At 44.5% G+C, this 138,489-nt stretch overlaps 4 protein-coding genes and 1 non-coding gene across 31 annotated transcripts in view; 4 read left to right on the forward strand and 1 right to left on the reverse strand.

Annotated features, from left to right (window-relative positions):
* Window positions 1-5,550: 5,550 nt before the first annotated feature.
* On the forward strand, window positions 5,551-94,122 carry CELF1 (CUGBP Elav-like family member 1). 20 transcript variants are annotated; one of them, XM_012524920.4, is made up of 16 exons: window positions 6,073-6,230; window positions 54,767-54,808; window positions 55,981-56,132; window positions 70,176-70,363; window positions 71,856-71,938; window positions 72,427-72,475; window positions 73,595-73,729; window positions 74,251-74,330; window positions 74,937-75,098; window positions 77,835-77,910; window positions 79,393-79,521; window positions 79,877-79,990; window positions 80,726-80,911; window positions 86,942-87,085; window positions 87,514-87,680; window positions 87,769-94,122. In XM_012524920.4, the coding sequence occupies exons 3-15, from the start codon at window positions 56,029-56,031 to the stop codon at window positions 87,639-87,641; spliced, it is 1,578 nt and encodes a 525-aa protein (XP_012380374.2). In that variant the 5' UTR covers window positions 6,073-6,230; window positions 54,767-54,808; window positions 55,981-56,028; the 3' UTR covers window positions 87,642-87,680; window positions 87,769-94,122. The 20 variants fall into 20 exon arrangements, with proteins under 20 accessions (XP_071074122.1, XP_071074121.1, XP_071074118.1 ...); XM_012524921.4 differs by having other exon boundaries at window positions 91,173-94,122; XM_071218014.1 differs by having other exon boundaries at window positions 77,847-77,910; window positions 91,173-94,122.
* A 5,615-nt stretch (window positions 94,123-99,737) lies between these two features.
* LOC111764015 (U6 spliceosomal RNA) lies at window positions 99,738-99,843 on the forward strand. Its single transcript, XR_002796730.1, has one exon. It is a non-coding gene; the product is annotated as a U6 spliceosomal RNA (small nuclear RNA).
* Window positions 99,844-103,011: 3,168 nt separating this feature from the next.
* RAPSN (receptor associated protein of the synapse) lies at window positions 103,012-115,891 on the forward strand. The gene is made up of 8 exons (XM_004457966.3): window positions 103,012-106,216; window positions 106,747-107,085; window positions 112,452-112,610; window positions 113,189-113,287; window positions 113,364-113,486; window positions 113,972-114,025; window positions 115,001-115,200; window positions 115,624-115,891. The coding sequence occupies exons 1-8, from the start codon at window positions 106,025-106,027 to the stop codon at window positions 115,694-115,696; spliced, it is 1,239 nt and encodes a 412-aa protein (XP_004458023.2). The 5' UTR covers window positions 103,012-106,024; the 3' UTR covers window positions 115,697-115,891.
* Window positions 115,892-122,499: 6,608 nt separating this feature from the next.
* Window positions 122,500-128,362, forward strand: PSMC3 (proteasome 26S subunit, ATPase 3). 2 transcript variants are annotated; one of them, XM_004457965.5, is made up of 12 exons: window positions 122,500-122,754; window positions 122,999-123,082; window positions 123,711-123,836; window positions 124,290-124,394; window positions 124,506-124,568; window positions 124,826-124,963; window positions 125,390-125,533; window positions 125,628-125,776; window positions 126,644-126,740; window positions 126,974-127,119; window positions 127,935-128,016; window positions 128,174-128,362. In XM_004457965.5, the coding sequence occupies exons 1-12, from the start codon at window positions 122,728-122,730 to the stop codon at window positions 128,282-128,284; spliced, it is 1,272 nt and encodes a 423-aa protein (XP_004458022.1). In that variant the 5' UTR covers window positions 122,500-122,727; the 3' UTR covers window positions 128,285-128,362. The 2 variants fall into 2 exon arrangements, with proteins under 2 accessions (XP_004458022.1, XP_012380373.1); XM_012524919.4 differs by having other exon boundaries at window positions 122,714-122,770.
* A 1,967-nt stretch (window positions 128,363-130,329) lies between these two features.
* SLC39A13 (solute carrier family 39 member 13) overlaps window positions 130,330-138,489 on the reverse strand; it is an 8,222-nt gene continuing 62 nt past the window's right edge. The window contains exons 1-10 of one of the 7 annotated variants that reach the window (XM_004457961.5): window positions 137,316-137,388; window positions 135,658-135,966; window positions 133,947-134,060; window positions 133,515-133,639; window positions 133,042-133,146; window positions 132,826-132,915; window positions 132,266-132,316; window positions 131,915-132,047; window positions 131,657-131,756; window positions 130,330-131,566 (exon numbers count right to left, since the gene is read on the reverse strand). In XM_004457961.5, the coding sequence (XP_004458018.1) occupies window positions 131,491-131,566; window positions 131,657-131,756; window positions 131,915-132,047; window positions 132,266-132,316; window positions 132,826-132,915; window positions 133,042-133,146; window positions 133,515-133,639; window positions 133,947-134,060; window positions 135,658-135,958 (1,095 nt within the window). In that variant the 5' untranslated portion in view covers window positions 135,959-135,966; window positions 137,316-137,388 and the 3' untranslated portion in view covers window positions 130,330-131,490. Of the gene's footprint in view, window positions 131,567-131,656; window positions 131,757-131,914; window positions 132,048-132,265; window positions 132,317-132,825; window positions 132,916-133,041; window positions 133,147-133,514; window positions 133,640-133,946; window positions 134,061-135,657; window positions 135,967-137,315; window positions 137,389-138,454 lie in introns of those variants that run through there. The other 6 variants (XM_071218029.1, XM_058306218.2, XM_058306216.2 and 3 more) reach the window with 6 other exon arrangements.

A 138,489-nucleotide genomic window follows, 5' to 3' on the forward strand; every position in this document is an offset into this window, starting at 1 on the left:
TAGCCATTGTTTCCAATTTTGGCTATTATTAATAAGGTGCTATGCCATTCTTTTGGTGAAAATAAGTACTCATTTCTTGGTTTAGAGTGGACTTGCTGATATTCTACTATAAAACAATTGTTACTTGTAATAGAAGAAATTGTATCATTGTAGTTGCTGAGGGCAGGGAGAGGGAAGAAGACATGTGATGAGGGGGCATTTTTGGGACTTGGAGTTGTCCTAAATGATATTGCAGGGTAAATGCTGGACATTATATATCCTGCCATAACCCACTGAATGTACCGGGGGAGAGTGTAAACTACAGGGTAAACTATTATCCACATGGTGCAGCAGTGCTCCAAACTGTGTTTGCCAAGTGTGATGAGTGTGCCACAATGATGGGGGAGGTTGTTGGTGTGGGAGGAGTGGGGTGGGGAGATGGGGGGTATACGGGAAGTTCTTATGTTTTTTATAATGTAATCTTTTTTGTGATGTATGTATCTTCAAAAAAATACAATTTACAAAAATGATGGGAGTGGGGGGTGGGGAGTGGGTTGTATGGGAACCTCTAATGTTTTTTTAATGTAATGTTCTATGTAATCTATTAACTTTAATAAAGAAAATAAAGGAAATTAGACACAGAAACAACAAAAGTACTAATTTCTGTTGTGAGTAGAATTGCTGTACCACAGGGTGTAAATTTGTTTAGTTATTTAGCTTTAGTAGATATTGTCAGTCTTCCAAAGTGGTTGCATCAATTTCCATTCACAGTAACAATGTATGAGAATTAAAAAAAAAAAAAAAGTCATCATAGCAAATCTCAGTAGAGAAAGTATGGTCTTTTCAAATGGTGCTGGATCAACTGGATATCCACATGGAAAAAAAAAGAAACTTGACACATCTCACACCATACACAAAACTAGAGGTGGATCATAGATCAAATGGGAAAGATTAAAACAATAAAGGAGAAAAATTTTATGACTTAGGTAAATAAAGATTTCTTAAATGGAACACAAAAAGCATTAACCATAAAATAATAACCGATAAATGGCTCTCATATTGGTTTGAATAGTCTCCCCCAAATTCACATCCACACAGAAACTCAGAATGTGAATTTATTTGGAGGTAGACTCTTTGCAGATATAACTGGTTAAGTTAAAATGAGCCCCTCATAAGAAGAGAAGACAGACCCACAGAGGCAGACACAGTGGACAGCACCATCTGAAGACCAACTGAGAGAGATTAGAGGGAGGCAACTCCAAGCTGAGGGACACCAAGGATGGTTAGCAGCCACCAGGAGCTAGAAGAGAAAGCTGCAAGAGAGTCTCCCCCAGTCTCCTATAGGAGCCTACCCTGCTTACAGGGGATTTCAGGCTTCCTGTTGTTTTGTCACTCAGTTTGTGATCATTTGTTACAGCAACCCTAGGATGCCAGTGCAGGACCTTATTAAAATTTAAAACTTGCGTTCATCAAAAGATACTATTAAAAGGTTGAAAGGCAAGTCACAGACAGGGAGAAGGTATTTGTAATACATATATCTGACAAGGCACTTGTATTTAAGATCTATGAAGAGCTACAATAAGAAAAGGAAGAAAATCAATATTTAAATGGGGAAAAGGCTTGGACAAGCAATTTACAAAAGAGAATAACTGAATGGTCAGCAAACATATGTATAGGTGCTCAATATCATTAGCAATCAGGGATATAAAAGTTAAAGTCACAATAAAATATATAAGTATACCCCTATAATAATATATAAAATTAAGTGGACTAACTATATCAAGTGGTGGTGGGTGAAGATGTGAGTGCTGTTAGCATCTTAATATATTTTCTTTTGATTTTTTTCTCTTCTCTCAACACATACTTGCTTTTTACCAAAGATGGGATCATATTGTACCTATTGTTTTTTTTTTTTTTAAAGATTTATTTATTTATTTAATTTCCCCCCCTCCCCTGGTTGTCTGTTCTTGGTGTCTATTTGCTGCGTCTTGTTTCTTTGTCCGCTTCTGTTGTCGTCAGCGGCTCGGGAAGTGTGGGCGGTGCCATTCCTGGGCAGGCTGCTCTTTTCTTTTCACGCAGGGCGGCTCTCCTTACGGGGCGCACTCCTTGCACGTGGGGCTCCCCCACGCAGGGGACACCCTTGCGTGGCATGGCACTCCTTGCGCGCATCAGCACTGCGCATGGCCAGCTCCACACGGGTCAAGGAGGCCCGGGGTTTGAACCGCGGACCTCCCATGTGGTAGACGGATGCCCTAACCACTGGGCCAAAGTCCGTTTCCCCATATTGTACCTATTGTTACCTCCATTTTTCACTGATTATGTATCCTGAATATTTTCTCACAATTAAATATTTTTCCTCATTATTTGAAATTATGTACAATATTCTAGGCTATGATAATATCATAACTTATCAATCTCCTTTTCTATCCTATTTTGTGTTGTTTAAACAATGCTATGATCCATGCACATTAGGATAAATTCTAGAAAAGTATTCAAAATTTGAAATTCCTCCAGAAAGATGGTCTGAATTTTACTTGCACCATCACTTGGAGAGGGCTTGTTTTCCTGCACCCTTAGTAATACTGACTTTGTTTTTAAGGTTTTATTTTTTATATTATTGATTTCTCTCCACTCCCTCATTGTTTGCACTTACTGTGTCTGTCTTGTTTCTTTTGGAGACACCAGGAACCAAACCTGGGACTCTGATGTGGGAGGGAGGCACCTAATCAGTTGAGCCACCTCCGTTCCCTGCTTTGTTGTGTTTTTCATTGTGTTTTTCTTCTTGTGTCTCTTGTTGTGTCATCTTGTTGCGTCAGCTTGCCATGCCTGCCCATCACGCCAACTCACTGTCTTCTTTAGGAGGCACTGGAAACCGAACCTCGGACGTCCCGTGTGGTAGGTGACAGCTCAACCTCTTGAGTCATATCTGCTTCCCAATATTGACTATTTTTTAAAAATTTTAAATTGAAATTTAAAAAAAATATTGACTATTTTTAGAAACAAATCTTACTCAATTTGAAAGGCAAAAAATGAAACAGAGAACTTTACATATTCTTTTTGATTTCACATCAGGCTTTTTTGTATTTGGGCTGTTTAGTGTTTCATCTATGCTGGTGAAAGCCTTTGAAGTTATAAGAGCCTGTTTTTATTCTTCATGTAATTGTTCTTCTTCTGCCAACTTTGAGCTACTAGGCTGTGGCTTCCTTAGTAACTATTAATAGATGCAAGAGTGATACTAGCAAATCCCCTGCAAGGAGAGGCATTTCTTCTTGGGAAACAGGAGCCCAAAAGGCAAGGGGTAAATAAAATCGGGAAAAGTTTCTGATTATCCTTTGGAGAGAGTTGCTATGTGATACATTGTGGGAACAAGAGCTCAGGCCCAACAGAAACTTCGGGAAATAACTGCCTTATTACTTACACAGCACAATGGGATCAAAGGAGGCAGGGAAGAGATCCCATCTTGGCTGGTCTCTTGGGAGGCTAACTGCTCGGGGCAGGAGAGATGGATGGCAGCTTGGAGAGGAGAAACTCTGTGCTGTTGAGTATTAAGTATTTACACAACCCAGAGAGAGGGGCTCTGCCACCGGGATCCCTTCCCCCCACAAGAAGCAGCTGGGGCTGCTGGGCCCCAGTTTCAGGGGTTAAGACATGGTCAGGTCTTTTCATTAGACCTGGGGCTGCCAAATGGAAACATACTAAAACATCTGTACACAAAAGAAAGGAAACCAGGAGTAGGTGAGGGCTGAGAGATGGCTGCTAGGTATGCCCCTGACTTCCTCAGTAGCCCTTCAAAACTTTATTGAGCCAGACATTGTGTTAAGTCCTGGAGACAGAAGGATAACAAGACAGCTGTGGCCTGTGCTCTCATCCAGCTCATGGCCGTGTCTCAGGAAGCTCTTGAAAGCTAAATAATCTTTTTTCTATATCCGGTACCTTGATATGCCTATTCATTCATTCAGTAGCATTTGTTGAGTTTCTAATCCTACTATGGGTTAGGCATTATTCTAAACTTTGAGGTTATAGCCGTGAAATAAAAGGGACAAAATCTCTACCCCCATGGAGTTCACCTTCTAGTTGTGGGGACACTACAAATAAAATAAATTATGTACGTAAAAAATACACTATGTTAGATGGTAATAAGTACTTTGGATAAAAATAAGGCAAGAAAGGGAATTGTAAGCTTGGCGGTAGATGTGTAATTTTAAACAGGGTGATCTAGAAAGGCCTGACTGAGGTGACATTACAGTCAAGAGGTGATGGAGACCAGGGAGCGAAACATGTTCATGCCTGGATGACACCATAGCACAGAGATCAGATAAAGTCTCTGTAGTCTATGTCAGCTGGGAGACAAATATAAAATTAATTGTGATAATATATATGGCATTCTGTCAGCTATAATGGTCTATAAATGTAGGAGGTTTTCAGTAAATTACATAGAAAATATTACAAGAATAAGTTCATATATCAGCATTATAAACACACATAAAATCATAAACTACATAGTTCAGTTAGGGAATATGATAATGTATAACCTGGGGGCTAATTGTCCCGTGTATATGGTACCTAAAAACTGTGGTTAGGTTTTTTTTCCTCTTAAAGTGAAATAAGGTGCTTTCAGTACATGAAAAAATCCTTGAGGCTTCTGCTTGGAAGCCCACTTGTTGCTTTTTGTGGTAAGGTAGGGTATAATCAGTATTCGTTGGTATGAAGATTATTTGCTTTGGGAAGCCAGATGATGTTCAGAGAAATCATTTGCAAACCCATGAATTATTTGCATGTTGATGGGGCCAAAAGATCCCATAACTAAGTTTTCTTTCTCTATTTGTGTTTCACTGCTTTGCAAGCTCTAGAACCTGCAGGGTGAACAAGGTTGGCTTTTAAAAAACATCAAATTGTTATACTGTTGGGAAGTGGATTTGGCTCAACTGATAGAGCGCCTGTCTACCATATAGGAGGTCCAGGGTTCAAACCCAGGGCCTCCTGACCCGTGTGGTGAGCTGGCCCACTCTCTGCAGTGCTGACGCGCTCAAGGAGTGCCATGCCATGCAGGGATGCCCCCCGTGTAGGGAAGCCCCATGCTCAGAGTGCACCCTGCAAGGAGAGCCGCCCTGCGAGAAAAAAGCGCAGCCTGCCCAGGAGTGGCACTGAACAGAACACCGGGAGAGCAGATGCAGCAAGATGACACAACAGAAAGAGACACAGATTCCCGGTGCCACCGACAAGAATACAAGTGGACACAGAAGAACACACAGCGAATGGACACAGAGAACAGACCGGGGGAGGGGGAAAGGAGAGAAATAAATGAAAAATAAATCTTAAAAAAAAATTGTTATACCGTTTGCATTCTGCCTAGATCCTGGGATTCCTGAGTCACTCTGAAGGAAGTCTTTAGAGACCTAACCTGCGTTGTTTGAAAAAAATTACCTGGAAAAAGCAGTTTAGGGCGGGGAGTCGTCTTTTAATAAAACCCTTATAAGCTCCTGGCCTTGCAGGAATTTTTGCCAGGTCGTGCGTACACACTGTTTCATCATCTCGCCGGAAGGCACTCCCCTAACTCTGCAATCTTGCAGCACACTTACATTCCGCATCTCCGAAGAGATGGGGAAAGGCCTGGTTCTTGTTGATTGTTTACTGGGGCAGAGAAGAGTATTCTCTGTGCCCAAAGCTGGCCAACCATCACTCATTCATTCATTCATCAAAAATTTAATTACGCGCATATTCCATGCCAGGCGGGGGTCCTTGCCCAGCAAAGCCTGAATATCTAAAGGTCCTGTGGGTGCAAAGCCCAGAGCCCAGAACTCCAGATTCGCAGGCTGGAGTCTTCCCACTTCCCTCCAGTCAACCTTGGAGACAAAGAGATGTACTCCCGCAGCTCCCTCCGCTGAAGAGCTCGGCCAGCGGCCCGGGGCGGGGGCGGGCGTCAGCGCTGCTGGCTTCCCCACTCCCCCGCCGGAGGGGACGCTGCAGCGCCAGCGCTCGGCCCGCCCCTGCGCCGCGCTCGGCTCCGTTGGGCGCTGCGGGCGGCGCTGCGGTGGTACGTTCCCCTCGTCGCTCTCCCCTCCTCCTTGGTTCTCCCCGCCGGTGGTAGGTGCCGGAAGTGCCGCCATTTTGGGGTGTTCTGCTCTGGCGGCAGCGGCAGCGGCGGCGGGACGCGGAGGCTCCCTCGGGACTCGGCCTCAGTAGCGAGGCGGCGGCGGCGGCGGGGGCGCAGGCAGCAGTTGAGGCAGCGGCGGGCTCAGGTGCAGCCGCTGGTGAGTGCGGCGGTCGCGGATAACGGGCCGCGGCGGGGAGGGAGTGAGGGAGGGAAAGGGAGGCGCCGCGGGGCGGGTCCGGTTCGGTCGGCGCCAGTTTACAGGGTCCTCAGGGCGCGGCCGCTTCTCGTTCTGCGCGTCCCAGGGTCGGGTTTGCGATCTCCTCCCGCGTGTCGGGATCCTCGGCTCCCCAGGTCTCGCGCGCTTACTAGGCGCGTGCTCCGCGTCCCAGGAGACCCGCCCTCCTCGTGGCTTTGCCCCTTGTCCCGCTCCCTTTGCCTTCACCCTCCGGGTCCAGAGGGCTTCGATTCCTGCCGAGGGACACCTTCGCTTCCACCGCGGCCGCCGTGCCGGCCCCAGGCTGCCGGCACCGGACACCCCTTCCCCGCCCCTGTCGCCCCACGTGTTCTTGGTGCCCACCCATGGGGCAACCGCACAACCCCACGTCCTCAGAGGGCAACGCTCCTCGGGATCCTCGAGAGCCCTGCGTTCTTCGACTCAGATCCGCTAAGGCCCTTGCTCGCCCTCCCCCCCACGTCAGGTGTTCACCCAGTCTTGGCCTAGTAGCAGAGCGGAATCTCGCACCCGGGAGCGCGAGAACATATTATAGAGCTTTCTCCGCTAGATCTGGGTTTAGATTTAAAGCCGGTGGTGTGTTGGGCCTAGTCCTTGGGGTATACTGTTTATATTCGCTTAAGATCATTGCCCAGGATCCAGGGAGCCTCTCTGTGGTTAAGGCTCAACCCTGTAGTTGAGGGGACGGTGTTGAGATTTTGTCGGAGCCTGTTTCAGCAAAATGGAATCTCTTTCTCGCCAGCAGACTTAATTCTGTACGTTTATTACCATCGAGTAAAAAGGCAGAGTATCAGTTTAAAAGAACATAGAATGCTTTATAATGTCTGCAGTGTAAGAAGTTACAAACTCCCAACGAATCCTTTACAGGAATTTCATCTTTTAAAGGTCTGTTCACTATTTTTGTTCTGGATTGGAATTAATTGCATTTTTCTCACCTTTTTGACAAAAAATTGGGTAGGCTCGTTTCCACAAGTGTACCGTCTTTCAGAGTGCTAAACAAGTTTCAGCTTCTTAAATCTTTGGTGAGGATGAAGTCTTCATATAGAATGATCCAGGGTGCTTTCTGTTTTAGCATTAATAAGTCCACTTGGAAAATCACCTTGTACTATAATAACATGAATAAACTTGCTCCAGTGATATTTTTTCCCAAGCCAATTTTGATATTTTTCTAATTTTACTTATCGATTATTATATGCTTTTTGATCCTGAGATTGAAGCATTGTTAGTAGAGCAAAGCTGAAGCGTTCAGCTGTTACTTTAACTGGGAAGTTTATGGTTCCTTCAGTGGTTCCTCTGATTGTCCCACCACCTGTTTCCATTGAGAATGACTCCTGACCCAAAGCATAGGCCTCAACTTCTCTCTGTCCATTCATTCTTGCTCTGTAGGGTTTTTCTTCTCCCAGGATAGTATCTAACTTAAAATCCATTAGGAGGAGGAACTTTTAGAGATTGAATATCTTTTCCAACCCATTCACTTTAAAGACAGAGAAACTATAGGCCATGGAAGTTAGTTGCCCAAGGTTGTATAGCAAGTGCTCTTAAAAATCTCACAGGAAGCTGATGTGTCTCAAGAAGTTGAGTGCCCACCTCCCACATGGAAGGTCCTGGTTCACTTTAATTCTGGATGCCTCCTGAAAACAAAAACAAAACAAGCAAAACAAAATGAAAAAAAAAAACCAACTCAGAGAGCTGATGTGGCTCAGTGGTTGAGCACCAGCTTCCCACATACCAGGTCCTGGGTTCAATCCCTGGTATCTTAAAAAAAAAGTCTCACCACGGACATTATTTTTATATCATGAGCTATAGTACAAATTGCTTTTTGAGATAAAAGGGAATGAAAGTGAAAAGGGCCCTGGGCCTGAGGTTAAAAGCTTGGATTGCAGTCTTTTTCTGTCAGTTACTAGGTATACACCCCTAGCCAAGTCTTTGAACTTTTCTGAGTCTTAGTTTTATTCTCATCTGCAAAATGGAGGAGTGTCTTTTTCACATGGCGGTAATTCACCTTCAGTTCAGTAACATGTGAAAGTGCCTGCAATGTAATAGGCAGACAGTGAAATCTTCAGCCAGAATGGCTTATTTATTTTTCTAAAGATTTCTACTACAGAAGTTACAGACTCATTATTTTTAAAAAGCCCAAAAGGAAGAAACTTGACCATAGGACTTCTACTCAGAGATGATCATTAATATTTGGTCTTTATCTTGCCCATCCTTTTTATAAGCCATAGAAATGTTTATTGATTTACTGAAATAGGCATCTCATAACTACAGTTTTATATGTTATATTTAGGAGGTACCAGAAATTGAATCCAGGACCTCATACATGGGAAGTAGGTGCTCAACCACTTGAGCTACATCCTCTCCCTTGTATGATACATTTTTAAGATTTAGTAGTAGGTAATGGGCTTTTTCTTTTCTTTTGCATGGATTTGTTTTTAATAATCACATTTTAAGTGGTGCTGTGTATTTAATTAATAGCTTTAGCATGTGTGAGATAGGTCAATGGCTATCCCAAGTATAGGAGCAAAGGACAGGAGTCTTTCTTTTAAATATGTGCTGGGCTGGAGGAGGAGGACAGACCTGCTATTGTATTTCTGTTGTGTGGGACACTGTGTGTATGTGTGTGAATACATATATGATTAAAAAAAAAAGAAGATTTGTTTCTGCTGCCCCTTTCTGTAACTGCCACTGGAGCTTCTTTAACTGCATTTTCCTGTCTGGCTGGACCTAAAAGGGAAGTGGAAGGTTATAAGGTACCTGGGGGTGCTTTGAAAACAAAAGAAATGTCAGCTGGAGACCAGGGTAAAGTTGGAGGAGGTAAGAGCATAGGCTCTTTTATGCCCATCTTAGGCATTACCAACAAATTTCTCTCTTCTCTTTGAATCAGTGAATGGTAGGATTTGGTAAGCTCTATATTCTCCACTAGCCTCTGATTCTTGGAAGTCAGGGATACCTCTTTTATTTTGATACCTAGCCATCTCTTGGGGCTCTATAAAGCTTGTTGAATTCATACTCTTTGTATGGATTGCCAATCACAGAGGGATGTCCACTGACATATTTAAACCTGTTGGAAATTCAAACATGTTAGTGTGCATATAGTATTTAACACTAACTCAAATCATAGTTAATAGCATCATTTCTGATTTCTAATCATATTTCAAATCTTTGAAAGTATAGCATTTTCAGAATATGCATTTACTGAAAAAGTATCGAAATATTTGGCAAGTTTCTGACTTTATGTTATGGCTATAATAATATATGAATGGTTTTTGTTGGAGGTTTTTGTTAGAAGTTGATCTGTTTTGTGTACAGATAAGTTTATAAATTTGGTATTTTATGGCCTAGTTAGAATAGAATAAATAGTTAATAGAGCAGTTTGAAGATACTTATAGGCCTCCCTGTAGTAATTCCTAGTAGGAATGAAGCTATTCATTGAGTATTCTCATGCTTAAGATAAAGCTTCTGCTTATCTTTTTGGAGATTCACAACTGATTTGGGTCTGCTTGGTTGTCTGCTTTTTCTTTGGTTATTGGGCTGAGCCTCCTCCATTTTCTTTCTCTCCAGTAATAAAGGGAGTTGAATATTAATTTTTTAATATTAATCTTATGGCATGGAATGAACTGGAAGTTTTATTCAGTCAACTCTAACGTCCCAAAGAAGTAGGTAGAACCCAAGAAGTACTTTTGAAAATTACAGCCCTCCATAATACATAAAACATAGGGCTTTATTTTAGTGTCAGGGAAGACATATATATCTTTATTCAAATAACATAAATCATTCTATTGTTCAGAACTATTCTTTGATTCTTGATTATCTTTGATAGTAGTTAGAAAGTATTTTTGAAGTTCAGGTATTTCAGAAATACAATTTGAATCAGGAATTAACTTTTCTTTTGATAGCTTTTAAGCAGAACTTCTAATAAATCTCAAAGTTGCTTGCTATAAATATAATATTGAATTTACGTGCATGCCCTCTCCTTGATGTCCGGGGGCCCATGGAATGATCAAAAAGCGAATTCGAGAAAAGAGAACAACAAGAAAGCTTGGGTGAAAACCTGGAGAATTAGTCTTCCCATAATTGAGAATTGATTCTTTGATTTTAGAATGAAAACCTGTGATTTGAAACAATGTTGTAAATTGAATGGGATTTATTAGCACAGCCACTGAGATGTAAGGTGTGACAGCCCTGGACAATGGGCTTACTGATTGGTAACACTACTATGTGACCTTAAAATTTCTGGCTCCTTAGGGAGTGGAAGTGACTCAAGCTGTTAAGCATCTGCTTGCCACAGAGGAGTCCTGGTCAGTTCCCAGTGTCTCCTAAAACAAAAATGAAAACAAATAAGCAAAAACAAAGGGACAAAAGCCAACTCAGGGGAGCCAGTGTGGCTCATTGGTTGAGCACTGGCTCAACCAGGTTCATTCCCTGCCCCTGGTACCTAAAAGGAAAACTAAACAAAACAAAACTCTGGGCCTGTTTTCCATCTTTAAAATGGAGATCCAAGGTTGAAATGGTAATGTTGTGAGAATTAATTCAGGAAGATTAGGCCAGGTACTGAATGGTGCCTGGCACAGAGTTGATAATGGTATTTCCTTTCTCCATCTGTAAAAATGTGGATACTACTTATCTAATGGGAGTAGCAGTGCTATTCAGCCAAGTAAGATAACAGGTAAAACATCTAGCAGTTCCTTACAGAGACAATAGCTAACTTACTGTTCTTTTCATTTCCCCTTTTGGGTATATTTTGCTTTGCATTTTCCTGTGTCAATTGTGGCTTAAGGGATAAGGTTGTTTCAGAAAGTACAATTCATGCACCTGAAATGTTCTGCTAAGAAGAGCATCCTTCCCATAGAACCTTTCATCTCGTTCTCTGTGGAATGCCTGGGTAATGTGATCTAAATTCATCTTCACTGTCTCCACATCACGTGAGTGTCTGTGGTTGATAGGAGCTTCTACATTCATAGAGAACTGAAAAATACAGATGAATATATTTCTGGATTTGTAAGCACACCTTGATCTTTTCCTAATTTAATTAGGTAACACACTTTAGGATTGGGGGAGGGTGAACTCTAATATTTAGAGTTGTAATTTAGGTGAAAGATGTAATAAGTTCTAGCTATTAGTTTTTGTTTTTTTTTTAAGATTTATTTTTTATTTATTTCTCTTCCCTCCCGCCCTCCCGGTTGTCTGCTTTCTGTGTCCATTCGCTCTGTGTTTTTCTGTGTCTGCTTGTATTCTTGTCAGTGGCACGGGGGAATCTGTGTCTCTTTTTGTTGTGTCATCTTGCTGTGTCAGCTCTTTCTTTGCCCTGGGTGGCTGTCCTTACGGGGCGCACTCCTTGCGTGTGCTGTTGCCCTGTGTGGGGAACATCCCTGTGTGGCACAGCACTCCTTGCACGCATCAGCACTGCTCATGGCCCAGGTGATCACAAGGATCAGGAGGCCCTGGGTTTGAACCCTGAACCTCCCACCTGGTAGGTGGGCGCTCTGTCCTCTATCCATTGAGCCAGATGTGTTTCCCTTGTAAACTGTATTCTATCAAAAATCTTTTTGAGCTTTGTAATTTGCTAAAGACAGTTTTTTGATGAGATCTTTGTAATTGCAACTTTGTCCTTGTCATGAAATTGCCTCACAGAATCTCCTTGAAGTAGGAGTTTCCTTATGGAATTATTCAGCGGAACTGTTCTTCAGAGTTATTTTTTAGCTTCTGCTATATAGGTCTTATTAGAGACTCTGAGCATATATTTGCTTATTTTAAACTTCATTTGGTTCCAAGCCTGTTAACTTTTCAAGGATTTTTATGTCAGTCATAAACTCCATATTGACTTTCCGTATCCTTTCTACTAAGGAACTCTTTAGTTTTTCTAAAAACTATAGTTTACACACCAGGAAAGTAAATATCAAAATATATCTTTGGACAGTGGGTTTATGGGTAGTGTTCCTCCCCCCCCCCCCCCCCCCCCCGCCACTATTGTTTTTAAATATTTTACAGAGCAACGGCTCTCATAAATATGAAAAGTTATTTTAAAATTAGACGTTCTTTTTTCTCAAGAGATGAGAAAGCCTAGTTAGAAAAGGGTGTGTGTATAAGATAATTCAGTATCTTAAATGATTTAAAGTAATGTAACTCTTGGGGTTTTGTGAAGTTTTGATGTGACGCTGAATTAGCCAACCCTTTTTCTCACCTTAGAAGCAATAGACTCATTTTCAGAATATTTTCTGGGTTGTAACACTTAGATTTTTCTTTTCTTCCACTTAGAAAATATAGCAGCAAATAGGAAGAGGGATGGTAAGTTTTGGTTTAGAGCAGGGTTTCTTAACAACGGGTCTGTGAGCTTAAATTGAAATAAAAAAAAAACCACCATTATTCTTGTGGGGACATGTTGGTGTGGGTGATATATTTCCTAAATAATATACAATGTAGTGTGGACTGCGTAAGGGGTCTATGGTTTTCACCTGACTAGCAAAGGGGTCCATGGAACAAAAAAGATAAAGAACCCATGGTTTAGACGCTGCCTAAGGTGTGAGGGATCTCGCTTAATTGATTTTAATGTGCTGGTTTGGAGATGTGTTTATAGGTACAGAATGTGGTTTTTGAAAGAAGTGTTCACTAACTTTATGACCTTCATGGGACCGTCAGTGATTCTTTTTACTGCTGTGTTCAGCTTTAACAAAATGGAGGTAAATAATTTCACTTTTTCCCCAAACTGAAACTCCATTGAAAATTTATTTTTGAGTTGGGAAATTTGTTTAGTTTGAGGATTATACAAAATGAGGTTGTTTTGGTTCCAAAGCTGTTTAATTTTATAGTGTTATGCTTTTAATTTTGAAAGGTCAGTAGTTTCCATTTACATAACATTGCTACTCTTCAGCAAAAGAATTGCTGAATTAGAAACTGTCACCACTTTCTCATTGTTCTTTTACCTTTTTGTTTCCTGTGAGATTGAAGGAAGCTCTTACAGTGACTGTGGGAATGTGTGATATTTGGTGATAACGTGGGGTAACTAATAGTCTACTGTGAGTAGATTTTTTTTAACCCAATATTATTTGAACATGTTAAGTTTTTTTTGCTAGTTTCTGTTTTGTTTAGATAATTTACAGTAAGTGTTCCTCAATTTCTTTGTGCTTGTAGCATTTGTGTGTGGGAAACATTTTTTACTCCAATCCCTTCCACCCAGTCTACAGTCAGATAATTTAGCTAGTGTTTCTTTCTCTCCTGGATGAATTCTGTCTGCTAACTTGCCATGCTAGGTTGTGTGGGATAGTAACAGTGAGAAACACCTGTGGTGTTCCTGTTGGCTGCCTGCTTGATTCTGAATCCTGTCTTATGGGTGCTGAGGGTGAGAGAAGTCAAGGATGGTAGTAATAAGCAACTGAAAATATATAAATAACATTTATCAGCTTCCCGGTTATTGCTGTACATTGAAAGCAGTACTGCTTTGTGTCATACAGTCATTTTAAGCCTTATAACAGGCTTTGCACAGGATATTTCACAGGAAGCTTGTTAATGTGGTGAAAAACTTTATTCCCTATGTCTTTATTTCTTGGATGGCTACAGTATAAGGAGCAGATATCACATTTTGTGTTTTGGGATATATTTTGGCTCTTCCCTTTTTCATGAAGCTTTTCCTCTCCATTCATTCCAGACTTGTCTTGTGGGATATGATTTAGTATTTTATTAATATCCTTAAAAAATATTTATGTGTTTTCATTCCATGAGATTTTTAGGCTTTTAAAAAATGTTTCTTTTTTTTTTTTAAGGACACATAGATCACACAAAATGTTACCATTAAAAAATAGGAGGTTCCCATATATCCTACCCCTCCCCCCCACTCCTCCCACATCAACAATTTCTTTCATTAGTGTGGCACATTCATTGCATTTGATGAATACAGTTTGGAACACTGCTACACAGCATGGATTATAATTTACATTGTAATTTTTTTTAGGCTTTTTGAGGGTGAAGATTGAATTATTGCTTAGTGTAGTGCATACCTTTTTTGAGAGGTCAGACATTTAGTCCCTTCTGTGACCTAGCCCCGCCTGTAACAGGAATGGACACCTGACCCAAACTGGGCAAGTCAACTTTCTCTTAGGGATTTAAGTTTGCTCTTGAGATTCAGGTCTTTAGGGAACAAACTGGTCACTCATATGCAGAGAACTATGAATATACTAATTCAGATGCTGGGCTGCAGCCAAGTTCAGGCTCATAAATGTGGAAACAAGGAACGTCAGTTAGGGAGAATTAAATAGATCTGTCCAGAGAGAAGCAGGGATTAAAAAATAAGAAATGCAACTTTGGAGAGAGAGGCAAGCTATCTGTGTGCAGAATTGAAGCCTGGGTCCTTTCTAGGGTGGCTCTGTTGTACTCTCTGCCCTTGGGTTCTTGAGATACTTCATATGCTTTCAATTAATTCCACTTTTTGCTTAGCTAGTTGAAGGTTTCTTTTGTTATAAACAGAAGTTTTGCACCAGACACCTAGTAAACAAGCTCTGTATAACACTTCTTAAATTCACTTGAGTTTTTACAAGTCATGCTTTAGGATTATGGCTCTTTGGAAAATCTCCCATTTTTGCCTATCAGCCTTCCTATCCCCAGGCTCTGAGACTGCTTGGAATCTTGGCTTGGTCTGCATTGTAGACATTGGCCTGTGTTGTTTGTCGCTTTTGGTTTGTATTTTTTTCCCTCTGATACTTTGCCAAATCAAGGTTATAAAGTTTTTCCACAAGCTTTTAATGCATATGTGTTTATAACTTGTTCTTATAGGGATATTAGCCTGATAAAAGCAAATAATACTGCTATTTCAAATAGGACACTTAAAGTGTGCCATCATTTTTAGACTTTTTTTTTTTTTATGTTTGTGAGGTGCTTAGATTTGGTTATTTCTTCATTCCAGTGAAGTAACACATTTGTTTTAGTTTACTGATTGTTTCCTCTTTAAAGAAAAAAAGCTTATGGGCTTGAGTGGAACAATAATGTGGGTTGAACGCAGTTGAGACTTTAAACAAAGGGGTAATGGCGAGTGGCTGTGAGCCCAGATGATGGAGTCTGTCTAGTCCCAGCTCAGTTAGTAACTTCATGAATGATCTGTGATAGGAGCATCACAGTGGTGTTTTTCTTTCTGAAAAAATATTAATGAAGGAGAGAGGGACACTCTGAGAAAGACAGTTTAGTGCTTCTAATTTAATTTTTTTCTTCCTGTGATCATGTCAATAGTCATTAAAAAACTTATAGGGGAATGTAAAATTTCTCTTTAATATTAACGAGCAGAATTAAAAAGCGACAAGAGGCAGCTTTGAATTGTGGATTTGCATACAGCCAGGAAAGAAAAGATTTGTTGGGTAGAAAAAGCTGGGAACACATGGTTTGACACCAGAAGCCAAACTTTGGTTATGAATATGTATCTAAATAATGTTGTGCCTTCATGCAGTGTGTGTATAGTATTGACCCTATTGCTGTAATAGAGGAAGTTTTACAATCCATAGTGCTAGCACAAAGTAGATGCTTGGTAAGTAATTGTTAAATATCCATGTCAGGCCAAATGACACTTAATTCTGTGTTTTGAGAAAGTTCGCTGTTAAACAGGACTGGAAAGAGGAAGAAAACTTTTAAAATTGAGATTCTATGAATATCTTGTTTGTTCAAATAATATTGTTTTCTGAAGTAGAAGTAGAGCTCCAAGGAGTTTTCTGTAGAAAAAGTAAGCTGTTTTCATTAAAACATATTAAATAGGCCATGATTTGTACTCTTAACAGCATTTTTGGAGCTCTGATCTTGAAACCTCATATTGTATATTGCCTGGACAGTCAGAAGGTTCCTAGACAACCCTGATTCTGGCTCTGTTTTCTGTAACTCCAGAGAATAAATAAGAAAAGGAGAATCTGACACTCCTGGCAGCCTATGCTCTTTTGCTTTCCTGGCCAAGGCATGCGTTTAAAAATAAAATCAAGGAAATTGTAAACCAGTAGTAAAAATGAGTAGGGCACCCAGGAGTCTGTCTCCCTTGTGTCCTGTGGCCTCTTGTCTTTCCCTTTTATCTCTAGACTGTTGTTTAAACTAGTGTGCCCAAATTATCTTCTGGGCTTGTCCCTCACACTTTGTTTTTCAAGTTTATGGGAGATAATCATGGAAATGATTTTATTTATTTATATATATATATATATTAAAGATTTATTTATTTATTTAATCCCCCCCCCCCCCCGGTGTCTGTTCTCTGTGTCTCTTTGCTGCGTCTTGTTTCTTTGTCCACTTCTGTTGTCGTCAGCGGCATGGGAAGTGTGGGCGGCACCATTCCTGGGCAGGCTGCACTTTCTTTCGCGCTGGGCGGCTCTCCTTACGGGGCGCATTCCTTGCGCGTGGGGCTCCCCTACGCGGGGGACACCCCTGTGTGGCAGGGCACTCCTTGTGCGCATCAGCACTGCGCATGGGCCAGCTCCACACGGGTTAAGGAGGCCCGGGGTTTGAACCGCGGACCTCCCATGTGGTAGACAGACGCCCTAACCACTGGGCCAAGTCCGTTTCCCTATATTTTTATTATATAGTCATTGTATGCTGTTTCTGTTTAATAGTCTCTGGATATATTTATAAGTGCAAATTAAAGAAAGCTTGCAAGTCTCCTTACTGAACTAATTCAGGTTTTAGATTTTGGTGATGGGACTGGGAAACAATTTAAAAATAAATCCTATGAACCTGTTAAAGCAAAGTTTAGGTGAGTTAATATACCAAAATCAAATATAATATTTTCATGTCCAGTGCTTACCTTTTATTTATTTATTTTTAAGATTTATCCCTCTGTTTTGCTCTCGCTGTTTTCTGTGTTCATTCACTGTGTGTTCTTTTTTAAATTATTTTTTATTTTTTTATTTTGCTGTGTGTTCTTGATGGCACTGGGAACAGATCCTGGGACCTTCTGGAGTGGGAAAGAGGCGCTCAATCTCTTATGCCACTTCAGGTCCCTGGTCTGCTGCATCTCTTATGGTCTCTCCTCAGTGTCTCTTTTTGTTGCATTATCTTGCTGCACCAGCTCTCTGTTGGGCCAGCACTCCCTGTGGGCCAGCACTCTTGTGTTGGCCAGCTTGCCTTCATCAGGAGGACCCGCGAATTGAACCTTGGACCTCCTATATGACGTGAGCCAAATTACTTGAGCTACATCCGCTTTGCTGGTGTTTCTTTTAAAAGCTAATGGTGGGGAGCAGATGTGGCTTGGGCCATTGAGCCCTTGCCTCCCGTGTGGGAGGTCCTGGGTTCAGTTCCCTGTGCCTCCTGGAGAAGGCAAGCAAACAATAAGCAGACAGATGAGAGTCATCTGGGGGAGGGGAGGGATAAATTTTAAAAAAATAGTAAGTAAGTAAGTCTTAAAGAAAAGGAACTAATAGCGGAGAATGGATAAAGCTCAAGTGGTTGAGTGTGCCTTCCTGCTTGCCATATACGAGGTCATGGGTTTGATCTCTGGCTCCTAAAAAAAATAAAACAAACAAATGGGAAAAAATAAACAGCCAACTCTCTATGAACCAAATATATTGTATAATGTATTGTATGATTGAATAAAAAATTTATGTATCCGGTACGTTAATTGAAAAAAATTTTTTAATGTATTCAGTACATTTAAATGAGAAACGTGGTTTTTTTTTTAAAGATTTATTCCCCTTTCCCCCTGTTGTCTGTTCTCTGTGTCCATTTGCTGTGTGTTCTTCTCTCATTAGGTGGCTCCGGGAATCAGTCCTGGGACTTCCGGAGTGGGGGAGAGGCATTTACTCTCTTGTGCCACCTCAGCTCCCATTCTGCTACATCTTCTTGTTTTCTCTCCTCTGTGTCTCTTGTTGTATCATCTTGCTGCACCAGCTCTCCACGCAGGGTGGCACTCCTATGCAGAGCCGCATTCCTGGCATGGGCCAGCACTCCATGTGGGCCAGTTTGCTCTCACCAGGAGGCCCTGAGCATCGAACCCTGGACCTCCTATATGGTAGACAGGATTCCAGTTGATTGAGCTACATCCATTTCCCAGAAAAGTATGTTTTTATTCAACTGTTTGTTTGCTTTTTAAAGATATATTTTATTTATTTCTCTCCCTTTCCCCCTTGTCTGCTTCCTGTGTCCATTCTCAGTGTGTTCTTCTGTGTCCGCTTGCTTGCATTATCCAGTGGCACTGGGAAACTGTGTTTTTTTTTTGTTGCGTCATCTTGCTACATCAGCTTTTTGTATGTGCAGCGCCACTCCTGGGTGGGCTGTGCTTTTTTCACGCAGGTCCGCTCTCTTTGCGGGGCACAGGCCTTGTGTGTGGGGCTCCCCTACATGGGGGACACCCTTGTGTGGCAGTGTACTCCTTGTGTGCATCAGCACTGTGCATGGGCCAGCTCGCCATAGGGGCCAGGAGGCCCTGGGTTTGAATCCTGGGTCCTCCATATGGTAGGCAGATGCTCTATCAGCTGAGCCACGTCCGCGTCCCTCAACTGTTTTATTTTTATTTTTTAGTTGTTTATATTTTCAGTTATTAAATGTACAAAATAAAGTTAAAAAAATGAAAACAGATGGGGGAAAAAACACCCAACTCTCATTGGGGAGCAGCGTAGTGGTTGAGTGCCTGCTTCCCATGATGAGGTCCTAGATTCAATCCTGGTACTCCTTTAAAAAATGCTAATGGTATAGTCTATATTTATGTTTTTGCTAGTGATTTTGAGATTTCTGTTTTACTTTTATGAAATAGCCATTTGGCTTTCAACACATCTTATAATAGTGACATTTATATTTAGGCTTTTCAATAGTTATTAGTTTGAGGTAAATGAAAGGGTATTGTGACACAGGGATACTTCTTGAACTTTGTTCCAGATACTTTCTAGCTCTTAATTTGTTGTGAGTCAGGGCTAGGATACTGAAGTTTTAGATTATTGATATGAAATTGTGTTATTTTTATTAATGTTCATTTGTCTGGTCTAACTTTATTCTGGGCTAGCAAAACCAGGAGTTCTCCCAAGTTAGAAAAATGCTTTCTTTTGAATTCTGACTGCGCCATTTCTTCCCTGAACAAACTAGATCTACAGATCAGATTTGTAAGTGATCTGTTTTCTTAAGATATCTTCTAACAGAATGGATCTCTGGGGAGCAGCGTGGCAGCACACATTTAGCTGGGAGTGGCCGTTCATCTCCCTGAATTACATCACCTTTGTCCACACAGCAGTTTTGAAGGCAGACTTGGAATTTAAATTTACACTTCTCTACTCTGGTCCACTTGGTTTTATTTATTGTAATTTTGCATGTCTGATCTATTTCTAACATAATCATGTAGGGAAGCAGAATTATTTTATTTATTTTTATCCCCCCCCTCCCCCCCCCCCGTTGTTTGTGCTGCCTGTCTTGTGTGCTATCTACACCTGCTCATTCTTTTTAGGAGACACCAGGAACTGAATCTGGAACCTCCCATGTGGGAGGGAGGAGCCCAGTTGCTTGAGCCATATCTGTTCCCTGCTTTTTGTGTGTCTCATTGAGTTTCTTATCGTGTCTCCTTATTGCATCAGCTTGCTGCACCATCTTACCACGTCAACTCGCTGTCTTACTCATCTGCTTTAGGAGGCACTGGGAACCAAACCTGTGACCTCCCGTGTGATAGGCAGGTGCCCAACTGCCCAAGCCATATCTGCTTTCTTTTAAACTCTTGGTAGGAAAAATAATATATGATTTCAGAAGCTGACGTAGCTCAGTGGTTGAGTGCCGACTTCCCACATAACAAGGTCTCAGGTTCAATCCCTAACCCTGGTATGTCAAAAAAAGCAAACACATACATGCACACATGTATTTTTTTTAATTTTAAATTTATTTCTCTCCTCTTCCCCCACAGTTGTCTGCTCTCTCTGTCCTTTTGCTGTGTGTTCTTCTGTGTCTGCTTGTATTCTTGTCAGTGGCACTGGGAAATTGCATCTCTTTTTTTGTTGCATCATCTTGCTGCATCAGCTCTCCCTGTGTGCGGAGTCACTCCTGAGCAGGCTGCACTTTTTTCCCATGGGGCAGCTCTCCTTACAGGGTGCACTCCTTGCGTGTGGTGCTCCACTATGCGAGGGAAACCCCTGCGTGGCACGGTACTCCTTGCGTGCATCAGCACTGCGCGTGGGCCAGCTCACCACATGGATCAGGAGGCCCTCCCTGGGTTTGAACCCTGTACCTCCCATGTAGTAGGTAGATGCTCTATCAGTTGAGCCAAATCTGCTTCCCTACATAATTAATTATATATGTAATTTCTATAATATCGTGGGCTGGGAAGAAATGGCAGCATACATAGGTCACTGAAACTTCATTGAGTTTGTATGTAATTATTTTTATGAATAGGGAGGGGGAAGAGTAATAATTAAATATTCTCAACTCTTCTTTTGTGAGAGTCACTAGAACAGTTTTAATATTTCTCCAGAATTGTGTTCTACTCGGTAATATTTCTTGATGGCAGCTACCTTGCTAAATTGCTACATCCAGAACATAGAAAGATGCTTTGACCCAAAAAAAAAAACAACAAAACAAAACCTGCCAAATCCACCCCCAGAAATCCTAATGGGTCTCCATGGTAACAAGCTCCTTGCTTACAACTTGTCACTGTGTAACTGTCACTGGGGTTGAAAGAAAAGCCAGTATCTCAAGAACTATATGGCATTAACTACTTGCAACGAGCCAGAAATAGAAAAGAAAGTTAAAGGTTTTAATTTGTGTTCCATTAATTAGATGCTTTAAAAAGCTGCCTAATTATGGTAAGGTGCAGCAGTGGGAAGATGGTGGGTGGCCCAGGCAGAATTTGGAGGAAGAGAAAGTGAGCCATAGGCTCAGAATGTTTGAATCTTCAGAGATTTTTCTCACTTAATCCTTTTGTTTTGCAAATGAGGGAAATGACATTCTTTATTTAATGTTCACATAGAGGCAGAAATAATATTCCAGTCCAGGTCTTCTCATTTTCTCACAACGCTGTTCTCTTGTCTCCACCTACACATTGGATTTGCTTGCCTCTACTTTTCATAATGAAGTTACAATTTCTGAAGTTAGGAAAGGGCCTTAGTGGTCATGCAGGGAAACTACCCAGCACAGAAATCCTTTCTACAGTATCCTGCATGGGTGACCTCTGCCTCCATCCTCAGGTGGGAGTTTACCTGTCTAGTGGGGAATGCTTGAGTTCAAAGAGAAGAAAGTTTTACATTAATTTTGCATTTTAAAGCTATACCCTTTTTTCCCCTCCCCTTTTAAAATAGTAGGTATAAATCAGAATAATTTCCAAATATTTTTCATTATCCTGTTTATCTCCATTTAAGTTATGCTTCTCAGTCATGGCAAGACAGATAGTTCTTTAAAGGAATTATGTCATGCCTAAACAATAGAACTTTTAAAAAGATAATGCCATATTTGGAACAAGCTAGTCCTTTAACAGGTGGGAGGGAAGAGATGATGATAAATGCTATATTGAGCTTAAAATACTTTATAATATGCTTAGTAAGATGAGGTGAGTGGTAGCTAAAGACTTTTGAAAGAGGTCTCAAAATATTTTTAAAACAAAGTCAAAAGTCAAATAGGCAAATTTTATGTTTTCAAGATGTATTTGTGAGTGCTTTTATCATTATTCATAGATAGGCACAGTAACACAAAGGTGAATTTTTTTGTTCTGAGCAAGCATTATTTTGGAAATTATTTATTGCACATGCCAAAAAAAGATTTTAGATCCATTTTTTGAAGATCTTGTTTCTCAGTATGCCAGTCACTTAATGCCCTTATCATTGCTTCAGCTTTTATTTTACTTTTCTTGTTTAGAACTGCTTGAAAAGTAGTAAACATTTAAGAATCTAAGGTTGGGTTTTTAAAAAAATACCTTTTAACTTAAGCAAAGCACAAGTATATTTTCTAAAAAGATATACAGGAGTATTTTCAGTTTTTTGTAACCACAGAACTTTTCTTCCTTGAAGAATTTACCTTACCTAAAAATAGAGAGTTTGGCTCCAATATTAATTTTTCTTTTTGTCTTACCAGAAAATTAAAGTGAAAATGAGTCTGTTGACAGTGTTTTGCTGTCATGACTTCAGCACAGTAGAGAATGCTATAGTGAAAATGTGGATGAGTTTTTAATTCTGGAATTTTATGACCACCAACACTTCTTGTTGTGCAGCCAAGGTAATTAAGGTAATCAAATATTTCAGTTGTTAGCAGGTTGTGGATGGGTCTGAAAGAAATCTCCAATCCTAGCCTCACCTGCAATGACCTTTCCTCTTAGTTACACTAAAACATATTTATTATTGGTTGTGTTCTTTATTCATCCAGTTGTGTTTTTTTTTTAAGATTTTTAAAAATTTATTTCTTTCCCCACCCCGTTGTCTGCTCTCTGTATCCATTTGCTGTGTGTTCTTCTTTGTCTGCTTTCATTCTTGTCAGCAGCAGTGGTAATCTGTTTCTCTTTTTCTTGCTGTGTCAGCTCTCCCTGTGTGCGGTGCCACTTCTGGGTGGCCTATGCTTGTTTTACGTGGGGCAGCTCTCCTTATGGGGCGTACTCCTTGCATGTGGGGCTCCCCTACACGGGGGACACCCCTGTGTGGCAAGGCTCTTCTTGTGTGCATCAGCGCTGCACATGGGCCAGCTCACCACATGGGTCAAGAGGCCCTGGGGTTGAACCCTGGATCTCTCATGTGGTAGGTGGATGCTCTATCAGTTGAGCCAAATCCACTTCTTCCCCAGTCAGTTTTTGCAGAAAGTTCATTGGACAGAATTTTGCTTGAAAATGTATAAAATTATACTGTAATGAAAGGAACTAGCTGTCGGAATTTATATTGCCTTACTGGGGATGGGGTGGGAAAGAAAGATGACCACATTGCCACCATTTTATAGACAAGCTTAAGAACCTTCGTGAGGTTAGTAACTTACTTGGAGCACCCAAATATTAAGTGGTGGAGCAGGACTCTGCTCCCAGGGTTTTAACTCCAGATCCAGTGTTCTTTTCCTGTTCCTTTCTTGCTTATTGAGGTCCAGTTTCATGATAGTAATGAAATAATTTTATTTTTGTGGCCACCTCTTTTCATGTGGTAGTATAATTTTTTTAAAACTATTAGTCAAGAATATAAAAGCATGGGAAACGGACTTTGGCCCAGTGGTTAGGGCGCCCATCTACCACATGGGAGGTCCGCGGTTCGAGCCCCGGGCCTCCTTGACCCGTGTGGAGCTGGCCCATGCGCAGCACTGATGCGCGCAGGAGTGCCGTGCCACACAGGGGTGTCCCCCGCGTAGGGGAGCCCCACGCGCAAGGAGTGTGCCCGTGAGGAGAGCCGCCCAGCGTGAAAAGAAAGTGCAGCCTGCCTAGGAATGGCGCTGCCCACACTTCCCGTGCCGCTGACGACAACAGAAGCGGACAAAGAAACAAGACGCAGCAAATAGACACCAAGAACAGACAACCAGGGGAGGGGGGGAAATTAAAATAAATAAATAAATCTTTAAAAAAAAAAAAAGAATATAAAAGCAGTTTCTCAGTAAGTTCTTATCTTTGAGAGAGTTAGGAAAATAACATCTGTTAACTGCCCTGATAAGATACTGTTTGTTTACCTTACCTAAACTGTTTTGTCTTTTTTCTTATTGAAAAGTAGGAGTTATTTAACCCTAACAGAAGTGGCCTGGAAATGTGGTTTTAAGGTCTGTAGCATTTCTAATAACTTCAGGTCTTTCAGAAGAGGTAGGTGAATCATGACGGAGTTTCTGTGGGCAGATAGGGAGAAGCATCCCTCCTCTGGGTCATTTAGTAGATGGGATGACTATATGTTACATCTTTTTTTTTTTTTTTATATTGCATTTTGTGTCTTTTGAGTTTCTGTATTTCATATATACATTATTAGAACAGTTTTAGGTTTACAGAAAATTCATGCATAAAATACAGTTCCCATATTACCCCGGCCCTCCCAGTTTTCCCTATTACCATTTGCGTTCTTGTGGCACCTTTGTTAACAGTTGATGAAATAATATGAATTATATTACTAGCTATACTCCATAGTTTACATTAGGGTTCACTCTTTGTGTTATACAGTTCTATGGGCTTTTAAAAAATTTTATTTCTAGTAACATATATTTCCAATTTTATCCACTTTTAAATACATAATTCAATGGAGTTAATTACATTCACAATATTATGCCGCTGTCACCATCATCTATTAACAAATTAGTGAGTCATGATGGGTCATAAAAAAGGCTACCATCTCCTGACTTCTAAGTTTGTAGTTTCCTCCCCCTCCTTAAAGTACCATCCTCCTCCCCCAGTCCCTATATCCTGCAGCCATCCTTTGGCTTTGCCATTGCTTCTTAATTCCAAACAGCCATATTCCGTGAGCTCCTAGGAAAGAGAAAGAAAAGACCACCAGTCTTTCCAGGCTTTCTGGACTTTGGCATATCCTCATTAAAGAGTATCCCAAATGCTTTTCTTGTATATGTCTTAATATGTGTCTTCACCAGCAGTCTTGTTTTTTAATCTCCCATTTACAGGTTGTTTTCACAGTGGGGGAGAGCCATGCTCAGAGACTTGAATATTTTTTGTCTTTTCATTTCTTTGCTTCTATTTATGTTCTTTGTACCTTTTCTTCCTTGAACTTGCAGTTTCTGCATAGTTGGCTATTATATCATCTTTGGAGCTGCAAAATAAAAGTTGGAAGATTTTAAAGTTAAGGTTCCCAGAATAATGTCGCCCACATTGCACATATGTCACATTTTGAGTTTACTAGTTAAGCCTCTAAATATGTGCTTTCTTTACTGTATGTGCAATATAATAACTTAGGTTGCCATGAGAACCTGAAAATTTGAGGCTTTTAAATATTTCAGTAACAGATGCAATTTTTCTTTTATCATCTTCTTAAAGGAAGGCTAATTTTTCTTTTTAAAATACTTTTTGCAGATTGAGGGGTAAGGCAGTAACTCTTCTCATCAGCTCTTTGTTTGCATGTTATCAGTCGTCTTCATTCCAGTCTTCCATGCTCCAGTATTTTCCCTTGTATCTGTGTCCTATTACTTTCTTTGCTACAATGTAGGATTAGAAGTAACAAACTGGAAACTTTACCTTTTTTAAAAAGTGCAGCTGGTAAGAAATGAAGTATTTAGTGGTATATCCCTTAGTAAACCTGAAGAATTCTAATGTAAGCCGCCTGAAATGAGCTATAGTGGGTAACACATAGGCTAATAAAAGTTGCTTGAAAACTTTTTTTAAAAAGCGTTGTGGTTAAAGATACTCCTTGTTTTTGGGATGGGACTTATCTGTCAGATTTATTGTTATTGGAGTTATTATCTTGTGTGCTAATGGAGTAACTTGTAACATTGATATAAAAAGTGAACAAAACAAAACACAAATTAGTCTGTCATTTAAAGACAATTCAGGTTCAGTTTGAATTGAATGGATGATTTTGAATACTTTTTTTTTTTAAAGATTTATTTTCCCCCCTTCCTCTGCTTGCCGTCTGTGTCCATTCACTGTGTGATCTTCTGTATCTATTTTTCTTTTTGTCTTCTCATTTTTTTTTTCTCTAGAATTCACCGGGATTTGACCCTGGGGACCTCTGACACGGAGAGAGGTTCCCTGTCAGCTCTGCCACCACAGTTAACTGGTGTCTGCTGCGCTTCGCCTTGAGTCTCCCCTTGGTCTCCCTTTTGTTGTGTCGTCATCTTGCTGTGTGACTTACTTGCGCGGGCACTGGCTTATCGCTCAGGCACTCGACTCACTGCATGGGCACTCGAGCAGGCACTGGCTTCCCGTGTGGGCACGCTTTCTCTTCTTCTTTTTCACCAGGAGGCCCCAGGGATCAAACCCAGGTCTTCCCATATGGTAGGCGGAAGCCCTATCACTTGAGCCATATCCTCTTCCTGATTTGTTTTTTTTTTTTTTTTTTAATTTTTATTTTTGTCTTTATTTTTTTAATTTACATTAAAAAAATAGGAGGTCCCCATCACTTCCTGATTTTGAATAATTTCTTGGCCAGGATGACTTGACTGGGTCTAGTCATAAATATTCCCTTCTTTTTGGACCAGAAAGTACAAGAGGAGATGATACGTTGTTAGAGATGTAACAAACCATATATTGTCCAGTCCTGTGTTTTTAAACCTATTTTGAGAATCTGGTAAAAGCTATGGACCCACTTGCCTATAGGTGCATATATATATGTAAAATTTTGCATATACCATAAGGAAGCTTATAGAATCCATGAAATGTCCATGGATTCCATAGGTCTGTGGACTCTAGATGTAGACCCCTCATCTGGGCCAAGCCTATTTTTCACTAGAGAAAACAGATCCAGAGAGGAGAAATTACTTGTCAAAGGTCACACTATAGGTATTTATAGTCATTTTGATTTTCGAGAGTATACTTTTAGGTAATCACTCTTGGTGAATGCAATTGTGGTCTTTTGCATTGAACTTTCTTTTTACTTAGTTGCCTTCATGTAAGTAATCTTAGTAAAGTATGTTAAAACTGTTCTCTTACCCAAAAGGTGGCATGTTAGTTCACAATATGTTACTACTTGGGAATTCAGAATTGCTCTAACAAGAAAGATTTGTTTAAAAATTAAATATATAAACCACTATACCCAGTTAACAGATTGTTAGTAAAATGTTCAACATTTGCATGTCTTGAGTTTCATGTAATAGGAATGCACCCACTTTTATTACTGGAATTCTACTGTGTTGTTTTTCAGTATATCAAATGGTGGACAAGTACTTATGGTGGATCACTTATATTGTAAGAATTTGAAGTTTTCTGGTTTTTTTTAAAGATTTATTTTATTTCTCTCCCTTTCTCCCCCACTCCCCATTGTCTGCTCTCTTGTGTCCATTCGCTGTGTGTTCTTTTGTGTCTGCTTGCATTCTCAGTGGCACCGGGAATCTGTCTCTTTTTTGTTGCATCATCTTGCTGCGTCAGCTCTCCGTGTGTGTGGCGCCACTCCTGGGCAGGCTGTGCTTTTTTCGTGCAGGGTGCAGGGTGCACTTCCCCTACACGGGAGACACCCCTGTGTGGCATAGCACTTCTTGTGTGCAGCAGCACTGCATGTGAGCCAGCTTCACCACACAGATCAGGAGGCCCTGGGTTCGAACTCTGGACCTCCTGTACCTGTACGGTAGGCAGACACTCTGTCATTTGAGCCACATCCGCTTCCCTGAAGGTTTTTTAAATTATTTTTTTTAAGTGTTGGGGAAAGAGTGGAGCTACCTATTATAATTGTGTGTTTATGTCTTATAAGCTTGAGATTGTGCACACACAGACACCAGGCATATATGTAGCTGAACTGATGAAAAGAAGCTGGTTGATTCTCTTTTCTACAGAGCTCTCCCTAATGACTGAATGACTTGAAAGCGTTTTTTTTTTTTAATGCTGTTACTGCCTTTTTTATTTAATTTATTTATATCTCTCCCCTCCCCCCCCAGTTGTCTGATCTCTGTCCATTTGCTGCATGTTCTTCTGTGACTGCTTCTATCCTTATCAGCTGCACCAGGAATCTGTGTTTCTTTTTGTTGCGTCATCTTGTTGTGTCAGCTCTCCGTGTGTGCGGCGCCATTCTTGGGCAGGGTGCACTTTGTTTCACGCTGGGCGGCTCTTTTTACGGGGCGCACTCCTTGCGCGTGGGGCTCCCCTACGTGGGGGACACCTCTGCGTGTCAGGACACTCCTTGTGCGCATCAGCACTGTGCGTGGGCCAGCTCCGCATGGGTCAAGGAGGCTCGGGGTTTGAACTGCGGACTTCCCATGTGGTAGGCAGACGGCTTATCCATTGGGCCAAGTCTGCTTCTCTTGGCAGTGTTTTGTAATCAAGGATCTCAGAGGACGTGAGCATAAACATTTCTAGTTGCACCATTTTGTTTCCCTGTGGTAGTGTTGTTTTTTAAATGGTAAGTTTGAAATTTTCTTAAAAGTCTAAGCAGAGATGTCTGAGATGGAAGAATATTTTCCTGAAAGTATCATATGAGAGCTGTTAGAATGGATGCTGAGTTATGGTCTTAATTAATTTTGATCTTTCTTTAGAATACATTTTCTCTAAAGTCGGAAAGAACTATTTTTCCTTCCATAAGCAGCATGGTATTAATCTCATGCACCTCTGAAACATTTGAGGTTTAAATTGCAGACTCAAAGAATTTCAGAAACAGAGGGACCTTAGAAATCACCTGGTCTAAATCCTTTATTTTCAGTATTCTCTCAATGAAAGATATTGAAGATTCTGTTAGGGAGAGTGCTGGTAGGTTCCACAGAATAAGGTCTCGGACTGTCCATCCTCAGTTTCTCTTCTTTTTTTTCCCCCCCATTTATAAAATTTGAATAAAATTTATTTAGAAAATTGAAGTTGGGAAATTTGAACAACAGTGGTAAGGTGAATTTTAGTTTTCTTTAAAAAAATTTTTTTTAATCATCTTTTTTTTAAAGTTAATAGATCACACAACACGTTACATTAAAAATCATAAGAGAGGGAAGTGGATTTGGCCCAATGGATAGGGCATCCGCCTACCACATGGGAGGTCCAAGGTTCAAACCCAGGGCCTCCTGATCCATGTGATGAGCTGTCCCATGCGCATTGCTGATGCGTGCAAGGAGTGCTGTGCCACGCAGGGGTGTCCCCTACATGGGGGAGCCCCACGCACAAGGAGTGTGCCCCTGAGGAGAGCCGCCTAGTGTGAAAGAAAGTTCAGTCTGCCCAGGAATGGCGCCACACACAGAGAGCTAACACAGCAAGATGACGCAACACAAAGAGACACAGATTTCCACAGAAGAACACACAGTGAATGGACATAGAGAGCAGAGAGAGCAGACAACTGGGTGGAGAGGGAGGGGAGAGAAATAAATAAATAAATCGTAAACAAAACAAAACGTAAGAGGTTCCCGTATACCCCACTCCCCGCCCCTCCACTCCCAGTCTCTCTTCTCTTAACATATATAACCGTTTTAGTTTGTACCCTCTATACACACTAAAGCACTGGTCATAGACCATCAGCCTTTATTATTCCATGTGTTAATCTTGTTCAGGATCTAGTTTAAGCATTGGAGATCGATGATAGTATGGCTTATGTTTGCTACAAGCCCCTCTGATATGGAGTAAATATGTAACTGGTGTTCACTAAATACTTGGTTGGTTCAGTAGAGTTGAAGAATAGAATCATTTGAGCCATTCAGCTGTGGGTATTCACTTTGGGGCATTCACTTTGTTCAGAAATTAAACTTTCGTGTGTACTTCACCTTGAGATGTATCAGAAAGTTGTTTTAAGCAAAATAATTTTGGAACATAAGTTTTTGGCTGCTTATGATATAAGCCAGCATCCTGGGAAATACTTTGAAAATTATGTCAGAATTTGTTGTCTTATACTGACTAGAAGGGAACAAAAAAGAGACCTCAAAACGTAGTCTGAGACTTGAAATGAGACCTTCATTCTGAAAGCACTCAGGGGATCTGGCTGGTGAAGGTTAGGATTGCTCACACAAATGGAGAAAACCTTTTCTGCATGTTAAATTCCAGGATTTAAATGATAAATTTAGCATCATGGTAATTTCTGATCTGTTAAGAATCTGACCTAGTGAAGTTTTCAAGATGACTTTTACATTTCCCATAGCTGAGGAATTCTTGTTATAAGTGACTGAGATTATTGGGAAATTCCTTGACTGAAGTAGAATCTCTTAAACCTTACTTCAAGTACCAGCCTGTGTGTTTCTGTTTTTTGTCTGAAGCATGTGAACAGAATGCATGTATGTGAGATAATTAGACTCTCACTAATGGCCCCCTTTCAGCAACCATGTATGGGTAAAGCTGTTCAGTTCCCTGCTGCTCCTCCCTCTCTGAGCACGGAGCAGAATCTGTTCTGCTGAAGCCGCTGTTCCACTTTTCAGCTTTCTATTTTTGTATAGTGACAGCAGGAACAGCCCACTAGGTAGGCCGTGTGGCTTCCCTGTGCACCAAACTGGCTAAGGCCTGCTCAGGACTCAACCTGGGCTGGCAGTTTGTATTCTTACATGCGTCCATCTGTCTGTGTGCATTTCTGTGGAGGACTGAGATTTCAAGTGAAAGAGGTGACCTCTTTGTCTTTTTTTCTTTAGTTTTGTCAATTATAAATTGCAGAATCCCAGGGAAGGCAAGATTTGTATTATTTAATAAATACGTTATAGGGAAAGGATGCCAAACTGTTAGTGTAATAAGTGGTCTTTGGGTTCTCTTAGAAACTTCTCACTTCCTGAATTTATAGATCATAAAGGTGAACTCTTAAAGGAATTCAATTCCTTTCCTGATGTAAAGTTTGAGGAAAAAAGGATAAGACACTTCCACCACCTTAGGAAATGATTTATTACTTACCTTTTTGGTATAGGGTGCAGTAGGGGTTAAGTTTGTTGACTTGACTTGATGCTGGGAAAGGAACTGGGGGGAATGCCCTGTTTTGGACTTTTTCAGTGGCCTGTGCTGTGTTTGCACTGCTTCAGAGTGCTTTGTAAACTTTGGCCTCACAGGGGCTTTGTAATGTCTTTTGGTGTCATGTCTGTCTAAGGAATAGTAATGGACATGATATGTAGACGTATTTCAGGCCATCTCTAAAAATTTCGGTTTGTTTATATACATATAGTCAATTTTATAGGTACATATTAATAAAGCATACAACAGTCCATCCAAAGTGTGCTATCAGTGGTATTTGGTTTAATCACATAGTTGTTGCTATTGTATTATTATTATTAAGGAGGTACCAGGGAAGCAGGAGCTCAACCACGGAGCTACTCTTGCTCCCTTGTTACTGTATTTTTAAAGGATATTTTAGAGAAATGAATTACTTTTGATAAATGAGTCTAAATTCAAGTTTGTTTCTTTGTTTTACAGTTTTTTCCCCTCCCCCTTTCTTATCCCCTCATGAGTCATAAGCATGCAGAGGTGGTAATAGAACTTGTCAGCTGAGTGGGGATGAGACAGTTCTATACATATATTTGTAACTGTGACTGATGAAAATATAGGACCTTGTTTTTTTTTAAGGAGGTACTGGGAATTGAACCCAGGACCTCAAACATGGGAAGCAGGCGCTCACACCACTGTGCTACACCTGGGCAAGGGACTTTTAAATGCTAGAGAACACCACTTTCACTGAGTAGCTTCTTCCTGTAACTGTGTGGTATAGATGCAGAGTTCTACGTGTCCATTTTCTGATGTATTCTGACTTTTTAATCATTTTGGAATCTGATCTGTGACTTGTCCATTGTTGCTTTTTTTTTTTTTTTTTTTTTGGATGTACCAGGGCCAGGAATTGAACCTGTGACCTCATATGTGGGAAGCCAGCACTCAACCACTCAGGCACTAGGAACTGAACCCAGGACCTCCCATGTGGGAAGCAGGTGCACAGCTACTTGAGCCACATTCACTCCCATCATTGTTGGCTTCTGATATATGTATTTGTTTGGGGCCCAGGACTTGGTGCTGAGTCTCTCATGGGTCCTGCATACTTAATGCCTTTCTAAAATTCTCTTGATCTTGGCATTAAATCTGGCCTCACCTTCCCCTTCTTGGCAACTCCTAGTGCCCATCTTTTCTGTGAATCTTTGTACACCCTCTTTTGGGACTGTAATTAGAGATTAAAGTTAGTGGCAGCTCTTTGATTTTACAGCTTATCTTTAGCAAATGACACTGGTCAGTGCCTCTATCTTCCAGCTTTTCCTTTGTTTTTGGTCTTTTCCCTCTAATTTATAATTTCAGTGATTTACTTTTATTAGTTATATTTTTCCATTGTACTCATTCTGAAAGCTTCCACAAATCCTTTTTGGTATGAAGAGGTGAATAAATGTGTTAGATAATTACTCTTAAAACAGAACAAGTGGTTCCATTTATACTGGCCCAGTTGAAGATCTGTCCCTGTGTTGTTGCCTATTCCACTGTCCCTCCTCTTCTAATAGGAAATATTTCTATGTATTTAGGTACCCCCTCTTTTTTTTTTTTTTTTTTTTTTTTTTTTAAAGATTTATTTATTTTATTTAATTTCCCCCCCTCCCCTGGTTGTCTGTTCTTGGTGTCTGTTTGCTGCGTCTTGTTTCTTTGTCCGCTTCTGTTGTCGTCAGCGGCACCCGCTTCTGTTGTCGTCAGCGGCACGGGAAGTGTGGGCGGCGCCATTCCTGGGCAGGCTGCTCTTTCTTTTCACGCTGGGCGGCTCTCCTCACGGGCGCACTCCTTGCGCGTGGGGCTCCCCCACGCGGGGGACACCCTTGCGTGGCGCGGCACTCCTTGCGCGCATCAGCACTGCGCATGGCCAGCTCCACACGGGTCAAGGAGGCCCGGGGTTTGAACCGCGGACCTCCCATATGGTAGACGGACGCCCTAACCACTGGGCCAAAGTCCGTTTCCCCCCCCTCTTTTTTTATATTCCCCCCTTTTGCAGCTTTTTTTTTTTTGCTTGCTGTCTGCTTTCTGTGTCCATTCGCTGTGCAGGTAGCCCAGTTTGATCCTTTTTTTTTTCTCAGGAGGTACCTTTGATTGAACCTGGGACCTCATATGTGAGAAGTAGATGCTCAAACCACTGAGCTACATCTGCCCTCCTAAGGTACCCCATTTTGAAGAGACATAATCACCTTGTCAGTGAATAAACTGTTTGGAGCGCCTCCTTTTCTATCATAGGCCCCAAGCATAGTGCCTGAAACGATAATGATAGCAAACATTTATTGAGCACGTTCTGTTTGTCAGGCATTTTACATATATGTTACATATAAGTCCTTTAATTCTAACAAACTCCTTATAAGGTAGATACTGTTATTGTAACCATTTTCTAGATGAGAAAAGAGGTATGAAGACATTAAATAATTTGCTCCAAGTTATATAGCTAGTAATTGGTGAAGCAGGGATTAGAAAGTGGTATGACTTTAGAGTCTGGGCTTGGGGAACATGGTAGGCTTGCAGTAAATATTTGTCCTATTTATTTTATTAACACTCTCGGAGTGTTATTTGGCATCACTGAATTATGAGTCTTATCTAACCTGATTTCATTTTAGAATTTCCTTGTGAAAATGACTGTATGACTTTGGTTTTGCAAGTCACTGTCAACTATATTTATTGTTGGTAAAGGGCAGCAAGCCAAACAGCAAGTCCGTGGAGTATCCCTCAGTTTACTAGTTTATCTCTGCTAGTACCAGACTCTTTACTGAAGATATGGAAAGCAGAATTCATTTTAGTTGGGTTTTTTTTTTTTCCTTTTAAAATTTAAATCTCTTGTTTTCTTCTGGAGATATCCTCACAGGAAGCATGGGAAAGAAGGACTGGCAAAATTTGCCTAATCCATAAATTTTATCTGTATGAATGTAATAGGATAATAGATCTTTTCAAAAGAAATGAGGATGTGAGAATTATTGGTAAGCTGAGCTATTTAATTGGAGGGAAGCAAAAATATTCTTTCATGGACAGTATAATAAAAAAAGCACAAAAGTTTGGTTTAGACAGGGAAATAACCAGCTTTCCACAGGATTTTTAGTCTCCCAAATATATGGCAACACTTTGCTTGGATATATGCTGTCCTATATTCTTTCTTTCTATTATGAGTCTTGTCTTTGTAAAAGACTTTTAACTCCTTGAAGACAGAGCTTGAGCCTTTTTTTAGTTCTAGGTATATAATGGATATTTTCTCTATGTCTTTTTGATTAAGCTCTTATTTTATAAAGAGCTGTTTTTTTGTAAAAATGAAATCAAGTCATGACAAATTTTATCTTGTGGAACAGTTGGGATTTTGAGGGATTGGGGAGGAGTGATTTGAAGGAGGTGACAGATCATTTAAATGGGTATTTAAATGTGTGGAGCATTTTTAGGAGAAGAGTGATGAAAACATAATTGAAATAACTTTTTTTAAAAAGTGACAATGTATAAAGAGATATTTAGAACTTGTCCTAGGACTCCACATCATTTGGGGTGAATCAGTCTGTGCTGAGCATTCTCCCTGATTGGCTGCAGTAAAGGTGTAATTTTTGTTCTTTCTGGCATATAATCTAATGGTCTCAGGAAGCATTTCCGTAGAACAAAGAACGTTAACTTTTTCTGGTTGTGTCGAATCTTGAAATTAAGAACAGCAAGAGATTGAATGAAGTTTCCTGCCTTTCAGTGGAACAGGACAAACCTGAGACAAGACCATTTAGAAGCATGCTACTTGAGTGCCCTTATGTATGCATGTATGCATTTGGGGTGTGATTGGGGGAGATGGTACAGGCAGGATTCTTGGCTGCTTGGTAAAGGATTTTGGAGAAGATAGAGTTTAGATGCTAGGTGCTATGGAAAGGTTTTTGTATGTTGTGTGTGTTGGACATGTCTGCCTAAGAGGTGAAGCCATCTCAGTGAGTGATATGTTGGGAAGTCTGGGGGGAAGAGAAGGGAAGAGATGGGAGATGCTGACTTGGAATGATAAGGCCTGCAATTCAATCTGAGATTAAGATCTAAGATTAGGGAGCATGAGAAACAAGATTTCAGATCCTTGGTCTCTTCTATTCTCTAGAGACTTCTCCTAAGATACTGCAGTACTGTAGGTTTTTCTATTTAAGCTTGAAGCTGCTCTCATTTCTTTTTGAGATACTAGGCCAAAAAAATATATTTATAGAAATTGTTTTGACATATTCTCTTATCCTGTCCCTTGCCTTCCTTACTGGAATTCAGAGAAAGTTGCACTCTGCCTGGCAGAAGAGGTTGATTGAAGGAAAGGTACACATAGATATGCAGTGGAATGATTGAAAATAACTCTAAACTTCGTAAATAGGACAACGATACAGTTTGCAGTTCAGGCTGCGTGATCGTCAGTGGAGTTGCTGGAAGAATTTCAGAAGGTATAATAAAATTACCCTGCTTACCTGTGGTACATACTGCTGGTTCACCTGGACAAGATGATTCCACACAGAAGTTTCAGGCAGAGCAAACACAGAACAAAACAAAAAACTCACTTATTTTAGAACAGAGCTCAAGTTTGGATTTTTCTTTACTTTGTGCTTCATAGTTTCAACAGTTGTCTTTTTTTGTTTTTTGGGTTCTATGATCTATTTTATTTATTTTTTAATGTTACATTAAAAAATAAGAGGTTCCTATATACCTACCACCTGTAAGAGTTGTCTTTTAATTTTCTCTAGAATAGGTATATAAATAATTCAACCAGTACAAGACTATAACTGAAAAATAGATTTCCCTCCCACCCCACAAAGTTACTAAAATGCATAGATGATCTGTAGTACCTTAAAGATTTAAGAAACCTTGAGAAAAGCTTGATACTCAAATCTAGCAACCATTATTATACTGGAGAGGAGAAGGCAAATTGCCTAGAGAAGAAAGGAACAGTCCTTCCTCTCTTTGCTTTTGGGGAATTTGTTGATGGTAGCCTAATCTACAAGCCAAATGATTTACTCTTAAAATGTTAGTTTCACCCATTTATGACCTTTACCAATTAGAAAAGTATTTGGTATCCATGGCCCAGTCAGACCTAGTCTCTTAAAACTACATAAATAAATATGAGACCACTTAGTCACCAGCATTATAAATTCTAGGTATTATACCTAGAGTTTACTCATCACCTTACAAAATAAAAGCAAAATAATATTTTGAGTTTGCCAATAAAAACACATTTTGCAAATTATGACTTATTTTACCAAACGAGAGTACGGTGACTCAAAAACTCTGAGTCTAAGTCTCAGTGGCTGGTTGTGAACTCTCTCACTTAATCAGTGCTTCATTTTAGTTTTCTCAGTTGAAAAATAGGGGTGAAAATGCTGAAGAGTCTGCTTTGAGCACTTAGAAAAATAATTATAAAGTAATTTTCAGGAGGTTATGAATTATAGAATTAACTACAGAGATACCAGGATTATAAGATAATTTTAAAAGTAGCTCTGACGGTATTTTAGAAAAAAATTAGTCACATTCTGCCTACATGGGACTAACATATGGTGCAGCCCTGATGAGCTGTACAAGTGGGCTGAAATCAAAATGCATTTCAAGAGAGGTGCAGTAGTGACTCACTAGATGAGACAGATTTGGCCTTATGGCAGGGCAGTTAAACTAAGAAGGGAGCTGGTAGCCTTAGAATGTGCCAAGTTTGATCAAGGGATACATGACTCTTACAGAAAAATTAAATGACTGAGCCCTTGTATTTGGATTGGGTGCTTTGTCTCTTAATAGTCCCTTTAGCTTGTATCCCTCTAAGGCTTCAGAGCCCCCAATTTCTTACAAACAGTGGGGAACCCTTGCTGTCTCTGGCTTCTGTGCTTCGTTCCAAATACTTAACATTGATTTGCTTAGAATATTAGGTTCAAACTAAAACAGTATTATAGAAGTTAATAATTCTGTCCAGAGAAGACCACACATTAGCTTAGTGACCATATATAAATTGCTGCTACTGTGTTCACCAATTTGTTGCCCAGTTACTGGCAGTGCTGCCACGGGAAGGAGGAAACAGGAGGAGCTAAAGAAAGGATGACCACACCACCCCCACCCCAGCACGAAGTTGGGGAGAAGAGAGGGAAAAGCTTAATGGGGATTTGAGAATTACTTGGAGTGTGGGCATTTGGGGAACATTTAGGAAAAGGGATAAAGAAATGTGTTTTTTATTTCCAGTCTGCCTCAGCTGGGCACCTCCAAAATGAGGTTCTTCTAAATGAAATGGAAGTGCTATAAAGGTGCATAAGTAGTCATATGGAAAGACTTTGTAACTAAACAGGGGGTAAAATGGCAGAGCAGGAAAAGGAAAGAGGAGAACAACCCTATTTACCCATTCCTATTCATCTTTAATGTACCAGCACCACCTTTTTGGTAGCAATTTAATAATTCTGTTGATTTTGTGAAATATTATATCTATTGGGTATGACATAGGTGGAGATGCTATTCACAGAGTCAAAATTTGCATCATTTCTGAGTCTGATCCTTAAATATGGCCTGTTCTTAAATTAGTACCCACAATTCAAAAAAACTTTTTTTAACCAAAAAGTATAGATATTTAATATGCAGATACGTCTCAAGAAAATTTGAATGGAAAAATTTACTGAGTAGGTAAACAAGGGGTTCAATTGAATAGCTGAATGTGTGATAATGTGTTATCTTTATTCCAGGTGTTCTGGGGATATAAATATACAAGAGAAAGAGGGACTTGTTGCTAATTTACAAAATAATTTACAAAAAAAATAGTGACAGTAGAAATACATTTCATTAAAAACAACCAAAAATTGAGCTTTACAGAGTTGTACGGAAGTATATCATAGAATTCCTATATTTGGCAGGAATTGAACCAGACCTTGATTAAGAGCCTTAGGATAAATTTTTAAAATCAGTTTGGAGAAAATATAGTTACACTTTTAGATGTCCAGATTAATCTAGTCCTATCCTCTAGTTTATAGATGAGGAAACAATCCTAGGAAAAATATGATTCACTGAAGATCACAAAAAGTGGCATGAAATCTGGTCTTTGTCAGTCATACTTTCCATTTTAGGTTGCGGCAGGGGGTGTCAGGAGGATTACTATCTAACAATAATCATGAGCCCCTTAGAGAATCTGGTGAAAGCTATGGAGTTATCTTTAGGAAACCTCACATTGCATTTTAACACAGGTTAACAAAAGGATTCCAAGACCTAATCCCTTTCCCCAAAAGGCATCCGTGGCTCTAGGGATTCCAGATTAAGAATCCTGATGGCAGAGGGAATTTTTGAACTTTGTTATCAATGTAGAGAAAGGAGATGAGATTGAGATCTGTTTATAAATTTCTGTTAGGGTCTTGGACACACGTGGATGACTCATTATTCAGTAAAGAGTCAGAAGCTCTAAACTTAAGCCTGAGTCCTGAAAATAGACTAGCTGAGTAACCATTGAGCAAGTGTCACAAGGGAAAAAATGGAGATTTTTCCCACCTCACAGAGAAAATGTCTTTTTTTTTTTTTTTAATTTTCCATCTGACTTCATTTTCAAATACACTTTTTAAAAAAACGATATTACTTTGTGGAGTTGACAAATAATCAGTATTAGGAAATCTAGTTATACAAAAACTACTGCATCTAATTTGTGGTTGGTATATTTATTTTTGGTAACATACATTTAAGTAACACTAATTACGCAGTAACTATAAGGTAAACTAACATGAAATCATAGAACTGTAATTGCCACAGCTGCATGGACTTGGGCTTTTCTGGCTGAACACACTTTTTAAAAACTGCATGCCCACCCCAGAGCTAGGCCAATGAAATATGTTTAGGAGGACAGCTCTGAACTGGTGACTCACCAGAGTGAGTACCTTGTGGATGACAGATGATGAGCAGGACATGTTAATTATAAAGTAGTTACAGCCTAAGTCACCGAAGTTACCAACTTTTTCTAGAAAAAAGCAAGAAGTTAAGAAATTCCTTGAATTAGCTCCTGATGTATCAGGTGAAAATGCAGAGGAGGTCTATTAGAGTGGTGGTGATAAAGGGACCCTGGCGGGCCAAACAGGTTGGATGTTGTTAATAATCATGGTTGGCTTGTAAAATACTGGTAGCAAGAGGATATCTGATTCATAATCTTAGGTAAATTACAGATAAATGAAAAAGGCTGGTAATCATACCCTAAGATTAATAAATAGTACTTCAAAAATTAACCACATGAGGACTGTTCTTGTAGCGAAGTTTCACAAGACCAGGAACCCAAATTTTTTCTTTCCATGTCTGGCTTGCAGAGCTGGTCTAGTGGCCATTTCATAAACTTCCCTCACTCCGTCTTTGGTCTTTGCTGAACTCTCCATATACATAAAAGCACCAATCCTTGTTGCTGTATCTCTGCCTTCTTTGGGTTTTACAGGTTCCTCCTTCATCTTGGCTAACTCCAGCCGTGTGTGCTCTTGGTTCCAAAGATGTATCTTGTTCCCAACCTGGATGATGGGCACATTGGGACAGAAATGCTTGAGTTCCGGGGATCCATTGAAAATGTTGTCTTATCTCTGCTAACCAGGACAAGTCAGATGCAAGCCTTATGTGGTGTGGTATAGGACCCAGACTGTTGAATATAGAGCAGCTTATTACAATAAAAGGTGTTTTGGGAATGATAGAACTAGAAAGGAGGACATTTATTGTGTGCTTTAGTGTTCCTGTTTGATCTACCTAAGCAGTAAAGAATCATCCTCATTATACAGATAAACAAAACAGTGGTTAGTTTTTCTGGGATCAATCCAGTCTTGGGTCTGTGTATTTGTTGAGTGCTTTACACATTTCTTATCATTTATTACACTGTCTGTTATTGGTAATGTGTGTGCTCAGCATCTTGGCTAGAGAAGAATCTGGTAGTAATTCTGTTTCCCTTGCTATAGGTTCCTAAGGAAGATAGGTACACTGGCTACTTCAGGCAAACTGCTGGATTTTAGCACCCATCCCTGGTAATTTTGCATCATGATGAACTGGGCTAGCCAGAGAACCTTCCTAGTTGATCCCAGTTATTTGACTTTCTAGGGTATAAGGATAGGAGGGTATACAGTTATCCAGAGCAGAAAGTCCAGCCTCTTTTTGAGCCAGCCATCTAATAGGAGGAGAAAAAAATAAAGAGCAGTGTAAGCAGTCTAAAAGGTGGTGAACATTTTGAAAAAGCACAGTTCTCCCAGTTCATTTCTATAATTTGTCTCTTTTGTCTTCCAGTTAGAAGTTTGTACAGTGGCTTATCCTGGGCATCCATTTGATCCTTGACTTTTATTGGTGAACCTTGACCTATCAGGTTCAAGTCAGGGTAAGAGAAGAAAATTCTTTGAGCTGTCTCTTTGAGATGGGTAGTCAAGCCCTCTTTCATAAGAGACTGGCCCGTCTACTGAGTAAAAACAGGAAATTTTCATTATGCTTTAATTGTATCTCTTTAGAGGCTTTTGTGACAGTTGAGACTTTGAACTTTTGCTTCCTTAAACATTTGCTTCCTTAAATATCAAAAATGATGATCTTAACTTTATGGCTCCCAGCATTTAAACAGTCTTGCTATGTTTTATGTGCATGATCATCTTCGTAGACAGGTTTTACCCTGAGTCAGATTTCACTTGGGTGAGACTTCTGTCCCTTCCTATTCCAACTCTCTCATTTAATGGATTTGTGACCTTTAGGAAAGTTACTGCATCTCTTTGTGTCTTTTCTTATCTGTAAAATGGAGATAGGATGGGTATGAAGATTAAATATAGAGCACCCAAAACGTGCATGGCATATCGTAAATGTTCAATAAATATTAGCTATTAAAATGACTGCCCCTTTGCAAATGCCTGGACAGTTCTCCCTACTTTCAAGTACAAATTTTAAACACTATTCCATCAGTTTGAGGATGTACGTTTATTACCATTGATGGCACCCTAAAGTTGTTGATTTTTGGTAACCTTGTCAATTCTAAAGATAGAGAATATTGCTGTTCAGAAAAACCAGTAATGAACAGCCAGAATAAGAAATCAAGAAAAAAATCCATTTACAATAGCAACTAAAAGAATCAAATATCTAGGAATAAATTTAATGATATAAAGGATCTATACACAGAAAACTATGAAACATTGCTGGAAGAAATCATAGAAGACCTAAATAAATGGAAGGACATTCCATGTTCAAGGATTGGAAGACTAAATATTGTTAAGATGTTAGTTTATCAAAAGTGATATATAGATTAGACATAATCCCAATAAAAATTCCAACAGCCTTTACAGAAGTGGAAAAGCCAGTCATCACATTTATATGAAAGGGTAAGGGGCCCAGAATAGTCAAAGCCATCTTGAAAAAGAAGGACAAAGTTGGAGGACTCATATTTCCTGGTCTTAAAACTTAATTCAAAGCCACAGTAATCAAAACAGCATAGTAGGGGAAGTGGATTTGGCTCAACGGATAGAACATCCGCCTACCACATGGGAGGTCCAGGGTTCAAATCCAGGACCACCTGACCTGTGTGGTGAAGCTGGCCCACGCGCAGTGCTGATGTGCACAAGGAGTGAGTGCCGTGCCATGCAGGGGTGTCCCTCACATAGGGGAACCCTATGTACAAGTAGTGCGCCCCAAAAGGAGAGCCGCCCCGCATGATAAAAGTGCAGCTTACCCAGGAGGGGTGCCGCATACATGGAGAGCTGATGCAGCAAGATGACGCAACAAAAAGAGACGCAGGTTCCTGGTGCCATTGACAAGAATACAAGTGGACACAGAAGAACACACAGTGAATGGACACAGCAGACAACTGGTGGGGGGAAGAGGAGAGAAATAAATAAAAAGTAAATCTTAACAAAAAACAAAAAAACAAAAAAAAACAAAAAAAACCCCAGCATAGTACTGGCATAAGGATGGACAAATGGACCAATGGAATGGAGTGTTCAGAAATCAACCCTTACTTCTATATGGCCAAGTGGTTTAAATAAATAAATATATAAGTATATATATATGTATGTATGTGTATAAATATTATTAGAGTAGTTGTGAGCTTGCAAAACAATCACGCAGGGAAGCGGATTTGGCTCAACTGATAAGAGAGTCTGCTTACCACAGGGGAGGTCCAGGGTTCAAACCCGGGGCCTCCTGACCCATGTGGTGAGCCAGCCCACGTTCAGCCCACTTGCTGATGTGTGTAAGGAGTGCTGTGTCACTCAGGGGTGTCCCCTGCGTAGGGGAGCCCCACATGCAAGGAGTGCGCGAGAGCCGCCCTGCATGAAAAAAGCGCAAGCCTGCCCAGGAGTGGTGCTGCACACATGGAGAGCTGATGCGGCAAGATGACACAACAAGAAGAGACACAGATTCCCGGTGCCGCCGACAAGAATGCAAGCGGACACAGAAGAACACGCTGTGAATGGACACAGAGAGCAGACAAAGGGGAGAGAAATAAAAATTTTAAAAAACCATGCATAATGTGCAGAATTGCTCTGCATCACCCTTGCACCAATACCTTTCATTATTGTGGAACATTTGTTACAGATTGTGAAAGAACAACATCAAAATATTACTATAAACTATGGTCTGTAGCTTATATATTTTTTCCATACACCCCTATCCCATTATTAACACCATGCATTAGTATTGTACATTTGTTGTAGTTCACCAGAGAACACTCTCATATTTGTACAGTTAACCACAGTTCATCTTCTACCACGTGGTTCATTGTATTACACAGTCCCATGCCTTGTACAGTCCATCCAAAGTATACATTCATTGGCTTTCAGTTTCATCAGAGTTGTGCTCCACCACATGTTTCATTCTGTTACACAACCCATGCCTTGTACAGTCCATCTAGAGTGTACACTCATTGACTCTCAGTTTTATCAGAGATGTGCAGTCATTGCCTCAGTAAATTTTTGAACATTTTCCTTAGTCCAAAAGAAATAATCCTATAACCCCCTATTATTTGCCTTTGACATTGATAGAGTACCTTGTCTCACATTGATGCAAGAATATTACAATATTGCTGTTACTATAGTCCATAAGTTGCATTAATTGTGTTTTTCTCATGCATCACCATATTCTTACCACTTTGTAATAGTGATATACATTTGTTCTAGTTCATAGAAGAACATTCTTGTATTCGTACTGTTAATCACAATCCTCATCCACCACTGGGCTCACTGTTATTTAGTTCCTACATTTTTCTCTAGCTTCCTTTCAATTGACATTTGTGTCTCTAGACTACCCCTTTCAGCCACAGTCACATTTATAAACCAGCCATGTTAGTATACTCACTGTATGAGTTAACCATCAACTATTGATTTCCACACTTTTACAGACACGCTAATTAAAAATTCTACCAAAAAAAAAATTATACATACATTAAGCATCAGTATGGCCAAGAGATTTTTGGTAAGGGGTTGAAGACCATTCATTTGGGAAAGAATAGTCTCTTCAATAAATGGTGCTGGGGAAACTGGATCTCCATGTGCAAAAAAATGAAGGTGGTCCTCTGGCTCACACCATATACAAAAATTAACTCAAAATAGATCAAAGACTTAAATATAAAAGCCAGAACTATCAAACTCTTAGAAGAAAACATAAGGAAGGATCTCTTGGATCTTGTGTTAGGCAGTGGTTTCTTAGACTCTACAGTCAAAACATAAGCAGCAAAACTAAAAAAAGGGACTCAAAGGACTTTATCATGAAAATAAATGACAACCTACACAGTGGGGAAAATATATGGAAACCACATAGCTAATAAATATTTACTCTCCAGAATATATAAAGAAATCCTTCAACTCAACAAAAAACAACCCAGTTTAAAAATGAGCAAAATATTTGATTAGACATTTCTCCAGAGAACATACACAAATGACCAAAAAGCAAATGAAAAGATGCTCAACATCATTAGACATTAAGGAAATGCAAATCAAAACCACAGTCAGTACCATGCCACACCCACTAGAATGGCTACTATTTTTTAAAAAGATTTATTTTTATTTATTTCCCTTCCCCCCACCCCCGTTGTCTGCTCTCTCTGTCCGTTTGCTGTGTGTTCCTCTGTGTCTACTTGCATTCTTGTCAGTGGCACCGGGAATCTGTGTCTCTCTTTGTTGTGTCATCTTGCTGCATCAGTTCTCTGTGTGTGTGGTGCCACTTCTGGGCGGGCAGCACTTTTTTGCACAGGGTGGCTCTCCTTACGGTGCGCACTCCTACGCAGGGGACACCCCTGTGTGGCACAACACTCCTTGCGTGCATTAGCATTGCGTGTGGGCCAGCTCATCACACTGGTCAGGAGACCCTGGGTTTGAACCCTGGACCTCCCATGTGATAGGCAGATGCTGTATCCATTGAGCCAAGTCTGCCTCCCAAAGAATGGCTACTATTTAAAACAAAATTACACGTGCTGGAGAGAACAAGGAGAAATAGGAAAATTCGTTCATTGTTCATGGAAATGTAAAATGGTGCAGCTGCTGTAAAAAAACTGTTCGGCATTTCCCGGTAAATTAAGCATGGAATTATCTTATGACTCAATCCCACTTCTAGGTATATTCCCAAAAGAACTGAAGTCTTTCGACTCAAACAGATATTTGCACATCAATGTTCATAGCAGCATTATTCACAATTGAGTGTAAGTAACCCAAATACTCATCACCAATGAATGGGTAAACCAACGGTGGTATATATACGTAATGGAATATAATTCAGCTGTTTTTTTTTTTTTTTTTAAAGACTTATTTATTTATTTAATTTCCCCCCCTCCCCTGGTTGTCTGTTCTTGGTGTCTATTTGCTGCGTCTTGTTTCTTTGTCCGCTTCTGTTGTCGTCAGCGGCACGGGAAGTGTGGGCGGCGCCATTCCTCGGCAGGCTGCTCTTTCATTTCACGCTGGGCGGCTTTTCCTCACGGGAGCTTTTCCTCACGGGCCCACTCCTTGCGCGTGGGGCTCCCCCACGCGGGGGACACCCTTGCGTGCATCAGCACTGCACATGGCCAGTTCCACACGGGTCAAGGAGGCCCGCGGTTTGAACCGCGGACCTCCCATATGGTAGACGGACGCCCTAACCACTGGGCCAAAGTCCGTTTCCCTAATTCAGTTGTTAAAAGGAATGAAGTCCTGACACATGCTACAGCATGGATGAACCTTGAAGACATCATTTTGTATGAAATAAGCCAGGCACAAAAGGACAGATATCGTATGATCTAACTGATATGAAATAATTAGAATAAGCAAATTCATAGAGTCAGAATCTAGACTGTAGCTTACCGGAAATAGAGTGGGGGTAGGGAATAGGGAGTTACTTCTTGAATCGTACTGTTTCTATTTGGGATGATGGAAAAGTTTTGGTAATGGATGGTGGTGGTATAGCAGCCCAATAGTGTGAACATAATCAACAGCCCTGAATTGTAGATTTAAATGTGGTTAAAAGGGGAAATTTTGGGTTATATATGTTACTAGAATAAAAATTAAAGGAAAAAAATCCACAGGAAGATATAACACAAAACAGTGAACCCGATGTTAAACCACGGACTATAGGTAATAGTGCAATTAGTGCAATTGTAAAAATGTCTTACCAATTGTAACAAATGTACAACACTAATGGGAGGTGTTTATACTAGTGTGGTACAGGGGAACCCTGTATTCTATGCGTGATTTTGCTGTAAACCCACAGCTCCTATAATTAAAACAAAAACGATTCATTTCAAAGGTAGGTAAAATAACAGTGAGTTATTTACTGTTTTGAATTATTCAGGCCAGTTTTCATATTTCCCTGGAGACCTAGGAAAGACCTAGAGCTGGGAGAGGCAAGCATGTGGAGATGCCTTGACACTCTATCTTCAACAAGAACACTTCTACTTTTAAAAAATATTTGAAAACCTCTAATCTGGATTGTTGTTAAATTCTTCATTAGCTCCCTGTCTTTTATAAAAAGTAGTTTTTCATATTATTACTTAAGGGTACTTACTGACAATCGTTAGTAGGAGTTAGTGAGTCTTTATAATGAGGCCAAGGTTCAAGCCTTACGTAGATCATTGAGCATCACTGTGACACCAGCCCTGTCTCTGTGACTATGTAAGAGCTGCTGATGGTGAGTGAGTCAGTGGCCATTTTTCAGGGAAGGACAATATTTTGTCATTTTATCAACATATAAGCTGTATAGGTCAGCAAAAAACAGAAATAAAAAAGGGTTCATCACATTGCCTAAAGAAGACTTCAAGACCTGAGAGTTTTTGTTTCAGTTCCAAGAGGTGATGCTGTTCATTCACTCTTGTATCCTTCAGTCCTGTTACAATCACATAAACATTCCAAACTGTGCTCCAAAGCCAAATGTAAATTCTTTTCAGATTATTTATCTTCTCTCGGGGAAATTATGTGGCAGGTAGTTTTGCCTTTGGTAGGCCCTGGACCATTGACTTGCCAAGTACAATTTAAACTTCCTATGAGGGCATAGTTTGAACATCTTAACGTATCAGATAATACTGTTTGTTTCTCTCAGAACTAGCTTACCCTTAACTCTTCTCTCCTCTGTCACCTTGCCCCACTGCCTTCCCACACCGTTTTTTGAACATACCAATTTTATTGATATATGTTAATAAAGCAAGCAGTTCATCCAAAGTGCACAATCAGTGGTATTTGGTATAATCTCATAGTTGTGCATTCATCACTCCAATCATTATTTCAGTAATAATCATAAAAAACAAGAAAATTCCTTCTCCATCTATTTCCCTGCTGAACATAGCTACTATTTCTGGCTATTATTTTTTTTAAAGATTTTATTTTATTTTAAAAATTTATTTCTCTACCCTTCTCTGCCCCCGTTGTCTGCTCTGTGTCCATTCGCTGTGTTTTCTTCTGTGTCTGCTTGTATTCTTGTCAGCGGCACCAGGAAACTGCGTGTCTTTTTTGTTGCATCATCTTGTTGTGTCAACTCTCCATGTGTGCGGCGCTACTCCTGGGCAGGCTGCACTTTTTTTTTTTTTTCACACGTGGCGGCTCTCCTTACGGGGTGCACTCCTTGTGCATGGGGCTCCCCTGCGAGGCACGGCACTCCTTGCGTGCATCAGCGCTGCGCATGGGCCAGCTCCATACGGGTCAGGAGGCCCCGGATTTAAACGCTGGACCTCCTGTGTAGTACGCGGATGCTCTATCAGTTGAGCCAAATCCAATTTCCTGTTTCTGGCTATTCTTGCACAATTATTTATTAGTTTATTAAGCAGATTTAATGATATCTATTCACCTACCATATGATCTCTATCCCATACCTTTTTTTAAAAAAAGATTTATTAATTTATTTCTCTCCCCTTCCCCGCCCCCCCCCCCCCAGTTGTCTGCTCTCTGTGTCCATTCCCTGTGTGTTCTTCTGTGACCGCTTCTATCCTTATCAGTGGCACTGGGAATCTGTGTTTCTTTTTTTTTTAATTAATTTTTAAAATGTTACATTAAAAAAATATGAAGTCCCCATATCCCCTCCCACCCCCCTCACCCCACTCCTCCCATATGTGTTTTTCTTTTTATTGCATCATCTTGCTGTGTCAGTTCTCCATGTGTGCGGTGCCAGGCTGGACTTTCGCCCTGGGTGGCTCTCCTTTTGGGGTGCACTCCTTGCGTGTGGGGCTCCCCTTGGCGGAGGACACCCCTGCGTGGCACGGCACTACTTACGCTCGTCAGCACTGCACATGGGCCAGCTCCACATGGGTCAGGGAGGCCCAGGGTTTGAACCTTGGATCTCCCGTGTGATAAGCAGATGCCCTATCCATTGGGTCAAGTCTGCTTCCCCCATACCTTTTTTTTTTTTTTCCTTTTTTAAAGATTTATTTATTTAATTCCCCCCCACCCCCACCCCCGTTGTCTGTTCTCTGTGTCTGTTTGCTGCGTCTTGTTTCTTTGTCTGCTTCTGTTGTCAGTGGCACGGGAAGTGTGGGCGGCGCCATTCCTGGGCAGGCTGCACTTTCTTTCGCACTGGACGGCTCTCCTTATGGGGCGCACTCCTTGCACGTGAGGCTCCCCTATGCGGGGAACACCCCTGCATGGCAGGGCACTCCTTGTGCACATCAGCACTGCACATATGCCAACTCCACACGGGTCAAGGAGGCCCGGGGTTTGAACCGCGGACCTCCCATGTGGTAGACGGATGCCCTAACCACTGGGCCAAGTCCGTTTCCCACCCCCCCCCCATACCTTTTTGGTGCTCCTTTTTTTCCTTAATTCTTTCTGTCCTCTTTGGAATTGTCTTTATACTCCCATCCTCTGCATTGTGATAGAGAAAGATTGAGATAATATTAATATAAACAGACTACTTAGTAGAGCCGCAAGGAAATATAGGATAAATGTAGTTGAGGTTTCCTCACAGGGCTTATTGCATTTTAGGTTTCCCACTGAAATGAAAGATGTAAAGGCACTCAAACCTAAAGCTTTTAGATTCCACCCAACTCTCCTCTCTTTCCAAAGCATTTCTTTTTTCACACAGATTAGGCCATAGAATGTAGGAAAATAAAATGGAAAGACAAATCTTTTAAAGAAAATGCTCTCTAGTGTATTGGGCTACCCACCATCGTGCTCCTCCAAATGACGATAGCAATATGCGGTGTTGATCCTTTTTTTTCTGTTTTGAGTTTTCTTTTAAAAAGTCTTTGGGTAATTTAGGGGTAGAGTGATTAGTCTTCTGTTTATGCAGATTAGTTTTTAAAAATTCACTTTTCTCTCTCTTGGGTAGGCAATTAGGGTGTTCCTTAGTCAGCAAAGGGCCTCTGCCAAGTTGTCTGAGACCTAGATATGTGTCCTTTAACCCTTACATGGATTTGCCATCTTTATAACCCCAGTCCTCCAAAGCTGTCTGTATTCTTAAGATCCCTGACTCGCATGCAGCCTGAATTTGGCCTCACAGGGTAAAAGAAATGATGCCTATAAAAACCATTTGTATAACATGAGTGTATCTTATGGCTCTTCGGCTTCTTTGCCCTTTATATTTTCCAGAACAAAAATAACAAGTAGAATTATTTAATTTGTTCTCAACTCTCCAAGGTTGCCACTGCTCCAGAGCCCTATTAAGATACATTGTTTTAATAAAAGTTTGTACCTCCTAGAAGATGGTCACATTTCTCAAGATTTAAGTCAGCGTGGTGTGGTACATTGATGGAAAGCACCTGCACTCTATGGTTAGTCTCCCATTTGCAGCACCTGCTGAGAGAGCTCCTGCAGATTCCTTAGCATCTGAATCCTTAAGAGTAGTCCCCACCTTTAATGGTATGATACGTGATTGAATGAAGTACAGCGTTGTGAACTGAGTAAACTTAAGTCCTTTTCCTCTTAATACTTGTTTTTTGGGGGTTCTTAATAGTTTTTTGATGATTCAGACAGGTCCAAGTAAATGGCATTTAGAAGTTTTTTGATTTTTTTAAAAAAAATTTCTACAAGTATTTTGTTAGTATAGACTTTGTCATAATTGAAATATTGAAAGCATCACTACATTAGCAAAATTGTAAACTAATTAGGTCCATGTGAAAAGTTAAATACTTCAACACCTATTTTATGCTAGTCAGGAAATTTCTTTTTATCTTCGGAGAAGATAGGCAGACTGTATGTCGTATCTTAGTTCTAACTCTGGGCTTGTCTTTCAGAATTCTTCCTACCTTTTTCAGACATCATCCTTGGTGATTTTCAGCAATTCTCTGCCTGTTGCCTGGGCCAGAGAAGAGTACAGCTGGCAGGAATTTTAAGTAGAAATTTGTAGGACTTCGGGCAGCTTTATAGAATCAGTCTTTGCCTGCAAGATTGTTCGATAATGTTAAAAATAAAATGAATTGTTTTTGTGGTTCCTCTATTTGCTTTTACCTTCAGTTAGCTTCCCCATCTTCTGATTTTTTTTGGTTTTTGTGGTTCACCACGGCCCTGGCCACTGAGTTGCATTTACTGAGACAGGAACTTGCTTGTCTTTGAAGAGGTTTGTGCTGGGCTCCCTACCTGTTCAGGAAGATTGCTTCAGGGAAATAGCGTGGCCTCTCTCCATATTAATAACATAGTCCTTAATTGCCAAAAGAATTACATGGCCTTTAGCTTTTTTGTATCTTCTTTTTCAAAAGGAGATGCTAAAAGTAATTGTTTTGTTGACTAGATGAACAGAAATTCAGCCCCAGGAGTCCTAGTCACCATTTTGCTATTTGTTGTGACATTTTGGGACAAAACCTTTTAGTACTTTAGTTTTCCATCTTATAACTTGATGCTGTTTTTAGGTTAGCTTTGAAATATTAAATACAATTTATCTTTGAGGTGTATTAAATGTGATTTTTTGTGTACTTTAACAGTTGAGGGGAGAGGAGTTCTTTTGTTTTTCTGTATTCTGTCTTGGTGACAAAAGAGTTTTTCTTTGGAAAGAAGCTGCATATGTGGAATCATGAAACTTGTAGATGTGACACCCTCTTTTTTTTTTTTTTTTTTCTTTTTTAGGTTCTGGGCCCAGGTATTGAACCCTGGGACCTTGTATGCTAGAGGTTGGTGCTCAACCTACTGAGCCACATCAGCTCCCCTGAGTTGGCTTCCTCCTCTGCTTGTTGTTTGCTCGTTTTTTGTTACTGTTTTTTGCTAGTTGTCTACTCATTTTTGTTTTTGTTTATTACCTGCTCGTTGTTGGTTTTCTTTAGGAGGTACCAGGAACTGAACTGGGACCTCCTGTGTGGGAGGTGGGTGTTAAACTGCTTGAGCCACATCTGCTCCCCCCCTCATTTTTCTTTCCTTTTTTTTTTTTTTTAAGAGTGAAGACGTAGCACAGAGGGAGGTATAAAGCTACAGGTATGGGTGAAATGGTGGATGAATGTTGTTCCATAGGCTTCTTTTTAACCTTGCATGAGACCTGTTATACAGATGTGAAAAAGTTGCCTTTGAAAGGTGACGGCTTCTTTTCTACATTATGGGATGTAATTTGCAAAATGACCCTAACTCAGAGGCTAGAAATGTTTTCTTGCTGTCTTTACCTGCATTCTCTTTAGCTGTTTCCCAAGGCAGGCTTATCTCTTACTAAACCTTGCTGCTGCCTAGTTCTAACATCTGGGGATGGGGGGATGGGGAAGAGATGGGAGATGGGGGTTTGGGAGAAATACTCTATATACAAATAGTTACCCTTCTAACTTCCTCTGTTCTATCCTTAAAGCTGGAAGTCCCCGCTAAACTAGAAAAAGGATGAGGATGGAAACTTAGTGGATAATATTATCCTCCTGGAATCATAATTTGTTCAAATACCCGTTTTTTAAAATCAACACTGGAGCTTAAATAAGTTTTAAATTTATCATTATTGTTTACAACTTAATTATACTTAAGTTCCTGAAGTAGTTAGGGTTCTGAAAATATGACTTGACTTGAAGAGAGGTCATAATGTGACAAAAGAGTTTGTTAGGTCCAGATTAGTAGTAGAAGCTTGAAGAGAGGCTTTGAACTTACACTTTTGCTGAGAGTACTAATCACAGAAGAGGGTCTTTCTGTTAGTCCTTACCTTTGGTACTGACTGGGGGAAGAGATAGTAGTGATTAAGGATAGTGAAGAAAACTTCTTAGCTTTCAAGGTGGTGTTTTCCTCCTTTTGGCTTTGTTATGTCCTCTCAGTATACCATATATGGTATTTATACAGGCAAACCAACTTGTACACAACAGTTAACTACGGTTAGTGTTTATTTTTTTCTTACAGTGTTTTTAGATTTGAAGTAGAGAAAGTCTTTATACTATTTCTATTCCTTTAATTTAAAAAGACCCCCCCCATCCCAAGTTCAGACTTTTTTTTTTTAAAGATGTATTTTTTATTTATTTCTCTCCCCTTCCTCGCCCCTTCCCTCCCCCAGTGTCTGCTCTCTCTGTCCATTTGCTGCATGTTCTTCTGTGTCCACTTGTATTCTTGTCAGCGGCACAGGGTATCTGTGTCTCTTTTTGTTGTATCAGCTCTTCCTGTGTGCGGTGCCACTCCCAGGCTGGCTGCACTTTTTTACACACTGGGTGACTCTCCTTAAGGGATGCACTCCTTGTGCATGGGGCTCCCCTTCTCAGGGGACACCCCTGCATGGCACAGCACTTCCTTCATATCAGCACTGCGTGGGGGCCAGCTCATCACACGGGTCAGGAGGCCCTGGGTTTGAACCCTGGACCTCCCATGTGGTAGGTGGATGCTCTATCCGTTGAGCCAAATCCAATTTCTGAGTTCAGACATTTTTATTTTTACATTGTCTAGACTTTAATGGAAACTCTCAAAGGGGTTTTGACTTGTTTTATATTACTTAACTGTCACATTTTGGGGGAAGGGGGGACTCCTACAGAGTAACATGCCACAGAGATAATTATCAATTTGGGTCAGAATATTCTTGCATATGTAAGGTACTGGGATGGAGCTTAGGAGGTCTACTGATTAGAATTGAAGAACTCAATTTTAGAAGTGAAGTGAAATTCCTGTCCATAAAGGTTTTAAAGTACTCTTGGTTATTTTCCAGTAGTATCAATTGCTTCTTTTCTATGTCCCTGGTATTCACCTAACTGCCAGCAGCTCTTGGGGAAAAAATACCTAGTCCACTTACAGTCTGAGGTTATGAGTTTTACCTACGTTTTTTAAATTTCAGTTTCCCTTTTATAGACTGAAGGTATTTTTCAACAACATGGATTCTATAACACTAGGCATTTCTAATCTCCCCTACGCTTGTATAACAAGATTTCACATTATTGTCCTGTAAAACACATTCAGACTGTTGGGAACTCCCTGCTTATTACATCAGTCAAGATGGACAGTCTGACATTTGCTCATGCCACCTGTAGGCCTTTTTGTTCAGTGAGGATTTTCTTTGTTTTTTCATACTTTTGGTTAAACAAATGCGATTTCCAGCATTTCTGCCATCTAACCCAGTTTTGCATTATCTTCTTGTGTGCCATATTCCTGAGTGTTTCCCTTATCTATACTGATCTCTTTTTTTTAAAGATTATTAATTAATTTATCCCCCCCACGGCTTGCGTACTATCTGCTCTCTCTGCCCATTCGCTATGTGTTCTTCTATGTCTGCTTGTCTCCCTTTGTTGCATCATCTTACCACTCCAGCTTTTCATGGGCATGGGCTGTCAGCTCTCCATGGGTGTGGGCCAGCTTGCCTTCACAAGGAGGCCCTGGGACGTGAACCCAGGGCTTCCCATATGGTAGACGGGAGCCCAATGGATTGAGCCACAGCTGCTTTCCATGATCTTTTTTTTTTTTTTTTTAAGATTGATTTATTTTTATTTATTTCTCTTCCCTTTGCCTCCCAACCACCCCGTTTGTCTGCTCTCTGTGTCCATTTGCTGTGTGTTCTTTTGTGACTGCTTCTATCTTTATCAGCGGTACCGGGAATCTGTGTTTCTTTTTGTTGCATCATCTTGTTGTGTCAGCTCTCCATGTGTGCGGCGCCATTCCTGGGCAGGCTGCACTTTCTTTCGTGCTGGGCGGCTCTCCTTATGGCGCGCTCTCCTTGCACGTGGGGCTCCCCTACGCAGGGGACACCCCTTCGTGGCAGGGCACTCCTTGTGCACATCAGCACTGCGCATGGGCCAGCTCCACATGGGTCAAAGAGGCCCGGGGTTTGAACTATGTGGTAGGTGGACTCCCTATCCATTGGGCCAAGTCCTCTTTCCCTATTCCTTCCCCTTGATCAGCAACTTGCCCAAGACCTAAAAACATGCCAAGCCTTTCCCAACTTTAAAGAGAAAGACAGGAGCCCAACTGATTGAGCCACAGCTGCTTCCCTGTAACTGACTTATAATTCTATTAATTTCCCCTTAATAACCTGCAGTTTTGCATTCCCATAATTGTTTTAACTATCACTTTTCTAAAATTGAGTGACTTGTGATTAATGTCTGTGCTTTCTTTTCCCAAAGCATACTGAATTTAATTATATTGGGATAACTATTGTGACCTGACTAAAGAGACGTGCCCTTCTTCATGTAATAATATTTCCATTTTTTAAGTTTTTAAAGCAGTGTTGGTTTATAATTGTAAAGTGGATTTTAAAATTGAGCCTTTATTTTATTTTTTAGGAGGTACTGGGGACTGAACCTGGGACTCTGTACCTGCAAAGCAGACGCTCAACTACTGAACTACATCCACTCTTAAAGTGGATTTTTAATAGCAGAGTAAGCACAGAGAATTTGTGGGCCCTCCATGCTCTGCTTTCCCTTTTAGCTATTTTATAAATATGATTTGGGAAAAATGCCCTAAAAATACTATTCTAAATCAGTGTTTCCCAACCTTTGACTTGGTAAAAATTATTGTAAGGAGTGCAGATTTTTTCATATGATAAATAAGTGCCAGCAACTTAGTATTATAAGTCTCCCACATTTAAATACTCCTTTGTTATAGATGAGATTATTACTAAAATAGAGTTGTTTTTAGAAGTCATATATATTTTCATTTAGTCACTAAGTACAACAATAATCAGTGAGTTTTTGATTTTTGATTTTCTTATTTTTTTTGGAGGTACTGGGGATTGAACCCAGGACCTCGTATGTCGGAAGCAGGTACTTTACCACTTGAGCTACCTCCACTGCACCAGTGGTATTTCTTACAATTTGTTTTGCATTTAAAAGGAGTCCTTGAACTAAATAATCTCATTTGGTTGTTGACTGACCTCCAAGTTGCTTTCTGTAGAAAGAGTCATGTGACCAGTCCTAGTGGACTTAGGAGAACTGAGGACAAATATAACGAGTAGCCTAACCAGTCCCAGCTAGGGTTTGCATCTTCTGCCTGACAATCAGGGCTTAGTGAACTGTGTACTGTGTGTCAGTTGCACAGTCTCCCCTCACTTGCACCCTGGTTTTGCTCCGTCCTTTAATAGGATAGATGAGAACTCCTGCCACTTCTATCTCTAATAGATTAGATTAGCCAGGATTTCTGACAAAATAGAAAAAGCAGTTAGCTGCTGTTATAGTTACAGATTTTACATGGTTATGCCTGAAGATTGGTGGTCAAAAGACATGATTTCTACCTGTCTGAGTCAGATGCAAACTGTTATCAGCCTTTTTTTCACAGGCTAGAACTTTCAGGTCTGTGATATGATGTACTGCCTTCTCTTTTCTCTTCTCTCTTCTCTTTTTATTTCAAAGAGTAATTGTATGTTTAGGAATTTGTTTACCTCTTTACAGGCTGAATGTAACTTCTTTTTTCAGAGTTGACTGTGTTGTGAACTGAGCTTGAGTGAGATCTTTGAGGTAAGAAACCCTAATGATAAAAATGCAAAGACCGACCTTTGAAATTTGGGATCCTTCAGAGATAGAAGTTTGAGAGTCGCTGCCTAAATACTGAAATGCAGCCATTTGTTGTTTGGAGAGATGTGGAGTTAAATTGAGAACAGGATCACCACATCTGTCTTGTCTGCTATGTATATCCATCTCTACAGCTCACCCAGAATAGAATTTTATTATATGTACATTCATTAATCTTGGCTTTAGCAACACTTGAAAGGAAGAAGGAGGGCATGAAGAGACACAGCCTACATTCCTCTGTCCTTCCCTTATATGATTGAGTTTTGTCCCTGGTAGGCAGTGGTTCTTTTTTATTATCACCATAGTGATGGTTTTTGTTTGTTAGTTTACCTTTGTTATTTATTTCTTTAGAAGGGTCAAACAGGATGGAAAAGACTAGATTCCTAGTACTCTGTCAAGAGGCAGAATATTACTCTTCCCTTGTATTTTCTGGCAAATTAAGTCTCAGAGTTATTAGTAAAGGAGTTTTGCCTGTGCCACCTAATGATGTCACGGAACCAAGGATTTTTAAAATCTTTCACCCTTGATGAGGAGCTGTTAGCACACTTTGCTCTCAGTGCCATCAAACCAACAAGGTTGATCCAGTGCAGGTAGTTGTATGTGACTGATAAGTTTCTGGTGGCCAGTTCTTCAGTCAGCTTGGCTGACCTCATTGCTGTCTTCGGCACATGAAAGCACTATGTTTAAAACCAAGGCTAATAACCGAGGTTCTTCTTTTCAAAAACATTTTCAGACCACATGAGGTGAGCTGCTTTTTGCTTCCAGTAGTTTCAGACTTTGGAGGACCTTAAAAACTGATTTGTGGGAAAGAGTTTGGAGGATGTGAAACAAGTTTGTGTTTCTTCTGCTCTGTTAGCCACTGCTATCTTCATGGATCTGACACTCTATTTTTCTGACGGTGCACTTAGTACTGCTTCGCCAGGAAAAATCACACAAAACAAGCCTGGTGCATCAGCACTTTCATTGTGTGCTGGGCTGAGCCTCCCTTCACATAGTCACATCCCCCTTTTAATCCATTATCCCTCTTCCTTCCCCAGTTCTGCCTGTTTCTGTGGCTCTTATTGCTGGTTTCCCTGAGCTCCTGTTTCTGTACTTTGTGTTTTCTTTGTGGGGCCCAGGAAGCTAAAGCTGTGTGTATTTGTGCATCAGACAAGTGCAGCAAGTTAATGTCATTGACTTCTGAAGGGGAGAGTGAGGTGATGGCTGCATTTAAGTTGGATTTCCTTCCAGAAATGATGGTGGATCATTGCTCTTTGAATTCCAGTCCTGTGTAAGTATTTTTGTTGTCTAATTTTTATCATAAGCAGAGGAACTGGGCTCTCTACTTTGTTATTTGATGAAACTGGTCTGTTTCCTTAGAAGAGGGGGAAAAAAATTGGACGAGGAAGCCAAAAGTCTGAATTCTCTCAAGCTATCAGTTTTTGTGTTTTTTTTATTGCAGTCTGATTCTGTCTCATTACTGCTGGTTTCCTCAGAACTATCACTAAGTTATTTACATAAGAGTACACTTGATAAAAGACCAACAACATCAGCTCAAGTGTGCTGCTTCCAGTCCCTTTAGGCTGTAATGTTTTCCCATATAATAGATTCCAAGGATTTCTTTTTCTTTTTCTTTTTTTAAAACTACTAGCATTATTGCTTTGGGTTGGGTATGCAGTTTCAAATAATCCTTTAGGAAGGAATTTGGTTATTGTTTTTGTTCTTTTTTAGTACTTAACGGGGATTGAACCCAGGACCTCAAATGTGAGGAGCAGGTGCCAAACCACTGAGCTACACCTCCTCATTCTGCTTTTAATTAACAATTCTTAGGCTTATCACAGAGCAGCCAGAGTGTATTTGATGATGTATTCAGCATTCTGTATTGATACATACATGTAATCCTGAACCTTGATTTTTCCCAATATAATTGAAAATGCATCTCAGCATATGGTTTTAGGAACATCAGATGGTCCCCAACAAACAAAACTGGATCAATGTTGATTGACATATTTGCAAAATTACTTTTGAACTTGGAAATGAGAGGCCTTGTCAGCTTCCAGCACTTGGTAAGAGTTGACACTGCCGTTGGACGTACTTGAATTGTTAGCCTTTGCCCTGGGTTGTAGCAATAGAAACTTGAATTCTGGTTATTTTAGGGAAGGGCACGTGCCCAGTCCCTGATTTCAATTGCTTTAACTAGGCTTCAAAGTTTCTTGAAACCTCAACAGTTTGTCTTGTGTTATTCAAAGCTAGAGATATTAAATGGTAGAATAGTTCCTTGATAGCAGATGTTAGTGCAAGCCTTTGAGTGCAGTCCTTTATGTGAAAGTCAGTCTACCCTGGAATTAAGTGTAACAGGTGTTGATAATAGCAGATACTGAACACCTCCTTGTGGAATCCTTTGGGCTCCAAAGTTAGCTGGCTGGCTATTTTGAAATGTTATCTCTGTACTCTCCAAAATAATGACAATTCAGATGTATCTTTTAATGGGTTCTTTACTGATAACATTTTATTTTAGCAGGTGAAATTATAGAGAATACCATCACAATGATTTAATACAAAACAAAAATTACCATGTCTCAGGATATATGATCCCTAGAAATAGGACCTTGTGGCTTAAATTATCTTTCATTATAACCCTTTCTCTTTAGGCTTTGCCACAACACTATCTAGTGTTCATCCCGTAGATGTAACATTTTTTCTTCAGCCTGTTGTCTAATCATTTAAGAGGTTGGTCTAATTCAGTGTTAAAGGAAGTGTGGACCATTGACCACAACATGGAAGCCATCTGGAACATAAAAATGCAGATTCCTGGATCCATTAGCAGAAATTCTTATGCTAGTATTGGGCCCAAGAATCTGTGTGTTAACAAGTGTCCTGTGTTGTTTTGATGCCCAGTAAAGTTTGAGAACTAATAGACTTAAAGTTCATTCTGAGTAAATATTTTTTTTCAAGTGCATTTGCATCTGAATTAGTAATCCATTTTCACAAAAACTCTGTGAAGCAAATTGGGCACGGCAGTTGCTCTATTTTGCAGATGAGAAACCCAGTTTAGAGAAGTGCTATAACCAACTTGTCTTAGGACAGTTGGATTTAAAGTTCAAGTTTAGTGTTGATACATTTTCTTTTGGCCCACTAGACCAGACTGTCTCATTGTTGTCAACTCTTCCCTTCATTGCAAGTCTCTGGTGTCCCATGCATCATACACCAAAACGCTACTCAGACAGTAAGGAGCTGGGAAGAAAATTCTTGGGAACCGTGTATGCTTGCCATCTCTTTCCTGGATTCTCAGCCCTTTTTCTCACTTGCATTACTTTAGCAGGAGAAAATCAGTATTTTCTCTCTCTGAAGTGATTTTGCCTGGGAATGGCGATCTAGCAATGTATCTTTTTTTTTAGTCTTCCAAAAAAGACCTTTATTTATCTAGCACAAAGTCCTTTTATTAAAATAGTTCAAATCATTGTTTTTACCACACTATCGAAAAGTCTATTTCTTTTTCATTCCCCAAATCAAAATGGTTCAATAGAAGGTAGAAATGGGCACATGAGGCTGAGGATGTCTCCCCTACCCCCTCCAGAGTATGGAGTGGGCTCCAGTTCTTACCTCGGTCACATTCTACAGAAAACAGCACAGCCACCAGGGAAAGCAGCTGGCCTGGCCAGACCATTCCCAGAAAGCAGCACAAATATTTCTCCCCACATTATGAAAAATGTACAATTCTGCTGCTCTGCTGTCATGCATTTAGCTTGCATCTTTAAAAAAGAAAAAAAAAAGAGTTACATATTTTGTTTCCTGTCAAGTTTCAAGGAAAAAAAAGGTTACTTTTCTCTCTTTAAACATTCATGCATAGCTAAGAACTTCTGAATAAAAATATGCCACCCTAAAAAAACTGCTTAGTAGATTCTAATTTCTGGATGAGAATGGGGAATGGGGCTGGGAACCGAAGCCAGAGAACAACTAGCATTGGGCTTCAGATTCTGGAATCAGAGGCTTGGAAATGAAGAGAATCTTTGATAAAAGGACAAGTTCAGCAACAGACCCCCATCCCTACCCCATGAGCTTCCAATGCTGCCTCTCAGAGAAGGGAGTGGCAGAGCCAGGACTGTCCCTTAGCACCGTTCCCATGGCAAGGCCCCACCTGGTATCCCACTGCTACTGCCCGGTGTCCCTGATGGCTTTCTCAAATAGCTTACAAAGTTTGTCCTAGAAAGCCATCCCATGTAGAGTAGCTCAGAAAGTACCTGAAGGGGGGGCAAAGGAGGGGTCTGCAGTCTCACTCCCCCCATGAGCCTTGACAGCCTTAGGGGCAGGGTCATTTCCTCCAGATCAGGCAGGCCCCTTGAATTCCTATTCCTTCCTGGGTCAATCTGTGGGTACCAGGAGTCTTTACTTACTGCTTATTTTCAGTGGTGGCCAAAGCCACTGTTTCAGAGCGGCTTCCAGACCTCATTTCCCCGCAGGGTGGACCCACACCCCCTTGGAGCTGCTCTGTAGTTCTTTGTACTCCAAGACCCAGAAGGGGACTCTGCTTTTCCAGCCCACTTGGTCTGGATCTTCCCATTTCCGGACCCAGCCATGAGGACACAACTCTGGTGACCATGAAGGTACACTTCTGTCAATGTATCTTATTTCAGAATTTCTTTACAATAGCGATGAAGTGGCAGAGGAAGTTGGGAGACCTGGGTCCTGGTTCCTATTCTTATTTGTAATCACTGTCCTTGTTTCTACTCTGATCACTTTCAGCTACCACTGGTGTCTCTTGCTTTGTTTGCCCCCTAGGATATGGGTGTTTTCTGTTTTGTTTTGGTTTTTTTTAAGATTTATTTTTTATTTCCCCTTCCCCCCGCTCCAGTTGTCTGCTCACTCTGTCCATTCGCTGTGTGTTCTTCTGTGTCTGCCTGCATTCTTGTCAGCAGCACTGGAAATCTGCATCTCTTTTTGTTGCATCACCTTTCTGTGTCTGCTCTCTGTGTGCTGTGCCACTCCTGGGCAGGCTTTGCTTTTTTCACTCGGGGTGGCTCTCCTTGCAGGGTGCAATCCTTGCGTGTGGGACTCCCCTATGCGGTGGACACCCCTGCATGGAATGACTCTCCTTGCGTGCATCAGCACTGCACGTGGGCCAGCTCGCCACACGGGTCAGGAGGCCCTGGGTTTGAACCCTAGACCACCCATATGGTAGGTGAATGCTCTATCAGATGAGCCAAATCCGCTTCAAACCTTTTTCTTTTAGTTCTCCCATTGTTTAAGGGGGACACTGATGTGCTTCTCTGATTCTCAAATCTATACCATTCCATCCAAATGTCTCCTTAACTCTCTGACTTTGTCCCAAACTGCCATTTGGACAACTGTATTTGGAGGCTTCCCCACAAAAAACAGTTCCCCAAATTGTCCACACCAGAACCAAAGAGTTACCAGTAGCTGCTGCTTCCTCATCTCCCTTACTGAGTAAACTCCAAGTCGTGGAGAATCCTGCCCCAAGATTCTCAGCATTATCAGACTGGGCCCTAATCACCTATTAGGAGCTAGTTTATGCAAGAGCCTCCTGATCTCCCATGTTTCCCCACTTTATTTCATCCTCTAGATTATTGCTGGGTATATTTTAAAAACAAATTTTGATCATTCCCTTTCTTTAAAATCTCGGAATAAAATCCAAGCCCATCAGAGTTACATGGAAAGCCCTTCACAGGGTCTCTCCAACCTATTTCTTGATTCTTGTTAATTTTCTAATATTCTTTTTTTCTAATGCTTTCTCTTTTTTATATACTCCCCAACCTTTTCAAGTCCTTTTTCTACCTTTCTAATGTTATCTCATTCTTCTCACCCCTCCCTTCTAAGTCTTTATTACTATTTCCTCATTATCCCTTAGGGGCTTACACTTCCATGCTTTATAATAGCACTTTTCCCAGTAGTTTAGTCTATTCATCTTAAGTTTCCCTGCACGCACACACCCTCCCAAAGAAGTAAAAACCATTTCTCTCACAGAACTTTTATTTATTTTTCAATAAGGTAGCAGGGATTAAACCCTTGGACCTTGTACGTATGAAGCAGGCGCTCAACCACTGGGCTACACCCACTCCTCCACAGAACTTTTATGTATGTTACAGTGTTTGTATAGTATTGTAGTTGCATCCTTCCATTTGTTTAGTACCATTGCTTCTGGGACCAGTATTGCTTAGTCTACTTTTATTTTATTTTATTCCCCGCCTTGTAGCTTGTTTTTTTTTTGCCGTCTGTTCTCTGTGACCATTTGCTGCGCGGTTTTTCTGTATCTGCTTTTCTCCCTTTGTTGCATCATCTTGCTGTGTCAGCTCTCCGCGGGCACGGGCCATCCTGCCTTCACAAGAAGGCCCTGGGACGCTAACCCAGGGCCTCCCATATGGTAGATGGGAGCCCAAATGCTTGAGCCACAGCCACTTCCCTCAGTCTACTTTTAAAGACCACTATAGTGTATAGTATTTGGCACATAGTAGGAGCTTGGGAGATACACTGAGTGAAGGATAAACCCTTTGAGATTTTTAAGTATCAGAGAATGCAGAGATAAGGTCTCCAGAAATTATCTCTATACCTCAGGAAAAGGAGGCTGAAAACCTTCCAAAGCAGATTGTTAGCTGTCCCATTGTTGGACCTTGACTCTTAAACCTTTATTGATACCTTTTCCTAGTACCTAACAGCCCAAAAAACAGTAAGATCTTCCTTTATCCAAACAAAAATTCCTTCCTTTACAGCATAGACATATCCTCTCTTGTTCTCACTAGAAAAGAGCTGGTAAGTAACCCAGGCCAGTGGTTCTGGGTGCTCTCTATTTGAATGCACTTCTCATCCAGTTTTTCCATAGCACAATAGTGAGCCCGAGGGAACTTGGTTGCCTTGGGCTGTGGCTGGAGTTTAGGGTGCAACATGTATTTATACCTACTAGGGAGGTATGGAGGGATTGGTAAGTATCAGAATTTTTTCTGTTTGTGTAATGAACAAAGGAATGTCAGCAGGTAATGAGGAGGGGAGAGAGTGAACCAGTGAATAATGGAAGATTTCAGGAATGGCTTTTAAATAGATTTGAAGGTAGTGTGTCAGCTTATTTGGCTGCAAGGTATAGCGATACCCACTCCAGCTAACGTCTATGAAAGGATTTTCTTGTAAGGATACATTCGACTGGGCTGAATGCGATCAGGTGCTCCATAACCAACAGGCCTAGAAATACTCTTTCTGGCCCTCAGGATACATAGTCTGGTTCTACTTTTTTAATTTTAATTTTTTATTTTTATTGTAGCATTTTAAACTACTTTCAAGTGTATCATTTCAGTGGTGTTAATTACATTCACCATTTTGTGTTATCTTCACCACCATCCATTACCGAACCTTTTTTATCACTCTAAACAGAAACTCTGTATCCATCAACTCCCCATTCTTCCTCTAGTCTTTATCTCCATTTCCTTGCGGCATGGCTGCGCTTTGCCATACACCCACCCTCCAGCCTGCCTTTTTACTTTTCTCTTCCCCTTTCACTGTCCCCCCAAATTGAGATATAAATCACATACCGTAAAATATACCCTTTTAAAGTATACAATTCAGTGATTTTTCATGTATTCACACAGTTGTACAACCATCACCACTACCTAATTCCAGAACATTTTAATCACTCCCAAAAAGAAATCCTGTACCCATTAGCAGTCATTCCCTGCCCGTGTCCTGCCTCTATCTCTAGTACAAGGTACCACTATTCTATTTTTTTGTGTCTATAGGCATTTCATGTAAATGGAATTGTACAACACATGGCCTTTTATGACTGGCTTCTTTCACTTAGCATAATGTTTTCAAGGTTCATCTGTGTTGCAGCATGACTTCTGTTATTTCTTATCATAGCCCTTTCAGCTTGTCTTCTTAACCCATGCTATCTGTACTTGCAGCTTTTCCATTTCTGACTTGACTTCTGCCTGCTTCTGTTAACCAGTGCTAGATTCTGTAGGGTGATACTGTCCAATAGAGCTTTCTGTGATGATGGAAATGTTTTATATCTCCACAATCCAACACGTTATCCACAACCACATATGGCTATGGTTACTGTATTGCTCAGGGCAGCTGTAGAGGAACTTGATTGGCTAGGCCTGTCTTTCTATTTTAAACATAGGTAATGGGTCTTCAGTTTCTGGCCAGCCACTGGATTGGCTTGCCAGTGAGTTAAGACCCTCACCCTCTTGTCTAGTTCACCATAGCCAGGAAATGGGGAAATGGGGAAGAAGTGGGACAGAGTATGACTACTGTCCCTGAGCTGGGCCCAGAGTTAGGTAGTTTTTAGAGGGGAAAAGAGAAGAAAAGAGAGAAGATTAAGGAATTTTGAGCAAATGAATGCTTTGAAAATAAAGCTCTTTGTTGTTAATTCCCCTGTCTCTCTTCCCAGTTGGGCCTCCATTCTTATTTTCCTTCAGCAGTTTCCATCAAGAATCAAGTTAGACAAGGCAGTCTTTGGTCCTGATTTCTCATAGTTGTTCTTAATGATTTATCTTTTCAAGTAATGGATGACATTATTGTTTCTGCTGCCAGAAGCAGAAATATAAGAAGCAGTTAGGTCATTGCCTTGCCTTTCTCCTGAAACACCCTTCTCATCTCCCTTCTTCCCCCACTGCTACATGCAGTTTTCTTCTCTTCATACCACTCCCTGACTGGGCCTGGGAGCACTTGCACAAAAGATAAGAATTTTCACAGATTTGCCTCTTGGGGATGACAGGACACTATAGCTACTTCTTCAGGTACTGCTGAAGTTGTTGGATCTTGAAAGGGTGTAAAAAATATCCATAATCATGATCACTGATCATGAGGCACTCTCCATTTAATAGTCAGGAGCACAAATTTGAGAATGCATTTAGTAATAAACATATAGGGATATATAGTGCTTTGACCTGAACTAAGTGGAGTGGTCTTGTCCCTGGGGGGCTTTTTAATGCAATGGGTACCTTTTTTTTTTTCTTTCAGATTTTATTTATTTCTCTCCCCTTACCCACTCCCCCCCCCCACCAATCCCCCCCCCCCCCCCCAGTTGTCTGCTCTCTGTGTCCATTCACATGTTTTCTTCTGTGTCCACTTATATTCTTGTCAGTGGCACTGGGAATTTGTGTCTCTTTTTGTTGCGTCATTTTGCTGCATCAGCTCTCTGTGTGTGCGGTGCCACTCCTGGGCAGGCTGTGCTTTTTTCACGCTGGGCAGCTCTCCTTATAGGGCGCACTCCTTGCACGTGGGGCTCCCCATACAGGGGACACCCTTGCGTGGCATGGCACTCCTTGCACGCATCAGCACTGCGCATGGGCCAGCTCATTACATGGGTCAGGAGACCATGGATTTGAACCCTGGACCTCCCATGTGGTAGGCGGATGCTCCATCCATTGAGCCAAATTCGCTTCCCTGCAGTGGGTACTTTTAACCTCAAGGTTAACACACATACTGGAAGTGTATGGAAGGGGGAGGATGGATGAGCTGTGTTGGCCATCTCTTCAGATGCATTAACAGTTGTGTAAGATCAGTTTGTAATTGCTTATGACATATACCTATGTGTACATATGGTTGCTTTTGTCTTTAATCTCTAGCTGTTAGTGGTACCTTTATTTCTAACTATGTATGAACTCTAAAAAATACCCCATGTTTTTCTTATTCATCAATATATACCACATCTAGGGAAGCGGACTTGGCCCAGTAGATAGGGCATCTGTCTACCACATGGGAGGTCCGCAGTTCAAACCCCGGGCTGCCTTGATCCGTGTGGAGCTGGCCCATGTACAGTGCTGATGCGCACAAAGAGTGTAGGGGAGCCCCACATGCAAGGAGTGCGCCCTGTAAGGAGAGCCACCCAGTGTGAAAGAAAGTGCAGCCTGCCCAGGAAATGGTGCCACACACACGGAGAGTTGGCGCAGCAAGATGATGCAACAAAAAGAAACACAAATACCTGTGCTGCTGACAACAACAGAAGGGGACAAAAAGAAGAACATGCAGCAAATGGACACAGAACAGACAACTGGGGTCGGAGAGTTGGTGCAGCAAGATGAGGCAACAAAAAGAAACACAAATACCCGTGCCGCTGACATCAACAGAAGTGGACAAAAAGAAGAACATGCAGCAAATGGACACAGAGAACAGACAACTGGGGTCGGGGGAATGGGAGAGAAATAAATACATCTTAAAAAAATATATTTATATATATGTATGTGTATATATATATATATATATACACACCACATATAGTGCCTAGCCCGTATAAGTGAGCACCCAGTAAATATTTATTGTAGGAAGGAGAAGTCTGCATAAACTCCATTTCCGTCATCTTGAGCCTGGCCTGATGATTTGCTGTGCTTTGGATGATGAGGCTTCTCTGGACATTTGCTGTTGGTGAAGGATATAGTAAAATGATTTGCTAGAAAAGCAAATAATAAAATGAGAGCCTGTATTTTGTATATCTTTTTTTTTTTACTATTGGATTAGCCCAGATAGAAAGTTATTCCGTCTGATTACCTTTGTAAAAGTTTCCACATACTCAAGTTTGAAGATTGCCCCTGGTCCTTGGTCCACACTTGGAATAGCCCTTCGGGCCAATGTATAGGGGAGTAGGTGAACATGAAGAAGTGGTATAGGATTTAAGGAGTAAAGAAGAGGAAGGGAGGACATTCTGTCTAGAATCTTTGAGTGTCTACTAAACTTTTTGGCAAACCATAATCCATTCATATTGACTCTGTTTATGCTGCTACCCTAAACAGTATACACAAACACAGAAGGGACAAGCTGGGAGCAGTTTGCCTCCAACATGGTACAAATTATTTTCAGAAATAGCTGTCAAGTTCCTTATCATCTGATTTACGGTTTGACCACTGGTGCTAGGTTCATCAAAGGTGATGTGAGACCATTTCCTGATATTAGGATTAAAAGCAAGAGGTTGAGGGAAACAGATACGGCTCAAGCAGTTGGGCTCCCGTCTACCATATAGAAGGGTCCAGGGTTTGATAGCCAGACCTCCTGGTAAAGGCAAGCTGGCCTGTGTGGTGAGCTGGCCCACATGGAGTGCTGCCTTATGCAAGGAGTGCTGCCCCACGTGGAGAGCTAACGCAACAAGATGACGTGACAAAAAGAGACACAGAGAAGAGACAATAGACTAGGGACCTGAGATTGCGCAAGAGAATGATTACCTCTCTCCCACTCCAGAAGGTCCCAGGATTGGTTCCCACAGCTGCCTAATGAGAATACTAGCAGACATAGAAGAACACACAGCAAATGGGCAGAGAGAGCAGACAATGGAGGGAAGGGGGAGAAATAAATCAATAAATAAATCTTTTTAAAAAAAAAAAAAAAAGAAAGAGGTTGAGGGAAAACATACCTGGCTTGAGCGATTGGGCTCCCATATAGGAGGTCCAGGGTTCGATTTCCTGGGCCTCCTGGTGAAGGGCAAGCTGGCCTGAGTGTAGGGCTGGCCCATGTGGAGTGCTGGTCCATACAGGAGTGCTGGCTTTCCAGAGAGCTGGAGCAGCAAGGTGATGTAACAAAAAAGGACACAGAGGAGAGACAGTAAGAGATACAGCAGACCAGGTTGCTGAGGTGGTGCAGGAAATTGAGTGCCTCTCTCTCTTACTCTTGAAGGTCCCAGGATCAGTTCCTGGTACCGCCTAAAGAGAAGGCAAGCAGACACAGAAGAACACACAGAGAGCAGACAGCATGTGCAAAACAGTGTTTTTGTGAGAGGTGGGTTGGGGAGACTGGATAAGTAAAATAAATCTTTTTTAAAAGATAAAAAAAAAGAAAGAGGTGTAAGTACTTTACAGCTTCAACAAGGATCTCAGACACTATTCAGAAGGTACCAGTGAAGAAGAAAACTAGCATTGGGAAGCAGATGTGTCTCAAGTGATTGGACTTCTGTCTACCCTGTGGGAAGACCTGGAGTCAATCCCTGGGGGCCTCCTGGTAAAGCCAGGCCCGCACTGGGAGCCATCTAGCAAGTTGATGATGCAACGAAAAGAGAGAGGAAGATGAGAGTCTAACTGAGATGCAACAGAAACCAGGAACCGAGGTGGTGCAAGTGACAGGGAACCTCTCTCCATCTTGGAGGTCCCCAGGATTGAATCCTGGTGAATCCTAGAGGAGAAAACAAGCAGAGAAGACAAAAAGAGAACACAGAAGATCACACAGCTAATGGACACAGCAAAAATGGCAGAGTGGGGGGGGTGGGTGGAGAAAAAAATAAAACTAGCATTTTATTTAGGATTGGATATTTAGAACAGGGCACATAAAATATGATAATATGATTTCTGGATTAAGTAGCGAACATTAGTAGTATAGGAAAGCTAACCGACAGTTATTTGGAGTTTAAATTGTTACTGATTTTATAAAAGCTAAGAATAAGATTTAAAAATTTTATTCATCAGTTTTATTGATACATATTAATAAAGCATAAATCCATGCAAAGTATGCAGTCAGTTGTATTTGGTATAGTCACATAGTAGAGTATTCATCATTTCAGTCATTATTAGAGCATGTTCATTGTTTAACACTAATAATAGTAATAGACTAAAAACAGACAAAAACCACTCTGAATCTATTTCTCCTGCTGTAAGTAACTGCTATTCTATTTTCATCTCTAGTTGATTTGTATTTATATTTTGTAAAAACAATCATATATACAGTACCACCCATATTCATATTTCACATAAGGTTTAACTGGTATACAGTCCCATGTTACAGTTTTTAGCTTTCCTTCTAGTAATATACGTGATTTAAGACCTTCCCTTTCAACCACTAACATACCCTTATAATATAGCTTTGCTAGTTATAACACTATGATGTACTTTAACCATTTCTATTCATTTCCAAAGATTTACAAGCAACCTTTTTACCAATTCTTCACAGATTAACTTTCAGCTTTCCATTCTCTATGCTCGTTTTATTATCTAGTGACCTATATTCTAATTATTAACTCCATGAGTTTGTACAACATATTTAGTTCAGAATAGCACAGTCATATGGTATTTATATTTGCCCTTTTTTTTTTAAGCTACTGGGGGCTGGGGAATGTGTGGGAAGCCAGTACTCAACCAACTGAGCCACATCAGCTTCCCTGAGTTGGTGCCCCCCGCCCCCCCACCCAGGTGGATTCCTCGTCTGTTTCTTATTTTATTGTTGTCTGCTCATTGTTTTTTTGTTCTTTTTTCTGTCTGTCCGTCCGTGTCCCCCCCCCCCCGTTCTAAGATTTATTTTATTTATCCAGGCCTCCCCCCGCCCCGTTTTGCACTTGTTGTCTGCTCACTGTGGGTTCTTCTGTGTTTGCTTGTCTTCTCTTTAGGTGATACTAGGAACTAATGGGACCTTCCGGAGTGGGAGAGAGGTACCCAGTGTCTTATACCACCTCCCTGGTCTTCTGTGTCTCTTACTGTCTCTCCTCTGTGTCTCTCTTTGTTGCATCATCTTGCTGTGCCAACTCTCTGTGTGGGCCAACACTCCTTTGCGGGCCAGCCCTCCTGCATGAGCCAGCACTCCTTTGTGGGCCAGCACTCCTTTGCAGACCAGCACTTGTGTGGGCAAGGACTCCACTCAGGTCAGCTTGCCATGCAGGCCAGCTTGCCTTTCACCATGAGGCTCTAGGAATCAAACCCCGCACCTCCTCTGTGGTATACAGGAGTCCAATCACTTGAGCCACATCCATTTCCCTGCTTGTTGTTTTTTGTTTGTTTGCTCATTTGCGCATTGCCTGTTTTATCTTTAGTAGGCACTGGGACTGAACCCAGGACCTCCCATGTAAGAGGCAGGCACTCAACTGCTTGAGCTATATCCACTCCCCCCTGAGTTAGTTTTTACATCTGTTTTTGCTTGTTGTTTGTTTCTGTTTTCCTTAGAAGTCACCGGGAACCAAATGCAGGACCTCCCATTTAGAAAGCAGGTGCTCAACTGCTTGAGCCAAATTTGCTTCCCTAAATAAATCAATTTTATTGATCACATTAATAAATCATACAGTTCATCCAAAGTGTACAATCAGTGGTATCTGGTATAATCACATAGTTGTGCATTCATCATTTCAGTCATTACTAGAGCCTTTTAATTATTTCAATAATAATAAAAACCAGACAGACAAGAATATTCTTTGCCTTTCAGTCTCTGCTTTCCCTGCTGTACATAGCTGGAATTTGTAGCTATTCTTGCACAATTACTTATTAAGTAGTTTGATTTAGATGTAAGAATAAGATTTTGAAACTGGGAGAAGGACTTGAAAATAGGTGATACATTCTGAGTGGAAGCATTTATAGTGCAAGGATCCCCATAGATTCTTGGCAATGGCAGGCATAGAAATGAGAGAGTATTAATAATAAAATAGCATTGAAAATTTGGTGTGATGGGATTGAAGGAATTTGTGGCATTATAATGGCATTTCTTGTTAGTAAGAAAATCTAACTTACACAAAAGGGCAATGAGTTAAATAACATAAAAAACAAAATCTAGAATGATGTCAACATTGTTTATGCTTTTCTCACAGTCATTTGTAGAGGTATAAGAGGCAAAACTTAGTTTTGGTCAAGGGGCCCAATTCAAGAACACTAAGATTACTTGTAATATAGCTGCATTGATTCAAGGGTCAGCATTGTCACTTCTTACTTAGACCTTGGAAATCAAGTGTTTCTCTTTTAACATCTACTGAAAGGGTACTTTTCATGTCGTGTATATTAAAGAGTTTGACTCTTATCCCTAATCATTAGTAGTTCTTTTTTGATTTTTTAATGGCCATTTTTAAAAAGTGTTTTGTTGATTATGCTTAAAAATTATTAAAACTTGGTCTTTAGGAAGTCTGTCTCTTAAATTACTTCGAGAATTTTCATGTCAGACAAGAAACAGTGACATTGTCAGTTCTTTAGTTAAAAGCTGAAGTGTCAGTCAGAACGATGACTTTAGTATGGGACTAATGGACAAGGGTGGCCATGGTGAAGGTCGACCAGGGGTCTCTGGCAAATTGTATGGGAATAGTGAAAGAGAACTGATAAGTCTACCCAGTAGAATGACACTCTCTATAAGGGTGCTTCTAGAGGTGAGGGGTGTGATACTCTAGGCCATTTCCTGTTACCTTTCCCTACCCCAAGCATGAAGTAGTGGGTGAGCAGGGAGTCATGGTTTGACCATGAGCAGACATGATTAGTGCTGGTAGAAAAGGTGATATTCAGGTTCTTGTCCCCAGTTCACCCCTCTGTCCTCTTTTAGTATATGTGAATTTATTAAACAAGTAGAATTTTTTTCTTTTTCAGGAAGTAGTTGAGCTCTTTAAAGAAGACTCCCTCTAGAAAAGGACATGAATACATAATAGAATCTTCATTTTTATCTCATGCAGCTCAAAGAAAATGAACGGCACCCTAGACCACCCAGACCAACCAGATCTTGATGCTATCAAGATGTTTGTGGGCCAGGTTCCAAGGACCTGGTCTGAGAAGGACTTGAGGGAACTCTTCGAACAGTATGGTGCTGTTTATGAAATCAACGTCCTAAGGGATAGGAGCCAAAACCCTCCTCAGAGCAAAGGTGAGGGCTTTGGGTTTTTGACAGGGCATAAAGACTTGAGTTTTCGTACATAGTGTCTGCCATGCTCATGCTGTCTCATGTGGCCAGAATGTTGCTGTGTTCCTATTGGGGGAAAAGTAGGTCCATTTTAGTAGATATGTCTTCCAACCCAGAGGTTTAAAAATAAAAATTTCAGGTGTCATCATGAAGACAACTTGTTAGTTGGGCCTTGGGTAGTCCTTTGCAAGAGTTCTAAAATCAAGAGACAGGCCCATATTGTCTCTCTTTAGATGTTGGGAGTGAAATGACAAAAATAATATTGGCATTAAACCAACCACAAGAGATTGCTTTAGTGTTTGGAATAGGATTAAGTGAGAGAGAGAGAGAGAGATGGATCTCTTGTCAGTGCTACAGAGGCCTTGCTGGATGGCTTATCAACTAGGAGAGACTGCTTGATAGGCAGCTGTAGCCTACAAAATGAATGGAAAGAAAAGGCTGAGCTGTTTCCAGAAGTATCCAACAGAGTGGAAGTTTCACAACATTGGTGGTAGGTAAGGCTTTAGCTTTTCTGCTGTATACCCAGAGACATGCTTTTGTTTTTCCAAATGACTAAATTCAGAGTAATTTTATGTGAACACTGTTCTGTAGTGCAAATATGAACAAGCATGATTATCTTGTCTGAAGCAAGCTATGAAGCAAAGGATTCTAGAAGCAAAGAAATTATTTTCTGTTTGTAGCACAGTTAGCCAAAAATATAAAGTGTTGTAGCTCCTGAAAATGACTGGCAATACAACATGCAGTAATTTAAAATCTTAACTGCAATGTGATTATGAAAAAAGTCTCTGAAGTATATCATGGAGATAGGGGAGCATCACAGCATTGAAACCAAGATTTACAAGACACTTTTTTCCTCCCTCCCACTGCCAATCAAGATACAAAGCACAAAATCACCACTTCTTTTCAGTCAGTAGCATGTGATTTGATGAAAACCAAAAGTCAAAAAGATGTTAAATTCTTGCCTGTAAGTCATTTTATAATTTAATAAGTGCTAATTATGTTTGAGGTATTTGGTAGAAATAAGTTATGGTATAGGAATAGTTTTTCTGAGAGCAGGGAAAGATAAGCAGCAAGATGGAAGGGTGCCTGGTCATCTTATTTATAGCTGGATCCTCTTACCTAGCATACTGCCGGATCTGCCAAGTAGGGTGAATTGAATGGAATGGTACTGTGATATTTGTAAGGAAAGTCATGTTTTCCATAGAAGTTACAGGAGCAACTAAAGAAGTTTAATAGAATTAGTAGTTGACTATAACTATAAAGAAAATGCGTAGAGAATAATTTGGTAGGGTTTTTTTGTTGTTTTCTCTTACTAGATGCACAGAACTCCCCCCCCCCCCAATTGTAATAAACCCAGCCCTTTGTATGACAGCATGACAGTGAAGGAGGGGGGTACTCTAGGAATTGTCTCCTTTCAAAATAATGCTTTGATTTTGTAAAATCTTGTTTATTGCAGGGTGCTGTTTTGTTACATTTTACACCCGTAAAGCTGCATTAGAAGCTCAGAATGCTCTTCACAACATGAAGGTCCTCCCAGGGGTAAGTAATAGTAAGTGGAGCTGTTTTGACACAAGGAACATGATTATCAGGAATAAACTGAAAACCATTTGGGGCAAAAGGTGACTGCCATAGAAATTGATGTAAAGGAAAACATAAAGAGAACATTTCAGAGAAGACAGGCAGTAAGTCAGGTCTTGGACAGTCTTTTTGCAAGAGCTCTAAATTCAAGAGACAAGCCCACCACATGTGTATCTCATTGGATTTTGGGAATGGAATGACAAAAACCAACCACAGAAATTTGTGACTGGCAGAAAATAGTTCTCTTCAGCCAGGAGTCTTGGGTATTTTGATTTCTTAACTCACATTCTATCCTGGGTTTTTTGGACAAAAGACAAGGCAGATATAAGTTCAGAGAGAGCTTTTAGGGCTCTAGTTTTGATAATTACTTTTATGTCCCCATTTATGAAAGTATTTCCTGAATACCCTCAATGTGTACAAAGATAATCCTCGTGCTTTTTCCTTTTTAGATGCATCATCCTATACAGATGAAACCTGCTGACAGTGAGAAGAATAATGGTAAGGAAGGATATGAAGTGCTCTTGTTAAAACAAGAGGTTTTAAGGTTTCTTTGTAGCTTGTTTGCTGTTCTTGTCACCTGGGTTGTATTCTCTTAAGATTCTGCCATCTAAACTTTTTTTTTCCTTTTTAAATAAGTATGGTAAATAAATGAGAAAACTAAAGTTGACAACATTTTAGAATGAACTGGAATGTCCTTGATCAGTATAATTTCTTATGGACAGGGTGAGGGTAAAATATGAGCAAGTTAAAAAGGAGAACTTCACTCTCCAGGGAATAGAAAAGGGAAGGAGACAGTTACACTGACTGAAAGGTGTGTTCTTTTCCTCTTGTCAGATCATCAGTTAAATGTGAAAACCTTGTCCTCCTTTAGTAGTAGTAGTAATAATAAGAGTAAACATTTCTAAGTGCAAGGAAGGATGCTAAGCACTTTGCATGTGTTAAAGTGCAGCCCTTTGAAGTTATCCTCATTACTCAGATGGGCAAACAGGCACAGAAGTTAAATAATATTTATAAGGTCACAAAGCTACCATATTTTATCTAAATTAGAGTTCTTAATGAGGTGTCCAAAGACCCCCAAGAGGTCTGTGGAAAGATTTCAGGGATTCCATAAACTTTAATTTTAAAAAATCAACTTATTATCTTTATTTTCTCTGACCTCTAGCGTTGAGTGTCATAAAACTATTTGCTGCTACATTCTGAGAAGGGGTCTCAGGTTTTCACCTGACTGCCAAAGGGTTCCATGGAATGAAAAAAATGGTTAAGAACCCCTGATCTAAATTGCTTCCAATTAAAACTGTAATTTGAAGATATATGGATTAGAAGAAAAAAAAATACATTACTTTTTTTGTTTGTGATGGACCAGGGATTGAACCTGGGACCTCTTATGTGGGAGGCTGGCCCACAACCACTGAGCCACATCGGCTCGCCACTGATTATAAGAAGTATTGTGATTTTGGAGATGTTAAATCATGAAAAAATGTGTTACCTTAGAATCCGTGAACTATAATATAAAGGCACAGAACCAGATTTTAAACCCAGGTGGTCTGGTTACATAGACTGTGTTATACTACCTCTTTTAGTGGTGATGGTTAAGCTTTTTGTGTTTTATTCTCTTAGCAGTGGAAGACAGAAAGCTGTTTATTGGTATGATTTCCAAGAAGTGCACTGAAAATGACATCCGAGTCATGTTCTCTTCATTTGGACAGATCGAAGAGTGCCGGATATTGCGGGGACCTGATGGCCTGAGCCGAGGTGGGTACATTTTTAACCTTTAAAGAGAGTCTCTGGTTAATTAGACCAGTGATCCCTAGCCAACATGGCTCTGTTACATGGAGAGAGTTTAGTCCTGCTGCTTGGTGCTGTGTACTTTGGTCCTTTCCTGTTTCGACGCCTCCTACTAGTTGATCCCTTTAGGGTTCTCTCACCCCATCTCAGAAGGTCTATACTCCACATTTCAGTGTCTTGTGTTAAAATTCTCTCTTTTTGTGCTTAAAGAGGTTCTTGATGCCAAAATGGAAATGCTTCCTTCTTTTCCTTTCAAAAGGAACTTGAGAATGTGATTTCTCCTTCTCCCTCAAGCACTTTCTTTCCTGTCTATATTCTGTTGTTTTTCATTACAGCACTAATCATCTTGTTGTAACATATCCCTGAAAGCAGGGATAATGTCTATATTATCCCCAGCTTGGTACTTGGCTCATAGTTGGTGCTCAGTAAATGTCTGTCAGATAAATAAATCAGCAGATAAATGAGTGAATTATTGACATCTCTTACAGGTTGTGCGTTTGTGACTTTTACAACAAGAGCCATGGCTCAGACAGCTATCAAGGCAATGCACCAAGCACAGACCATGGAGGTAAGGAGCAGATGAATGAAAGGGATAAAGTTCCTTAGCTTGAAAATGCTAAGACAGCTGGCCATCAAAGTACAGTAGCCTCTGTAGCATCTAACTGCCCAAAAATTTTAAACAGGCCAATCCAGCTATCTTTAAAATTAGCATAATTTAATAGGTATCATGCTATTATAGACCTATTTAAAAGAAGTAAGATTTAAATTACTACACTAGGATTGACTAATACAAAATGTCCTTGTTTTCATTAATACTTTATTAAAACCCTTAATGTGATCTGTTTTCTTTTAAAAGAAATATGTTCAATCAGCCTTATGTTGGTAATTAAACATGAAATGAAAGTGAAATTGAAATATTTCGCTTGACTTTAAACCACATATAAGTCAGCAGTCCAGCTTTATTTCCAACTGGTCCCAGGTTTATTTAAAAATAAATAAAGCAATAATTCATTTTTTAAAAAATTCACATATTGTAAATAGTTGCCCTTTTAAATTGTCTTTTGCTACTTGTGTCTATCAGGAAGAGAATCATTTGAATGCAGCCTGCAAGGCACTATAAAGGCCCTTTACCTGAAAGGAAGAGTTTGACCATTTGCTTTTGGTGTTTTCATAGGGTTGCTCATCCCCAATGGTGGTAAAATTTGCTGATACACAGAAGGACAAAGAACAGAAGAGAATGGCGCAGCAGCTTCAGCAACAGATGCAGCAAATCAGTGCAGCATCTGTGTGGGGAAACCTTGCTGGTCTAAATACTCTTGGACCCCAGTATTTAGCAGTGAGTCTTTGTGGTTTGCTTTCTGCAGACTTTGCAAGCTCTCCCAGCTGTATCTTCTTCTGCTGTCCCTAGTTAAGTCAAAGTGGCATTTACACCTTCTGACATTTAGAAATTTCACGTAAAATTTAAGCAAGGCAATGTGTTTTTTTTTTACTCATGTTTCTTTCATCACACACCTCTGGTTATATCATGAGGCTTCTGCTAGCAATTAAAATGAAATCTGATTCCCTGACTTAAAGAATTAGAAACATCTCATGTGCCTCTGTACCCAAGAAAAAAAATCCTGAAGGAATCCTTTTTTTCTTTTTCCTTATCACTTTCTTTTTAAGGAGGTGCCAGGGATTGAACCTAGGACCTCATACATGGGAAGCAGGCATTCAACCACTGAGCTACATCTGCTCCCCAATGAGGGTTGATTTTTTTCATTTGTTTGTCTTGTTTTTAGGAGGTTCTGGGTATCAAACCTGGGACTTCGTGCATGGGAAGCAGGTGCTCAACCACAAGCTATTTCTGCTGCCCCAAAGGAATCTTAACTACCGAGCATCTCTCTCCATTTCTTTTACTACCAGATATAGAGGGCATCATGAAAATAATTACTCTTCCCTAAGGAGTATGATAAATAGTTCTTTTAGCTCACTTGAGAAATTAGGAGTTCAACATGGGCATTATTAAATGGGTCTTAACAGGTGTATATTTGAGTTCCTTTTGTCCCAAACAGATTTGCTTTAATTTGATCTTCTTCTTCTTGAGTTTGAGTAATATATTCTAGGAGAGGGTCAGACTGCAGTTTGTTATGTAGACTCCAGTTTGTCTGTAGTGTTTATTACAGGGGATTATTACTGCTTTAACCCTTGAACGATTGTAGCCAGCACAAATATTTAAAACCATCTCATCGGTGAGTTAGAAGCAAAAGATCATCTGTAAAGCGACCAGTGAAGAAGAAAAAATGGTGAAACCACTAGATTTGTATGAATAGGCAAAAAACAAACAAAAATGCATAGGAGTAACTGGTATAATCAATCATTCCTCATCCTTTAAAATGTTTTTCTATATAGACACAGTAAAAGCAATGTCTGTCCTGTAGCACTGAGCTTTGGCTAATTTTTTATCCTCTAGTGTCCAAAGTACCAAACTGTTAAAAAGAATTCCCAGCTAGTATTTCTCAAGAAGTGTAGATGATTGTTATAGTTCATCATTCAAATTCAGATTAATTTGCTTCTTAGTGCTAGAATATTGCTTTATTAAGAAAATTAAAGATTTTAGCCTTCTTCTGAAATGATAATTCTTTGAAAAAAAAGATCTCCACAGTACACATTTGCTTTTCTCAGAGAGTTTTGGAGCCACTTTTCAGGGAAAACTCCTTCTTTGCCATCATCACCAAATACGGCAAGATAATGATGATATATGTTGAGAGCTATGGTCTCATGGTTTCACTTTGACATGGTCCCTTCAGTAAGAGCTGATCTCATTTAGGGAGGAGGTAAAGTGCCCAGTATTATAGGCACAATACACCGTTTGGGACTGAACGTATTACCCAAGGTATTTCAGAATACAAAAATGAAGATACATGGGTGCTGTTGGACTGTGTAAGTGATAGTATATCATTGTTAATTATGCAGTTCTTTCTGGAATATGTGGAATTGAACCTGAGCTCTACAGATTTGGAACAGTGGATCTTTTTGTGGCGTTGTGGACCCTTTTGAGAAACTAGTAAAAATTATGTGTATATGCACCTATCCATTTCATTTCTGGAGGTCTGTGGACCTCGTAAAATCTATTCATGAACTCTGGGTTACAGGGATTCATAATGATAGAAACTGGTTCACAAGAATGGGCAATAGGTTGAATAAAGGATCCAGAAACAAGAATACCATTTGTCTGTAAGGGACAATAAATGTGGGTTTGAATGGAACACAGGTTTTACTCAGGTTGGTTAGATGAAGATTGTGGTTTGCTGAAATACAGCATGTGGTTTGCTGAGATACAGACCATGGCATTCCATAAGCTTGTGGAGAAATTCTCTTAAACTGTTATGTGATAACCATTCAAAGAGATTTTTACATTGAACCTGATATGGACTGATCTATCAATCATATACATGGTCATCTGCAACAGTGAAATCCAGTTTGTTTGTTTATTTTTTGGGGTGGGGGGTGTGTGTTAGATAGGGCTTGGTGAATTGTGTAGCATGTGAGAGAACAATGTAGTAATGGGACTGTTGTGACCAGTAAAGGGTGATTCCAAGAAATACCCTGCAGTGGACAGCTTTGATATTATTTTAAATAGTTGTATGAAGTAGAGATTGGATATCCAGATGGGAATAGTCTGCAGAGTAAGGTGTGTGTACTTAACTAAGGAGAACTTGGAAGAGAGGACCTAGAAAAAGCAGTCATCACAATGCGGACACTAATTGCAGTTGACTGCACTGGCTTGAGTTGAGCTTACTTCCCTGCTCTACTTTCGTCCTCTGCTGTGTTGCATTCTGCTGCCCAGGGACTTGAGCTTGGCTTAGTACTCACTGAGCATCCTATGATCTGGGCTAGGGCTTTAGCTGTGTTGTATTGTCCTGTGCTGTCATAAGCCTCATGTTTCTGTTGTGTTGGCTTGGGTTCTTGTCTTTGACTTTTTTCTCTTTGGGGGCCTCTGCACTCTCGCTTTGCTGTGCTGTAGAGTTATCCCAGATGCAGAACCAGCCCTCACTCTCACTCTTGTTCTGTTTTTTGGTGTAATGTCTAGCTTTATTTGCAGCTCCTTCAGCAGACTGCTTCCTCTGGGAACCTCAACACCCTGAGCAGCCTCCACCCAATGGGAGGTAAGTGTTTCACTGCTATGCAGGAGCAGCAGCAGCCAGGCGACAGACCCAGCTAACAACAGTCTGAAACTTTTCCAGCTTTCACTTCGTGTCCTGAAAGGAACAGGGCCAGCTTTGTACCCTTTGTGCAGGGGGGAAAAAAGACAAAGGAACTCATTACATAAACCTGTCATAAGAGGAAAATCCCAGGACTCAATTTCCTTGTCTCTATAAGGTGGCCCTATTGTTGGTTGATGCCAGATTGCTCTGGGCTTGTCCCTCCACTCCCTTAAGTCTATTGGGGAAGAAGCTGGGAAAGAGCTATTAGCATTGGACTATCTGAGCCATTCTGCTTAGGGTAAATTCATAGGAACTCTATTTCCAAAATAAAGTCACTTTCTTGTGGCCCTGTGAAGAAAAGCCCAACATGGCTTCTGTGCAGGTGGCTTACCCTGAAGCTGCTAAAACCCTGGCAGTTAGTTCACCTGTGTTTTTATACGTTTTTGTTGTTGTTCTTATTGTTAACATTGTTGGCAGGCATAATTGACAAGTATCTGAGTTTTTTAGAAAAATGGGGCTCCATAAATGAATCTGAGACAGGGCCATCAGCACAGTTGGTGGAGGCAGGGTGTGGAGCAGTTTGAAAGCTGCCTGCCCCTTCTGCAATTAGGTTAGGTTAGGCAAGCACATTTGAAAACAGGTTGGTCTTAACCAAACTACATTTTGCTCTTTAAAAAGTTTTGATAGTGGTTCATTTTGTACCAGGGGATTATAGTTTTCTGTGTTTCTGGAAGTCACTAGATGAGTATCATAATCTGTATTGTAGTTGTTTTAATTCTTACTCACTTTTCCCACTCCTTTTCCCCCAGTCTGCCTTTCCGTGGTCTTATAAATGGTTTGTAACACATTGTTAGCAGTTCAGATTTCTTGCCCTCCTTTTAACTGCGATACCTGGATTCTGCTTGGGAGTTTCTCAGTGTTTTTTTCTCTCTTCTTCTTCTGATTAATCTGCTATTCAAGTGGTGTTTTTTTTTTCTTTTTTTCTTTATTCTTTCTCCTATTCTTGTTCTCAGATGTATTTTCTCTTGTCATTCCTCCCTTGGTCTTCTGGATTTCTCTCTGCTACATTTTCTGCTGTTTCACCTGCAAGTGACGCACTTGGACACAGTCCTGTTCTGTGCAGCAGTTTGGCCTTGTTCTCTTGGGCTTTTGACCCTATACCCCTCCTTTTCTGGTTTCCTAATTGCCTATCCCTTTATTAATGCTCATTTTGGGGTACATGCTACTGGATTAAATATCTCTTCTCTGAGGAAAGGTCAAGTTATTATTGAGTTGAGTGATATCTGATTCTCTTCAGAGCCCTGTAGCCTTGCTTGTAAAGCTTTTATCTAAAACTGTTTCTCTGTGTCCGGGACCAGCCTTCTGCCAGCATGTCCTGTCATTGCTGGAGTGGATATGAGGCACCCTTATCTTCTGGCTGATCTCTTGCTTTGGATGTTACAGGGTTAAATGCAATGCAGTTACAGAATTTGGCTGCACTAGCTGCTGCAGCTAGCGCAGCTCAGAACACGCCAAGTGGTACCAATGCTCTCACTACATCCAGCAGTCCCCTCAGCGTACTCACCAGTTCAGGTAAGCGTGTAGCGTGTAAGTGTGTAGGGGCTAGTGTGTGCCTTGGAAAGATCATCTCTATTTGAAGGCAGAGTCCAAAGAGAAGTGTGTGTCATTCTGGAAAGTAGTTACGCATTTCTAAAGATTTTGAACAACAGGCTCAAATATCATCTTATGACTTAGGAGAAATCTACAATTTACAGTTTGCTGTAACCATCATTTGTTTCTATGTCCTATAAGGATGTTTGTCAGAATTAGTAACTGAAAAACCTCTTTACAAATAGAATATTTTGTTATTTTCACTCTTATGTTTTGACTCTTGTTGACAATTAGAGGACAGGTGGTGGCTTGAGTTTAACTCCTGGATTTCTAATAGCAGGGTCCTCACCTAGCTCCAGCAGCAGCAACTCGGTCAACCCCATAGCCTCCCTTGGAGCCCTGCAGACATTAGCTGGAGCAACGGCTGGCCTCAATGTTGGCTCTTTGGCAGGTGAGAGGCAACCCCTGTATGACATCCGACCACTCCCATGCAGGTAGCCTGTTTTAAACAACCCCAGTAGTTTCACCACTAGAATGATTGGGGTGACCCAGTGAAGTTAGAAATGAAATTTTGAATCAAACTTGAGTTAAATCCCATCTCTGCCCCTTAACTAGCTCTAAATCTGGACAACCTTTCTAAGGCCATTTTCACGGCTGTGAAGTGGGAGCAGTAGAACACTTTTGAGTATTATTAGAAAGTTAAATGAGAGCGTAGGTGAAGTGCTGAGCACATCGCTTAGTATAGCACCTGTAACCATCGTGTGTGCTCATTAGATGCTGGCTGTCATTGTGCGATGATAGGGTTTGCCATCATCTTGACAAAGACCACATGTACCCTTTTTAGTCCCCACTCCTGGGTCTTTTATTTTATCATACTCTAGCTCTGTATGAGAAAGTGGCACAAAAGCCAAAGAGAAAATAGAGCCCTTTTGTGTGTCATTGGTAACATTTGTTCCACAGATTTGAAGAATGGGGCAGAGGCACACTTGGGTTTTGTTTTGTTTTTTAATGTCCCCTTTAGCAACAAGGCCTGGTGAGGGCCCTGAGATCTGACCAGTCAGGTGGATGTTCCTCCTTGGGGGAGGTGCTGGAGTCTCTCCTCTTATAGCTGTCTCTAAGTGTATACCTGTCTATGGCACTCATTGAAACGTTCCAATATGTTAACCCTGTTATTCCTGCATTAAAGGGATGGCTGCTTTAAATGGTGGCCTGGGCAGCAGTGGCCTTTCCAATGGCACTGGGAGCACAATGGAAGCCCTTACTCAGGCCTACTCGGGGATCCAGCAGTATGCTGCTGCAGCCCTCCCCACTCTGTACAACCAGAACCTGTTGACACAGCAGAGTATTGGTGCTGCTGGAAGCCAGAAGGAAGGTGAGTACAAAAGGAGATTGGATTCCGGGATGGGAAATGTTACACCATCTGCGCCAGAACTGAATGGCAGGGCAAAGGCCATGAGGACCATTTTGGTGATCAGACCAGCACACTTGACAATGTTAAGAGTAGGCCAGGAAATTCTGCAAGGGTCTGATCTGCTTTTGGAATGTTTTCTGGATGTGGCTAAGAACAAAACCTTGGTATGCCCTCCTAGGATGGGACTTCAGTTTTTAGAAAAAGAAACAGATGCTGACTTTACTTGTGCCTGACACCATTTGACAATCTTCAGAATCTGTTTCTATTAAGAAGTCTTGTATACAGGTTATAAATCTTTCAGAGGATATTCTCTGTCTTAGGTATCTCTTTTAGCTGTATGTATCACTTGGCATTTTCCCCACTTTCTTATCTGTGCTTTTTCTGATGGAAGACAAACTGAGGGGTGATGGAATGGAAAGAGTTATGGCCCATGGGTTAATGGAGTGGGAAAGGTATGCTTTGACATAAATGGCATTAATTTTTTTTTGAGGTGCTGGGGATTGAACCCTGGACCTCAGATGTGGGAAGCTGGTGCTCAACCACTGAGCCACATTGGCTCCCCTGAGGTTTTTTTTTTCCATTTGTTTGCTTGTTTTGTTTTTGTTTTTTGTATTTAGGAGGCACTGGGGACTGAACCTGGGACCTCCTATGTGGGAAGCAGGCATCCAACTATTTAAGCCACATCTGCTCCATAAGAGAGGCTTTCTAGATAGAAAGAGGCCTGGAGGTTGGATTAGCAGAAAGTTTTGCTGACACTTTTGCTCAGATTTGACTGGTTTTTTTTGTTTTGTTTTTTGTTTTCTAAAGATTTAATTTATTTCTCCCCCCTCCTTCCATTGTCCGCTCTCTGTGTCCATTTGCTGTGTGTTCGTCTGTGTCTGCTTGTATTCTCATTAGGAGGTTCTAGGAACCGATCCTGGAACCTTGTGCAGTGGGAGAGAGGCGATCATTCTCTTGAGCCACCTCAGCTCCCTGGCCTGCATCTCTCATCGTCCTCTGTGTCTTTTTTTGTTGCATCATCTTGCTGTGTCAGTTCTCTTGTGGGCCAGGACTTCTCTGTGGGGCAGCACTCCGCATGGGCCAGCTCATCACTGTGATGTGTTTGATGACAACAGCAAGGAGGCCAGTGTGTCTGAAAAATGGTTGAATTGCTATTGTAATACAAATATTTTTTGGTTAGAAAATTGCTCACTTTAAGTTGTTAGAAGAGGCGGCGGATTTGGCCCAGTGGTTAGGGCGTCCGTCTACCACATGGGAGGTCGCGGTTCAAACTCCGGGCCTCCTTGACCCATGTGGAGCTTGGCCCATGTGCAGTGCTGATGCGTGCAAGGAGTGCCCTGCCACGCAGGGGTGTCCCCCGCTTAGGGGAGCCCCACGCGCAAGGAGTGTGCCCCATAAGGAGAGCCGCCCAGTGCAAAGAAAGTTCAGCCTCCCAGGGATGGTGCTGCACACATGGCGAATTGACGCAGCAAGATGACACAACAAAAAAGAGACACAGATTCGTGTGCTGCTGACGACAACAGAAGCGGGAGAAGAACACGCAGCAAAATGGACACAGAGAACAGACAGCTGGAGGGAAGGGGAGAGAAACAAAAATCTTTTTAAAAAACACACACACACACAAACTATATACATTAAACAACAGTAGTTCATCTCAGTCCTCTAATCTCCTTTAGGAATCCACCACCTACTACCAGGGTTTGAAGATATTTTCCTACATTTTCTTCTAGAAGCTTTATGGTTCTTGCTTTTGTATTTAGGTTTTTTAGTCATTCTGATTAACTTTTGTATAAGGTGTGAGATAGGGGTCCTCTTCCCTTCTTTTGGCTATGGATATTCAGTTCTTTCAGCACCATTGGTTGAATGTACTCTTTTGCCCAAGCTGGGTGGGTTTGACAGGCTAGTCAAAAATCAATTGACCATACCTGTGAGGGTCTGATTCTGAACTATCAGTTTGGTTCCCTTGGTCTGTGTGTCTGTCTTTACATCAGTACCATGCTGTTTTTACCACTGTAGCTAGATAATATGATTTAAAGTCCAGAAATGAGAGTTTTCCAAGTGTGCTTTTCCTTTTTAAGATGTTTCTGACTATTCAGGCCCTCTTATCCTTCCTAATAAATTTGATAATTGTGTTTTCCATTTATCTAAAAAATGCTGGTAGAATTTTTATCAAGATTGCATTGAATCTGTATATCAATTTGAGTAGAATTGACATTTTAATGATATTTAGTCTTACAATCCGTGAGCATGGAATGTTCTTCCAATTATTTAGGCTTTTTAAATTTAACAATGACTTGTAGTTCTGAATACAAGTGCTTTACCTCGTTGGTGAAGTTTATTCCTGAATATTTGGGTTTTATCTGTCATATTTTATTTTTACTAGTCTTTGGACATTTTTAGTTACTTTTATTGATATAATCTTCATTTCTAGACTCTCTTCCAAGCCCCTCTCTCGTGTCTTTTCAGAGTGTAGCATACCCTTTAGTATTTGGTATTTAGTAGTCTCTTGATTACAAACTCTCAGTTTCTGTTTTATCTGTGAATATTCTAAACTCACCCTCATTTTTGAAAGACAGTCTTATCTGATATAAGATTCTTGGCTGAAAGTTTTTCTCTTGCAGTATCTTAAATATATCATGCCGCTGTCTTCTTGCCTCCATGATTTCTGGTGAGAAATCATCACTTAATCTTTTTTTTTTCCTTCAGATTTTGTGTTTTATTGAAACTCAGTTTACATAACAGGCTCAAGTTTTATTAATTGAATTCTGCAAGCATACATATTTAGTTTTAATTCATAGAGCAACTTAACTTTGGTCATTCTTTGAGGTATTTTATGAAGTACAAGTAGGATCTCATCTTAAAGAATAACACAAAAATATTCAGCTTCTCAATGATCATTTTTGTGACCTTAATAGAGAACAAGGTTCAAGTTTATAATCCCCTTTCTCAGCCAGACTCTTTGTAAATCCTTACAAAAGAACCCCCAGGTAGGTAACCCCCAGCAAGGACAGGTGGGATTCACCAGTCAGAACTTTCATTCTCAACAGGCACTTCAAAAAGGACTGCAGAAAAAAGGAAACATTTAACTAAAGACAACAGTTGCTCAAACAGTAAAATGTATACCAATTCCTCTATACTGTCTTTCTGTTGTTGCAGAGAAAGAGTTCAAGAGGACAAAACAAAAAACTTAATCTCCCTAACTCCTAAAAAAAAATCTTGTTCAAAGGCAGTTAACAAAAGTCTTAATTTTCATGAACCATTTGATTTAAGACACATATGCCTAAAAAATTTGTGAAAGCATCTGGCTTACAATTTCAAAGTCAGTGCACTTCAATTAGGACATATATGCCCCAAAAAGTTTTTATTCATCACTTAATCTTATTGGGTATCCCTTATATGTTAGCACTGCTTTTGTCTTCCTGCTCTCAGAATTCTTTCTTTTGTCTTTGGCATTTGACATTCTGGTTAGTATGTGTCTCAGAGTTGGTCTATTCAGATTTATTTGGATGGGAGTACGTTGTGCTTCTTGGACTTGGATATCTATATCCTTCAGTAGGGTTGGGAAATTTTCTACCATTATTTCTTCAAATATTTCTTCTTCCCTTTTTCCCTTCTCCTTCTGGGACACCCATAACATGTATGTTTGCATGTCTCTTGCTGTCATTTAGTTCCCTGAGCCCTTTTTCAATTGTTTACATTCTTTATCTGTTCTTTGGTATGTTCACTTTCAGAGGCCATTTCTTCAAGCTCACCAATCCTTTCTTCCTGTTCAGATCTCCTGTTAATATGATTCCAATGTGTTTTTAATTTCATTTATTGTGCCTTTCATTCCCATAAGATCTATTTTTCTATGTATGCTTTCAAATTCTTCTTTGTGCTCATCCATTGTCTTAATATCCTTAATCTCTTTAGCCTTCTCATTGAATTTATTAAGGAGATTTGTTTGAACATCTATAATTAGTTGTTCAACTCCTTTATGTTATCTGGAGGCTTACCTTGTTCCTTTAACTGGGCCATATCTTCCTGTTTCTAGGTATGGATTACTAGAATATTAATTCTGGGTGAAGTTTTTCTCTTTAGGGCTTCCTGCCCTTTCTTCCCTGTTGGTTATGTAGTAGGAGCTAAGGATGTAGTTGGTGCTGTAAGCTGTGGAGGCTCAAGCTGCCCTCATTGCCCCAGGGACTGATGAAGCTTGTCCCACCTTTCTCCCTTGCAAGGGGTAAGATCAGAGCCACAGCTGTGTGGAATAATCCAGTCATGCAGGCCTAGACTGTAGTTACCCAGAGAGACTGATGAAGCTTCGTGCCCATTTCTCCCCTGCCTGGGGCAGGGATGGAGCTGCAGGTGTGGGCGGCAATCTGTGCAGTGTGGATCCCTGTAGTTGCCCCAGTAGACTTGTGATTATTAAGTCTGTGCCAGCCAAATGTACCCCCAATTACCTCGATAGGCTGGGGCAGAGCCCGCCAGCTTCCTCCCTGTTAGAGGTGGGGCTGAAGCCTAGACTAGGGCTGCAGGCCAATCTGGGTGAAAGAAACCAGTCTAGTCTCTACTGACACTGATTTTCAGTCAGCCAGGCTTCTCTTCATGATGGGGGCAGAGTCGAAATGGCAATTACCAGCCTCTTTTTCACTTCGACAAGTTCAGACTTAAGCTGTTCTTAAGGTTATAGTTTGGCCAGCCAAGTTTGCTAATCCGTTGCTGAAATCGATGACCAACTATCTCTTCCTTCCCTGTTTTTGGGAAATGGAGCTTCCAGTTCCAGACACAGAATAGCTCCTGGGGCGGCTTGCGCTCCCAAAGTAGGATGACCACTGGCCTCTGTGGTGTGGCCTCTTGTTTCCCAGGGAGGGTGGCACAGGTCCCCTCAGCTTCCTCACTGCCAGAAGTGGGTCTGGGGCTTATGCTAGAGAGTCAGTCTGATCTAGATGGAAAGAAGCTGGTTCTTATCAGCTCTGTAATTTTCAGTACTCCCTGCTTCCCCTTATGCCAGGTGTAGAGTTAAGATGGCAGCTCCTGGCCTCTTTCTGACTTGGATAGGTTCAAACTTCAGCTGTTCTTAGGATTATACTTTAGCCTGCAGAATGTAGTAATCAGTAGCTGAAGTTGGTGCCCATCTGTCTCTTCCTCCCCCATTTTTGGGAAGTGGAGCTTCCAATTCCTGCTACGAAATAGTTCCTAAGACAGCTTATGCTTCCAGTGGTGGATCGGCACAGGCCTCTGGGGCATGGAATGCTCTACTTTCGAATTTTCTCTGCAGATGGGCAGTCTCCTATTTCCATTCTTTTGAGTATGTTGCAGGATGCTCTTCTGGTCTCCTGGAGCTCCCAAACAGGTGCTTTAGATAGCTCTGGTGATTACTAACTGCCCTGTTGCAGGAGCTGACTCTAGGAACTCCTTACTTTGCCACCCTCTTGCTGTTTGTCCTCTAAATTTTTTTTTTAAGCATAATTAACATATGGTAAAATTTACCATTTCCGGTTACAGCTTATTGAGCTTTGACGAACACATGCAGTCATGTAACCACCACTGCCACAGGTGTAGACATTTCCAGTGCCCTCAAATTCCCTTTGTAATCAACCCCTGCCTCTAGCAATTACCAGTCTAGTTGCTGTTCCTCTGGTTTCTAGGCACAGTTTTGAAACCTATTTTGCTTATAACCTCTTTCTACCTCCTTTTCTATGTTCCTGTGCCACCCCCTTGTCTCTGGTTTTATTCCATAAGCAAGTCTCCCTACTTTGTCACCCCAGCATCCCCTCCTCTGGCAAGGTAGAATTCTGACATCCTTCAGTAGGATGGCGAAACATTAAGAAAGGACTCTTTCTCTGTGATTGCCTTTCAGTTCACTGCTCTGTGTGTTGAAGAATCTGTTTAGTTATGTATCTCATGTTTGGGATTATTGCAGTTTAACACAGGTAGAAGTGAAAGACAATTGGTCCAGGGGAGTGTGTGTGCCTGACATTGATACCCTTCCAATCACTGGGTATTTTGAAGGTCCAGAGGGAGCCAACCTGTTCATCTACCACCTGCCCCAGGAGTTTGGAGATCAGGACCTGCTGCAGATGTTCATGCCCTTTGGGAATGTCGTGTCTGCCAAGGTTTTTATAGACAAGCAGACAAACCTGAGCAAGTGTTTTGGTATGTTGGTTTATCTTGCGGTATCAGGGTGGGATTAAGTATTTTACCAGTGAGAAAGAAAGAAAAGTGCCTCACAAGACAAAGAGCTGGATTTGAGTTTGGGTTATTGTTTAACTCAACCATAAGCAGATCACATGGCCTCTTTTTGAGCCTGAATGTTCTCATTTCTGTAATGGATAAAAAGATTTCTACCCACACTGTTATTCCAAAGGTAAAGATAAAGTAATACATGGAAATGACTTGGAAAACATCACGTTGATGTCAAGTGGTACTGTTTATATTATGTGATATAATTTCCAGAATTCTTGTCCTTGCTGAGAAAAATTGAGATTTGAGACTAAGCACATAAAATATTTTTGGGATGAGGAGGATTGAGAATATACTTGCCTCATTGTATCCCTTACATAGGTTTTTACTTGGATATACAGGTTTTGTAAGTTACGACAATCCTGTTTCGGCTCAAGCTGCCATCCAGTCTATGAATGGCTTTCAGATTGGCATGAAGCGGCTTAAAGTGCAGCTTAAACGTTCGAAGAATGACAGCAAGCCCTACTGAGTGTGCTCCCCTCTGAGACTGGAGTGAGAGGGTCTTCTGGTAAGTGGGGGAGGAGCACCCTTATTGATACGAAGCCCTATGGCTGTGTGTTTACAGCCCTGGACCCTGATCCCTGCCACTCTCGCAGGCACAGCTTGCCCTGAAGACTCAGCTACTGCCTTCTGTGGGAGTTTCGCTTCGTACAGAGGACAAGTTTGTGCTTTGGTTTCCAGTGTTTTACTTTGGAGTTTAGGTGCCATAATCCTGAGTTGTTTTTTTTTTGTTTTTTTTTTTAATTATTATTTTTATTTTTATTTTTTTTCTGTTTTTTTTTTTTTTTTTAATTTTTTCTTTTTTCTTTTTCCCTTTTATTTAAAGTTTGCTGTGTTTGTAAACATTGTGTGTTGAGAAGGACCAACACCAAACCACCCTGGGGGAAGGGAATGGGGAAACATTAAAAAAAAAGATCAGAATTTACCCCCAAACTACCCTAAGAGAGGACTAAAGGGAACAAAAAAACTGACACCCCTTCAGAATTTCCCTGAGTATGAGTGTGGGCGAAATGAGAGTTGGCATCTAAGAGCTGAGAGGGGAACTGTGGGAGAGAAGGGGGTATCAAATTGGGTTGGCTCTGAAGGAATGTGGGGAAATTGGACTGGCACCAAGTAGCCTCTGGAGTTGGAGGCTGTAACTCCTTCACATAGCTGCCTCCTGTGGAAAGCAATGAGCTTTGGCCACCTATTTTTCAGATTCTTGTCCTGGATTTCTGTCTGTCTTTCCCAAGAAGGAGGTAGTAATTTCTCTGAGGATAAAGCACCTGTTAAATTAGCCTGATGCATGCACAAAGCCGAAGATATCACCCATTATCAGCTTTTCCAGCCAGCTATTAGATAGGCTGTGCCTGGCCAGAGGCTATTAGGAGAAGCCACCTGTCAAAGAAGTAATTTTTGGTTAGTTTATTTTAACATTTTAAGTTGTAGGCCATGGTGCATTTCCAACAGGTCCCTTTAAGAAAGTCCTCCTACAGAAGACACTGCCTGGCTTCTTACCCCTTGCAGTTCACAGCAAGCAGCATCACTTCCAAGCCAGAATTTTTTTCATGAGAGTGGATCCAAGAAGCGCTTGCAGTAATATCTCACTGACAGGGGGGCACCTCTTCTGAGCAGAGTGATCATAAGCCATCTAAAACTAGGGGAGAAGGCACCTACATCTTGGTGTACCCAAATCAGAATGCCCCTTGAAGTCAGGATCCCATGTTTGCAGTGGCCAGCACTTAATATTTAAGAGGATTAAGAAATCCATACTTGCCTCCTTGATTGAAATAACCCAGAGGTACTATTCCCACAGAGGTCTGCCAGGTCCTCTTTTAACCACTCCAGCCCATCTTGTGCTGTTGGGACAGAGGGAGACAACAGGACGTTTACAACGTCTGTATGAATTTAGTGTTCATTTACCTCAGTATTATGTGTTCAATTTTGTCCTCATGCTTGCAGTTAGCTCCCTGTTGCCTTCCACGGGTCTCACTCTAGCTCTAGCCTTTGACTCACACAGCCTCTGGGCTTTGCCTCTGCTCCAAGAATTGCTATGGGAGTGGAGAGCCATGGGGGACATGCTGGTGGGAATGTACACCTGGGCAGAGGTAGCCCCGTTAGGATATGACTATTAGTCAAGACCAGGGTCTAGGTCCCTGGAATCTTAAACCTCATAAACATCAGTCCTGGCCTCTAGCAGCAGAGATGAGAATAAAGGAGGTGGTTCACTATTAAGTCAGGCGATGGCCCTCTCCTTGTCATGCTAGCCATTTGGTTTTCATATAGGGGTAGACTGTCTTTTGTGGTATGGGTAGTTGGTGGTGTTGGATTATCCCCCATTGAAGCTGGGACAGCTGTTCCCTTCTTGTAGTGATAACTTGGGTCTCTTGTCCTCTAAGAAACCTGAAATCTACTTCTTAAGCTGAACCATGTAAACTTGAATTCTGCACACTGGGAGAAATGTGTCCTGTGTTTCAAAGGATAAAACTGTTCCAAAGGCTTCCAGGGTCATGATGGGATTTTTTAAATAAAAGCAAAAAATAAAAATAAAAATAAAGAAAAAACAAAAAAAAGAAAAAAATGCTAGGTTGGGGAGGCGCTGTTCTGAATCCCAACCGGCTGGAACCAAGAATGTCGTTTCTATTTTTATAGAAGTTTTATACAGCTCCGGGGTGGAGAATATTTATTACCTAAATTATATCTCTGGAAAAGGCCAGGATTTTGTAGACTCCAGAATGTGATTGTTGTACACACAGGGTGCTGTGTATGATTGAAACTACTGACTTTCTGTGGCCCATTTGCAGCCCAGCTAATCTGCCAGAAGGGGAAGGAGTTAATGCTGTGAATTGGCAGAGGAGAGAGCTGTGCTCCCCTGGGTGCTGCCCATGCTGTGATTGCTAACCTCCTGTTCTGTCTTCCTCCCTGGGCACCCATCCTGGGGTTCTCTAAAGCCCAGGGCTCAGCTCCCTTTTCCTTCCTTCCTTTTCTCTCCCCCTCCGCTTCTTACCATTATTTGTCCTGGGCACTGGGCCCTTACCAAGGCCCCATTGCATGATGACATAACCTGCTTTTGATATCAGACTCTGAAGTCTCATGCGTGCTTGTGGGTTCACTTTCCTAAAAGGAGTGTGCACCACAGCAGGTTCCTGGGTTGCTAAAGCAGCCAGCCAGTGAGACCATGCACACCTCTCTCTGTCCTTTTCCGTCCCCTACCTGGTGAGCTAGCACAGCAGCAGCATTGTCCTTGAGCACAGTTCTCTCCCCAGGCCAAAGATGATTTTGTGAAAAAGCTGCTCCCCTACAAGTCTCACTGTGTGAAAGGGCTCAGCTCAGAGAGTGGAGACTCTCATAGTCAAGTTTTAAGCAGTCCTTTTTGTTGTGTGGGATTTTCACTTACAATGTGGGTGGGGTTTTTTTTTTGGTTGTGGGTTTTTTTTTGTTTTTTTTTTTTTGTAGTTTTATTTCTTACTTGGATTACATCATGAAATTGATTTGCCTTGAATGCAGCTACACCACTGTCTCCTGGGTTCCACATGAGTGGCCAGGGTCTGCGTGGAGGCTAAGAGCTTGGATTTCTGGGAACTAAGAGCCATCCCCATAGAGATGAGGAGAAATGCTGGCCCTCTCTCCCAAGGAATTCTCTCCACCCTAGCCAGCATCATCCACTTTCTTCTTGGGTGTTGACCAGGGAGTGCGGAGAGAGGCTGAGGCTCTGCTCCACCAGAGGCCTTCTTCCCATATGTTTGGGCACTTTGGGGGAAATCCAAGCCTTAGGTTCCCTTCTATCTCTGGCAGTTGGATGTTTTCTTGGTGTCCTCCATGTCCTTTTTGACTTTTCCCTGTGTCCATTGTTAGCATGTGCAAAAGTTCCCTGTCATTACCCAGCCCCAGCCCTGCCCCGCCTCCTCATTTCAGGGCTGTACACACAGTGAGTGTTCCTGTTCTCTCTCTCTTTGTTTGGATGTATTGCTCTGTGTAACTCAGTGGGTCTCCCTCTTTCTGGTTTGTTTTTTTTTTCTAGATTCCTGCCGTTTGTTCATCGTTGTGCCTAAAGCATGTCGATGTGGCGTCAAGTACATCGTCCAAATCCCTGTCTCTTCAGCTTCTCTGATGCTTGAACTCTCACCTTTGACCTTGTGTTGACCTTTGATGCTGACGTGTATTTTTATTATGTTTGTTTCTTTCTTTGTTTTTTCTTTTTTCTTTTTTTTTTTCTTTTGTGCTGCCAAATTGGTTTTGCTAGAACGACTGCTGAAGGGGAAATATTTAAACTTGCATTTGAATATTAAAAAAATCTATTTTTCTAGAACTTCATAAGATAACCACTTGATTTTGTGATTCCAATTCTTTGTAATTGTCTTCAGAGCAGCCCTACTAGCACATACCGCGTGGTGTTTGTATTTCTGTGAACACACAGCCAGTCTGTTTCTAGGCTTTGTTTCTCTGTGTGCTTAGTTTTAAAGACACCTTTGAAGTAAACAATGAAATAAAAGATGTCACTAAAACCTTTGAGGCTCCTGAGCACATTTTGCTAATATAGTTTGTGGGGCTTGAGGAGACTGCATGTATTCTTACTTTTGTTTTTCTGAGTTCTCAACTGCAGAAAATACCTTATCCCCCTTTTCCTTTTGACCACAGACTGCAGTTTGGGCCCCAGCCAGCCCTTTTTCTTTTGTGATTCTTTCCAGTAGCTGCCCTTTGGGGAGCCTTCAGATCCTACCTGCCCCTTCCCCTCGGTCCCACCATACCCATCTCCATGCTTGTTCCTTCAGTCTCCACAGCAAAATGTGATGCTTTGATTTTTTTTTGTTTTTTGTTTTGTTTTTTTGTTGTTTTGAATTTTTTTCCTTTCCTATTAAGATTATACCCAGAAAAACAAGTTTTGCATGTTTCCTGCTGTTTCTTCACACCTTCGTATATATCACCTTCACCTCTGTTTTCTATAGTTTGTGCAAAAACTGACCGATTTAAAAGGGTTTCAAAGAAGCTGTTTTAATTGTTGTGGGGTTGTTTTTTTCCCCCCAAGACTGTATTGTTTTATTTTGAAGTGGCAACTTTCTCCTCTCTTGCCCTTAGAGCGTTTGCCTGTGCACTTAGACTGTCACCTCATGTGGCCTCCAGGCCTCAGCGGGGCCTCCAGGGGACTGGCGGCTCTGCTCAGTGAGGGCTGGGAAGGGGCACGCAGAGGCCAGAGGAGCAGAGGTAGGAACCTAGAAGGTGGCTGTGGGTGGGCAAAAGGGGCTTAGCACGTTAGGAGTAGTGAGCGCCCCTCAGCCCAAAGGAAGGAGGGTGCTCTTAACCACTCGTAGGAGGCTGTCTGTGTACTCAGCGACTTTTGCCGGTGCTTCTCCTAGGTGACAAGCACAATACGCCCGTAGTCTTCACACTGTTTACAGCCCTGGGCACCAGCCACCCCACACTGGCTCTTCACCACAGCTCTGTTCTTGCTTAGCTAGTGGGGTGGGGATGAGGGTGGGGATTTGTTTTTTAAATTGGGTGAAGAGCCAAATAGCTACTGTCCCTGGGTGCCAGGCAGGCCCATTCCTTGTTGCCCTCCTCTCTTATGGCACCATCCAGCCTCAGGGTCTTAGGGATTTGAATAAGAATGTGAAGGGCAAGAGAGAGAGGTCAGAGGAGACTAGAGCCATGGGATGGATCTGTGGAGGTAAGAAGTTGCAGAGGTTGGCGCTGATGATGGATCCCACCAGATCTAGGCTGCTGGTGGGTGGGAGAGCTGGGAGAAGGCCCTGATAGTCCAGGGTAGGGTGGAGAGGTGTAGCCGAGGGACTGGGGGTACTGGTGGGGGGAGGTAGAAGCACTGTTGAACATCATCCATGATGGGGTTGGTGAAGGAAGGGATCCCGTCATATTTTCTGCTCTGGGACCCAGCAAGTTGCCTAGTTTTACGCTTGAGGCCACTCTTACTAGGAGTAAAGGGCAGCCGAATGGCAGCCTGTGTATGGTAGGCTGCTTAGTTTCCTGGAAGGGGTTATTGGATGGAAAGTGGCCAGGAAGCCCAGCCTGAGTGAGACTGCTGGGCACCCCACAGTCTGACTGCACAGAGCCGCCTCTGTTGGCAGAAGGCACTGAGGCTCCCCTTCCTGTGTATTGAAAATCCGTGTTTGCCAATATATTTTGCTTTCAATTCCAAGAGGAGCTCTGGAAAAACCTGTGGATAAAACCAAATGCCAAACTTTGGACCTTGTTTCCTTTTCCTTTTCTCTCTCTGATTGTTTTAATTGTTCTGTGGTGGTTTTAATGGATTTGAGACCCTGGAGCGGCAGCTGCCTTTCTGATTTCCAGCTGCTTTTTGTGAATAATTTAAAAAGAAAAAAAAAAAGAAACTTTACATTTTGGAGACAAACCTGTGTGAGTTTTTTATTGGTACAAACGTTGTATTTAACACTAGGGGTTTTGTACAGTTTTTTGCCTTTTCTACTAGAAAACAATGTAAAGTGATTTCACAATGTGAAGAGAAAAAAAATTGCCACTGTGACCAAACGCACAGTCTGTTCTGCAGCAGCAACGGGATTCAATCAACTCAGAGTCGTGATTCAGCTGGAGAAATGCTTCCCTTTGCCTTGTTTGAGCTTTTCCTTTCTTTCCTGTTTTGATTTGCAAAAGAAAATGTCTTTTTGTGTGAACTTGTGTTGTACTCTGTAGAAATTATGGATTTTACTTTAATGGTTTAAAAAAAAAAAAAAAAAAGACAAGAAGAGCCCTTGTTGCTTTTCTGACCTGATCACAGAGTTTGTGTAGTGCATTAAAAAAAGAAAAAAAAATGTTACAAGTTCAGAGCAAGGGAGTATGTGTTTAAAAGGAATCTTCCTTTTTTGTGTGTTTTTCCTTTTGTCCCAATGGGGAATCTAAATCTGTTTTAATTGCACAGACACACGGACAAAAAGTCATTTTGTATCTGCCAAGTGTGGTACCTTCCTTTGTTTATTTGCTATTAAACTGTTTGAGAAGAACTGATGTTGTCTTCAGAATTATTGACTGGTTGGGGTGGTCAGTAGGTCCTTGGAGAGAGCACTCCTGAAGGAGTGGGTGGGTGCTTTGGTAAGGTTTCATTTTGATGTACCTGTTGGTACACAAGTGAAACCAACAAAAGCTCCTGAACAGAGTAAATCATTTCCCCCTAGAAACTGCCTTTCCTGTTTTCCTATATTCTTCTGCAAGATCTCTGCTTGTACAGAAGAAGCACCTTAAAGCTTTCTTTGGTGACCTTTTTGTGCCTCTTCAGTTCTTTGTAATTGCTACCTTGCCACAGATCCATTTCAGACCTGTTAGTGCAGTTCCCTTCCTGGTGCTGCAGTGTTCTTGTTGTCTGGGAGTCAGCAGACCTGCCAGCACCCCAGACCAACGCAGTGTTCTTCTCTTAAGGTTTTAAAGCTCTGGCCAAAAGGGGATATACTTCTATTTCCCTCATTGTGACCTCAGTACTGACACTGTCACAGAAGGGCGTGTTGCTCAGGAATGCTAGATGGCTCACCAGGGGAAGGAGTTTGAAAGTGTGAGATCCTGCCCCTGCAGATTCCTCAGACCTCAGAGATCTTCAGGTTGGGTTAGCCAGTGGGCCAGGAGGTTCAGGCTCTGTGGCTGATACATAGGCTTGTCTGTTGCATCAGTCCTTTCCTGCCACTATCACCCTCACTTAGATTTGCCCACCTCCTCCAGGGTAGTCCAGCCCTTTTGAACTGGGGGCATAGAGCTGTGGTCTGTGAGTGGGCCAGGCTTCACACTCCCCTCATTGTTTCTCCACGTGGAGTTTATCTTTGATAGCACTTGCAGGTAGCCCATGAAATCCTGCCAAGTGAGGGTTCTAAACACAAATATATTTGGGAATGTTCTGTCTGCCTTCCAACTCCTACTTGCATGTTAGCATTTCCAAAACTCTGAGAAGGCCAGCAGTAAAGAAACCTCTTAGACTTGATTTAACCCATTTGTCTACTCAAGTTTATGCCAAATGCTATTTTATTCACTTTCCCACTTTTATGCATTCATTATATATATATAGCTAAAATTCAGAACTTTGTATTAATTTATAGTCATTATCCTAGCTAATAGTTATTGACTACCACAATCAGGGTGCTGTGGAAATAGGCACACTGTGTTCCAGCCTTCTTTATAACAACCCTGGAAGGGAGCTACTGTTGCCATCCCCATTTTACAGGTGAATAAATTGAGGTTTAAAGAATTGGGGTTACCTGCACAAGGTCACAGCTAGAAGTGGCGTGTGCTGAGAATCAAACCAGGTCTCCCTCACTCCTCAGCCCTTTCTTTTAACCACTATTGAGGCATAATCATTTGATAAGGGCAATTAAGTATGCTTTAGATAACGTCTGCAGATGACTACACACTGTTCTTGGAAGCTCAAATGAAGGGAACTTGGGGAACCTGATTGCTTTGATGGCTCCCTACAGCGGCAAAGCATTATAGCTTTCTTTGCCGTCCTTAGGTCTGCTGTTTGATAACGGAAGGGGTTCACAGGTAACTGTGCTAAGTACTTGTCAGGATGCTGTTGAAAGGCACAGCCCAGCTGGTGGAGTGCTTCCTCCACGGTGGTCCTTTACGCCAACGGGGCTCTCTGTGTCTGCCACCACCTAAGCTCTGCTTTACCTAATGTTAGTTTTTGTTTTCTTTTTCTTGTGGTAAAATATCTAACACACTGTCATTTTAACTATTTTTTTTAAAGATTTATTTTTATTTCTATTTTAACTATTTTTAAGTGTACCCATTCAGTGGCATTAATTACACTCACAATGTTAGGCAGCCATCACCACCACTATTATTATATCCAGTTTTTTTTCAGTGTCACCTCAGCCATTAATATTTGTGAAATCACAAGTTGAATAACCTAATTACGTTGTAAAATATTAAATTACATAACCGTTAATGTTTAAAATGTCCATTGGGTGTTTATGCTTTCGGAAATTGCTGTAGCAGAGGCCTGTTTCCTCTGTCAAACAAAGTGTGGTTAAACTTGAAAATTCTCCCCTAACTAGCACAGACAGATTTCTGAGTCAAGATCAAGGTCATGGATCTTCTCTAAGCCTCTGCCGTAGTACGCCTGTGTTCCTAAGATACAACTTGATATGGAAATAGGATGACTACAATTTAAGCATCTTTCCATTTAACATATTTAAGGCTATTGCTTTCACTTAACAAGGAAAGGGATTATGCCAAAAGTATGATTTAATAATATATCTGTCTTTATTAAAGGATTTGTATTCCTTTTAACAACCTGCATGGGAGTCTTTCTTACCTTTCTCTAGGTTCTTTAGTATGGAACCTTTGCCATACTTTCTTCTCTGTTCTGTGTCTGCTGCAGAGGCAACACTTTGGTGGACTTCCTTGGTCAGCATGCTGCTTCCCCCTCTCTCCTAGTTTCTTTACACACTGGGCTCACCTGAGCATCTCAATCCCTGATGAAGAAAAGCCATTGGGAAGGAAATCAGACCAGCTTGCCCCTTCACTTCTGGGAATGTCAAACCAACATCTGATAACATTTCCCAGGAGGGATCATACACGGCTGTTTCCTGCACATTCTGCCTTTTTTCAGACATTTTTCTTTCTCTTAGGGGTCCTTTCCCACCCCCACCATCTGGTTAATTTCTATTGCATACAGCTATAGAGAAGCCTTTTTTTTTTTTTTTAATCTGTCACAAAGTCCGTCTTAATGGTGAAAAATTGAACACTTTCAACTGGGCAGAGCTGTGTGCCATTCTGACACTTCCTGCCATCAGGTCATTATTGATCTAATGGTGTGGCTGGTGTCCATCACCATCCCTGCTCACCTTTGAGTCTCACTGACAGCTATGAGGTTTTCGGTTCTGGTTTTTTTTTTGTTTTTTTTTTTAATAGCTTTATTGAGATAATAATTGGGGAGTGCTTGTAACTCAGTGGTTGAGCCTGCTTGCCATGTATTGACAGTCTTGGGTTCAATCCCCAGTACCTCCTAAAAAACAACAAAGATATAATTCACATAACATGCAATTAATCCATTTAAAGTGTACAATTCAATGGTTCCTTTTTTCCTCCTGCTTGAAAACTATTACAGCTACTAAACTGCCCACCATTCCTAGCCCTTCCAAGTATGTCTCTCAGTCCAGCAGGTCTGTGGCCACACCCAGGTGTTCCTTCCATTCTGCCTCACTTGCCTCACCCTGTATCTGGCAGTCTTACAGACCTGCACTGTTGAACATGGTACCCACTAGCTGCTGTCGCTATTTAAATTTAAATTGACAACCATTTGAAATCCAGTTCCTCAGTTTCACTAGCCGCATTTCAAGCACAGATAGCATTTCCATCATCACAGCCAGTTACAGTCAGACTAGGGCTGTGCTAGGCAGTTGGCTTGCTTTTATAAAACAAAGCTTAATAACTGCCATTTATTAGTCATTGCCACTCTTCCAGTCCCATTAAGACAGGAAGCTAGAGACCAGGCACAGAGAAGCTGCAATTCCTCCCTGTCGCGTGGTGAACTAGAACAGGTCAGCCCAACTCCAGAGTCCCTGCAAAGTATCTTCCTTTGGGGAGTCAATAGGGTGGACGCTGGGTGCCCTTGTTTAAATGCCACCTCCAGAATGGATACTTCCTGAAGGCAGGAACCAGGTCCATCTTGTTCCCCATGGTAGCCCCATGGCAGATAAATGTTTAGTAGGTGGCAGATAAATGTTTAGTAGACATTTGGTGAATGAGTAAGTCATTCAAATAGACAGTTCCTTCCTGCTGTTGTGCATTCCGTACCCCGCCTAGTACATTAGAGTTTTATGCAGTTTGATCTTGTAGAAATTTCCATCTACTCTAGAATAAAGAAAATAACTTATTTTTGCACCCAGTTTACAGATTGGTAGCTACCATCCAGTACTTGTACTCTCCATAGACCCCCCACTGGCCATGAAACAAATGAGAGCCAAGTCTCTCAGTGCCCCTTTACAGAAATCCTCCTGACACAGTTTCTGGACTTGATGAGGACATTCAGCAGCAGCCCTGCCCCGCGAGGTGGTCAGTACCAGCACCTGCTTCGCAGGGCCTTCTGCTGCTGGGGAGGTCTGTGGGCAGCAGGGAAGCCTCTGGAGAATTCTCAGGGAGTCTCCCTGTGGCCCTGCAGCCCCATGAGTGCCACTGCCCTGAGTGGAAAGCCTGGTCCTCCCTAAGGTGAGGGATGCCTAGAGCCTGAGCACCACCCTAGGATCTTTTTAAAAAGTCAGTTTAGGGAAGCAGACTTGGCCTGATGGATAGGGGGTCCACCTACCACATGGGTACCCACATGGGTTCAAACCCCGGGCCTCCGTGACCCGTGTGGAGCTGGCGCATGCAGTGCTGATGCGCGCAAGGAGTGCTGTGCCACGCAAGGGTGTCCCCTGCGTAGGGGAGCCCCACGCGCAAGGAGTGCGCCCCATAAGGAGAGCCGCCCAGCACGAAAGAAAGCGCAGCCTGCCCAAGAATTGTGCGGCACACATGGAGAGCTGACACAACAAAAAGAAACACAGATTACCAGTGCCACTGATAAGGATAGAAGCAGTCACAGAAGAACACACAGCAAATGGACACAGAGAGCAGACGACTGGGGGAGGGGGGGGAGAAATTAAAAATCTTAAAAAAAAAAAAAATATCAGTTTAGGATTTTTTTTTTTAATGATGCAAAACATTCAAATAATTCTAAATGAGGCCTTATATGTAGCATAGTGGGAAAAGCTTGTGTTTGTTTGGGGGTCTGTTAATCTGGTTATAATTATAGTACCTGCTCTTCCATCACCAGCTCTGTGACCTTGGGCACATTACTGGATTCTCTCAGCCTCAGATTCCTCATCTGTCCAGTGGAAATGAAAACACTCAGCCAATAAGAGTTGGGAAGATGAGAAATTGTTTCAAATGCTTGGTACACTGTCACCTGGCAAACACTCCTTCCAGAAAGCTAACACCCTTAAGTGTACTGAGTTAAAAGTGAGCAGATCCCCCAACCCATAGCCTGTTGATAGCCATTAAACAGATGGTGATAGGTATGCTTCCAGAATTTTCCTCCATATATACAAAAGATATATTTATACATAGATAATTTTTGTTAATAAAAATCATGGGAAGCAGATGTGGCTCAACCGGTTGGGCACTCACCACATAGGAGGTCCCAGGTTTGGTTCCTGGTGCCTCCTCAAGAAGATGGAAGACAAAAGCCAGCTGATGTGATAGGCTGGCATGGCGAGCTGACACAAGATGATACAATGAGGAAAAACAATGAGAGACACAAGCAGGGAATAGCGGTGGCTCAAGTGATTGGGCACCTCCCTCCCACATGGGAGTTCCTGCGTTTGGTTCTCAGTGCTTCCTAAAAAAATAAGACAACCAGCAGAGACAGCAAACAGTGCAAACAATGAGGGGAGAGAAATAAATCTTAAAAAAAAAAGTCATGCCATAATATACAGAACGTTTAGTGGCTTTTTCCAGCTGCTATGTTGTGGGCATCCATCCATCTGGGTACACAAATCTACTTTCTTAGAGGTTGCATAGCAGCTCAAGATTTTTTATCAAACACTACTGTTGACACAGGTCAGATCTAGTTCTTTCGCTGTTACAAACAAGAAAGGTGCTCACTTTGGCAGCACATATACTGAAATTGGAACATTACAGAGAAGATTAGCATGGCCCTGTGCAAGGATGACATACAAATTCGTGAAGGGTTCCATATTTTTTCAATAAAACTGCTTTAAAAAAAAAATAAAACGGCCAATTCAAAGAAAGTTCAGGAGGTACATAGTGCGGCTTGAGTTCAACAACTTGTCTCCAAAGCCAATTTTCTTTCTTTTTTTTTTTTTCTGATTTGGTTTTCACAGAAACCTTGCCAGAAAGAGGATTTCCCCATTTTAAAACTGGGAAAAACTAATTTGTTGAGGGGAGAGACTGTTTTCAAGGATCCCACTAATCATGGCAGAAGGATCCTGGGGCTGTTCTCTCAGGTTACATTTGTTCTTCTGGAGCAGGAACTGCAAATGTAGATCCCTGCCAGAGCCAGGCAGGTGATGTCAGCATGAGAAATGAGGCCGATCTAAGATGACAAGTGATTTTGGTGTCGAGGCAAAAATAGGGAGTGGAGGGAAGCAGACTTGACCCAATGGATAGGGCGTCCACCTACCACATGGGAGGTCCACGGTTCAAACCCCAGGCCTCCTTGACCCGTGTGGACTTGGCCCATGTGCGGTGCTAATGTGCGCAAGGAGTGCCGTGCCACGGCAGGGGTGTCCCCCGCGTAGGGAAGCCCCACGCTCAAGGAGTGCGCCGCGTAAGGAGAGCCGCCCAGCGTGAAAGAAAGCGCAGCCTGCCCAGGAATGGTGCCACACACACACACACAGCTGACACAACAAGACGACACAACAAAAAGAAACAGATTCCCGGTGCCGCTGATACAGATAGAAGCAGTCCCAGAAGAACACACAGCGAATGGACAGAGCAGACAACCGGGGGCGAGAATGGGGGAGAGATAAAAAATAATTATTAAAAAAAAAAATAGCGGAGGGGACCATGGGGAAAGGAAAGAGGTTCTTGGTCTCTCGGAGCCAGGCACTGACCCATGCAGTCCCAGACCCGGGGATGCGCTAGCTCACAGGCCTCAGGAGAAGTAGGAAATACAGGTCTTTCTATGAAATCTCCCAGTTAACATATTGGCAGCCAACTCAAGAAATATTTAACCTCATACCACTTCAGACCCACACTATATTCTTTTCTCTTTTGATTCTAACACGGATCTAAAGTGTGAGGTATAGGGCACCAGGCCTGACCCTGTAAGTGCTTGGAAAAGGCTGCTGCCACCGCCAGGGCCCCCAGCTGGCTGCCCGCCCTGTGAGGCGAAGCCGCTTTATGGCTGCTCTTGTCTTCCAGAAGTCTTTGTCCACCCTCATTGCTGGGTGTTGGTGAGCAAGTCCTGACTCTACTTCTCTTCAGTAGCCTACTTTGTAAACGTTTCCTCTGTAGTGGGAAAACATTCTAAGAGAGTTCGCTACTCGTCAGGTGAAGAGCACTATGATTCCTGAAAACGGGTCTGACTCCTTTTCCACCCTTCACCCTCACCTTCTGTCTTCCTTTCTGCCTTTTGGGGGCAGGATAATGGTTAAGAGTGGGACCCCCAGGGAAGCGGATTTGGTTCCAGGATAGGGCATCCGCCTACCACATGGCATGTCCGCGGTTCAAACCCCGGGCCTCCTTGACCTGTGTGGAGCTGGCCCATGCGCAGTGCTGATGCGCGCAAGGAGTGCCCTGCCACGCAAGGGTGTCCCTGCATAGGGGAGCCCCACTCGCAAGGAGTGCGCCCCGTAAGGAGAGCCGATCAGTGTGAAAGAACATGCAGCCTGCCCAGGAATGGCGCTGCACACACGGAGAGCTGACACAACAAGATGACGCAACAAAGAGAGACACAGATTCCCGGTGCCGCTGACAGGAACATAAGCAGACACAGAAGAACACACAGAGAATGGACACAGAGAGCTGACAACTGGTGAGGGGGAGGGTGGGGAAGGGGAGAGAAATAAAAAATAATATAAATTTTTTAAAAAGTTGGACCCCCAGAGAACCATTTCCTGTGTGCCGGTTCCAGCTCTGTAGTTAACAGCATGGTCTTGAGCAGGTCATTTTACCTCTCTGCCTCAGTTTCCTTCTGTATAAACTGGAGGAAATGAGTAACTCAGGAAATGTAGCTGTTAAAATTCTTCTGTTGGTCTATCACTTTGCCAGGGGCTGTGCAGTTTGCTAGTGGTACAAAGACAAGAAACTCAAGCCCTTGCCCTAAAGGAGCATGACCTTAATCCACCTGTGTGCAGTAGCTGAATTCTGAAAAACATGCAAAGAAATTAAAGTTTTGAAGGAAATTTAAGATAGACTCTGCTACCTAGAACAAGAAAGTATGGGCACCTTCCTACTGCTGAAGTCAGAGGAACAAAGAGCTGACTCAAGGGCAGAGAAGGCCTTTATCCTATCAAGTTTGCAAGTTTTAAGAGTGTTTACGTTTCCCCAGCTAACCAGAAGGCTGGGGCTCAGACTCCTTTGGGGCATAGATGCAGGCTGCCTGTGCTTCCCTCCTGCCAAAGACTCGAGAGGAACTCGTGTCAGGGCTGTGGGGAAGAATCTGCTGGCTCTCTCGCTCTTTCGCTGTGGGTCCAGCTTCCTTGCCATCCAGAGGATAACTTCAACCCAGGACCCAGCTGAGACGAAAGGTGGGGACTCAAGTTGGAGGCACTTAAGACTCCAGCCAGCTCTCCTCTGATGTCAGTGCCTTCCCGGCCGCCTGCTGAGCTGCTCCCTCCCTCCTTTTCCCAGCTTCCTGTGCTCTGGGTCTAGAAGCATGTTCCCCATGTTTCCCTGCCACCTGTCCCATGGGCCTGCTCTGACATCCCCTCTACATGGCCCTGGGCATGGAACCCTGAGTTGGCTACTTGTCTCTAATTCCCTGATTCCCCTCTCTGGACCTGTTTTGCTCTCAATAAGTGGGAGTTCATCTCTCCCTTTGCTTAGTTTCCCCGAGATGGCACCAGACACTGCTGAGTGTGCTCCGTTTGCAGCAGTTGTTTTAAAATTCAAAATCAAACCATCGTTACTCCCTTTTTTCCCATTCCTTCATTGATCAGGTATCTATCAAGAGACTGCTATGTGCCAAGCTCTGGGGATACAGTCAGTGGTGAATAAGACAAAGCACCTGCCCGCACATTTGAGTGGGGAAAGATGTAAAATCCCACTAATGAATACAGAATTTCAGAGATAAAGCTTATGTCAGAAGGGAATACAATTCTGTGCAACTATAATAACACTGGGTCACTCTAAGTAGGACTTAACTAGACAAAGTTGGGGGTGGGTGTGGTGGGAAGGAGGGAAGAGATCAGGAGGTGCAAAGGCCCTGGTGTTGGGACAGCTTGGCACTTGCTCAAAAAGCTGAACACAGAGTTTCCGTATTACCCAACAATTCCACTCCTAGGTGTATACTCGAAAGAAATGAAAACATGTCATGCAAAAACTTGGAAATGAATGCTAATAGCATTATTCAAATAGCCAAAAAGTGGGACAGCACAAATAGCCATCAGTTGGTGAATGGATAAAGAAAATTCAGTATAGCCACACAATGGAATAACTGAAAATAAAAAGGAGTGAAATAATGATCCTGCTACAACATGGATGAACCTTGAAAACACTATGCTAGGCGAAAGAAGCCAGTCACAAAAGGCCACATACTGTATGATTCCATTTACAGGAAATGTCCTGAAAAGGCAAATCCAGAGGCAGACAGTAGATTAGTAGTTGCCAGGGGGTATGTGGATGTGGCTCAACTGATGGAGCATCCGCCTACCATATAGGAGGCCCAGGGTTCAATACCCAGGGCCTCCTGGCCTGTGTGGTGAGCTGGGCCATGCACAGTGCTGCCACACTCAAGGAGTGCCATGCCATGCAGGGGTGCCCCCCGTGGAAGGAGTGTGCCCTGCAAGGAGAGCCGCCCCATGCGAAAAATGTAGCCAGCCCAGGAGTGGCACCACACACACACACAGCTGATGCAGCAAGATGACGCAACAAAAAGAGACATACGTTCCTGGTGCCACCTGACAAGAATGCAAGCAGACATAGAGAAGGACACAGAAGCAGACAGGGGGAGGGTGGGAGAGAAATAAAATAAATCTTAAAAAAAGAGGGGGAATGGGAAATGATTGGTAATGAATGTGGGTTTCTTTTTGGAGTGATAAAAATGTTCTGGAGTTATGTGGGATGTGTGCACAACATTGTGAGTATACACAAAACCACTGAGATGTGCACTTTGAAAGGGTGAACTTGATGATAGGTCAATTATATTTCAATAAAGCTGTTACTTAAGGAAAAAAAGACCCTGGTCTGGACCCAATGCTTAAAAGTATCGGCTCCCTAGGTGTATTAGTCAGCCAAAGGGGTGCTGATGCAAAATACCAGAAATTGGTTGGTTTTTATAAAGGGTATTTGGGATAGGAGCTTACAGATACCAGGCCAATAAGCATAAGTTACTTCCCTCACCAAAGTCTATTTTCATGTGTTGGAGCAACATGGCTTCCAACATTTCTGGGGGTTCAGGCTTCCTGGGTTCCTCTGGGCTCAGCTACTCTGTTTCATCCACGAAGTCAGCAGTAGACTATCAGGTGAATGGCTCTGTCTCTTCCCCCGGGGCTCCAGCTTAAGGCTTCAGCATCAAACTCCAACATCAAAACCCCAATATTAAGAACGCTCAACTCGGGAATTGGATTTGGCCCAACAGATAGGGTGTCCGTCCTTACCACATGGGAGGTCCAGGGTTAAAACCCCGGGCCTCCTGACCCATGTGACAAGCTGGCCCATGTGCAGTGCTGATGTGCACAAGGAGTGCTGTGCCATGCAGGGGTGTCCCCCGCGTAGGGGAGCCCCACACGCAAGGAGTGCGCCCTGTAAGGAGAGCCGCCCAGCGTGACAGAAGTGCAGCCTGCCCGGGAATGGCGCCGCACGCACGGAGAGCTGACACAGCAAGATGATGCAACAAAATGAGACAAAGATTCCGGGTGCCGCTGACACAAGCGGACACAGAAGAACACACAGTGAATGGACACAGAGAGCAGACAATGGGGGGTGGGGCAGGGAAGGGAAGAGAAATAAAAAAATAAATAAAAATAAATCTTAAAAAAAAAAAGAAACCCTCAACTCTGTCCTTTGCCATGCCTATTATCTGTGAGTCCCCACCCATCAAAGGGTAGGGACTCAGTGCCCTACTGACGTGGCCCAATCAAAGCCCTAATCATAACTTAATCACGCCCAGGTACAGACCAAACATAATCCAATACCTATTTTGGAATTCATAACTATGTCAAACTGCTACACCAGGTAAGACATCTTTTAAATCCTTAAGAACCAACCTCTGCTGGCACGTTTTTTTTGCTGATCAACATGCGGCGCTTCCTAGGTTCTTGCTGTCCTGCAAGTCTAAGGCCTTGGCAACTAGTAACTCATTTAATTTTTAACTACCCAGGTAGTTACCATTACTGTCCTCATTCCATGGCCGAGAAAACAAGTACAGAGGGGGCCAGGTAACTCACCCAGAAGCACACAGCTGACGAGCGGCCGAGCCAGGATTTGAACCCTGACAGCCTGGCCCCTGGGTCCCCTGCACCACACTACCTCACAATAGCCCTAGGGGACGAGGGTTTCTTTTCCTATTGCCATCCTCATTTTACAGATGAGGAAACTGAGGCTTAGGAGAGTGAAGACTCAGCCAGGATGGTACTGAGTTGGGAGGACACCTGGCCAGCACCTGGCCCTCCCTAGGACAAGATGCTGGGAATGTGGCAGTGGCTTGTGCCTGGAAAAGTGACAGAGAGGCCCAGGGAACTCCAGGGACAAAGCCAGCTCCCCAGGAGGGTCCAGGCGGGAGCAGATGTGATGGGGAAGCAGGCTGGGCACCGGCCCCAACCTCCCTGATGCCTCACCCTCCTAGTCCGGGGCCTGCCCACCGCCTGGGGGATGTTGGGGCCAGTGTCAAAGTGCCGAAGAGATGCCCACGGGCGTGCCCAGGGGGCAGGGGGCCTGTATTCCTGGGAAAGCCACCTCCCTGGAGGTGGGTGTGGCAGAGGCCCGCCTGACCTTGCGGCTGACATTCCTCCGTGGCCACGTGGCCCCAACTGGCAGGGACAGCTGCAGCCAGAGGCCGAACCAGCTTTGTTCCCAGGGTGGCGCCCGCTCTCCATCCAGGCCCTGCTCGGGCTCCTGTCCGACGCGGTTGTACCTCCTGACGCTGTTTTCCTTCCCGGGGCTCAGTGGGCAGCTGGCGCCGTGGGTCCCGTGCCATGAGTGCCTAGAGACGCCGATCCGCCAGGGTCTCTTCCGCGTGGGGCACAGGACTCGGGGAGGATGGGGCAGGACCAGACGAAGCAGCAGATCGAGAAGGGGCTCCAGCTGTACCAGTCCAACCAGACGGAGAAGGCGCTGCAGGTGTGGACGAAGGTGCTGGAGAAGAGCTCGGACCTCGTGGGGCGCTTCCGCGTGCTAGGCTGCCTGGTCACAGCCCACTCGGAGATGGGTCGCTACAAGGAGATGCTGAAGGTGGGAGCGGCTGGCCGGGATGGCGTGGCAGGGTCAGGCCGGGCTGGATTTCTCCCAGCCATCTCAGCCCACTTCCCAAGCTCCCGAGGCTCTCTGGCCTCGCACAAGGCTGGAAGCCAGGGCCTGCGGCTCCGAATCCCGCCCTCAGGCCCTGCATCTCAGCTGCTGGGTCTGAGCTGCTGGGCCACCGGTCTCAAGCTAAAGTGTTTGAGACACTGAGCCCGAGCTTCTCGGGCCTTGAGGTCCAGGGTGTGGAGATCTCAAGCCCAGGTCTTAGCATCTAGGTTTCAGCCTTGCCGTTTAGGCTTCTATGGCTGAGCCTGGCATGAAGGCTCCAGTTTTGAGGCTAGGAGTGAATCGGTGGTGGAGACGCCAGATCTGAGCTGGGGGTGGGAAGGGCGGAAGCTCTGGGTCTGAGCCTGGGGGTGGAGGCTCCAGGGCTGAGCCTGGGGGTGGAGGTTCCAGTCCGGTCGGGTGCAAGGCTTGGGGTCCAGGGCCGACAACCGCTCACCCTCCACCCTGGTGGGCAGTTTGCCGTGGTGCAGATTGACACTGCGCGGGAGTTGGAGGATGCCGACTTCCTCCTGGAGAGCTACCTGAACCTGGCGCGCAGCAACGAGAAGCTGTGTGAGTTTCCCAAGACCATCTCCTACTGCAAGACCTGCCTCGGGCTGCCGGGCACCAGGGCGAGCGCGCAGCTCGGAGGCCAAGTCAGCCTGAGCATGGGTAACGCCTTCCTGGGCCTCAGCCTGTTCCAGAAGGCGCTGGAGAGCTTCGAGAAGGCCCTGCGGTACGCCCACAACAACGACGACGCCATGCTCGAGTGCCGCGTCTGCTGCAGCCTGGGCAGCTTCTATGCCCAGGTCAAGGTGGGGCTGGGGCCCCGGGGAGTGGGCGAGGGAGGGCTGGGGGGTGGCACTACCTTGTTTAGTCCTCCCTCTTAGGAAGGGATGAGAAGTGTGAGACTCAGGGAAAAGACTTACCCAGGAAGGTAAAGACTCGGCCACGAAGGGGTGTAGGGCCAGGCGTCAAACCTCCATCTGTCTGATTTCCTTTCCCGGGGAACGGGAGGCTCCCACGTGAAGACTGGCCGTAGACCTGTGCTGACGCACGTTTGCTGTGTGATCTTGGGCAAGTCGCCTCTCCTCTCTGAACCTTGGTAGGTATATCTATAAAATGAGCAAGAAGAGACTTACCTTACAGCAGGGTTGTCAGGATCCATTCATCTTAAATTGCTTGAGCATACTGCACCCCTCTTGGCCTGGGATGCAATCGTGAAAAGCTCAAGGAAGTCCTTGCCCTCAAGAAGCTTGCATTCTGGTTTGGGGAGACATGACCGCCACAGTCAATAAGTAAGTTATATAGCATGTTCAAAAAGTGCTTAGGACAAAGAAATGCAGAGGAAGGGGGTGGGGCGTGTTGGGGACGGGGTGCTGCCGTTTCAAATAGGGTGGTCAAAAGACCTCGCTGGGATGATGTTTGATGACTCAAGGAGAAGATGGGCGGGGGATAGGGGTGGGCAGGCAGAAATCTAAGCTAAAAAGAGGGAACAGCTAGAGCAAAGGGCCTGGGGAGAGCATATGTGGCCTGTGGAGGAAGGATCAAGAGGCCAGCATGTTGGAGCAGAGTGTGAGGAAACTAGAGAGGATGAGAGGACAGGGGTGAGGGGAGAGGGTGAACCTGCTGATAGGGTCAGGGGCTGCAGCCTTCCAGCCATGCGGATTTGTTCTCCTTCCCCATAGACTCCCTAGCTGGGCTTGGCCCCACAGGGCGTTTTAATGGTTGGCACACAGTAGATGCTTAATAAACGAGCGTGTAAATGCTGATGGAGGCGGGAAGGGCTTGAGGATATGAGAGCCATCTAGGACAGCGTCTTCGACTTTGTTTTCAATAACTAGATGTAAGAAGGAGCCATTCAAGGAGATGAGATAGGATTGGAGAAGGATAAGGGCTTTTTGTGTTTAATTTTTCTATCATGAAAAAGTATAACCCTACAGGAAAATTGAGGGAATAATACAATGAATCCCCCCATACCTATGACCTAGATTTAACAATTAATATTTTGATATACTTACCCATTTTTAATTGAAGCACTATAATATAAAAGTATAGACATTGGATTTTTCACCCCTAAGTAGTTCAGTGTGCATCTTTAAAAAAAACAAGGGTATTTTTTTTACATAAGGACATTTTCTTATATAACTACAATTCTATTATCACACATGCTGAAATGAACAGTAATCTCTGAATAGCATCTAATACCCCATCCATATTCAAATTTCTCTACTTATCCTGAAAATAGACATTTACTCCCAGCTTATTTGAATTGGGACACAAACATGGGCCACACATTGCAATGGCTATGTCTCTTCATTTAAAAAGTTCCACCCTCTCCTTTATTTTCCATGATTTATTGAAGAAACCAATTTAATTGTCCTGTCAAATGGCCCATCTCGTTGCATTGCTTCTTCAACAAGTCAGGTAATTCCTTCCTTTCTGTCCTCCCTATGAACACTGGAAATTAAGACAGGCTACATTTTTTGGAGGTAAGAATACTATATAGGTGATGCAGTGTGCTTCATATTGTGTCATATCAGGATAGTTGACTATTGAGTTCACATTTTGCCTTTCATAACCAGCAGGTTATCTGTGATATCTCTTTGGCACCCTGAGGATATTCAGTTCTGCAACAACTTTTTCCCTAATGGTTTTAGCATCCACTGGTGTTCATTCCTTAAATCTATTATTTCATTTCAACTCTAATGAAATGAAGACTTTCCAGTTCTGTCTGTCATTCCTTCTACATCTATTAGCTGGGATTTTCTTGTAGGGAAGTGTTCTCCCTCATCAATCAGGGTGATTGGTTACTCTAAAATACAGTTCCTAAAGGAAAACAGAATAAATGCTTTTTCCATTCTTTTAATTACCACTTTTCACCAGAAGGAGTTAGCGTCCTAGTTATCTCCAGTGGTCACGATGAAAGTGGTTTTGCTTTTCTTTTTGGATCTTTGAAATCGTGGCTCTTTTAATATTCGGTATTCTTCAACCATTTGCAATCATTATTCTTTTTAATGTCCTTATTTGTTCTAACTTTAGCTAATGGGAGCCCCTTCAGTATGGCTCCTGTGTCCTTTTGACAGTCTCTTTGGAAGACTTTCTTGTTTTCTGACATAGTAACGTGTCCCAGGCTCATTTTGTATATTCCCTGGAGTCAGATGGGAATCAGCCATTTCTGCAAGAAGTCCAAGTACTTCTTAGTAGGAAATGGTATTTAGAGACCAAAATGTGGGCTGTAGGAGTACTCATTGCTACTGAGTTATCTTTGCTTCTAAATCTTTCCAGTTGCCAAAGCAACTAAAGCTGACATTGATATTTCTAGTTCAAAGTTAATATATCAGATTCTCCTTAATTTATTTTAAACTTTATTCTCTTTTCTTTTAGTCTGAACCCCTCGATTTCTAACAACATATTAAATATTTGCTTATTTATAAAATTTATATAAATTTATGTTACTCTGCCTTAATATTACTCTAAAAAAAAAAAGGCAAATGAATGAAGTTTAAGATTTCTTTGCAGTTCTTTCATTTTTATACTACATCCCTATAGAGGATATGCCGTCTAAATACTGTATTCTAAAGTCATTTGAAATCCTTATTTTCTCTATGGTTATATTAATATGATATACAGTTAGGGTCATTTCTTTATTTTCCCTTTTTACTTATTGCTTTAAAAAATTTCTTTTTAAGATTTATTTTTTGTATTTATTTATCCCCTCCTCTCCCCTGTTGTTTTGCACTTGCTGTCTGTGCACTGGGAAGCAAACCCAGGACCTCCCATGTGGGAGGGAAGCACCCATTGGTTCGAGCCACCTCTGCTTCCTGCTTGTTGTGTCTCTCGTTGTTTCCTCATTGAGTCTCTTTGTTGCATCATCTTGTTGTGTCAGCTCGCCGTCTTGCTCGTCTTCTTTAGGAGGCACCAGGAATCAAATCCAGACCTCCCGTATGGTAGGCGGGCGCCCAACTGCTTGAGCCACATTCACTTCCCTGTTATTGTTGTTATCTGTAAAACATTTACTTGGATCTAAATGAGGAAGGATGTAACAGGAAGAGATTTTTGTGGATAATCAAGAGTTATCTTGGGGGAAGGTGGATGTGGCTCAAGTGGCTGGGTTTCTGTCTACCATATGGGAGGACCTGGGTTTGATCTCCAGGACCTCCTAGTTAAGGGCAGGCCCATGCAGTGAGCGACCCAGCAAGATGATGACGCAACAAAAGAGAGCCGCACGGGAGAGTCAAAGGCAAGACGCAACAGAAACCAGGAACTGAGATGGCACAAGTGACAGGGAACCTCTCTCCCACATCGGAGGACTCTGGGATCAAATCCTGGTGAAGCCTAGAGGAGAAAACAAGAAAGAAACAGACACTGAAGATCACAGAGCGAATGGACACAGACAGCAAAAACAGCATGGTGGGGGGAGGGGAGAAAGAAAAGAGTTATCTTGGGGTCATATTAATTCTGAGATGCCTGTTAGCTATTGAGTGAAAGACTCTAAAATGGGCTTATTTAGCTAGGAGGAAGGGATGAGGAACCTGGATAAAGTGCTTTCTTCCTACTTCCTTTTCCTCCCGTCTGTATATAGGGATTGTAGCCCAGTGCTGATGAGCTCGTATGAGATTGGCGGGGGCAGGCACGGGTGGGGGAGGTGGGAGGGGCAGTCCCACTTGGCAGCAGATGAGGCACCTGTGCGGGTGGGGAAAGGAGTGGAAAATGTCTGATGATCATCAGCAAGAGGAACGGTTCCCTAGCTTGTCGGGGCAGTTACTTGCCGTCTCAGAACTCTGCCTACAGTTTTTCTAAGGGAAATGTCTAGGGAGAGTCTCCCCCATTAGAACGAATGCACAGTTAGTTGTATAGAAAAGTAATGGTTTAACATCCAAGCCAAGGATACATTTCAGAATTTCACATGTCTGGAAAAATGCCCTGGGGTCATCCTTGATTTGATCTCAGTAGTGTACTTCCTCTTTCTGACATTTTTGGATCTCCCAGAGTTTTTATTCTCCAGCCAGGGGTCAATAAACTACAACGCATGGGTGAAATCCAACCCAGCCCCTGCTTTTGCACGGCTCATGAGTGAAAAATGGTTTCTACAGATGAATATTTGCAATTAGCTTGATAATAGGGAAAACTAACTTTGAAACCCAATTAAACTGAATGTCATACCCTCCAAAAACATTCTCTTATTCTCATGGGAAGTTCTGTTTAGCAAAAAATTGTACTCAATTATTAATATATTTTAATGCTCATGAATAAAAATGTTGTGAAAATAAACAATCAAAGCAGTGGAAATGGGGCTGTGGCTGAAGGTGAAATGAGGTCAAGAGAAGGTTGTTTGGTTTCTATTTATTTTTTAATGGGGTGGGAAATGCCAAAACCTGTTTGTACGCTGACTGAGCAGAGAGAATTCGATGAAGCAGAGGCCGAGCAGGAAGTGGGGAGGGGGAGCCCGTGTGGAGGGGCTGGCAGCTGGCAGGAGCGGGGACCTCCCCCACGGCAACAGGGGAAAGGCAGAGCGCTGGTGGAGGGAGGAGGAGAGGGCTTCTCTCCGCTTTTCTTCTGGTTTCCCCATGGAGCATGAGGTGACAAGAGGCAGGTAGAAAAAGGCATTTTGGAGGTTTGAGGAGGGTGGAAGTAAGAGAGGAGGATTTTGGCGCCTCCGTGAATCGGAGGATTTTGGCGCCTCCGTGAATCGGTCCCCATGCCTCTCTAGTTGATGGCCAATTGTCCGGGTGCTTGGGGGAAAACCCTGGTCAGGTGGGCTGGGGGGGCTTTGTGCTCTGAGGTCCCCTCCCTGCCCCCCCAATGTGCGTCTCTGCAGCTCAGGGGGCCCAACTAGGACGAGGTGAGAAGAGAAGCCACCTTTTCTTTCATTCATTCAGCAAATGTTTACCAAGCATCTCCTAAGTGCCAAGAACTGAGTCAGGTTCAGGGATACATCCATGAACCAGACAAAGACCCCGACTCCATGGAGCCCACATCTTTGCACTGGCTGTTTCCCCTGCCTGGATCACTCTTCCCCTGGATACCAGAATGAATGAATGAATGAATGAACGAACACTGGGTGGGGCCTAGGGGACCCCCGGCCTTGGGAGAAGCCAGGTCCTGGGGCTCTTGACTTAGGGCAGCTGCGGCCACTCAGCGTGCCCTTCCCGCCCCACCCCTGCCCGTGTCCCCGTAGGACTACGAGAAAGCCCTGTTCTTCCCCTGCAAGGCCGCGGAGCTCGTCAGCGACTACGGCAAAGGCTGGAGCCTCAAGTACCGCGCCATGAGCCAGTACCACATGGCCGTGGCCTATCGCCTGCTGGGTCACCTGGGCAGTGCCATGGAATGTTGCGAGGTGGGGTAGCAGAGAAGGGGGCGGGCGGGAGGTGGGCGTGGTGTGGGCTGGGGGCTGGGGCCCAAGGGGACTGGGCCTCCTTCGAAACCAGCCCACTGAGGCCCGTCAGCCGTGCCTCTGGCCCAGCCGCTCTACAGCTGAGCCCTGAAGGGTGCATTCGTTTCTCTGCTCTGCCCCCACCCCAAGCCCACTCACTTCCAGTCCATCCCCCCCAGGCGGAAGGGGACTTCCCTCTGGGGCACTTTGATGAATGAAGCAGGAGGAGAGCCAGTCTCTGGAGGTCCCCTAACTTGGGTTCAAATCCCAGCCATGCCGTTTTATTCGCCAGGCATCCCTGACCCAAGTCACTTCTCCCGGAGCCTCAGTTTCCACCTGTCAAAGGACAGGAAGCGCCTCGCTGGGTTGCTGTGAAGCCTCAATGATCAGCGCAGGAGGCCTCAGCCACATGTCAGGCATCCTGGGCTCTGCGGATGCCGGCGATCCCCAGCCGCCCCTCTGAGGGGCCCGCTGCGGGGAGGGCACCCCGGGGCTGGGAGGTGGGGTAGGTGAGCAGGCCTGAGGACTGGCCTCTGTTGCAGGAGTCCATGAAGATTGCACTGCAGTATGGGGACCGGCCACTGCAGGCTCTCTGCCTGCTCTGCTTTGCTGACATCCACCGGAGCCGCGGCGACCTGGAGGTGAGGCCACGGGGACGGGCGTGGGATGTGCGTGAGGCCTGGCCCCTCCTGACTCCACCCCACCCTGGTCCGGCAGACGGCCTTTCCCAGGTATGACTCCGCCATGAGCATCATGTCCGAGATCGGAAACCGCCTGGGGCAGGTGCAGGTGCTGCTGGGCGTGGCCAAATGCTGGGTGGCCAGGAAGGCGCCGGACAAGGTGAGGTCGGACGCTTTCCCACAGCCCCCGGCTCACCCCGGTGTTCCCCACTTAAGGCCAACAGTCTGTGGGCCTGGAGCAGGGCAGAGCTCTTTCAGCCTCACACCCCTCCCAGATGAGGAAGCTGAGGCTTGGAGAAGGCCAGGACTTGCTCAGGGCCCCCACAGCTGGTAAAGGGCTGGAGCTGGGATTTGAACCCAGGATTCTTTGGCTGCCTCCCATCATCTCTCCCATGATCTCATAGCAGCCTGCGCGGCAGGGATCTTCTTCCCACTTCACAGCTGCGTAAACTGAGGCAGGAGGTTAACTTGCCCACCCAGCACAGCTCTCGTGAGGGAGCCTGGTCTCTCCCGGCTCCTTCGCACATAGGGCGGCTGCCCCGCCCTGGCGCTCTCCCCGGAGCTGCCCGTCCTCCTCCTCTCTGATGAGCCGAGGCCTCTGGCAGGCAACTCAGCCTTCAGCCCTGGCCTGTGCTCACCCTCCAGGCCCTGGACGCCATTGAGAGAGCCCAGGACCTGGCCGAGGAGGTGGGCAACAAGGTGAGACCTGATTTCTTCTCCTAGGTTGGGGTCAAGGGCTCCAGTTGGGAACTTGGGGGAGGCGAGGCCTCCAGGGCCTGCTCAGGCTTACTGTGCTCTACACCCGGGACCCTTCGCCGTCCTCTGGGAGCTGCCCCAGCCACCCCAGACCCTGGCTGCTTTCCGTCCACCCAAGAGCATTTCCAAGGTGGGGGGAGGCAAGACTTTCATAGCTCAGAGGCTTCTCAGTGTTCATTAAAACTCCCACCAGTAGCCTCCAGTCACCGAGAGCTGGGCTTGCACTGAGTTCTTACAGGTGGTTGGTTCTGGAACTCACCGTCTCTCTGCAAGGTGGGGCATCGATGATGAAAGTGAGGCTCAGAGAGGTGCTGAAGGTCCAACACCTACTCACTGCTGTGACTCCAAAGCCCATGTTCCTTCCACAGACATGTGACCTCTCCAGGAAATTTAAAAATCACGCCAAACCTTAGCAAGGCCTTAAAGATAAGCTCAGTGCTCCTTAAATTCTACTAGATGTTCATTTCTCTGGATCAGGGGCACAGATCAAGTAAATGTTGGTTTACAGCCACACAAGGGTTTACCCAGGGTATCGGGCTAATCAGAAATGCTGGTGAGCTGTCATATCTGCGTAATAAAAATGTGAAAGCAAATTAATGATTATGGAATCGATGCATCAGGCACTAAAATCTTTCGTAAAAACATGGGGCTCCCAGGGAGTTCTAGGGGTGAAGAGCACCGATCTCTCCCACTCCGTCATTCTGCAAAAGGAGAACCAAAGCCCAGAGAGGGCAGGACATTTTCCCCAGATCTATCAGCAAGGCAGGGAGGTGGCTGCGACTGGACGCCCAGGCCACCGGGTGACCCACAGGCATTCCCCGGGGCTGGACAAGGAGGGGCGGCGGGGTAGCTGCTCGCTGGCACTGACTTTGGTCTTGGCCCCACCCCCCACTCCGCGTCCGGCCGGCCTGGCCCCAGCTGAGCCAGCTCAAGCTGCACTGCCTGAGCGAGGGCATCTACCGCAGCAAGGGGCTGCAGCGGGAGCTGCGCGCGCACGTCGTGCGGTTCCATGAGTGCGTGGAGGAAACGGAGCTGTACTGCGGCCTGTGCGGGGAGTCGATCGGTGAGAGGAACAGCCGGCTCCAGGCCCTGCCCTGCTCCCACATCTTCCACCTCAGGTGAGGGGCGCCCGGGGCGACGGGGTCACGGGGTGGACAGGGCGCCTTGGCGGCGCTTCAATGCCGGCCAACGCGGCGCAGTGCTTTCCGGGTCCCATGTGTTCTAAGGGTCTCCCATACAGTAGCTCACTGAATCTTCCCAGTTGCCGTTATGATTGTTATTATTATCCCCAAAGAGAAACCAGAGAGGCCAAATGTCACCAAATTTAGAAGCCTAGGGGCTGTGGCGGAGGCCGGGCTCGTCCAGACCAGGGGCAGAGTGGGAGGGGCCCGCAGGAGCTGGGGGGCCGGCCCTTCCCTTCCATAGCCGCAGTGGACCCTTCCCAGCTATTGCCGGGGGAGGCCAAGGAGCGGGGAGAGGGACAGGGCCGGGGACGGAAGGACAGGCCTTGCGGGAGCGGACAGAGCCCTTTGCCTCCCCAGGTGCCTGCAGAACAACGGCACCCGGAGCTGCCCCAACTGCCGCCGCTCGTCCGTGAAGCCTGGCTTTGTGTGACCCCGACCCTGCAGCGACCTTGGGCTCCCCCGGCCTCCCGCGCCCCCGCTCCACCGTCATGCCGGAGGCCCATGCACTCCTGGGGCAGCCCCAGCAGGCCCGGGGGTCTCCACGCTGCTGCTCCTCTAAGCCCAGTCCTCTCTCCCACCTCTTTGTACTTTGCTCTTTCTAGAAAAATAAATCGTTTGTACCTGGTCCCAGTGATTCAGACGTTCCCTGACCTAGGTTGGGGGGTGGGAGGAGTGGGAAGGAGACCCCTGTGTGAGCTCTCCCTGATGCCTGCGTCCCCTCCACGTGTATGTCTGAGAGGCTCCAGGTGCCCCTGCAGGAACTTGGGGTACCCCCGGGGAGCAGGGGCAGAGATTCCTGCTGGTGAGGAGTTGACATGCAGGGGTAGGGAGGGGGGTACGCTAACCAGTAAACCTAATAGACAAGCAATGAATACAGTCTGTTAGAAGGTGAGTAAGTGCTTTGGAAAAATAAGTAGAACAGTGTTCATTTTTCTCAACCCCTTCCCTTCTCTTCGTGAACAACTTGGCCCTAAAACCATTATAAGGGACAGAGCAAGACAGGAGTCAGGGGTGGCCTGGTGTGGGGCATCCAGTTGGGGAAGGTCATGTGAGGTGTCAGAGCTGAGGAGAGGGTGTGGGCATACCTGTGTTTGGGTGTCTTGGCCTGGGGCATCAAAACCAAAGTGGGGAGAAGGGATCTGTGCATAGGAGGGAGTGGTGACGGCAATGAGAACATTAGTTTTCAGAAATGGGCTGATTAAATATATAAATATATTAAGGACAACAGGAGCCAGGTTTCTCACTGTTTGAGAAGGGCTACAAATACCAAAAGGGGAGAAAACCAGAAGGGATCCTGTGGTGTAGAACTGGAGTTGTAAGTATTGGTGCAAACTCATGGATTTCAAAACACATAGCTATCGAAATGATATAGACATAAATGTGTGTGTGTTTGTGTGTGTGTGTCCCAAGAGGGCCTGGGAGCAGTGACATGGCAATAGCAATGAGCACAAGAGCCCAGACCTTGGCTTCTAAATACCACGCTCTACTAAGAGGAACCACAGCTCTTTAGAGAAATGGCTGATTCTAGGTCTGAGGTAGGGAAAGTGTGAGTCCAGAATATCTTGTGCCAGAAAGCAAGGAAGCTTAAATAATGATGAAGAAAAACTCAAACGGACACAGGAGTTAGCCTGAATAGACTCCCCCTGACCATATCTGGGAAATTTAAGCATTGAAATAAATAATGAGGCAAGTGGATGTGGCTCAAGCAATTGGACTACTGCCTACCACATGGGAGCTCCCTGGTTCAGTTCCCAGTGCCTCCTAAAGAAGACAGCGAGCTGGCACAATGGGCAAGCACGACAAGCTGACGCAAAAGATGACACAACGAGACATGAGGAAAACATAATGAGAGACACAGCAAGGAAGGGAATGGAGGCACCTCAAGCAATTAAGCACCTCCTTCCCACATCAGTTTCCAGTGCCTCCTAAGGAAACAAGTGGGTGAGGAGAAATAAATAAAAGAAATCTTTAAAAAAAAACAAGAGCGTCTGTCCCCCAGAAAAGCAGTTCCAACCTTTATAAATAAATAAATAAAGATACAAAAGATTTTAATGAAAAAAATGAGAGACCATACTGATATCTATATAAATGAATTGAAATTTTGATGAGGAAGTGGATATTTTCATAGTCCCAAAGTATTTCTGAAATACTTATTAAATTCAAAGGGGAAAACAGTTGGCAGACACCAGCTTCATCGAGTGAGGAAGGTTAACATCTCATGTAACACGACAAATTGAAATTGTGAGCTATCTGATAGAATGCATGGAGAAACTCAGCATTGCTTCTGTGATTTTCCTGCATAAGATGCTTAAGCAGATGCATAATCTAATCATGAGGAAACACCAGTCAAACACAAACTGGGAGACATTCTATAAAGCAACTAGCCTGCAGTCTTCAAAAGGGTCGAGGCCATGAAAGTCAAGAAAAGACTGACAATCTGTTCCATACTGAAAGAAACTAAAAACCAATACAACACCTGATTCTGGACTAGACTTTTTGCTCTAAAGGACATTGCTGGGACAACTGCTGAAATCTGAATGGGGCCTGAGGATCAGATGGTGGTAATATTGATATTAATTTCCTAATATTAAAAGTCATATTGTGGTTTAATAGGAAAATGTCCTTGATGGTAGGAGACACACACTTAAGTATTCAAGGTGATGGGGTGTTAGGTCAGTAATTTACTTTAAAATAGTTTGGAAAAAAAGGTAATTTATATAGTATTTGCAACTTTTCTCTAAGTTCCAGATTGTTTTCAAATTGAAAAAAAATATGTAGTTAAAAAAAGACTGGAGCAGAATGAGGGGCTGGGGCAGGGAGGGGCAGGTTGCAGCTTTAAGAGGGTTGTAAGCGTGGGCCTCCTGGAGTAGGTGGCATTTTAGCAAAGACTTGAAGGAAGCGAGGGAGTGAATCCAGCAAATATCTGAGAAAAGCATTGCAGGAAAAGCAAAGTCTTATACGACAGGAACTTACCTGGCACGTCAAGGAACAGCAGGGAGCCCATAATTCTGAGCGAGGGGGCAAGCCTTAGGAGTTGTAGGCCACGGTAAGAACTTGGGCTCTCACTCTGGGTGCAGTGGGCAGCTCCTGCAGGGTTTTGAGCAGAGGGATGACAATCTCACTTACGTTTTAAAAGAATTCCTCTGCTTGCTGTGTTGAGCACAGACTTCAGACACAAGACAACTAGCCTGGACACTTCAAAGATACCAGCGCTTGAGGTGACGAACGCACAACTATGTGATTGCGCTGAATACCACTAGCTGTACACTTTGGATGAACTGTATGCTTTGTTGATATGTATCAATAAAATTGATTTGTTTAAAAAATACCAATGCCACAAATGACACACACATAAAGACACACACACACACGCAGAGAAAGCAAATATGGCAAGATGTTATCAGTTCATGAATCTCGTGAAAGGTACACAGGTGCTCATTGTCTATTCATTCAATTTTTTTGTAGGAATATTTTTCAAAATTAAGTGTTTGGGGACAAAAAGACTAGACTTTAGGAGGGGTATCAAGTTACTAGGGCTGCCCTAACCAAGTACCACAAACTAGGTGGCTTAAAACAACAGAAATTTATTGTCTCAGTGCTGAGGGCTAAGAAGCCCAGAATGCAGGTGTGTCAGGAGGGCCATGCTCTGTGAAACTTGTAGGGGAGAACTGTTCCTTGCCTCCTGTGGCAGCTCGGGTTTGCCAGCCATCCTCAGTGTTCCTTGACTTGAAGAGGTATCAGTCCAGTCTCTGCCTCTGTCTTCACGTGGCTTCCTCCCTGGTGTCCTGGCTTTCTGAGGACACCAGCCATATTGGATTAAGGGTCTGTCCTTCTCCAATAGGGCCTGATCGTAACAGAATTAATTCCATCTGCAGTGACCCTGTTTCCAAAGATCTTGTTCTGCACATTCTGAAGTACAGAGGGTTAGGACTTCCATATATCTTTTGTGGGGGACACAATTTAATGGATAACAGGAGAGTAGAAGCAGGGAGACTGATGAGGAGGTCCCTGCAAGATTATGAGCCAGGTGAGCCAGGTGAGAGATGACAGGGCTTAGACCTGGGTGGTAGCTGGGGAAGTGGTGACAGGTGGTCAGATTCTGGGGGAAAAATTATATATATATATATAATATTATTTTAATATATATCTTACCTATACACACACACACTCTTTTAGTTTGGGAATTTTCAAACACACACAGAAGTAGAGAAAATAGTGCAATGAATCCCCATCTTGGCTTTCACAATATTTAGCACCTGGACAATCTTGTTTCATGTATGCTCCTGCCATCCCCCCATGCCCTCCCACTGAATTATTTTGATACAAAGGCTTATGAAATTCAGATATTTGTTTAAAGTCGAATCAAGAGGATTTCCTGATGGATCAGAGGTGATATGTGGAGAGAGAAGTCAAGGATGACCCCAAGGTTTGGGTCCCAAGCGACTAGAAGGACCCAGAGTGAAGACCACTGGTGTTTTAGTTCTTTCCCCACCCAGGGACTGAGACGTGCTGGGCCTGGTCCAAGGCCTGGGAATACCAGCATGGGTCTTTGGAGCAGGAGCTGTCCATTTTGTGCTGTGGGTTTAATTAGCTTTTCATTTGATAATTTTTTTTGTGGGTCAGGCACTTTCCTAGGCTCTTGGGGACTCATGGTAAACAAAACACTCATGAAGTTCATAATCCAGGGAAGGGAGACAGAGAAAAACAATCAAATAATTACAAAAGAGTATATTCTCATAAGTGCCTTGAAGGTCAAGCTCAGGGAGTTGTGGGAGAATGAGCAAGGAGACTTGGCCTGGTCTTTGGAGATCAGAGAGGCCTTTAGAACTGCAATGTAAAGATCATGGTGTTTGCTAGTTTACAGTCAGGACATGGCATTCTGTGAAAAGCAAAAGCAGAGGCCTAGAGATGGGGGAGCTGTTGGCCAGGTTGAAGAACCCAGCCAGAGGCAAAGACCCAAGCACAATGAGGGCCCATGCATGAGATGCAGCTGTAGAAGTAGGTGGGCCAGAAACTTTCATAAGGGCTTTGTTTGGTTTTGTCTTTTGAAGGAATGGGGTGCCATGACCAGATCTGGTTTGGGAAAGATTTCTCTGGCTATGCTGCAGAGAACAGGTTCAGTGGGGGTAGGGTAGCTCTAACCCCAGCCTGATATGGAGATCAAGAAACATCTGCCTTCCTCCAATTCTTAAAGCCCTTTCATATGCATCACCTTGCCTAATCCTCATCACAAGCCAATGTGGAGGGCATGAGGACTCTCCATGTCCCACATGGAGAAACTGAGGTCCCAGGAGGAGACCAGACCTCCCAAGGATGCATGACAGAGCTGGGCTCTGAACTGCCTTTCCTGTATCAGGGCCCTCTCCCCAACAGTCCACAGTTCTAATGGAGCTGCCCAGTAATTCCTGACCCATTAGAGCCTTCCTCTCCTTATGTGATGTCCAGGCTCTAAGGACCTCCTGCCCTGCCCACTTTAGACCTGGCCTAGGCCCCTTCTCTCCAGAGGCCCAGATAGATACAAGCCTCCAAGTCGGGCCACCCTTATTCTCCCTGAGCTCTGCCCTAGGCTCTCAGCTCCCTGCTGGGACTGATCTCTATCTAGTACTTGATCTACTTGAGCAGTCTGAACCCTCATATATGTTGTCCTTTTTCTCCCACCTCCCTCAAAACACCCATGCTGCTGGACTCCCAAGATCTTCAATCCCTGTCACCTTGGCCATGATCAGAGAATGAGATGTTCAGCCTAGAAAGGTTCTTAGAATGCCATGTGGGCCAATCCTTCCTTCATCTATTTCAGGAATCTATGACATTTTATGAGGTAGAGGTCCCACTCTTGCCATCCTTCACCTATGACAAGAAGCTTACTACCTCCTGCGGCAGCCTCTTTCATTTGAGAATTTGGATTTAGGAATGGAAAGCAATCTCCCAGCAAATCCCTGGTACTACAGTCCTAGTTCTTCCACTTCTTGGATACACTGAGGTCAAATCCAGCTCTCTTCCTTAAGAGCCTCTTGGATGTGAGCTCACATTTCACTGAATGCCAGGCTACTCTAGTTATTTCCTGCCATGACCCACCACAGGCCGAGGCTGGGGCTTTCTAAACATTCCTGTTTGTCAGAATCTCCAAATGTAGACCCCAGAACTGGATCCATCTGCCCCAGCTGTAGGATCAGTCTGGATGGTCAGAGTCCCTTTCCCAAATGAGGCTTCCTGACTCCTAAGAGGAAACTCTGAAAAGTGGGAATTTGAGGTTAGCAGCTCCAGTGCTGACTCTCACTGAGTGAATGACTTTGGGTAAGCAAGTCCTTTACCTTCTGGGGCTCCATAACCCTTATCTGAATTTGAGGATGAGTATCCAATCTCATCCTCAAGTTGAGATGGGGCAGGACTGTATGGAGGATGGGAAAAAATGTGACTGCCTGCGGAGATGCTTTTGTCAGCTTGAGGGAGCAACTGCAAATGTTAATTGTTGTCTAAAGAAATATATTCCTGCTTTCAACTGCATTTCAAGCAAACTAGGAGAGATTTTTACCAAATTTAGATGGCATTTACGATGGTTTGTCTTAAAATATCAACTACATGGCTTACATTAGGTTAATTTGGGAGGGGGGGGTGCTCTGGGGTTCACCTCAAGGTGTTAAGTAGAGATCTTCCAGAGTAGCAGACACAGGTACAAGCGAGTCTCCTGACACTAGGACCTGTGAAGATCTGCCCTACTCATTGAGATAACTAACCATGGACAGAAGCTGTCATTTGAGCTCTTCCCACGTGGAAAATTCCACGGAGGCTGCTAGGGAGTTAGTAGCAGTAGCAATTTCTCCCTTTGAAATTAGGTAATGAGTCTCACTAACCCTGGATTGTAATTAAATATTGATAAAAATACGACCCGAGACGATAGTCCCTTTTTTTCTTGTTTGTTTTTTGTTTTTGGCCCTTTGCACACAGCTAACGCATGTTTTGTAATAGTTTGGGGGTCAGTGCCCTAACCGGGCCGGATTCTGGAATTGAATTCGCCGGGTCTGTAGAGCCTTTCGGCTACGGGGGAGATTAACTACATTTCCCAAGGGCCCTCGCGGCTCCCGGTTCCTCCAGCTCCTTCCGGTTTTAACTCCAGGTTCCGCCCTCAACGCGCGCACCGGCCAATGGCGGCCCGACCCCGTGGGCTTGGCGTAAACAGGACGAGGGCGGGAAGGCTTCAGGAGCTGCGGGGGCGGGCCCTATGACTCGGGCTTCGTCTTTTGAGTCGCAGAAGCAGATTCGCTAGGATGACGCGGCGGTGGCTAATCCTATCAACTATTCAGCATTTTAGGGGAAGAAGCCTGTTATTAATCTGAGGCAGGCGTTAAGAAAGACGGCTTTAATCTCCTGCCGTGGGTCCTTACCGGTACGATCTTCGGCCTCCTCCTCTAAGAAGTGAATCTGCTGCCAGCACTCAGAAATCCTGTGACTCGGCAGGAGAAGATGGCGACCGTGTGGGATGAGACTGAGGTGGGCGGCGGGAGAGGTGGGAGTCCCGGACCCGGGCCAGTGGGGAGATGGACTTGGCAGGAGGGGAGGAGGTGGCCGGGGTCGAGGACGGCTCCGGTCCCGGAACGAGGCGAGGCTTGGGATATGGGCAACGATCCGATTCTTTCACCCTGGTCTTATAGTCGGTGAAATTGAGGCTTTGACTGGGCTCGGAGGACACGGGATGCCTGCCCTGAGATTTAAAAAAGAAATTTTTTTTTAACAGCAAGATGGAATCGGAGAGGAGGTGCTCAAGATGTCCACGGAAGAGATTATCCAGCGCACACGGTTGCTGGACAGTGAGATCAAGGTGGGCGCTGTGGGCGCAACAGCTCCGGTCTTGGCCGTGGAACCCCGAGAGGACAGACCCCAGCCGCTTCTCCTGCGTCGTTCTCAGCCTTCCTGACCCCCTAGGGGGGCATGTGCCCCCCGGTTTCCATCTTGATCCCCCGAAAAAGAGGAAAGAAAGCTAAATCTTAAAGGGACAAGAAGGAAGACTGGAGGGATAGGGTTGTGGGAGACCGGGCCTGAGACAAATAATCACCAGGCCGCCTTTCCCAACAAGGTCTTAAGTGTTTCTTCAGGAATTATTCTGGTAATAGCATCCCCACTTTACAGGTGTGGGAATTGAAGCTCAGAGAGGTGTTTACTCTCAAGTGCTCAGTCCTTAATAAAAGGCAGAACCTAAATCTATTTGCCTAACTAGAAATCCTCCTCTTTTCTCCTTCCTACAACTATTTCAACAGGAGGTTTCCAAACTGGTCTCCTATTTTGACCTCTGCGGGATGTGTACACAGTGAGGCTCAGCCTTTAGGGAGCCTTAGAGCTAGATGAAGGGAGGGGGTAGGTCCCCCGGGCAGCCGGAACCTCACCAGTTAAAGGGCTGTAGATGAGCTGAGCCAGGACGCAACATTCGCCTCTACTCACCCTCATTCCAGATCATGAAGAGTGAAGTGTTGCGAGTCACCCATGAACTCCAGGCCATGAAGGACAAGATCAAAGAGAACAGTGAGAAAATCAAAGTGAACAAAACCCTGCCATATCTTGTTTCCAACGTCATCGAGGTGTGTGTGTATGTGGAGGGGAAGAGGGGGGGTTGCCGGAGCTTGGGCACAGCCTGGAGAGGAGCTGCTGGGGAAAGGGGTGGTTTTTGAGGCCCAAATTGCATGTTTGAGCTATACCTCTTGGGGTACCTCTGCGGTGTGCAATTCTAGGGGGAGATGTTTGAAAGATGGAGGGTTTGAAAGTGCTTTGGAAGCCTCTTAACGTCTCTTCTGCTGTGTTGTTCTCCCTCAGGAGTCACTGAGCTCTGTGCAGAGCAGCAGCACTTAAGCAGAGATCTTTTCAATCACCTGGCTTATTTGCTGCACCTTTGCTGGGCTCAGGCTGATTTGAGGAGTGAGGTAGAGGTGGCCAGCCGCACGTGCTGGAATTGTCTCAGGGCCCAGGAAGCTTTGGCTCTGGGAAGTTCAGGTGGCTGAGCAAGGCCACCTGATCGGAGCTTTTTTCCTCCCCAGCTGCTGGATGTTGATCCTAATGACCAAGAGGAGGATGGTGCCAATATCGACTTAGACTCCCAGAGAAAGGGCAAATGTGCGGTCATCAAAACCTCTACACGACAGGTCAGGCTGGCTCAGCAGTGGGAGAACTGATGTGGGGGAGGGGTGGATGTGGGACAGGACTAGGGAACTTTACGGACCATAACTGAGACTGCACTTAAATCCTTCCTACAGACATACTTCCTGCCTGTGATTGGGTTGGTGGATGCTGAAAAACTGAAGCCAGGAGACCTGGTGGTGAGTGGTGTCTGAGCCCAGGTGGGGTTTTTCCAGGGAGGTTTCTCTGCCGACCAGCCGAGCACCAGCCTCAGGTTACTGGAGGCCCTGATTCTGAGCAGAGCAGCCTGGGGAGTCTGGGATCCTCTCTACCTGCTCCTTGATTCTTGTGTTGGCCAGTCCTGTGTCTTTCCTTTTTACTCTGTAGACACCTGTCACCCGGCCAGTTAGGTAGGACTTGAGCTTGGACAAATCTGACGGCTCTGCTGTGTTCCCAGGGTGTGAACAAAGACTCCTATTTGATCCTGGAGACCCTGCCCACAGAGTACGATTCGCGAGTGAAGGCCATGGAGGTGGATGAGAGACCCACAGAGCAATATAGTGACATCGGGGGCCTGGACAAGCAGATCCAGGAGGTGAGGGAGGCCTGGCAGCTGCCAAGGGCCTCACAAACCTTTTGGGTTTTTCTGCTTCACTGACCAGAGCATCTCCCAAGATGTTCCTCTTGGCATTCTTGGGAAAAAGGGGTGCCATGAACAGGTTAGGAGACTGGGGGCCAGAGATACTGAATGACTTGCCCAGGGTCACAGAAAGTTAGGACCAGAGCCAGGACTGGGACTCAGGCTCCTGGTTCTCAGCCCAGTGTCTTCCTTCTGTATCCTGCTGTTCCTGGAGAGGCCATAGCTAGCCCTCGGTGGAGGTGAATGTCTGTGTCCTCATAACGTAGAGGGTAGGAGAGGGCTGTGTCCCTGAATTGGACAGATTGGGGCGAAGCCATTATGGGTTGGGCTGTAGGAGCCCTCAGGGCCTCCCTCTCCTTACCCAGGTCTTCTTCCTGGCAGCTGGTGGAGGCCATTGTCCTGCCAATGAACCACAAAGAGAAGTTTGAGAATTTGGGGATACAGCCTCCCAAGGGGGTGCTGATGTACGGGCCTCCGGGCACCGGGAAGACCCTGCTGGCCCGGGCCTGTGCTGCACAGACCAAGGTGAGTGCTTCACGAGGGATGAGGAGGAGGTGGGCTGGAGCTGAGGCCTCCCTTGGTACCTCTGGCCTGACCCTCCCTTCCTCCCCACACCCAGGCCACCTTCCTGAAGCTGGCTGGCCCCCAGCTGGTACAGATGTTCATTGGGGATGGTGCCAAGCTGGTCCGGGATGCCTTTGCTCTGGCCAAAGAGAAAGCTCCATCCATCATCTTCATCGATGAGCTAGATGCCATCGGCACCAAGCGGTGAGGAAGTGCCAGCGCCGCCAAGGGGATCTCTAAAGCAGGGGTGCCTGGACTCTTTCCTACCTGTCCCCTCCTCCGCCTCCCCCTGGCACAGTGGTTGCTGGATTCTTGTGGTTCTTCAGGATTCCTAACTAGCCTTCCTGCTTTTTTCTCCTGGCCATCCATTCTTTCCAAAGCTATCAGCCTGTTCCTTTCAAAACAGAAATCTAGTCTCTTCATCCACATGCATGCACAGATCCTGTTTAAAGTGCATCCTTGGCCTCTAATTGCTCTGTGGGACAAACGCTGAACTTGCCCTGGCCTGCTAGGCCCCATATGTTGTTGCCCCCTTCCAAGCTCTTCCTGTGTGTCCTCATTTCCCCTGCTGGGCTCCCTCCACAGTGTTCTCAAGTCTTCAGGTCGCTCTGAATTTGGGATGGGAGAGATTTTTGTACCTGTTATTTTCTCTGTGGAATAGTCTATTTCTCTTTTCTCTACTGGTTGGTTGCCTCCCTGGTGTGCTCAGCCTTACACGATTCCTGCCCAGATACCTCTGCTCTTCCCCACGTTAGGGCCAGATCCCTTTATTTCCAACCCGGAGCTCAGTTTCCAGTTGGCAGTCAGGGTGAGCACCCAGGCAGGCAGTGACTGTTTTTGCACACTGCTGCATCCTCAGCACCTCTGCCCACAATAACCTCTCCAGACCCTGAATATTGCCATCAGCAGTCAAGGATACCTTTTGTATGCAGTCCCTGGGCTGGTGGCCCCAAGTTAAGTGAGATATTTCCTGCCTTGGACAGGTTGGGTTAGGTTTCCTGTGGGTGGGGAGCGGTGAAGGGCCCTGCCTGAGCTGCGATCTCACCAGGGTCTTGGGTTTCTGTGCCCCAGCTTTGACAGCGAGAAGGCTGGAGATCGGGAGGTGCAGAGGACAATGCTGGAGCTTCTGAATCAGCTGGATGGGTTCCAGCCAAACACCCAAGTAAAGGTGAGTGTTATTACCTCACAGATCAAGGGAATGAGGCTCAGAGATCTGGGACCCTTCTCAGTTCCAACCTGCTGGTAAGTGGGGGAGCTACAATTAGAACCTGGCTCTGTCTCTAACGTCCCCTACTATCTCACCTGCACCCTGGGCTGCCTCTCTGCCTTTTACGACCACGACTGCCTGTCTGTGCACCCACACCCTCCTCAGTTCACGTCACTGATGCTTCCTTTCTTTAGGTAATTGCAGCCACTAACAGGGTGGACATCCTGGACCCTGCCCTGCTCCGCTCAGGCCGCCTGGACCGCAAGATTGAGTTCCCCATGCCAAATGAGGAGGCCCGGGCCCGAATCATGCAGATCCATTCCCGAAAGATGAACGTCAGGTGAACAAGGCCCCAAGACCTGAGAGGGCAGCTTTGGCAGAAGAACCCTGTCTCTGTGTACTGAGCTTTCTCAGATCTCTGCGATCCACACCCTCCCCTGTAGCTTGCACATCGCTGTTCCCCATGCCAACCTCCGTGGCTCCCAAGTTGCCCAAGATAAGGACTGGACGCCAGCATGATTCTAGTTCTGGGTGCTCTGTTCTTTAGAATCCACTGCCCTCTGCCATGAAGCTGGAGGCAAGCAGGCCCGAGACCCTCAGGCCCTCTGCTCTCCCACACCCTAGCAGATGAGCCCAAAGGAATCGAGGCAGGTGCCAGATGGACCTGGGTTCAGGTCTCTGTGACGTTCAGCAGGTGGCTTAACTTCTCTAAGTGTGAGCTTTCTTAACTGGCACTTGGGATAGTAGCACTAACCTCATGGGGTCGTGTCAAGGGTCAGTATGACACATCAGGCACTGTGCTGGCACCTGGTGAGTTGAGCGAGTGGTAGCTGTGTACAGCTGGTGCTGATGGAGGATTCACTGTGATCAGATCAGGAGATGGCTGTGTTTTGTCTCCACTACCCTCTTTCCCCTGCCTTGGACCCAGTCAGTCCCTGGAGTCTCAGATGCAGATTTCTAGAAGGGAAACTCAGGAGACACTAGAAATAACCTGGTCTAACCTGCTGTAACTTGCCCCTCCCCACAAGGCCCAGTGGGTATGGGACTGGTCTCTGGTCATGGAGCCAGCCGACCTTGCTGCTGGGTGGAGGGGAGGGGGAAGCACATCTGTGTCTCGCTCCCCGTAAGTAACTGAGGCACCTGTCCTCTCCCCAGTCCTGACGTGAACTATGAGGAGCTGGCCCGCTGCACAGATGACTTCAACGGTGCCCAGTGCAAGGCTGTGTGTGTGGAGGCGGTGAGTGGTGGGCTGGGGTGGGCAGGTCGCTCCATGCCATCTTGCCCCTTACCCTGGACGGGATAGGGCTGTTTGGCTGGTGTGATGATTGAGTGAGGGGAAGAGGCTGAGAAGGCCGAGGCCTCTGGGCGTGAGACCCTGTTTGTCTTGTCTGCAGGGCATGATTGCGCTGCGCCGGGGTGCCACGGAGCTCACGCACGAGGACTACATGGAGGGCATCCTGGAGGTACAGGCCAAGAAGAAAGCCAACCTGCAGTACTACGCCTAGCAGGGCACCCACCAGACCTGCGCCCTGGTGCCTTGCTAGTTAAGATCAGTAATAAAAGATGGTTTCAGGTCCCTGCCACCTGTCTTGCCTTCCCTGTGCTCTGGGTGGAAAGGAGGGGCATATGCAGGAGGCCCCTTCCCCATGTGCTGCCACCTAGGAGCCCCTGAGATAGCCATGGGCCCCAAACCACTTGTCAGGGTGAGGCCTTCTGGGAGGGCGGGAGCAGTGCTGCAGCTGTTGCCCAGGTCTTCAGGACTGCAAGCCCCCTTCTCCCCTTTCACTGTCCTGTCTCTTGAGTTTAAGAGGCTTGTGGCCCTGCCGCTCTAGCAGAAAGATCCTACATTCACAAACCAACTCCTTTCCCTTTTTGCATGTTGGAGCTCTGGCCCTAGTTCCTGTAAAGCCAGGCTTTTGGCCCTGGCTCCCTGAAATTCTTCCCTTGTTTCCTAGGCTCAAGCCTCCAGTTAGCCTGTGCCCCCATTAGTGCTCACCCTGTTTTCCTCCAGCCGAAAAACAACCCTTGAACAAGATCTACTCTGAATGCCCTTGTAGGCCTTATCTCTTGACATGCTTTTTTCTACCTCCAACCCCCAATTCTGCCCTCTGCCCTCTGCCCTCTGCCCCACTCCAGCAGGCCCCCTACCCTGTTGCAGTTCCTTCATGATGCGCGTCCTGCCCACCAGCAGCCTTCCAGCTCCTCCCTGCACTGACGTGCTGTCTATGTGGTGTACGTGCTAGGCCAGCGTCAGGCGTGATTTTTTTCAGTTACCAGAATAACCATGGGTATGTCCCCACTTAGGAGGCATGCTTAAGCGAGCACCTGACCCAAGATAACACAACTAGTTAGCAGCATCGCAGGGATTCAAACCCAGGACTGGGAATGTAGTCAGTTGTCACTGTGCTGTCTTAGCAGTGGCTCAGGCAGCCCCTCCAGTGGCCTTTCGGTGGCCTTTCCATGGCCTGAGGGGCCCAGCAGCATTGCCTCCCAAGTGCTTCTGCTTCTGTGCCCTGCCCTGGCCTCAGGCACCTCCTTTGCCCCACTCCTTCCCTGTTCCTTCTAAGCAGCCAGGGTACTTGCCTCCTGGTTATGATCAAACTCTCTGTAGTCTTGGCTTCCCATTTATAAAATGGGGCCCCACCGCATGCCTCAGTGAGAGGCGGGGAGTACGCAGGGTCTCCCACACAGCAGGGGCTCAGCAACATCGCCGGGAGCCTTGAAGGCTGCTGAAGGGGGGGTGTGGCCTGGGAGAGAAGCCCTGTGCTTGCTGCTGGTTCTGTCAGACCAGGACCTCTTAGGACCTTGAGACAGTTATTTTACTATGTCAACCAGGTGGAACAGATATGCTGCTCTTTAAATGTTTTGCTGATGAAAATACTGAGAGCGCCAAGCACTCTCAGCCAAGGATGTGGCAGGTTTGGGCCGCTCATCCACCCAGCCCAGAGTGACACTGCACACAAGCACCGTTTCGGCTAATGGGCTATGGAAAGTTGACCTGGTTATTCTCAGAAAGAGTTGGATCCTGCTTCTGCCTTTTCCCATCGCACTGAGGGGAAGCAGCACCCCCCGGTGCCTGGCACAGTCAGAGGGGGCGCTGTATAATTTAGAATAAGGATCCCATATTGCAATGGATAATTTCATTGAGGCCAAACCCTGAGATGACACGGGATGGGGCCCCCTTTGATTAAACTGCTCTGTGTGAGGCAAGGAAAAAGCCCTTGGCCTGGATCTACAAAATGAAGGTCACCGCCCTGAGGCGGTCAGAGGCAAAAAACAGCACAGTGCTCAGCCATTCTTGGGATAAAAGCTAAACAATAAAACAAGTCAGATAAACATGAAATGCTGGGTCCTGTTGCTCTGCAAGTTTAGCAGTTTGGGGCTGGGGTAGTGGGGGTGCTTGGCGGAGACCAGGCGGGACGGCCGGCGGAGTCGTAGGGGTGGGTGGGCCCGAAGCGGAGGCTGACGAAGCAGCTGACCTGACAAGCACCCCGGGAAGCCCTGCCTGAACATGGAATCTGGGGTGCAGACCAGCAAGGCAGCCAGCCAATTTGTGGATAATATTTATTTGTCTCTTGCCTATAGAACAGGTATTTACAAATATGAACGGAACCACAGCAGAACAGCTATAAAACCATCCCGACCCTCTTGACGGCCACTTCTCAGAACGCCTGGCTGAGCAGCAGCGCTCAAGCCCAGCTGTGGAGTGGGCCAGCTGAATCCCTGGGTGTCGGCCAAGGGAAATAGCTGGGGATTATGGCTTCAGCATTCTCCCAGAGCACATTCCTGAGTGCTGACAACGTGGGCTCTCACCACCCCCAGAGCACTCCCACCCCCAGTGGGAAAGGAAGAGGGGCTTGAGCAGGGAGTGGTGGGCATGGCTTGCTTTCTTCCTGCCCTCAGAGTTACTCTATTTGCCGGGGCCCCAGTGCTGGCAAAGGAGCCTCCCTGAGCTGGACTGGAGGGCTCTCTGGCCTGGGGCTGCTCGCTGCCCTGCAGGCTGCTGTTTGGCAGGCGTAGGTGGCAGGAGCTGCTGGCGCTGCCAGGGAGCACTCACTGGGGGCCCAGGAGCTGGCCCAGAGCAGGCAGCCATAGGAAAAGGCCTTGGAAAGCATCTGCCAGTTCAAGGCTGAGAAGGGTGTGGCTGCCAGTGCAGAGTGGGGTTGGGGGCTCACACCAGCACCTGCCTCCTCTTTCTTCTCTGGTCATTAGGGAAGGGACCCTAGAGATGGTGAAGGAAGGGCCAGGAAAACGGATGCAGCAGTGAGAAGCAGCCCCAGCCTCAGTCCCTGGGCTCTTGGACCTGGGTGCACAAGCGGAGGCATATACTCCCCCAGGCCAGGGACCCATGAGGCCCAGCTGGAGGCAGGTAGCCTTGGGTCCCCCCCAGCCCTGGGCGAGAGGCCTCTGCTTGGAACCGTGCTGCCGCTCCCCACTGCTCACGTGGGAGGTGCGAGATGACAGGGTGGCAGGGGGAAGACCACGGTATGGCGGGGCAGGCCCCGGCACTGGGTCCTGGCAGCGTCTGAGGGATCACAGTGTCGGTCTTGCACACGCAGCAGCTCTGGCCACACGTGCACACAGCGCACACACATGCACACACCTCTCGTCTGGCCAGAGGCTCGCTCTCACACTCGCCCTCTGCCTCACACACGGCCACAGAGCGAATCGAGTCTCTATTGCTGTACGGAGGGGCGGGGTGGCAGGGACGCTACTCGACGAAGAGCGAGAACAGCACCATCACCACGATGCCCGAGCCGAGCAGGAGCACTTGCTGCAGGGAGTGCCTGCGGGGAGAGGGCCGAGCTCAGCGGGCACACGGGGCGGGGGCCAGAGACCCTCTCTCTTGAGCCCCTGCAGCCCCAGGGGTCACTCACCATGGGTCGTCTTCCTCCAAGAGGTCGGGGAGCACATTCACCAGGGCGATGTAGAGAAAGCCACCGGAGGTGAAAGGCAGGATCCAGGCCACGGTCGTCTCTGCGATGGGCAGAGGATGCCTGACTGGCGGGGCGCCGGGGGAACCATGTGTATCCCCCCTCCCGCAGGGAGACCAGGGGCAGATGGGTCTGGACGCCAGCAGCCGCGTCCTTCGGCTGGGGCCCTCTGCTGGCTGCCACCACCCACCACTCCCGTACCTACTCCCTTGGGGGACTGTGTACAGATGGCGAAGCAGGCGCCCAGCAGGCCCCCCAGGGCCGTCGAGAGCTGCAGCTTGGCTGCGCTCCATCGGTCAAAGCCGGCCCGGAGCAGGATGGCGAAGTCGCCCACCTGAGGAGAGGTCCAGACGTTCACTCCAAGCGCCCTGGGTATGGGCACGCAGCTGGGTTCCCTGCACTAACCCTGCCCCTGGAACCCACTGCCCACATCCCGTTCGCTGGGACCCCAGTGGGGTGAGGAGCCCCCCAGCCTGCCACTGCTGAGCAGCCCCCCTGAAGCCCTCCCCACAGCTCGTGCCCACAGTGCTGGCCACCCCTCCGGGCACTCACCTCATGGGGGATCTCGTGCAGGAGGATGGCCATGGTGGTGAGGAGCCCGATCTGCAGGGAGGGAGCTTGAGTTGGCAGGGCCTGGGCAGCCCCTCACCCACTCATTCTACAGACACTGACTCGGCTCTGAGTTTGCTCTGGGCAGGACGCTGTGTTGGCTACTAGAGATACAACAGTGAAAGAGAGAGACGAGAGACCTGCCTCAAGAAGCTTACAGTCTAGAGACGAGGACTGAGTAAACACACAAAGAGAAGTGCTGTGCTAAGTGCTGCGAAGGGAAGGACTGGGTGTCCAGGGGCAGGGACACTGGGCTCTAGATGAGGAGGTCAGCAAAGGCTCTTTGAGGAAGTGCATTTAAGGCGGGGTCTGAAGGATGAGGTGCTGGCATTTACAGAGTGGGGGAGAGTGCATTCCAGGAAGAGGGAACAGTGTGAGGCGGAGGTCAAGAGGTAAGAGAGCATGGCCAGTTCAGTAGGAGGCAGGCCAGTGGGCTCGCACCCAGAGGACAGAGGGAGGAGAAAAAGGAGGAATCATCTAGAAGCAGGCAAGGGTCCACTCACCTTCTTGCTCACAAGGAAGCTGGCAGCCACAGCCAGCCCATGAGTGAAGTTGTCTATGGTGTTGGCCAGCAGGTTGAGATAGCCACTGACCTGGATGAAGGAAGAGGGAGCCTGGCTGAGCCGGGCAGGGGGGCTGAGCTGGGCAGGGGGCACTGAGCAGGGTTCGCCACTTGGGGTAGGGTGGCTGCAGGAGGGGGCCCTGAGCGGGCCACTCACTTTGATGCTCTGGACCACGGCTCTCAGGCCGGGTTCTGCAGCCGGCTGGGCCAGACAGGGGCCTCCATTGAGCACGGCAGCAGCAGAAGGATCTTTGCTGGGGGCCTAGGGCCAGGAGAAGGAGGGAGGGAGGCATTAGATGCCCCCTACCCAGCCAGGGTGGACAGAGAGGGGGAGAGAGAGATGGAGGAGGAGAGACAGGCAACACCCCCTCGATCTAGCTAGACTTCCAGCCCTCAAACCCAACAGACCCATCCCACACTGCAGCCACTCCCAATCTATCAGAACAAGACACAGCAAGGGCTGACGTCATCACAACCCAGAAGAAGATGGCCCAGCACACGCCAGAGTTCCCAGGAAAGAAAGCCAAGAGACCTTCTCTGCAGGACTCAATTTAGAACCTGGGTTTCAGGCTCTGGGTGACACCAGAGAACAGAGGCTGACGTAGCCAGGCCCTGGGGTGTGGGGCTCACCTGGCTGGGTCCCTCCTTCTCCTTGCTGTCCAGGAACATCTTCTCCAATGCCAGGAATGTCAGGAAGCCAGCGATGACCCACAGCCCCAGCTGCTGTTGCTGCTGCAGGCTCTGCCCCTCATCGCCTGCAGGGGATGGCACTGTCAGGTCAAGCCAGGGCCGCCAGAGCGGGGCCTTTTGGGGTAGAACCTAGTCCATGGCAGCAACAGGGGAAAGGGCTGGCTGGTGGGACAGCTGGGTCCCAGGGATTTCCACAGGGGCCAGGGCGCTGGGGATAGGCCGATGACCCTCCCTCCCATGCCCATGCCCGCCAGATGCCCAGAACCCCTCTCCTGGTCATTCTGGCAAAGCAGGCAGGGTCCAGGCCATCCCTGCTGGGGGGCCCAGCTCCCCCCTCCTGCCCTCTTGCCCCAGGGCTGCAGCCTCACTTACCTGGGCTGGCGCTGCACGTGTAGGCCCATGCCTCGGGCAGCAGATGCAGAAACACATTGCCCAAGAGCCCCCCCAAGGCAAAGCTGAGCAGCTGCTTCAGGCGCCGGGCCCCAGCTGCAAGGCAGAGATGCGGACTCTGGGGCAGACCCCCTCCTGGGGCTCTGGGCCTGGCCTCTGCCCCACCCATCTCACTGGGCTACTTCTGTTGTCCGGACCAGACGGCAAGCCTCCGAAGGCAGGCAAGCTCTGCTGCTCTGCCTGGGTCCCCCAACCCAAAGGCCTGGCAGGGACTGGGTGCTCAGCAGGCCCACCCTTCAACCTACTGCCCCACAGTGAAGAGCCACCACTCACCAGCTGGCGACCTTGGGCAGATTACTCCTGAAACTCAGTTTCCCCATCTATAAAATGAGTAAAACTGTATCTATCTGATCGGGGTCTTGTGACAATACACATAACAAGTGCTCATTAACTGGGAACTGTTTTCTTATCAGTCGCTGCTACTTTCAGAAAAGGGGCAGAGACTTATCTGGGAACTTTTGCGGACTTGCAGCATCCGGCGCTGGAAAATGCCCTGAAAGGACCATGTCCAATTCCTCAGTTTGATATAGAAACTGAGGCCCAGAGGGCAGAGGAGGCTTGGTGGTGGCATGGGGTCCCAGGGGAAGCTGCTGCTGTCAGCCTGTGTGACCTTGGGCTGGTGAAAAGACCTCTCTGTGCCTGTGCTTCCACACATGTAAAATGGAGCTAATAATCCAAGTCCTCCTTACCCTGACTTCACAGGGCTGCCACAAGAAGGGGATGAGCTGACATGCAGGGTCCTTGGGCAGGACAGTAGGCCCCCAAGGGCTCGAGTCACAGCTGTCACACCTGCCCTCAGCCCTGTGCCTGGCACCTAGGTGTTCAATAACCACCTGCTGAGTGAGCGGCTCCTGAGCCTGGCAGGCAGCACACGCCAGTGGGGCGCTCGACAAACAGGCTTTGGGGCCCGGGTCCAGACCTACACTCCTGGGATTGAGGCACCAGCCTTTTTAGCAGCTCTCCACATAATCTTTTTTATTTTTTATTACAGTTATTTGTGAAAAGGCAGTGCATGCCCATGGTACAAAAGGTAATGCTGGCCCAGCCGCTCCTGGTTTGAGAACGCTTTTATACTATGAGCCGAGACTGAAGAGTGAGGCAGCGCCTCCCTTGCCTCTGCACCGCTGACCCAGCATGGGGCCTGCAAACCCATAGCCCTTCCCTTGCACAGGCACTCATCCATGAGCTTTAGTAGAAGGGCTCAAAGAGCTTGGAAGTCATCATTTATATATATTGGCTCATTTCATCTTCACAGTAGCACCTCTGAGGTAGATACTATTATTATTACCTTTTTAAAGATTGGGAGACTGAGGCATAGTGAAGTTAAGTAAGCTGCCCAATGCTGCCCAGGTGGTGAGTGGCAGAGCCAGAATTTGAACCCATGCAGCCTGGCACCCCCAAGTCAGGCCACTGCATACTACTGCTTTTTGTGAATGTTTACTGACTGAAAGAATAAATAAATGTACACATGAATGAACAGAACCAAGGTGAGATTTTTTTCCTTTTATCCCTGCCTTCTCTCTCAGACACTGTAACCTGGTACGTGAGACCCCGGATCTCCCAGGCAGAGCAGCGGCATGCTCCCACACTGCTGGCTGCCACTGGGGACTCGCCTCAGGGGAGAGCCACCCACCTTCAGAGCGCAGTGTGGTCCCCATCTCCAGGGGAATGATGAGCAACGGGAAGACTCCGCTGAGCCCCACCATGAGTGAACCCAGGAGGGAGCAGATCCAGGTGTCCAGCCTCTCCCCACTCAGCAGGGCCCCCCACGACTCGCTTTCCTTGTTGTCCAGGCGACAGGCTGCTGCAGACCCCCGGCTCCACAAGGCCTGCTGGGAACCCCCAGCCCCTCCCAGGAGCTCCAGGGCAAGAGCGGTGAAGAAGAGGAGCCTTTGGCCCGCCATGCCACAGCCAGGACTGGGACATCCAGGCATGCCACGTGCTGAAAAACACAAAGGCCACTCAGGTGAGCTGGCTGCCGTCCTCCGCCATGCACCTGCCTCAGAAACGTGGCAGCACACACACACATACACACACCCTGGCTGCCGAGTGGCTGTGGCATTGCCTTCCTGCTGGGCATCGGAGGATCTGAATGGCGGGTCACAGAGCAAAGGGGCTCTCCTCCTCCATACCCCCACTGCCAAGGACCACACATTTTTTCCTTCTGAGCCAGCTCCAGACGGTGTGTCAGCATGTCTGCCTGAGGCTAAACTTTCCTTAATAACAGGGTGAGGCGCTGGCTGGGTTCCGCTCAGCCACCGGCAGGCCCCTGCCCGGCCCAGCCGGCTGTCTCTGGCTGCCAGGATGTGCTCCTGGGAGGACAGCCCAGGGCCTGAGGCCGGCACTGTCTAGGCTGATGGGGAAACAGAGCGGCTGTGCTAGCACTGGACCATCCAAGTTTCTTCCTAGGAAATGAGAGAGGACCATGAGGTAGGACTGCAGAGAAAGGAAAGAAAGGGCCTACAGTCAGGAGATACCTCACAGATGCGCAGCACACAGGCCTTGGAGACCTGCAGTTAACTTTGTGTGCTGCACTTTTAGCTGGTTGACTTTGGACACGTCCCTGAAACCCCCTCTCTGAGCCTCAGTTTCCTCATCTGTAGGGTGGGAAGAAGTACAGCCTCTGTCACGTGGTTGCGAAGATGAGGTGAGCTTGATGATGCAGGAGAAGGTGCCTGGCATGGAGGGGACCCAGAGAGGCCCTCAGGTTGGGGGTGGCCTGCAGCACTCTGCAGCAGGAATGTGCCCAGCCAGCGGGTCACAGGACGTGGAAGTGAGTCAACCGAGCAAGAAGTTGTCTGGAAACTCAGGCATGAGATTTAAATGTCGTTCTCCCCTGCCTCATGCTGGCTATGACCTTGAGCCTCTACTGTCCCTGCCTCAGGGGCCAAGTTTCTCAGTGAAAAAGATGCCCAGGTCGGGGGGCTCCAGGCCTTAACTAAAGACCCTGATGAAACCATCTGGACCTCTCTGGGGTCCAAAGGCGGGACTGAGTCAGGCGCGACTTGGAGGCCGCGGCGGGTCACAGAGGTGAGGGGACCCTAAGTTTGGGAGCGGGGAAGGAGGTGAGGAGAGGGAAAGGAGAACGTGCCCGCAAGAGGGAGTCAGAGCCAGAGGGTGAGGGAACGGCGAGAGAGAGATGGGGAGCGAAGTGCGGGGCGACGGGGAGACGAGCCCAGGGGAGTCAAATTTAACTCCCGGGCTCTGGGCGAGGGGCCCAGGTCTGACCAGGACAAGCCAGGACGGAGTCGGGGGACCGGCCGCGGGCTGCGAGGGTCGGCGGTCACTCACCGTGCGGCAGCGGCGGCGGCGGCGGCGCTCCGGGCGGCCCCGGCCATCCAGCTGCGGTGCTGCGCCCCGCCCCGGCTCTGCCCCGCCCGGCCCAGCCGCCCGGCCCCCGGCCCGGGGCCGCCCCCGGCGCACAGCCACGTCACACGGGGCCTGCCCGGAACCTCACGCGCCGCGCGCCGCGGGGCCGGGGGAGCGTCGGCGGGGCGCGCTTCCGCCTGGGGGCCATGGGGGACCCCGGCGGCGAGCGTACTTCCGCCGGGGCCGGGACGGGGGCGTCACGGAAGACGAGGCGGAAGTGGGAGTCTTGCGGGCACCGCGCTCAGCCAGCCTGGGCAGGGGCGGAGGCGGCAGCGCCGCGGGGGCTGCGATCTGCCGGGCTGCTGGGCTGCGGGTCTGGCTCCCGCGTCTCGCCCCGGGCTGCAGTCCCGCTCGCGGCCTCACGGGGGCGCGCTCGACTGCCAGACTGCGCCACCCTGGGCCGCGGCGGGCAGGGGTCTGGGGTGGGAGGATGGCTGCGGCGCTCCTGCTCTGAGTCAGCCGGGCCTGGCTCCTCCAAGAACAAGGGAAAGGGGAAGTGCCTGCCGCAGGGAGGGGCCTAGCCCCGGGAACCTCAGAATAGGGAATTTTATTCTTACTCATCGAATTATTTTTATGCTTTGGTTTTTCACTGGGAACCTCAGACCGCTGTCTCCAGGGCTTGTAACCCTTTGGAGGCCAATGCATGGTGGCAGGACCCTGCTGCTCCAAACTCCAAACCAGGTGGGGAGGGCTCAGTACTCCCCTGAACTAGGGGAAGCGAGGCCTGGCCTCCTCTGTTAGACTAGGGCAGCAAATTGTTACTATTGTAAGTCATATACTGAACACCTACCGTACTTCACCGCTCTGCTCACATTATCACGGGTAATCTTCATTCTGTCTCACTGAGGGTGGGTACTGTTAACCCAGGGCCGCACAGTAACAGCAGATGGCAGAGATAGTATTCAAACGCGGGTGCCCCTAAACCTAGAGTGTGTCATACCACCTCTTGCTCACAGGCCTGAACAGCAGTGGAAGTCTGCCCTTGTCATTCCACCTTGTAGCCCTCTCTGGGAACCAGCCAGATTCAGAGAACACTTAGGAAGGGACACGTGGGTACTCACTTGGACAGAGACTGGGGGGGGTGGTCTCCAAGCCT

This window comes from Dasypus novemcinctus, chromosome 10 (genome assembly GCF_030445035.2).
Source record: "Dasypus novemcinctus isolate mDasNov1 chromosome 10, mDasNov1.1.hap2, whole genome shotgun sequence".
Taxonomy (NCBI): Eukaryota; Metazoa; Chordata; class Mammalia; order Cingulata; family Dasypodidae; genus Dasypus; species Dasypus novemcinctus.

Coding starts and splice junctions, on each gene's coding strand:
- RAPSN (XM_004457966.3), top strand. CDS start 106,025: ATGGGGCAGGACCAGACGAAGCAGCAGATCGAGAAGGGGCTCCAGCTG. Junction 107,086..112,451: donor GCTTCTATGCCCAGGTCAAG/GTGGGGCTGGGG, acceptor GTGTCCCCGTAG/GACTACGAGAAAGCCCTGTT. Junction 113,288..113,363: donor GGAGCCGCGGCGACCTGGAG/GTGAGGCCACGG, acceptor CTGGTCCGGCAG/ACGGCCTTTCCCAGGTATGA.
- PSMC3 (XM_004457965.5), top strand. CDS start 122,728: ATGGCGACCGTGTGGGATGAGACTGAG. Junction 123,837..124,289: donor TTGTTTCCAACGTCATCGAG/GTGTGTGTGTAT, acceptor TTTCCTCCCCAG/CTGCTGGATGTTGATCCTAA. Junction 124,569..124,825: donor TGAAGCCAGGAGACCTGGTG/GTGAGTGGTGTC, acceptor CTGTGTTCCCAG/GGTGTGAACAAAGACTCCTA.
- CELF1 (XM_012524920.4), top strand. CDS start 56,029: ATGTCATTGACTTCTGAAGGGGAGAGTGAGGTGATGGCTGCATTTAAG. Junction 75,099..77,834: donor TTGGACCCCAGTATTTAGCA/GTGAGTCTTTGT, acceptor TGTAATGTCTAG/CTTTATTTGCAGCTCCTTCA. Junction 87,086..87,513: donor AAACCTGAGCAAGTGTTTTG/GTATGTTGGTTT, acceptor TTGGATATACAG/GTTTTGTAAGTTACGACAAT.